Source organism: Canis lupus, chromosome 3, assembly GCF_048164855.1.
Source record: "Canis lupus baileyi chromosome 3, mCanLup2.hap1, whole genome shotgun sequence".
Taxonomy (NCBI): Eukaryota; Metazoa; Chordata; class Mammalia; order Carnivora; family Canidae; genus Canis; species Canis lupus.
The window spans coordinates 47945210-48085656 of record NC_132840.1 but is presented as its reverse complement, the minus strand read 5'-3'; the positions used below and the strand labels follow the sequence as shown (position 1 = coordinate 48085656).

Below are 140447 nucleotides of genomic sequence, written 5' to 3'. Positions count from 1 at the left end.
CTCAGGGCATGCAGGCTCTGGGAGAGGGATGAGAGCTCTATCATGGGGTGTGTGCCTTGTCTGGCCTGGTTTATTGCCCAAGGGTGCCCTGTTCACCAGACATGAGCCCAGGGAGCCCAGGCCCTCCCTAACCCCTACTCTGGCTTCACCTTGGGGTCCTCCAAATTCTGAGTCCACTGATTCACAGCCCTCTAGGCAGGGTGGCCAGCAGAGGTTCACTTATCCTCACAGCTCACCTCCCCTGGTACTCAAGGAGCCTAAGAGGTCCTGCCTGGGTCTGACATCATACCTCAGGTGCAGGCAGGGCAACAGAGGACTGGGGACTCCAGTGCAAGCCTGGACGTCCCCCACAGTGCTAGAGACTGAGCCCAGGATGTGCTCATGACCAGGCCAAGGCCTCAGAGGCCCAGGTTGAAATCCAGCTGCCCCTTCACAGACCACACATTTTCCCACAGCCTTGTCAAGCTGGCTGTGCCAAGGGACTAGGCCCCTTACTGGCTACTTCTTGCCTCAACCATACCGTGTGCAGACGTCACCAAGTGCACTTCTATTTCTGAGAAAATAGGCCTTGGATTCCCCTCGGCATCCACTTACCCCTCCCACCTCCCCCTCTTCCTGCAAACTTGAGTCACAGCCGCCCTGTTGGCAGAGGGCCTCAAGGATGTCTGAGTCAGCCTGGCCTGGGTTTCCGTCCTGACACCGCGTCTCACCAGCTGTGAGACTCTGGGCAACCTTCAACTCCCGTCGAATCTCCATCTCCCATCTGTGAAGTGGAGGTGAGGAAGCATTTGCCTCATCGTGACTGTACGGATCGAGCCGGTCTGTGCGGGGCCAGAGCACGCAGTAGGTGCCTAATAATAACAGCAAAGCCCACATAGAGACACCATGGCAGCCCTTCCCCTAAACACTTCCCTATATTATCTCATTTAACTTTCATGCCAATACAGTGGGGAAGGCACCATCGTGACCCCATTTCACCAATGAGAGAACTGCAGCATAGGGCAAGTGGCTTCGGAGTAGGTGGTGGAGGCTGCATGAGCCCAGAGTCTGCGCCCTTATCCGCTCCCTCCACAAATGGAGGCCAGAGGTACCACTCTTAGGGCCTGTCCTATGTTTGACAATGGGTGGAATGTCTTCATTGGGCACTCCTGGAAGCCCATGGAGAACAGGATTCAAGGGCAAGTAGTTTGTCAGGATGAGATCCCAGGACTCATCTTTAGGAGAGTGGGAAGATGAGCTGGGGGGAGGGGAGGAGCTGACCACTGGGGGTGCTCCTGGAGCAGCTCTTGTGCTGTGTGACCTTGGCCCGGCTGCTGTCCCTCTCTGAAGCCGAGGTTCCTTCTCTACAAAACAGGGAGGCCAATCCCAGCCTCCCGGGATTGAAAGTGAGGGAGGTCTCCCACGATTGAGGAGGGGCCCATCTGGACTCCCAGCCCAAGCTCTGGGAAACAGAACAGGCCCCGATGAGGACTGTGTGGGTGAAGAAGCCACAGGAGGCAGGCACGGGGCCCAGGCTGTGACCACAGGGGCCCTGCAAAAACCACATCACGGCCACCACAACCTCCAACATCCCACGGCGATTTCCGCTCCTGCCTGTCCCAGGGCAGCATCTCCTACCACCAGTGGGCCGTCCCCTCCATCAGCACCTGCCACCCTGCGGCCCTGCCTGGCAACAGCTGCCGCAGGAGAGGCTGGCCCTGGCTCCCGGAGGGGTGTGCGAAGGGGTGTGCAGCAGTGGGTTGGCGTCAAGGAGCCATGGAGCCCCCTGTGGTTAGCAGCTCCTGTCTCTGCTCAGATCCTGGCTCTACTGCTCGTGACCCTGGGCAGGTCACTTCGCTGCCTGGATCCACTGGCCTTGTTGATCGAATGGAGCTACTAGTCTGTGGTGCCGCCTGGCAGTCTCGGCTCCAGGAGCCGGTCCCCTGCGTCCTCCCAACCTCCAACTTGCACTTGCTGTTCCTCCCATCTGGAACCTCCCCACCCTCCCTCTTGCTGATGTAAGCCTTGCTCATGCCTCCACAGTCATTTGGGAAGGGAAGCCCTGCTGACCACCTACCTCAGGCTAGCACAAGGCCCCTTAACCCCCCCCCCCCGCCCCCGATTTCCTTTCCCTCAGTAGCTCTGCGCCCAGTTTGTCAGTTTACCTCCTCCTCAGACTCCCCTAGTGAAAGCCCACGAGAGCGCAAACCGATCTTGCCTCCTGCCCAAACCCTACTGGTCCTCCCACTGCGACTGGCACAAAGTAGCTGCTCAATAAATGCTTGTTGAATAAACGAATTCTTGTCTGAAACACTTGTCCTTGCTCAGTACCATGCTCTTCCAGTCCAGACATGAACGTCACCTTCCCCAGGCAGCCCTCCCCGACTGCTTCCCTGATTCCTCTTCTGGGTTTCCGGAATGTCCCCAACGTTGCCCCCCATCACAGCAGTCACCTCTCCATGGGGTAGCAGCCCAGTTCCTGAGACCCCAGCCCGCCCCAGCCCTGCTCTCCACCTGCCTTCTCCCAGCCTGAGAGTAAAGAGTTGGGGTGGGGGGAGGGGGGAGGAGGCGCCGACCATCCAGAAGGCTCTGGTGGCCAGCGGGTGAGTGTCGAGGGCCAGGCAAGAGAGCGGGCACTGCCCTGGGCCGGAGATGTGAGCAAAGGCCAGCGCCGGGAAGGGAAGGGCGGGGAGGAGCGGCGGGCGAGGAGCTGGCCAGCGGCTGCGGGCGGTGATGCGCCCCTGCGAGGACAGAGGACGGAGGACCGCGTTGGGGGGAGGGCTGGCATTTCCTGAGGCCGCCTCGGAAATGCTGGGGGCGGAACCGGGCGGACCGAGTGAGTGCGGCTGGGAGGGACCCGCGGTCGGTGGGTCGGTGGGTCGGTGGGTCGCAGCCCGCACACTGGTCCCCACCCTGCGCCTTTGCCCCCCACCCCACCTGTCCCTCCCCCCTGCACTTGCCATCATCCCTCAGAACCCTCTCAACAGGTGGCAGAGGGGCTGTTCAAGCCCCAATTTACAGAAGAGGAAGCTGAGCCCCAGAGAGGGCCAGCGGGGTGGGCACAGAGCCTCCGGCACTTCAGCTGACCCTGGATCCAGGACCCGGCTGCTCCCTCCGGATCGCCTGCCCCCAGCAGCCATGTCCCCAGACTCCTTCCGCCCCAGAGGGTGGCTGCCGCTCCTGGCAGGGTTCCTGGCTGGGCAGCGGGACCCCAAGATGGACCTGCAAGAGGAGGTGCCGGCTGGCTGACCCCAAGCCCCAGACAGCAGTGCCTGCCTCCCCTGGGCCTGCTGGGCCAGCGGAGGCCGGTTCACCCTGCTGGCACATCTCAGCACCCACCCCATGCCCCAGTGCCACCCACCCGTCTTGCCTCAGCCCTCACAAGGGCCACTCACAGAATGGCAGGTTCCTATTGCCCCAGTGCTGAGTGAGACGACCAGCCCCATTTCACACAGTGGGAGACTGAGCCCTAAGAGGGGCGTGTGCTTAGTCACCTGCTCCATTCACTAAGGAATCGAAGATTCCATTTTTGGCTGGACTCCATCTACTTGAATGCAGATCTGCCTCTGCTGCCTCATAGCTCTGAGACCTTTGGCCAAGTTGCTTTGCTTCTCTGGGCCAAGGTTCCCTCAGGGTGGTGGGGGCTAGAGCCAGTCCTGGCTCAGAATGTTGTGGTGAGAAATAAGTTGATCTCTGTAAATCCCTGTGCCCCACCCATCGTGTGTGCCCAATAAATATTAGTTATTATAAGAAAAACACATTCATCCCTCCCCTACCTTCAAACAAAGTCTCTGCCCTTGTTCTTGGTCCTCCATTGACTCCTATCCAACCTCTCCTTTTCCCTCCTCTGTAAAGTTAAGGATGTGTTTAGCTACAAAAAAAAAAAAAAAAAAAAGGCAAAGCAGATCACAATGACTTAGACAAATACGAGTTAATTTCACCCCCATCGTGATGAGTTTGAGATGAACTCTGGCTGTCATTGTGTTACCAGGTCAATGATGTCAAGGCTGGTGTCTCTGTGATTCACTTGGCTTTTCCCTCTTGTTTACAAGATAGCTGCTAGGGCTCCTGGCATTTCATCGGCATCCACTTTTAACACGGGAAGGAAGGGGCATGGTTACATTTAGGATTAAGTGAAAGCATTTGTCCTTTTTATCCTGAAGAACTCACACCCACCCCAACAAGACTCCTTAGATCTAATTGGCCAGACCTGGGTCCCATGACCACTCCTGCAACAGAGAGCGAAACTTGAGTCATTTGTCTTTCCATCCTATAAAGCGGGAGGTAGCAGTGGAGAGGAGGATTGGGAAGGCAGACAGGTCAGTCAGCTGGTGCATCTAGTTCCCCCTCCTTAGATCCCACTCAGGCCACATCCTCCACAGTCACCTTGACCTCCTCCCTCACCCACCAGTCATCACATTCCCATTTCTCTCCTTGGAAAGCTGGAGCTGGGAGCTCAGACAACCTGGGCTGGCACCTCCATAAGGCAGCAAGCTGTTGATCCTGAGTAGGGCTTCCCCTTTAGGGAGAACAGGACTCTGCCTCGGCCCCTTACCACTTCCTAAAGTTGACTGTTTCACTCATTCACATTTGTCTGGCCCCCGGTGGCATTGGGAGTTCAGACCCCTGTTGTTAACATATTTGTTTCCACCTCCCTGCCCTTGGTCAGGGAGATAACACACAAAATGTCCCTTTTAGATATTTTATTTTATTTAAGATTATTTATTTTTTTTATTCATGAGAGACACAGGGAGAGAGGCAGAGACACAGGCAGAGGGAGAAGCAGGCTCCTCACAGGGAGCCGGATGCGGGACTTGATCCCAGAACCTCAGGATCATGCCCTGAGCTGAAGGCAGACGCTCAACCACTGAGCCATGCAGGCAGCCCCATTTTAAATACTTTACAGGTGTGCTGCAAAATATTTCCTTTTGATCGCAGACTCCAGGGACCTAGTTCTTCTCCCTTGGGATAAATAACATAATCCCTTGTTAGAAACTTTAGAGCTATTTTATACATGTACAGGTCAATCTCCCTATAATTTCTATCCTCCTGTCCCCCCTCCTTTGTTTTAAGTAAACTCTAGTGTAGGGCTTGAACCCGTGACCTCAAGATCAGGAGTCACAGGCTTCACCGACTGAGCCACCCAGGCACTCCTGCACAACAATCTTCTAAAGGAGGTGCTCTTATTATCTTCATTCTACAGAAGGGGAAACTGAGCCACAGAGCTGCTAAGTGATTTGCCTGGAATCACACAGCAGAGAGCAGTCATTTGGGCTTTTAACCCACGCTGTCACTCCAGGGCCAGTACCAGCTAGTACCAGCCAGCCAGGCCCCATCCCCCAACCCAGGGCAGGCTGACAGGGAGGCCCTCCCTGGGAGGAGACCTCCAGAGCCACATATGTCTCTGTGCTCAGAGCAGGGCTAAGGTTTGGGGTCTCTTTACCCCTGCTTTAGGGGGCTGGGGCACTCAAATGACCTTAGGGACCCAGAGGCTGGAACCAGATACAGCTCATTCACAGCTGTGAGGCTTTGGCCAAGTCACCTCCCTCTCTGAGTCTGTTTCTTCATGTGTAGAAGAGAATTGGTAATTGTTCCTTACGGTACTGTTGGGGGGATTAACCGATCAAAGAAACATACACATCACTTAGAAAGTTCTTGGACTATAGAAACACCAAACAAAGCCATTATTGTTATATAATAATTATTATTACTAACAACATTTTCCCTGAAAACTCTTGCAGTAGGAAGCAGGAGGGACAGTTTGCTGGGAGTGGGCCTCCAGGAGCCAAGCCTTCCTGCTGACCTCGGACCCAGGGCCGGGAAGGCGCCTCAGACCATTCCCTGGAGCCCCATCCTACAGGTGATGAGACTGAGGCCTGCGGAGAGGCAGCCCCTGGGTCTGGCCACTCAGTGAAGCAGTCTGGGGTGTCTGCCCCCTGCCAGGCCCTCAGGCCCCCTCCTGCTGGGCCCCCTGCCCTACCCCCAAATCTCTCCAGTCTCTCAGGATGAGATGGCTTCAGCCCCTCCGACACTGTGGAGACCACAGACCTTCCAGAAGTTCAGGCAGTCCCCTGCCAGCCTTGATCTCTGAGCAGCAGGGACTTCAGGTTCTGACCCCAGTGTGGCAAAGCACCAGGGGGGACGCTCTATGTGCGCCCTGAGACAGCTCCCTGGCAGAGGATGGCCTCGTGGTCCAGACCCTCTGCTCAGATGGCCTCAGAGCAGGGTGGGAGGAGCTGGGACAGGTGGGGTTGCATGCTGCGAGGCAGGCTCCCCTGTGGGAGGCACCACTGTCCCCAGGCTCAGGGCAGGCGTGAGCCCCGGGGGGGGGGGGGGGAGGGGGGGGGGCGCCTAAATGCTGATGCTGCCAGGGGGCCTGGGCCTGGACAGGGTGGGGGAGCCTGCCCAGCTCCTGCTGTGTGCCGCTCATGCTGACCAGATCATGGCCCCTGACTGAGCTGTACTTAACGGGTCCTAGACACCTGCTGGGGTCTTTACTGTCCGCCCCACCCCCACCCCCAGGACCCCAAGCTCTACTCAAACCCCACCTCCCACTTATTTTTCAGGACAGAGTTAAAAACTCATCACCTGGGAAGCCTGTCCTCATCCTGCTTCCATTCCGGGCTGGTGGAGGTCTCCCAGAGCCCCTCCGGCCTCCGCGTCCCCATCGCGCCCCACGCGCACCCCCATCGCGGACGGTCCGCTCCCTCCTCCCCTGCCGCTTGAGCCCGACGCGCGGCGGCAGCGCCCTCTAGCGGCGGCTCCCACGTCGCGCCGCGTGTCCGCCGACTTGGAACCCAGACCGGAATGGGACCAAACGAGGCCACAAGCGGGGGAAGGGGGTCAGTGGAATCTCGGTCTTGGAGCCTTGGGGCCCCAGGCCTTGCCCAAATACCTGCCCTGCCTTCCCCACGGGACCTCTGGAAAATCAACTTGCTTCCTCCTTCTGCAAAATGTGTTCCCCGCCTATGTCCTGTCCAGCGTGAGACTCTAGATACTGACCTGGGCCCTGGGGATACAGCAGTGACAGGGAGGAGTGAAGTCACTGCCTCAGGAAGCTGACACAGAGGGGACAGGCAATAAACAGAGCATGATGGCAGTTATACTGCACAGGGCGAGTGCTCTACACAAGTAGAGAGGGGGACCGATCATGCTGGAGGTGATACTCTGGGGGGACGTTGGGGGTGGCCTTGCACAGAGGGGAAGACATCAGTGGCCAGCCAATGGGTGGCGGTGGGATGGCATGGCTGTGCAACATGCTGGCCCTCCTGTCTGGTTCCTCCTTCTCTCTTGGTTAATATTAGGGTACCCCTGGGAACATCCTGGGCCTTTTCTCTGGCTACACTAACTCCGAAAGTGGCCTCAATCTAGAGACTCTAAACGCCAGCCAAGCAAGCCCTGATGATTCCTGAAATATCATCCTCAGACCCTCCCTCACCTCTCAACACCAGGCTTGTGAATCCAACATCTGAAAACAAGCTCTGCGTCTTTTCCCCAGACCCGTTCCACCTTCTGTCTTCTCCCTCTCTATAAAACTCCATCCTGCCAACTGCTCAGGGCAAGAAATCCCTCTTTCTTTTAATCCCTGAGTCTGATCCACCAGCAAATCCTGTTGACTCCCTCTGGAATGTACCGAGTTTCTTACCCACCTTCCTCCAGGGCTCCAACACTTCACCTGGACTAGTTCAGTGTCCCTCACTTGCCTCCCTCCCTCCACTCAATCTTTTTTTTGTTTTTTTCAATCTTTTTTTTAAAAGAGATTTTATTTATTTATTTGACAGAGAGAGAGAGAGAGAGAGAACAAGCAGAGATAGTGGGAGAGAAAGCAGGCTCTCCGCTGAGCAGGGAGCCCAATGCAGGACTCAATCCCAGGACCCTAGGATCATGACCTGAGCTGAAGGCAGATGCTTAACTGACTGAGCCACCCAGGCGCCCCCTTCTCCACCCAATCTGATCCACACACCTAACTCAGACCTCATCTCCCCCACCCCCCCGGGCTCAGGACCCTTTATCGGCTCCCAGCGCACTCAGAACCTTCCCATCTTCTACAAAGCCACCCCTTTGGAGCAGAGGAAGATTTTTGCAGGGCCTGAAGCTTTTGTAATGTAGGAAGTCCTCTTTAAGAAAAAGAACATAATGTTCAAGTGCAAGATGAGAGACTCTGGGATGAAGGGGAAGCCAGAATGAGAAAAAGTGGTCTTGACCAGTTGTGAGCAGTATTGCTCCTTGTCTTGTAGGAGCACTTTGGAAAACAGCTCGGCAGCGCCTAGCGAAGTAGAACACATGGCCACCCCTTAGAGCCAGCAGTTCCACTGTGTCAGCACCAACAGAAATGTGCAAGTGTGTGCACCAAGAGACGTGTTCTAGAATGTTCATGACACTATTTATCACAGCTCCACGCTGGAAACAGCCTAAATAAATGCCCGTCAGCAGAGGACAGGAGGTGAATGGTGGCCTTTTCATACCACAGACAACGATGTAACCACAGGAAGCAGTGATATCTACTCGTGTGAAGTTCAGAACCAGATAAATTAATCTGTGTGGTGAGAAGGCAGGATACGTGGTCACCCCTGTGGGGTGTCAGGGAGCTGGTCACATTCTGTTTTTTGATCTGGCGTTGGCCCCTCTGTGAAAATTCATCGAGCTGTACACTTATCATGCATGGCCTCTTCTGTACGCATATTATATTTCAACAGAAACATTTCCTAAGAGGATAAAATGAATTAAATACAGTAAATTAACTGAACATGGTGAAATGGAGTGACACACAATACATCACAATAACTGACCTGTGGTTCTTGGAAAATGTTTAAATTGGCTTTTTTAACACATAGAGTTTGAGAAAAGGCATTTAACTTTGGCAGATTTTACAAAAGCTTGTGACCGGCGTGCCTAGCTGGCTCAGAGGAAGCCCACGACTCTCCATCTCAGGGTCGTGAGTTCAAGCCCCATGTGGGGTGTAGAGATCACTCAAGTAGAGAAAACTAAAAGAAAAAAAAAAAAAAAAGCATGAACCCATTTCGAGACCCCTGCCACTGCAGTGGATGGCCCGGCAGATGACAGGACTGCAGCTTCAGCTTTATTAACTTCTCAGTGACTATGCCCCTGTCCCGCCTCCCTGTTACCTCCCACCCTTTCTCCCTCACCCCGTCCCAGCCACAATGGCCTCCTCACTGCTCCTCAAACCCCCAGGTATACTCTGACCTCAGGGCCTTTGCACCTGCTGTTTCCTTTGCGTGGAATGCTCTTCCCCCCAGATCTTCTTGTGGCTTCCTCATTCCTTCAGGTTTCTGTTCAAATCAGCTTTAAGGTAGAAGATAGAAGGCAGATGAGGACAGAGAAGAAGAGAGGAAGGCTCAGTGAGGCCGTCCCTCCCTGCCCTCCTTATGTCCTCTCCCTGCTCCGCCTTGTTCTCCAGCACTTACTGGTGCTTACAGTCCTCATGTCTGATTTACCCATTGTCCATCTGCCCCATGAGAAGGTGGCCCTATAAGTGCAGGAGTCTGTTGGTCTCCTTCATTAGAGCAGTGCTGTGTAGACAGTAGGGGCCCAATGATGGCTGGTTTATAGATTTCTGTGTTGGCCATGGGCTAGTCCCATGCCTGGGCAGGATGGTGCCTCTCACTCAGCTGTCCGCTCCTCCACCCACATGTCCAAGTGTTGGCTGTGTCCCTCGTGTGTGCCCACCCTCATGCCAGCCCTAGGCTGGGCAGTGCTGGGATTCAGCAGATGGGGACCCCGCCCTCAGACAGAAGCAGCCTGTGTGATCAAATGGGAGTGACTGGGAGCCCACGGAGCCCAGAGGAGCCTGACCAAGCCTAGGGTGGATGCAGATAAAGCTTTCTGGAGGTGGTGGTGCATACAGAAGGGAGACTCGAAAGTGGCAGCTACAAGGAGGAAGGGTGTTCAGGGTAGAAAGAACAGAGGTGAAAAGGCATGGGTTCTTCCAAGGGTTTGAGTTGGCTGGAGAAGAGAGTGCAAGCGGCAGGGATGAGGCCTGGTAGGGACCAGGTCAGGAAAGGCTTGGATTTCATCCTGGGGCTCGGAGAGGCATTGTGGCTCAGTGTGGTTAGCACGGGGGCACTGAGCCCCACCTCCTGGTGGGAATCCTGCTTCTGTTGCATCCTAGCAGGGAGACATGGAGTCAATCACTTGACTGCTCCATGCCTCGGTTTCTCCATCTGTAAAATCAACTTAATGACACCTCAGAGGGGTGTTGGTGAGAAAAATACACCTGGAGCGTGTATCCAGTAAGTGTCCAATAAATGTTGGCTGAGACCATTACATTCCCCCACTGTGAGAGAAAGGAAGTCTGGTAACCCCAACTATTATTAGTATTATAGTTAACCTTTATTGAGTTCTTACTGTCCCAGCTTGGGTTCGCCTAAAACCCACCCGGAGACAAGAATTTGGCTGAGGGACAGTGACCCTCAGGAGCACCAGCAGGCATAGGGGGAAGTGAAGAGGGCAGGAGGAGAGCATAGAAGGAGCAGATCCCTGCTGCAGGCAGCGACTTCTCAGTCTCACCAGGGCCTCAAGAAATGGGTGGAGCACATCTCTGAGTTGTCCCATCAAGGGCCTGGAGGGATAGCATCTGTCCTCAGTGGTTGACATTTGTCCCTTTGCCTTTCACCTGAGCTAAGGGAGGGAGTTCTCAGGTTCTGGAGGTGTGAGGTTGTGCCTGTACCAAATAAAATACAGGACTCCCACTTCCATTTGACCCACAGGTTAATAATGGATAATTTTTAAAAAAGACTTTATCTATTTATTCATGAGAGACACACAGAAAGAGGCAGAAACACAGGCAGAGGCAGAAGCAGGCTCCATGAAGGGAGCTTGATGTGGGACTTGATCCCAGGACCTCAGGACAAAGGCAGACACTCAACCACTGAGCCACCCAGGGACCCCAATAATGAATAATTTTTAAAAAATATTTTATTTTGGTATAATCTCTCCACCCAACATGAGGCTCAAACTTACAACCCCGAGATCAAGAGTAACATATTCCATTGACTGAGCCAGCAAGAATCCCAATAATGAATACTTTTTAGTATAAGTATATCCCATGCAATATTTGAGATATACTTGTACTACAGAATGACTCATTGTCTATTTGAAAATCAAACTTACATGTGTGTCCTCTGATTTATCTGGCGACCTGTTCAGGTGGGAAGCATGTATGGGAAATAAGGAGGGGGCAGTTGGTGCTAGCAGCATAGTTTTCCTCCACATGCATCCTTCTTGGCTTTCCCCACAACCTAGTGGCTCATCCCAAGAAGGGGCATTCCAAGAGGAAGGAATCAGAAGCTTCCAGTTCTCTTGAGGTCTTGACTCAGAAGTCCCAGAACATTGGGTTACCTGGCTGGCTTAGTTGGTGGAGCACACAATTCTCAGGGTTGTGAGTTTCAGCGCCATGCTGGGATAGAGATTACTTCAAAATAAAATCTTAAAAAAAAAAAAAAAAAAAGACCTGGAACATTACTTAAAAAAAAAGATTTTAGTTATTTTTTCATGAGAGACACACAGAGAGAAGCAGAGACATGGGCAGAGGGAGAAGCAGGCTCCCCACAGGGACCCCGATACAGGACTCAATCCCAGGACCCTGGGCTCACACCCTGAGTTGAAGGTAGATGCTCAACCACTGAGCAACCCAGGCGCGCTGGAACATTACGTCCAGTGCATTCCATTGGTCTGGCCCAGATTCAAGGGGAGAGGAAATAGGCTTTCCCTTCTTGATGTGGGAATGGCACATGTGTATGGGGAAGTCATCTTGGGAGATAATCTACTATAGTGAGAAGATATTTCCTTGTTTTTTGTTTTTGTTTTTGTTTTTTTATTTTATTTATTTAATTGAGAGAGAGAGAGAGAGAGACAGGGAGGCAGAAGGAGAGAGAGAGAATCTCAAGCAGGCTCTGCACTGAGCAGAGATCCTGATGCAAGGATCGATTCCCCCGACTCAAAGTTCATGATCTGAGCTGAAACCCAGTCTGATGCTTGACGGAATCACCCAGCAGCCCCACGGCACTTCCTTCTTAATTCTCTTTGATTCTGTCTAGGTGAAACAGTTGCACGGTGTTAGGGTGATTTTAAATCTTCCAAAGGGATTTTCAGTTATGGGTTATGACCTGTTAGTGAGTTGTAAAATCAGTGTACTAAATACAAACCAGTAGTTCTTAAATTTTTAATCTTTTTTGAGACGCCTGGGTGGCTCAGTGATTGAGCGCCTGCCTTCTGCCCAGGGCGTGATCCCGGGGTTCCGGGATGGAGTCCCACATCAGGCTCCCTGCATGAAGCCTGCTTCTCCCTTTGCCTGTGTCTCTGCCTCTCTCTGTGTGTCTCTCATGAATAAATACAATCTTTAAAAAAAATAAAATAAAAATAAATTTTAAATCTTTTTGACTTGCAATTTTGAGCATGCCCCGAAACAGAAAGCGTGAGCCCCTCATTCAGTTTCAGTGTTCACCAGTGTTTTTTTCTTACCAGTGTTTTTTGTATTTCTGTATCTACCTGCCTTTGAGCATTAAAAAAATAAAATAAAATGAAATAGATTGAATAAAAGAGAAGATATCAGAAAACTAAGGGTATTGTTTTGTGAAATTTTTGTTTCATCTTTACATTCGTCTTCAGGGTTGGAATGTAAAATGCGCTTGAAAATCCCTTCTCTGCACTTCACTAATCTTCCTTTTGAACAAAGAACAGGCCACTGCACAGCTTTTGTGAGAAACAGTATCCGGTAGCATTTAATAACATTGTCTTGTTTTTATCAGAGCTTCATCGTTATTATGTATAAAGTGACACTCATTTTCCACTTAAGAGTAGCGACATGTAAATTCTCCCCCTTTGCATATGGACATTTTCAAAGACGGGTCCTGGTAAAACTATTTTAAGTTTTATTACAGTGGTGGTTCAGGAGGCGAGATGAAAGCCGGAGGAGTGGCAGGAGAACAAAGGGAGGGGTGGGCTGCAGGCCTGGCGTGGGAGACCCCGGTCTGGGAGACCCCCGATCCAGACTGTGTGTGGGGGGTGGTCACGCTGGTTTCTGGAGACCGGGTTCCAGGCCTGGCTCTGCTTGCAGCGGCCCCCAGGGACATCCTTTCTTCCCTCTGTGCCTCGCTGCCTGCAGCTGTGGGAGGCAGAGTAGGTGGGCTCCGTCCTTCTCAGGGGCTCTGGGTCTGCGTGGCCTGGGCACGGAGGAGCCCCTCTTCCTGGCTCGGCCCAGGCCACTGACCCCTCGTTTATCAGATGGGAAGGCGACCTGTAGTTCCGAGACGTGCCGCAAGGGGGCAGCGGCGGCCACCGACTGAGGCGCAGCCTGGGGGCTCAGGCCTCGGGATGCGATGACTGTGCGATCCCACCCCCACCCCGAACCCCAGCTCCGACGACCCAAGTTCGAACCCGCATCGAGATCCCGAGGCTGTCTCTTCATCCGGTCCCCGGGAAAATGGGTCACTGTAAGGATTAAATAATGGACCGACTATAGGAGTCTGCTTTCCCCTAACTTCATCTCGGATGGGAACAGTGGACCTCCCACAAGGGCTGGGAGCCGTTTAATAGGCTGGAAGAACTTAAGGTAGTTTCACTTAGCTGTGCGTGGTGTGGAAAGCTTGTGCGCAGAGGAATGGCGTGATTAAAAGTGGCAAGGGAGGGAGGGAGAAAAAAGAAAGAAAAGGAAAAATGCACTTTAAAAAAAGCCACCTATTATCCTATCATCTTGGCCTAAAGCTTGGCCAGTCTTTTATTTCACTGCCAACACATACATACGGACATAAATATATGAATACTTGCCCAGAACTCAGGGGTACAAGAAATGTCACATTACTTCATTAACATTTTTTGGACATTTTTAAGGGAGTATTTATTTATTTATTTAAGGGAGTATTTATTTATTTATTTATTTATTTATTTATTTATTTATTTAAAGTAGGCTCCACACCCAGCTTGGAGCTCTACCAAGGACCAGAGATCAAGAGTTGGATGCTTGTGCTCGCTTCAGCAGCACATATCCTAAAAAAAAAGAGTTGGATGTTCTAGGAACTGAGCCAGCCAGGCACCCCCTAAATGATGATAGTTGGTTTTATTAAAATATGTAAGTATATATAAAAATAAAACCATATGTAAATATAAAATTAAAATATATTCAAAGAATATATGCTAACAGAAAAAAATCCAAGCAATTTACAAAGTACAAAGAAAATAAGCAATATACATCATCATAAGTGGGATTTTCTTTTTTTCTTTTAGAGAGAACAAGTGCCCAGGCATAAGCAGGGGGTGGGAGGGGCAGAGGGAGAGAGAGAAAATCTTAAGCAGGCTCCATGCTCAGTGTGGATTCTGAGACCATGACCTGAGCCAAAATCAAGAGTCTGATGCTTAATAGACTGAGCCACCTAGGTGCCCCATAGTGGGATTTTCTACTTTATGAATATCATTATAGAATTCTCTCTACACAGCCTCATCATATCTCTACAGGATGAAAGGATAGACGGACAGATATGATTATGAGATCATAATCCATGCTATTTTTTTTTCTATGCATAGCCTATGACTTGCTTGCTTGCATGTGTTTTTAAAATTAATTGACAGATGCCGGGGAACCAGTTTTAGTTTTACAAAAAAGTTGAGCAGAAAGTACAGAGAATTCTTATATACCACCTCATGCATACCTGCACACCCCCATTTTCCTATTACTAATATCTTGCATTATAATGTGGCACATTTTTATAATTGATGAGACGATATTGATATGTAATTTTTAAAAAGATTTTATTTTATTTTATTATTTTTTAAAGGATTTTACTTATTTATTCATGGTACACAGAGAGAGAGGCAGAGACACAGGCAGAGGGAGAAGCAGGCTCCATGCAGGGAGCCCGATGTGGGCTCGATCCCGGGTCTTCAGGATCACTCCCTGGGCTGAAGGCGGCGCTAAACTGCTGAGCCACCCAGGGATCCCAAAAGATTTTATTTTTAAGTAATTTCTACACCCAATGTGAGGCTCCAGCTCACAACCCCAAGATCAAGAGTCACATGCTCCACTGACTGAGCCCGCCAAGTGCCCCTCACGGTCTTGTTTCATGTAACTTTATAGTAACTCTTGAAGTTGGGTAATGTCAGTTTTCTGACTTTATTATTCTCTTCCAGTATTGGCATGGCTACTCTGGGTCTTTTGCCTTTCCATATAAACTTTAGTATCAGTTTTTTTTTGTCCTAACAAGAGAACTTGCTGGGATTTTGATTGCGATTGCTTTGAATCTATAGATCAAGCTGGGAAGAACTGACATTTTGATATTACGGAGTCTTCTTATTCATGAACAGGGAATCTCTCTCCATTTATTTAGATCTTCTATAATTTATTGCATTAGAGTCTTATAAACTTCCTCATATAAATTTCATACATATTTTGTTAGATTTATCCCTAAGTATTTATCTTTTTTGATGCCAATGTAAAAATTATTGTTTGTTTTTTTTTTAAATATTTTATTTATTCATGAGAGACACAGAAAAAGAGAGGCAGAGACACAGGCAGAGGGAGAAGCAGGCTTCATGCAGGGATCCCGACACGGGACTCGATCCTGGGACTCCAGGATCAGGCCCTGGGCTGAAGGTGACACTAAACCGCCGAGCCACCCGGGCTGCCCAAGTATTATGTTTCTCATTTCAAATTTCAATTGATTATCGCTGGTATATAAAAGGACAATTGATTTTTATTAAACTTGTATCTTGCATCTTTGCTTTAATTGCTTGCTAGTTCCAGGAGTTTTTGTTGTTGATTCTTTGGGATTTTCTTGTGTTTTTTCCCCCTCTTTTAAAAAAAGATTTTAGGGACCCCTGGGTGGCGCAGCAGTTTGGCACCTGCCTTTGGCCCAGGGCGCGATCCTGGAGACCTGGGATCGAGTCCCACGTCAGGCTCCCGGTGCATGGAGCCTGCTTCTCCCTCTGCCTATGTCTCTGCCTCTCTCTCTCTCTGTGTGACTATCATAAATAAATAAAAAATAAATAAATAAATGTTTAAAAATTTTTTTTTAAATTTATTTATTTATTTGAGAGAGTGAGAGAAAGAGAAAGAGCTTGAGCAGGGGGAGAGGAAGAGGGAGGAGAGAATCTCAAGCATAATCCTTGCCAAGCATGGAGCCTGACTTGGGGCTCAATCCCATGACCCTGAGATCATCACCTGAGCCAAAATCAAGAGTCAGTCACTCAGCTGACTTAAGCCACCCAGATGCCCCATTCTTTAGGATTTTCTATGTAGGCAATCATGCCATCTGTGAACAATGACAGTTTTATTTCTTCTTTCACAAGCTATATATCTTTTATTTCCTTTTTTGTTCTTATTGCATTATCTAGAACTTCCAATATAATGCTGAGTAAGAGTAGTCAAAGAGGATATCCTTTTTTTAAAAAATATTTTATTTATTTATTTATTCATGAGAGACACAGAGAGAGGGAGAGAGAGGCAGAGACACAGGCAGAGGGAGAAGCAGGCTCCATGCAGGGAGCCTGATGTGGAACTTGATCCCAGGACTCCAGGATCTTGTCCTGGGCCGAAGGCAGATGCTCAACCACTGAGCCACTCAGGGATCCCCCAAAGAGGACATCCTTGTATTGTTCCTGATCTTAGAAGGAAAGCATCTAGTTTCTTATCCTTAAGAATGATGTTAGTTATAGATTTTTTGCAAATGTTCTTTATCAAGTTGAGGAATTTCTCCTCTGTTCCTCGTTTGCTAAGGTTTTTTTGTTATGAATAGGTGTTGGATTTTGTTGGATTTTATGCTTTTTCTACATCTATTGATATGATTATATGATTTTTCTGCTTTAGCCTATTGATATGTTACACTAATTAATTTTCAAATGTTGAACCACCCTTGCATACCTGAGATAAATCCCACTTGATCATGGTGTATCTCTTTTTATACATTGTTGAATTTGACTTGTTAATATTTTGCCAAGGATTTTTGCATCTATGTTCACAAGAGATATTGGTAAGTTTTCTTTTCTTGTAATGCCTTTGTCTGGTTTTGGTATGAAGATAATGATGACTTTGTAGAATTAGTTGGGAAGTATTACCGCAACTTCTTTTTTTAATTTTTTAATTTATTTTTATTTTTTTTTAAATATTTTATTTATTTATTTGAGAGAGAGAGAGTGATAGAGCATGAGCTGGGGGGCAGGGAGGTGCAGAGAGAGAGGGAGAAGCAGGGAACCTGAATGGGGCTTGATTCCAGGACCCCGGGACCATGACTTTAGCTGAAGGCAGACACTTAACTGTCTAAGCCACCCAGGTGTCCCTCTCAACTTCTATCTTTTAGAAAACATTGTAGAGAATTGGTATAATTTCTTCCTTAAACGTTGTCAGAGGTCACCAGTGAACCCGTCTGGGCTGGTATTTTCTGTTTTGGAAGGTTATTAATTATTGATGCAATTTCTTTAATAGATATAGACCTATTCAGATTGTCCGTGTCTTCTTGTGTGTGTTTTGGTAGGTTGTATCTTTCACAGAATTGATCCATTTCACCTAAACTATCAAATTTGTGGACATAGAGTTGTTCATAGTATTCCTTTCTTATCCTTTTAATGTCCATAGGATCAGTAGTGATAGCCCCTCTTTTATTTCTAATATTAAGAGTTTGTATCTTCTCTCTTTTTTTCTTAATTAACCTGAATAAAGATTTATCAATTTAATCCCTCTTTCAAAGCTTTTAGTTTCGTCAATTGTCTCTATTGATTCCATTTTAAACTTTATTGGTTTCTACTCTAATTTCCTTTCTTCTGTTTGATTATTTAAATTGTTCTTTTTCTCATTTTGCTTAGATTATTGATTTTAGATCTTTTCTAGTATATACTTTCAATGCTGTGAATTTCCCTCTAAGTACAATTTTCACTGCCTCCCACAAGGTTTGATGAGTTGGGGATCCCTGGGTGGCACAGCGGTTTGGCGCCTGCCTTTGGCCCAGGGCGCGATCCTTGAGACCCGGGATCGAATCCCACGTCGGGCTCCCAGTGCATGGAGTCTGCTTCTCCCTCTACCTGTGTCTCTGCCTCTCTCTCTCTCTCTCTCTGTGACTATCATAAATAAAATAAAATAAAAATTAAAAAAAAAAGGTTTGATGAGTTGTATTCTCATTTTCATTTAGTTCAAAGTATTTAAAATTTTCTCTTGAGACATCTTTGACCCATGTGCTATTTAGAAGTGTATTGTTCAATTTCCAAGTATTTGGGGGGGTATTTCCCAGTCATTTTTTTCTGTTATTGATTTCTAGATTAATTCTACTGTGGTACAAGAGCAAAGTTGGTGTGATTTCTATTCTTTTCTTTTATTTTATTTTATTTTATTTTTGATTTCTATTCTTTTAAAGTTGTCAAGGTATGACCCAGAATGTTATCTATCTTGATGAGTGCTCCATGTGAACTTGAGAGGTGGGCATATTCTGCTGTTGTTGAATGAAGTATTATATAGATGTTAATTAGATCAGTTGATTGATGATGTTATTCAGTTCAACCATGTTCTAACTGGTTTTCTGTCTGTTGGATCCATGAATTACTTATACTGGGGTGTCAAAGTCTCCCATGTAATAGTGGATTTATCTATTTCTGCCTGAAGTTTTGTCAGTATTTGCCTCACGTATTTTGATGCTTTGTTGTTAGATGCATATATGTTAAGGAGTGTTATGTCTTCTTGGTTAATTATGTAATATTCTTCTTTATACCCAATAATTTTCCTTGCTCTGGAATCTGATCTGTCTGACATTAATATAGCTACTCCAAGGGTGGATAGTAGGCTCAAGTGGTAGAGCATGTGACTCTTTATCTCAGGGTTGTGAGTTTGAGCCCCACATTGGATGTAGAGATTGCTTAAAATGCACATATATATATATATATGTGCATTTTAATATATATACATATATATGTTTAAAATATCTATCATCTATATATCTATATCTACTCTAGCATTCTTATGATAGTGTATGGTATATCTTTCTCTATTCCTTACTTTTAATCTCTCTGTATCTTTATATTTAAAATTAGTTTTTGTAAACACCATATAGTTTGGGTCTGGTTTTTTACTCACCCTGAAAGCTTTTGTCTTTTAATTGGTGTATTTTGACCATTGATTTTTTAAGTGATTTTTTAAAAGATTTTAAAAATTTATTTATTTATTTATTTTATAAAGAGAGAGCACAAGTGCTGAGAGGAACAGAGGGTGAAAGACATCTATCCACATAGTTGCAAGTGTCAAGATTTCATTCTTTTTGATGGCTGAGTAATATTCCATTGTATATATACACACCATATCTTTATTTATTTTTTAAAAACGATTTTTATTTTCTCATGAGAGACACAGAGAGAAGGCAGAGATATAGGCAGAGGGAGAAGCAAGCTCTCCACCAGGAGCCCAATGCAGGACTCGATCTCGGAACTTGGGGATCACACCCTGAGCTGAAGACAGACACCCAACTACTGAGTCACCCAGGCATCCCTATACCACATCTTCTTTGCCCATTCATTTGTCAATGGATATCAGGGGCTCTTTCTATAGTTTGGCTATTGTGGACATTGCTGCTATAAACACCAGGGTGCATGGTGCCCCTTTGAATCATTATGTTTGTATCCTTTGGATAAATACTTGGCAGTGAAATTGCTGGGTTGTAGAATAGCTTTACTTTTAACTTTTTGAGGAACCTCCATACTGTTTTCCAGAGTGGCTGCACCAGTTTGCATTCCCACCAACAGTGTAAGAGGGTTCCTCTTTCTCCACATCCTCACTGTATCTGTTGTTTTCTGACTTATTTTAGCCATTCTGACTAATGTGAGGTGGTATCTCATTGTGGTTTTGATTTGTGTTTCCCTGATACTGAGTGCTGTTGAGCATTTTTTTCATGTGTCTGTTGGCCATTTGTATGTCTTCTTTGAAGAAATGTCGGTTCATGTCTTCTGCCCATTTCTTGACTGGATTTTTTTTTTAGTTTTTTGGGTGTTGAGTTTTATAAGTTCTTTATAGATTTTGGATACTAGCCCTTTATCTGATGAGTCATTTGCAAATATCTTCTCTCATTCCATAGGCTGTGTTTTAGTTTTGTTGACTGTTTCCTTTGCTGTGCAAAAGCTTTTGATCTTGATGAGGTCTCCATAGTTCATCTTTTTATTTTGTTTCTCTTGCCTTTGGAGACATGTCTAGCAAGAACTGAAGAATTTCTTTTAATATTTATTTCTTTTTTTAAAAAATATTTATTTTTCATGAGAGACACACAGAGAGAGGCAAAGACATAGGCAGAAGGAGAAACGGGCTACTTGCAGGGAATATGATGTGGGACTCAATCCCGGGACCCCGGGATCACAACCTGAGCCAAAGGCAGACACTCAACCACTAAGCCACCCAGGTGCCCCTCTTTTAATATTTCTTTCAGGGATGATTTATTGGTTACAAGTTTCCTCTGTTTTGCTTCTCTGAGAAAGTCTTTATCTTCTACACTCTTGAAGGATAATTGTGCTGAATAGAGAATTCTAGGTTGGTGGGGGTTTTTTCAACACTTTAAATATTTCTCTCCACTCTCTTATTGCTTGCATGGTTCCTGAAGAGAAATCTGAAGCAATTCTCCTTGCTTCTCTATAGGCAGGATGGGTTTCCCTTCATCACCTGACTTCTCTTGGGATTTTTTTCATTGTCTTTGATTTTTCTACCATTTTAAAAAAAGATGTATTTATTTATTCATGAGAGACATAGAGAGAGAGAGAGAGAGGCAGAGACACAGGAGGAGGGAGAAGTAGGCTCCATGCTGGGAGCCCAACGTGGGACTCGATCCCGGGACTCCAGGATCAGGCCCTGGGCCAAAGGCAGGCACTAAACTGCTGAGCCACCCAGGGATCCCCAGATTTTTCTACCATTTAAATATTATATGGTTAGATATAGATTCTTGTTTATCCTGCTTTGTGTATCTGAGTTCTCTGGATCTCTAGTTTCATATTTGACATTAATTTTTGGAAATTCTTAGTCATTATTGCTTCAAATATTTCTTTTCTTTGTTTCTCTTCTTTTTATTCTTCTGGTGCTCCTATTGTGTGTATGTTACACCTTTTATACTTTTCTTACAGTCCTTGGATATTCTGCTCTGCCTTTTACTTTTTAAATTTTTTTTAAGATTTTATTTATTTATTCATAGAGACAGACAGAGAGAGAGAGAGAGAGAGAGAGAGAGGGGCAGAAACACAGGCAGAGGGAGAAGCAGGCTTCATGCAGAGAGCCTAACCTGGGACTCAATCCAGGGTCTCCAGGATCACGCCCTGGGCTGCAGGCAGCACTAAACCGCTGCACCACCGGGGCTGCCCTGTTCTGTCTTTTAAAAACATTTTTTTGGGATCCCTGGGTGGTGCAGTGGTTAAGCGCCTGCCTTTGGCCCAGGGCGTGATCCTGGAGACCCAGGATCGAGTCCCGTGTCGGGCTCCCGGTGCATGGAGCCTGCTTCTCCCTCTGCCTGTGTCTCTGCCTCTCTCTCTCTCTCTGTGACTATCATAAAAAAATAAAAATATTTTTTCTTTGCATTTCAGTTTTGGAAGTTTCTATCAATATTTCTTCAAGTGCACTGATTTTTTTTTACCTCAGCTATGACCAGTCTATTCATGAGTTCATTCTTCCTTTCTATTCATGGTTTTTTATTATTTTTCTAAATATTTTATTTATTTATTCATGAGAAACACACACACACACAGAGGCAGAGATACAAGCAGAGGGAGAAGCTTGATGCGGGACTTGATCCCAGGATCCCGAGATCATGACCTGAGCTCAACAACTGAGCCACCCAGGTGCCTCGTGTTTTTTATTCCTTAGAATATCCATCTTTGGTTGCATTACTTGGCTGCTCTTGCATGTTGTCCACTTTTTTCATTACAGCCCTTAGCATATTAATAATCATAGTTGTTTTAAATTTCCAATCTGATAATTCCAACATCTCTGCCATATCTGAGTGTGGTTCTTATGCCTGCTTGGTCTTTTCAAACTTTTTGTTGTTAGTATACTTTGTAATTTTTAAAATTCTTTCTTTTAAGATTGTATTTATTTATTTGAGAGAGACAGCGTGTATGTGAGAGAGAGAGAGAGAGTGAGAGAGAGAGAACGAGCATGAGCAGGGGGAGGGGCAGAGGAAGAAGCAGACTTCTCACTGAGCAGAAAGCCTCCATCCCAGGACCTTGGGATCATGACCTGAGCCAAAGGCAGACACTTAACCAACTGAGCCACCCAGGTGCCCCTAGTTTGTAATTTTTTGTTGAAAGCCAAACGTAATATGCTGGGTAAAAGGAACTGAGGTGAATAGGCTTTCAGTGTAAGATTCTATGTTTATCTGGCTAGAAATTAGGCTATAATTACTATTTGTTGTAGTTGTAGGTGTCAGAGGCTAAAATGTCCACTAGGGTCCTTGATTTTGTCTTCTCCATGGTATTTGGGGTTCTCTAGAGACTTATTAATTAATTATTATTGTATTTAAATTTTTATTAAAGTATAGACTTCTTTTTTTTTAACATTTTTTTTTTAATTTATTTATTCAGAGAGAGAGAGAGAGACTGAGAGGCAGAGACACAGGCAGAGGGAGAAGCGAGCTCCATGCAGGGAGCCTGAAGCGGAACTCAATCCTGAGTCTCCAGAATCAGACCCTGGGCTGCAGGCGGCGCTAAACCGCTGCGCCACCAGGGGTGCCCTAAAGTATAGACTTCTTAAATAAAGTCTGAGATGTGTGTTCTGTCAGTTGGGTTCCTCTGTTATTACACAAGAGCCCTATTTATAAATAATAGGCCTTGTTAAGATAACTAGTTATAAGCCCTTGCTAAGAAAAGCAGAACATTCTGGCATATTTCAAAATAGCTACTTTTGTTCTCCTCCTGCCAGAAACATGAACAGATTTTCTCTAATATTCACTGTGAGAACCTATTCAAGATCTTGGAGGGGTGCCTGGGTGGCTTATTTGGTTGAGTGTCTGCATTTGGCTCAGGTCATGATCCCAGGGTCCTGAGATCAAGCCCCATGTTGGGCTCTCTGCTCAGTGGAGAGTCTGCTTCTCTCTCTCCCTTTGCACCCTCCCCCCCACCCATACGCTCCTGCTCTCTCTCTCTCTTTCTCTCTCTCATAAATAAATAAATAGGCAGAGGGAGAAGCAGGCTCCCTGCGGGGAGCCCAGTGCAGGACTCAATCCCAGGACCCCAGGATCACAACCTGAGCTAAAGGCAGATGGTCAACCTTTGAGCCACTGAGGTGCCCCAATAAATAAATCTTAAAACAAAACAAAAAAGATCCTAAAGATAAACTTGAGGATGAGGCCCCCTGGAGATTGTAATTCTCAAACTTGCCCAATGGGCTTCCAGCAATTCATTAAGTACAGTTTCAGTTTCCTAACTTTAGTACTGAGTCCACTGTTCCTGAGCCTCTGCTCTGGTCAGCTGTGGCTCTCTGTATCTGTCTTTCTCTCCAGTTTTGGGGGTCGTGGCTTGTCCTGTGCTCTCAGTCCTCCAGTAGATCTAAGGAGAGTTGTGATTTTCAGTTTGTCTATCTTTCTTCTTGCTGTGAGATCGGAGGTGTCAGTGACTACCTCTGAGCTCCAGGGATGCCCAACCGCAAACCAGAACTCAGCCCATGTTGTTCTTAAAATAAAGGCCTTAAAATTAATTTCGTTGGAATTTGGAAGATGAAGAAGAAAAATGAAATGGAATAAATCCTGACTTGAAATAATTTTTTAAACCACAAGAAATATGAGTTCCTTAAAAAGAATCGTCTAAAAAAAAAAAAAAAGAATCGTCTGTGGTTAAGATAGAGTTCATGAAAGTCATTAACAAATTGGTGTCTTTTTTTTTAATCGTATGTTTAAAATTTAGATGATATGAATAGCTCCCCACAATGATAGATAAGGTGACTGGGTTTTTTTTTTTAATGCTGAGCACTCACAACTTTGGTTGCTTTTAACTTTGTGAACATTCTGTTCTGTAATCACACGTCTCCCAGTTGAGTTTTATTTCTGTGTTGAAATAGATTCAATACACACCTCCACTCTTTTTTTTTTTTAGAGATTTTATTTATTTATTCATGAGAGACACAGAGAGAGAGGCAGAGACATAGGCAGAGGGAGAAGCAGGTTCCCTGTGGGGAGTCCGATGTGGGACTTGATAACAGGACCCCAGGTTCACGACCTGAGCCAAAGGCAGATGCTCAACCACTGAGCCACCAAGGTGCCCCGCCTCCACTCCTTTTAACATGACTTTTTTGTTTCTGAGTTCTTTCTTTTGATTTATCCATGGGTTTGCCAGATATTATTATTGAGTAGTTTTTAAAGAAGGTCTGAAAGGTGCAGTATTTACTGCATGAAACAGGTAGGGTCTAATCAAGAGAGTGGACACCATATACTAAGCAGGGAAAGCTTGCCACAGTGAATCACTATGATAAAAGAGTGACTATAAGGGAACTCTGTATAGTACCCTAGTGCTGAGGGAGAGTACCCAAGGATGGACAAATTTGGAAGAGGTGCAGATCTCACTGAGGAAGGTGTGGTTCAACCAGTGGATAATAGAGGAATTCTCTGGCTTAGTCAGAATGAAGCTGCTGGGCTGAAAAGAGGGCACTCTCCAGTACAGGAGGGAGACCAGGTAATCAGCAACTGCAAGTGGAGGGCAGGACAGTTTTCCAGCATGTGGCTCTCCTGAGGCCTACAGGATGAGAAACTGCTTGGGGCATGACCCTTCAGGCCACAGGCAGCTGTGTGCAGACTGCGAGGTCTTTGGTTTCCATTTTTCAAGAGGCCCACAGGGGGCGCCTGGATGGCTGAGTCAGTTAAGCGTCTGCCTTTGGCTCAGGTCATGATTCCAGCGTGCTGGGATGGAGCCCCAAACTGGTTCCCTGCTCAGTGGGGAGCTTGCTTTTCCGTCTCCTCCCCACCCCTGCTCTCTCTAGCTATCTCTCTCTCAAATAAATAAATAAAATTTTAATATATATATATATATATATATAAAAGAAGGCCATAAAAAGGTTATCAACAGACTGAGGCTGAAATATGATCAAGCGGGCATCATTTTCTGGGTCCAAGGCTGGGGCAGGCTCCATCGAATGTCCTCGCGCCCACACTGCTGACCCTTTCCCTTCCCTATGCCAGAAATTGCAAGGAGCCTCTTCCTCCTGCAATGTCCCTCCAGCCTAACACTGTGTCGCTTTACAGAAGTGCCTAAAGAAGTCCCTTCATTTGTCATAGAGCATATTTAAGGGTGCCTTTGCAGCTGTGAGTCAATAAACTGATAACTCACACACTGAGATCATGTTTAGGAACCTCTGCCTACCACTTCCATGCTGGCTTGACATGTTGGCTGGTTATGATCGAGGAGGCCAGCCCCTGGTTAAAAACCTTTGTGTGATTTTCCAGGCCTGAGCACAGGAGATGACAAAAGCTTTCCCAGGCAGGCCTCACAGGAGAAGCTCCCCCTCCACACGAGGCTTGGAGCATGGAGTCTCTGAGGGGAGTTGCAATCAGGGGCTCAGGCCCCCTGGCTAGCCATGCTCTTTGCATATTTCCATTTCCAGCACCCTACCTTCATTTGTAGGTCTCTTCATCAAGACCTCAGGCAGTGGTCTTCTCCAAGCACCTCTGTGAGGCCTCTTTATGGATGAGGGGAAACCCCCAAGGCACTGCTCTAGCTGACCCTCCACAGATGCACCATTCCATGGGGGAAATTAGAACAGGAGGAGTGAGAGCTTCTCTGGTTTGAGATTCTTGCTTATATCACAATGCATGATTAAAACTCAACACTTTCACTTTTGGCTTGTTGCCTTAATCAGCTACTCTAACACCTTACAGCTCAGCTCTCCCTCCCAGCTCAGCTGAGCTCCTGACAGTGATATTCTTGGGGCACCCTTGCCCTCCAAATCTTGATGCTTTGTTGCAGTGTTTTCTGGTGTGAAGTGTTGCTTTGGAGAAGGCTGAGAACAGACTATTTTTTTCCCTTTGCATGACTTCAATTTTAAGGCAAATATTTTTTTTTTAATTCTTGCATTTTTACTGAGATATGTTCCTATTGCTATGCACAAACTTTATTGATTTTTTTTGATATGTGGTATGCCCTTACTATCAGTAATACAGTTCTTTTTTTATTTATTTTTGTAAATTTTTCCTGCTATGTATGTCAAAATAGATTTTTATATCCATGGTGCCTTTTCTTCAGGGGCATTGATTATCCTTATTTTAGATCATCCCCACTCTGATACTTATCACTTCATGCTTATTGCATTAATCTCTTTGTCTTTTGCCTCTGCATTCACTGTGACTTCCTCAACCCTTCCTCCATGTCCCTGATCTTGTTTTTATTCCATGATTGCTCCTTTTTATTTTCTGTTTGTAATTCGTTTAAGTCTGTGGTGGAGTCCTCTGGACCGATTTTCTTATCTTCTACCTCTTTTTGTCACTACAGTCATGTGATCACCTAGTCCATATTCTTTTTTTTTTTTTTTAAGATTTTATTTATTTATTTATTTGAGAGAAAGAGAGAGCATGTGAGCATGAATGTGGGGAGAGGCAGAGGGAGAGGGAGTGGGTATACTCCCCACTGAGCAGAGAGCCCGACATGGAGTTTGATCCCAGGACCCCGGATCATGACCTGAGCTGAAGGCAGACGCTTAACTGACTGAGCCGGCCAGGTGCCCCTCTGGTCTTGTTAAGTCAAGGCACCTTTCCTAGTCAAGGTACTCATGTAGAATCTGCTTTTCATCATGTAATGTTTTCTTTCAGACCAAGTAAGTTTTGTATTTGTTTCTTTTGTTTAATTTGTGGATTGAACTCTAAGTATGCCCAGGTTCCCTGAGTATATGGCTACATCATCTCACCTCCTCTTGCTTGTGGGCCCTTTGGGCATCTCTGTCCAAAGTTTCCACTTGATTTGCCCTGAAGCTTCCTGCCACATCCCCTTTCCCTCCACTGTGAGGTGGGGAGAGGTCCTTCTTAGGCCCTGAGATGGGCAGTGGTAAATCCCACTCCTAGCTGAGCCTCAGACCTCTGCCCCTCCCCCTTGGATAGGAAGACTTCCTCTTTCCCATCCTTGCTTCTCCTGCTTATACCCCAAAAGGTGCTCACTCCTTCCTCCCCCCTCCAAATCCCCTATCATAATTCCTTATATGGACCCAAATGTCAGGGAGAGGGTTCACCACCTAACTTTGAGCCTCAAAACGTGTCCTGAGGGACCTGAAGGTCCTGGCTTTCTTCCTCGAAAGAAGAAGGATGGAGGCTCTGAGAGCAAAACAAAACCCAAATAATGTGAAGTTAGTAAAGTGTCAATCTAGTGAGCACTTGATGTGTAAATAGGAGCGCCCATGGGTGGTCCAGGACCCTACAAGAACAACTGGGTGGGTGAAGGGCCTTCATGGCTGGAGAACCTGAGAGAGAGAGAGCAAGAGGATGAGGAAGTGATGTGTTCTGGCTGTCCATGGTACATCTGAGGGATGTTCATATACCATTGTGTATACCACATCTTCTCTGTCCATTTATTTATCGATGGACACTTGGACAGCTTCCATAATTATTAATAAGGCCACTATAAACATAAGGGTGCATGTATCCTTTCAAAATAGCATTCTCATATTCTCTAGGTAAATACCCAGCCTCCCTGCTGGGACTGCAGTCTGACTGGTGTGTGTGCTTATCTTCCTCTCTTCCCTGGGCAAGAGTCACTTTGGTGCAGTGCTGGCCTCCTTTGGGGCTGCTTGCACACTGCGAAGCTTGTGGCACCACTTTGGATGAGCTCTGGCCAAGAGCATCTTGGGGGTGCGTGGGCAGATCTGCAACCTGCATGGGTCTAGAGATGTGGTGTTAGCAAGGTTTGCGTACTGGTTTTCCAAGAGAGGGGACCTGCCACCGCTGTTGGAACCACAGGCAGCCAGGCCAGAAGCGGGCAGCCCCACCAAGTGCCCCGGTCAGGAGATGTGGTTCCAGCAAGGTTTGTGCCAGTCCTGTGTTGGCAGGGACCTGCAGCCCTGGGACTGAGACAGGCCTGGCCGGAGGAGACAGAATCACTGAAGTGTGTGTGTGTGTGTGTGTGTGTGTGTGTGTGTGTGTGTGTGGCAGGGGGAGGGCAGGGCATGGTGTTAGCTTGTTAGATAGGAATATTGGCCCCACGCTTGTTCCCACAGGTGTCCATGTGTTTACGCTGGAGCATGGGGGAGAGAAATGGCTCCTGCCAGCTCCTTTACTCCTCGAGGAGTCTCCCAAGGATCTCTGTCCCTCGACACAGCTCTGAGATTAGTAACTCTCCCTCCCGTATGTCCCCGGTACTTTTAAAACTGTTGTTTCCATGCTCTATCTGCATGGCCTATTTGTTGCGCTGTCTCTTTAAGGGCAAGACTCAGTTTCCTCTTACTCTCCATACTCTGGGCTCTCCCAGAGCTGAGCCCACTGAATTTTTATTTTATTTATTTACCTATTTTTTAAAGGATTTTTTTTTAAGATTTATTTATTTATTTATGATAGACACACACACAGAGAGAGAGAGAGAGAGAGAGAGAGGCAGAGACACAGACAGAGGGAGAAGCAGGCTCCATGCCGGGAGCCTGATGCGGGACTCGATCCCGGGACCCCAGGATCACGCCCTGGGCCAAAGGCAGACGCGAAACCACTGAGCCACCCAGGGATCCCCCACTGAATTTTTAAATATCAGGTTTTTTTTTTTTTTCTCTCTCTCTCTCAAAAGTAAATAAATTAAAGGGAGTGGAGTTCCTGGGTGGTTCACTCAATTAAATGCCAGGCTCTTGATTTTGGCTCAGATCATGATCTCAGGGTTGTGAGATCAAGCCCCATATTGGGCTCTGTGCTGAGAGTGGAGTCTGCTTCAGATTCTCTTTCCCTCTCCTTCTGTACCCCCCTTGCTCAAGTGTATGCTCTTTCTCTCAAAAATAATAAAATAAAATAAAATAAAAATTAAATTAAATTCCAGGTTTTAAGTCCTGCTGGTTATAAGAACTCATAAAATCTGGCCTCTCTGGTTTTCAAAATCAAATGTTATGGGAACTTACCTTCCCAGTGTGATAGTCTGTTTCTTTCTTTCCTCTCCACCCTGTGGATGGTTCCAGAGGTCCATCTAGCTCTGCACTACATCTCCATCCTTCCTACCCTCTTTGATGTGGCCTCTTTTCTACCTTTAGTTGGGTTTTTTTTTCTTCTGCCAGTCTTTGGGTCATTTTCTGGATTAGTTTCTGGATTAATTACACTTAATTACGCTTAGTGTTATCTATTTGTATCTGTGGGATGAGGTGAGCTTAGGGTTCTCCTACTCCACCATCTTCCCCTATATTTCTTCTAAACTATTCTTATTTTTCTAGATTGTTTTGACTATTCTGGGCCACTTACAATTCCATATGAATTTTATTTTATTTTCCATATGAATTTTATTTTATTTTAAAGATTTTGTTTTATTTATTTATATATTCATGAGAGACACACACAGAGAGGCAGACACACAGGCAGAAGGAGAAGAAGGATCCTTGCAGGGAGCCTGATATGGGACTGGATCCCGGGACTGAGATTACACCCTGAGCCAAAAGCAGATGCTCAACTGCTGAGCCACCCAGGCACCCTCCATATGAATTTTAGAATAAGCCTGACTTCTGTAAGAAGTCAGCTGGTACTATGGTCATCCTAACAATGTTAAATCCTCTAGGGGCACCTGGGTAGTTCAGTTGGTTAAGCATCTGCCTTCAGCTCTGGTCATAATCCCAGAATCCTGGGATTGAGCCCCACATCTGGCTCCCTGCTCAGTGGACAGCCTGCTTCTCCTTCTCCCTCTGCCACTTTTCCTGCTTGCGCTCTCTTGCTTTCTCTCAAATAAATAAAATCTTAAAAAAAAAACCTTCCAGTCCATGATTCCATGGGATGTTTTTCTAATTATTTTGATCTACTTTAATTTTTTTCAGCAATATTTGTAGTTTTTTAAAAATTTGCACTTTATTTGGTAAATTTATTCATAAGTATTTAATTCTTGCTACTGTAAGTTGAATTGTTTTCTTAATATCACTTTCAAGTTGTTTGATGTGTTATAGAAATAAAATTGCTTTTTATATATTTGTCTTTTATCCTGCAACTTTGATGAACTCATTTATTATTTTTAATATTTTTTAGTGAATTCCTTAGTATTTTCTTTATACAAGGTCATGCTCTCTGTAAATAGTTTTACTCTTTCCTTTCCAATGTTGGTGCCTTTTATTTCTTTTTCTTCCAATTGCAATGTCTAGACCCTCCACTACAAGGTTGAGCAGAAGTAGTGAGTATGAACACTCTTGTTTCTGATCCTAGGGGTAAAGCATTCAGTATTTCACTGAGTATGATGAGTATTTAAGTATGATGTTAGCTGTGGGTTTTTCATAGATAATTTTTATCATGTTGAGGAAGTTCTCTTCTCTTCTTGGTTTGTTTAATGTTTTAATCATAAGAAGCATTGGATTTTTGTCAAAAATTTTTTCTGAGTCTATTGAAATGACTTGTGGTATTTGTTTTTTGTTCTATTTATATGATATACTGCATTAATTGATTTTAGATGTTGAACCAACCTTATATCCTATGCTAAATCTCACTTAGTCTTGGCATATAATTCTTTTTACATATTGCCAGATTCAGTTTGCTAGTATTTTGTTCAGGATTTTTGCATCCATATTCATTAGAGATATTGGTCTATAGCTTTCTTTGGTGTCTTTGAATATTTTTTATTTATTTATTTATTTAGGATAGTCACAGAGAGAGAGAGAGAGAGAGGCAGAGACACAGGCAGAGGGAGAAGCAGGCTCCATGCACCGGGAGCCCGACGTGGGATTCGATCCCGGGTCTCCAGGATCGCGCCCTGAGCCAAAGGCAGGCGCCAAACCGCTGCGCCACCCAGGGATCCCTCTTTGGTGTCTTTGGTTTTGATATCAGGTAATATTGGCCTCATAGGAAGTATTGTGTTGCTTCCTCTTCTGTGTTTTTTTTTTTTTTTTTTTTTTTTGGAAGAGTTTGTGAGAAATTGGTACTACTTATTCTTTAAATATTTAGTAGAGTTTAGTAATGAAGCCATCTAGGCCTGGACATTTCTTTGTGGATAGTTTTTGTCTTTTTTTTTTTTTTTAACTATTACTACTTCAAACACTTCATTTATTATAGGTCTCTCAGATGTTTATTTCTCATTGATTCAGTTTGGTAGTTCATGCCTTTCCAGGAATTTTCCCATTTCTTTTTTTTTTTTTAAAGATTTATTTATTTATTTATGATAGACATAGAGAGAGAGGCAGAGACACAGGAGGAGGGAGAAGCAGGCTCCATGCCTGGAGCCCAACGTGGGACTCGATCCAGGGACTCCAGGATCGCGCCCTAGGCCAAAGGCAGGCACTAAACCGCTGAGCCACCCAGGGATCCCCAATTTTCCCATTTCAACTAAGTTATCTAATTTGTTGGTGGACAATTGTTCATAGTATTTCTTCATATTCCTTTTTATTACTGTAGGGTAAGTAGTAATGCCCCCCCCCTTTTATTTCTGATTTTAGTAATTTGAGTATTCTCTTTTTTTCTTGGTTGATCTGGCTAAAGGTTTGCCAATTTTGTTGATATTTTCAAAGAACTAGCTTTTTGTTTCAATTATTTCTCTATTTTTTCTATTCCCTACTTCTTTAATTTCATTTCTAAACTTTACTATTTCCTTGCTTCTGCTTACTTTAGGTAGTTTGCTCTTCTTCCAATATCTCAGGTGGAAGGCTAAGTTATTGGTTTGATATCTTTCTTTTTTAGTATAAGCATTTATAGCTATAAGTTTTCCTTTAAGTACTGATTTTATTGCAAAGTTTGGCAACATATATCTTCATTTTCTTTTTTTAAGAATTTCTTTTTAAAAATATTTATTTATTTGGAAGAGAAAGCATGCATGCAGAATGAGAGAGAGAGAGAGAGAGAGAGGGAGAGAGAGCAGGGGATAGGGCAGAGGGGAGAAGCAGACTCCCCAGTGAGTGGGAAGCCTGATGAAGGACTCAATCCCAGGACTCTGGGGTCATGACCTGAGCTGAAGGCAGACACTTAACTGACTGAGCCACCTAGGTGCCCCATATATCTTTATTTTCATTCACCTCAAAGTATTTTATGATTTCTCTTTTGATTTCTTCTATGATCCATTGGTTCTTTATGGTGTGTTGTTAAATTTCCTCATATCTGTGAGTTTCCCAAATTTTTCTGTTATTGATTTCTTATTTAATTCCACTTTGTATTGTTTCTATCCCTTTATCCTTTTAAGGTTTGTTTTATGGCCTAGCATATGGTTTATCCCGGAGAAAGCTCCATGTGTACTTAAGAAGAATATATATTCTGCTGATGTTGGGTGGAGGGTTTCATAGATGCTTGTTAAATTTAGTTGGTTTATAGTGTTATTCAAGTCTTCTAATTCCTACTTGATCTCTGACCTAATTTTCCTTTTTATTTTGAAAGTGGGTTTTTTTAGTAGTATTTATAGTCTCCAAATTTTTTTTCATTTTCTGTTTTCCCTTTCACTTTGATCATTATGAAGATGTCCCTTTTTGCAGTGCCTGGCTAGCTCAGTCGTGGAGCATATGACTCAGTCTTGGGGTCATGAGTTCAAACCCCACATGGGGCATACAGCTTACTTTTTATTTTTTATTTTTATTTTTTAAGAGATTTTATTTATTTATTCATGGGAGACAGAGAGACAGAGGCAGAGACAGAGGCAGAGGGAGAAGCAGGTTCTCTGTGGAGAGCCCAGTGTGGGTCTCGAACCCAGGACCCAGGTTCACAACCTGAGCCAAAGGCAGATGCTCAGATGCTGAACCATCTAGGTGCCCCTAGAGCTTACTTTTTTAAAAAGTCTCTCTTTGGGAAAACCTTGATAGTACAGTCAGTTGAGTGTCTGACTCTTGGTTTTAGCTCATGTCATGGTCTTGAGGTCAAGGAATTGAGCCCTGCATAGGGCTCTGCACTCAGTGTGAAGATTGCTTAAGATTTTCTCTTCCTTTGCCCCTTCCCCCTCTCAAATGAATAATTAAATCTTCAAAAAAAAATTTGAGTCCCTCTTTGTCTAGTAACATTTTTTGTTTTAAAGTCTATTTTGTCTAAAGAGGGGAAGGTGCAGAAAAAAAATATTCAAAGAGATAATGGCAGAAATATTCCCAAGTTTATTGAAAAACATTAGCCTATACATTCAAGAAGCTCAACAAACTCCAAGTAAGATAAATGCAAAGAGAACCACAAACAGACAGTACATAGCAAAAGCTAGAGTACCACTCTAGCTTTCTAATAGTTGTTGTTTGCATGATATACCTTTAAAACATTTTTTTACTTTTAATGTATTTGTATCTTTGAAAGTGTCTCCCATAGAGAGTGTATAGTTTGATTTTGTTGGTTATTCCAATATGACAGTCTCTGCCTCTTAAATGCATTACTTAATCCATTTACACTTAATGTTATTGCTGATGTAGTTGGGTTTATGTTTGCTATTTAATTTGTTGTTTTCTATATTTCATGTCTTTTTGTTTCTGTATTCCTCCTTTATGGCTTTCTTTTGCATTAAGAGAATATTTTCTAATGTGGAACTTTAATTCCTTTAATTATTTTTTAATAATTTTTCACTTTTTTTCAAGTATTTTAGTAGTTGCTCTAGGATTTGCCACATACATCATAAATTATCTGAATCAGCTTCTGATTTATATCAGCTTAATTCTAGTGACATATAGAAATGATACTCCTATATAGCTCTATACTCCTCCTTCTTATGGTATTATTGTGTATATTGTTATATTACATCTATTAATGTTACAAACCTAACAATACATTGTTATAATTATTACTTTATATATTTATATATTATACATTTATATATATTTTAAATTTTTTATATATAAATTTATATAAATATATATTTATATATATATGGAAATATATAGTTATTTCCGTAGCCCAACACAGCTTTGCTCCAACCCACTTACTTTGTGCTGTCATTGACAAATACATTGTAAATGTATACAATGTATTTAAATGTTTATAATGTATTTAAAAATACATTTACAATGTATTTACATTTTACATTTTTTTGCACATATTACATTTTTACCTGTTACAGTCCCAACAAGACATTGTATACATATTACTTTATACAATTGCTTTATAGAAAAGAGAAAATGTGCACTTCTACTATCTTTTATAATGACATAGTTGCCTTTACCAGTGTGTTTTGTTCATTTTGTTGATTGAAATTATCATTTGCTCTCAGCCTGAAGAGCTTCCTTTAGTATTTCTTATAGGGGGGGGTCTGCCAGCAAAAAAATTCTCTCATGTTTTGTTTATCTGGGAACACCTATACTTCACCTTCATTTTTGAAAGATAACTTTGCTAGATACGGGGTTTGGGGTTGACAGCTTTTCCTTTGTGGGCTTTGACGGTATTGTCCCTCTACTTTCTGTACTCTGTGGTTTTTCCTGAGAAGTCAGCTGTTAGTCTTTTCAGGTTCTTTTGTAAGTAAGAATTTGGGATTTTTTGTTGTTGTTGTTACTTTCAAGATTTTTTCCTTGTCTTTGCTTGTAGCATTTTTGCTATGTACTATCTGTTTGTGGTTCTCTTTGCATTTATCTTACTTGGAGTTTGTTGAGCTTCTTGAATGTATAGGCTAATGTTTTTCAATAAACTTGGGAATATTTCTGCCATTATCTCTTTGAATATTTTTTTTCTGCACCTTTTCCTCTTTCACCTCCTTTTGGTAATCCCTTTATGTAAATGGTGTCCCAAATTTCTCTGGATGCTCTCTTAATTTTTGTTCCTTCTTTTTTATTTCTATTCCTCAGTCTGTATAATCTCTATCAATCTACCTTCAAGTTCACTTATTTTTTCTTCTGCCAGTTCAAATCTACTGTCAAGACCTTCTAGTGAATTTTTCATTTTAGTTATTGTACTTTCCAACTCTATAACTTCCCTTTGGTTCTTTTCATAATTTCTGTCTTTTTATTGATATTTCCTATTTGATGAGACATGTCATCTTGCCTTCTTTTACTTCTTAAATCATGGTTTCCTTTATTCTGTAAACATGTTTAAAATGACTACTTTAGGGACACCTGTGTGGCTCAGTGGTTGAATATATGCCTTCTTCGGCTCAGATTGTGATCCTGGGGTCCTGGGTTGGAGTCCTGCATCGGGATCCCCACAGAGAGCCTGCTTCTCCCTCTGCCTGTGTCTCTGCTCTCTCTCTCTGTGTCTGTCATGAATAAACAAATAAAATCTTTTTTTAAAATGACTATTTTAAAGTCTTTTTCTGGTAAATCTGACAGCTGGTCTCTCTCACAAGCAGTTTATATTACCTGGGTTTTTTCCTGTGTATGATTGTGCTTTCTTGTTTTTTGGTTTGTTTTGCTGCTGCTGTTGTTGTTGTTTTGCCATATATATATATATTGGACATTTTGGATAATATATTGTGGCAACTCTGGGTATGAGTTTCCCTACTCTGGGGCTTGTTATTGTTATTTTCTTATTGTTTAGGAACAACTGGATAATTTGGGGGAAGTATCTCCTTCCCACAGTGTTAAGCCTCTATTTTTCTTTTTTTTTTTCTTTTTTCTTTTTTTTTTCAGGGAAGCATAGCTTTGGAATGCTTGGTAGTCATCCTGGGATGACAGTGGTTTTGGCAGGTCTCCCATTCTTTCTTTCCCTGACCACACCCAGCTGTTAAGCTCCACTAATTTCCAACTGATTTTTCTATTGTTCTCAACAATACCCTAGGGCATACAGTGTTCTACAAAGAATCCAATCAACTCTGGCTCTTTTGAAGAATTTGTGTATGGTCCATAATTGATTATTTGTTCTGACTCCAGAAGGGCTCCTCCTACCTGTATTATTCTCTTGTTCTCTCCTGCAAACCAGCCAGCCTACAGTTCAGCCTGTCTTGAAGATCCTCCTAATTGTCTTCACCCAGTACTTCCACTATTCTTGAGAGCACCTTTATTTTTATTTATTTTTTTATTGGAGTTCAATTTGCCAACATATAGCATAACACCCAGTGCTCATCCCACCACAAGTGCCTCCCTCAGTGCCCATCACCCAGTCACCCCAACCTCCACCTTTAGGCTTGAGGTTCTTCTTCATTCTCTGGTGTAGATAAAGTCAGTTCCCTCGGGAAGAGAGTAGGAGCTGTTTTATGGCCAGTTTCTATCCCCAGGCAAACCTCTGAGCCAGGGTTCTGGAACCAGGGGTGAGGACAAAGGCAAGCTTCTCTCTAAATAATACCCCTACTTTAGATGGGGAGACAGGGGAGGGAGAAGCTTGAGGTCCTCTCAGCTTGCCTTTCCTGTTGTGGAACACCACCTCCTGAACCAGGGCAGGGCTAAGAGGGCCCCAGTATTCTCAGCACACAGCACTCAAGGTGCAGTAATAAGGTTGCCTTATTATTGTTCCATGAAAGGAGGGAGGCTGGGCAGAGGGGAGTTGCCACCTCTCAGACACAGTCACCCACTTAGCCTCAGCATTAGGTAGCTGGAACAGCTTGAGAAATGCTGACATCCTGCTCCTCCCAGGAAGAATGGCCTCCTACTGGGGCTAGGGGGAGAAGGGCCCTGTGTTGTCGGTCTGGGAGAAAAGGGGACCAGTGTTCTTGGTCTGAGGTGAAGGGGGGCTCTTTTGGTCTGAGGTGAAGGGGGGCCCTGTGTTGTTGGTCTGAGGTGAAGGGGGGCCTGTGTTGTTGGTCTGGGGAAAGGGGGGCCCTATATCATTGGTCTGGGGGGCAGGAGCCCCATGTTGTTGGCCGCAGTGGTCTGGACAGGAGTCTTCACCTCATTGAACCAAAACTAGGGTAAAGGGAAGGAGTGGTCTTGGTTCAAATACCACAGACTCTCATCTTTTTTACCAAATTTTCATGAATGGTCTTAAATGTTTTGTTTTGTTTTGTTTTCATTTTCTGTTTACCTTCTGGACCATTTTCAGAAGCTTTAAATATTCTGTGGGCCTCCTGCACTAGTTTTTGCAGGTTTCATGGGGTAGCAGGTCTGAGGAGCCCCTTGTGCCAACCTGCGGGTGTCTGTGTCTGAAGGCGGACGTTTGTTTTGTGTTGGGTTTTTTTCTCAATCTCTCTTGTTACATGCACAAAACCTTATGTAGAGCTCGGGTCAGAATAGAGGCTCAGGAAAGAAGTCCTCCAATCTGCCTCCTTGGAGTGTCAAGGATGTAGTCCAATCAAATGATGACAGAACTCTAGCTTTCACAGAATTTGAGATTCGGGGACCTCCCCACCCCAGCTCCGGACCCAGAGATGGAGGCCATGATCCATTTCTCTGTCCTGGTCTCAAGCTGCCATTTCCGACTCTCTTCCCCATAGGATCAACCCTGAGGGAGACGGGGTGTATTTGTCTCCTGTAGCTTCCATAACAAGTCTCCACAAGCTTTGGAGGCTTCAACAAGGCAAGATTAGGGACGCCTGGGTGGCTCAGTGGTTGAGTGTCTGCCTTTGGCTCAGGTCATGATCCCGGGGTCCTGGGATTGAGTCCCATGTCGGGCTCCCTGCATGGAGCCTGCTTCTCCCTCTGCCTGTGTCTCTGCCTCTCTCTGTGTGTTTCTCATGAATAAATAAATAAAATCTTCTAAAAAACAAAAACAATGCAAGAGTTTTCTCTGTAGTTGTAGAGGCCAGAAGTCCAAAATCAGTGTCACCGGACTACTGTCAGGGCATGGGCAGGCTGGCTCTTTCTGGAGCTTCCAGGAGAGAATCCGGGCGGGGCCTCCTCGCTTCCAGAGCTGCGTGCCTCACACCCCTTGGCTCAGGGCCCCTTCCTCTGTCTTCGAAGTGGGGGTCGGGCCTCGGGCTTGGGGCACAGACCTGCTTCTCCCTGGTCCGATTTGCCCCGCTGGCTTGGATAATCGGGATCCTCTTCCCATCTCAAGATCCATACCTGAGCCACATCTGCAAAGTCCCTTCTTCAGATGAGGGAACATTCACAGGGCTCTGGGTGTCTTGGGGCCATTAATCAGCCTGCCACAGGGAATTAGAGCCTAAAGACCGAGAGAGCCTTGTGTGGCTGGCTCTGCTGTGCATGGCTTGGCTAGTGACCAATGTTGATTTCTTTCCTCCTGTGGGCAGCTTTTGAGGGACTTCCATTCCCAGCTATGATTCCCATGGTGGGCTTGATGCTCTCCCAGCTGCCAGATCTGATGCCCCCACATACTAGGCCTCCCATCTACCCTCTGTTGGGGTGCCCGAAGTCCCCAACAGTCCCCCCAGTCAAGTCCCATCTGGTGGGGGTCCTGCTTTGTCTCTGGGAATCTGGTACATTTGTATCCCTACGATTTGCTGCTCACCCCAGCATGGCTCTCTTGACTGTGTACAGCCCAGGCTCCAGGCTGAGGTCATGTGACACAAGGATTCCGGCCTGGCCTGGCTCAGATCTGCCCAGGCTTAAACCCCAGCCCTGCCATGTACTAGCCATAGGCCCTTTGGAGAGCTACCTACCTTTTTGCGTGTGACCTGACACAGAATAAATACTTTGAAAAAGACAAAATAAACCAGCCAGCTGGCTCACAGGCCCCAGGGGACACATGCTTGGCTTCATCAAGAGAACCTTCCCCATGCCTGCATCTAGGCCCCTCAGATTTGGGCTGGGGGTGGATCCCAATCCCCTGGTTGCACCATTCTGAGGCTTTGAAACTTCAGCTAAAACTGAGCCGGAAAGAAGAGCCTTATAACATCCTGTCACGCTGGGGTCTGGGGCAGGAGGAAGACAGGGAGGGGCCAACGGAGAGACGAGGAAGGGGCCTTGGGGTGCTAGCCCAGGCCTGGCTGTCTGGGGCTCCGGGGCGGGTGATGGCTTCTCTATGTTCCTCTTCTTGCCCGACGACTTTTGTCTGTTTTTAAACTGAATCTTTTATTTTGAGATAGCTGTCGATTCACATGTAGCTTATCAACTTTTTACATAGCAAAATTTCAAGCCTTACAGAAAAGCTGTGAGAAAGGCACAAGGATGTGCTCATCTGCTTTCACCAATTCATATCTGATTGAGTTCATGGTTGTTGTTATTGTTGTTTTTGAAAGATTTTATATTTATTCATGAGAGACACAGAGAGAGGCAGAGACACAGGCAGAGGGAGAAGAAGCAGGCTCCCTGTGGGGAACCCGATGCGGGACTCGATCCCAAGATCCCGGGATCATGACTTGAGCCAAAGGCAGATACTCAACCGCTGAGCCACCCAGATGTCCTGAGTTTACGGTTTTTAATCTATAGTCTATAACTATACAGACATGCATAGAAATAAATGTGGAAGTCTGGACATACTCTGTCCACCAGGAACTACATTTTTAAAGTCTCGTAGAGGATGAGTCTATCACATATATGTATATAACGAGTTTCTATATGAGTGTGTTTATACATGATAAGTGTGTGTGTTTGTGTCCCCCCAGCTCTGCCTGTGTAGTGGGTCTAGAAACACTGTTAGCCCCAGAGTGCTAAATGCAGCTAATATCAGCTCAATCCTGGTTAAACACTATTTTCCACCTCTTCAGAGGTGGCTGATTCCAGGGCTGGCACAGGAGAAGTCTCGGATGAGCCTAGAACATACTGGCAGAAGGGAAGTGCTCAGAGAATGACAAACGCTTGGCAGAAGGACAAGGAGGCAGCCTGAAAGGGGCCCCACTGGCCAACTCCGGGACAGTTTGAGCATCCCATTTCAATCACTGTAGTCATGGATTCTAACCCATTGACGAAAACAAGAAAACGTGATGCAACCATATGGATAGAAATGAAGGAGGAAAAACTCTCTTACAGAAAAAAACAGTGTGACTTCACACTGATCCATCCAGTTCTTGTCCAACCCTACAGGGCTCTTCCTCACTTTGTCTTTCTAGTTTTGTGTCTCCTTTCTTTCCTGGAGAGAACCAGGGTTCGAAGCAACACCACCTCATTTATCCATTTATGCTCTTGCCCACCATACTCATGTAGTTGTTGCAGAAATGCTACGCTGATGCCATGGCCTGTAACAAGCCTACTCAGGAGAGGTCAACAGTTACTTGCAGTTCTTTTTGACCTTAAGGTCTCAATCATGCTGAGGATGCCTGGTGTTTAAACTGGAAGAGGTACTGGGGCCCCTGAGTGGAGTGAGGAGTTGAGCATCTGACTTTGGCTCAGGTCGTGATCGTGGGGTCCTGGGATCGAGTCCTGTAACAGGCTCCTGTGGGGAGCCTGCTTCTCCCTCTGCCTATGTCTCTGCCTCTTTCTGTGTGTCTCTCACGATGAAATAGATAAAATCTTTAAAAGTAAATAAATAAAAATAAACTGGAAGAGGTCCTTTCTGAATTGGGCTTTGGTGGACGAATAGGAGTCTCCCAGGGAGAGAAAAGAGAAGAGAGCCCAAGGTGAAAGGACACACAGGTACAAAAGGCAGGGGAATGAAAGAGCAATGTGGCCCCCCTACTATGGCTGGGGCCCAATGTTTGTTCACAACGCGAGGGGATATAACAAAGGATGGAGATGAGCAGTGGTGGGTATGGGTAATGGCTTGGAAGAGCCTTGAATGTCAGACAAGGAGCTTGGGGTTGGTGTAACAGGCACTGAGGGAGTCCTGAGAGGCATCAGGGTTTAGAAAATGTGGGGGGCAGATTGGCAAGTTGGTGGGGGTGGTTGGGACCTTGAGATGCCTTGCCTGAGGAGTCAGGAGGGCTCTTCTCTGGAAACCTCCGTATATCATGTGTAACATGGGTGAGAAGAGGAGACACACTCCCAGGGCTGTGCAGGGACTCCCCAAGAGCCATATCTGGCCCTTTGGGGTGTGAGGTAGAGGCTGGGCCGCTCACATGCTCTCCGTGCTCAGTGATGTGTCTGCTTCCTGTTTCTCCTCCCTTAGGGGCAGCTTCAAAAGAACAACGCGCTCTCAAAACAAAGGAAGACAGTCCTCCACTGCAGAGGAAGCAGGAAGAGCCGACCCTGCTCGGAGCCCAGCTGCTGGGGCCTGGGGACAGCGCGATGGAGTCGGTGGCCCTGTACAGCTTCCAGGCCACGGAGAGTGATGAGCTGGCTTTCAACAAGGGGGACACACTCAAGGTAGGGTGGCTGAGCTGGGTCCACATGGAGTGGGGGGCGGTGGTTAAGAATAGAGGCCCGGGACAGCGCCCCAAACAGAGTCCAGCTTCTGGGGGAGGACGGGCCGGGCTTCTCCAGCTGTCGGCTGCGGGATTCTGGACAAGCCACCTCCGCTGAGCCTCAGTGTTCCCATCTAGGAAATGGGGGAATGACTACGACCCTTCCTTGGAAGGGGGGCCCGCCTTGTGAGGATTCAAGGAGACATTAGCACAGTCCCCGGCAGGGAGTCACTTCAACACCCAGTTTCCCTGGGAAGAGTTTGAAAAGACAGTTGGAGAGAGAGAGGGAGGGATCGGAAAGCTTTCGGGGTGAAGTGCACACGCTCTACAGGGCGCTAAAAGGGCCGTGATTTCGGTGTGGAGATGGCTTCCGGGCAGCGCGGAGGGAAGGGCAGAGAGCCCGCATCCGGCCCTTTCCGACGAGCACCGAGCACCGCGGCCTTGTCAGGCGGCCCGGCCCGCGCGCGGGACTGTCTCCGGGAAACGTCCCTGCTCACAAGTGGGCCCGTGCGCCGTGCGCCGAGGTCGGGGCGGGCAGAAGTCGCTGGAGCTGCCGCTCCCTGGGCCTCAGGCCGCGCGGCGGAGTAGTGGGCATTAGACCCGCTCTCTCCACCCCGCTGGGCCCCGCTCTCCGCCCCAAGCTTCAGGCACAAACAGGGACAGGGACTCCCTTTTGCTGGCGCCCTGCTAGAGCCAGGCCCCGAGCTCAGCTACGCACAAGGTCCCGTTTAGGCTGCTGAGGTGGGGAGGTGCAGCGCCCCCACTTCACAGGTGACTAAGCTGAGGCATAGGGAGCTGGCATGACTTGCCTGGCATCGGGTCAGATGTGAACCTACGTTCTTTGATTCTGGAACCTTCGTTCTGTCCCTGTGAGACTGAACAACCGGGGCTGGGGTGCAGGAGTGGGATGCTCCCCAAGAGGAACCCTGTCCCCATAAGGAATCCCGCTCCTCTCTGTGCCAGGATGCCAGCACCTGCGTCCACCTAAGCTGCTGGCTGGGGGCCCTGGGGACATGTGGCCTGCTGGGGACAGGGGTAGGCTTAGCACCAGCACTACCTAGCCAGGGCATGAGATGTAGAGCTAGGTCTACATCAGAGGCCTCATTGACATCTTTGAGAGCAGTCTGGGGTCTCTAGACCCAGATTTGGGGCTTGGTGGGGAGTGGGGCAATGGGGAAATAGGAATGAGGTAGGTGGTAGGCTCCAGCCGAGGCTCAGAGATCAGCCAGTGGTGGGCAGGGTGGATCACATCCCCCAAGGCAATTGTAGCAAAGATTGTGACACCCCACTTCCCTCCTGGACTCCTGTGCCCAGGACCCCCCACCCCAAGATGACTCAGGGTTCCCACTAACTTCTGCTAAAGCGTTTGCCAGCTCCCGGTGTGTTTCTTCTAACAGAGTTGCTGGCTAAGGGAAGTGTGAGCTCATGAGGCAGGGACACCCTGGAGCTCCAGGACCTAAAGCAGTGCCTGGCCCGCAGGAGGCTCTTAGTAAGATGTGGGCAATGTTGCAGGAAAGAAGGAAGGATGGAAGGATTTAAGTGTTAGCTGAAACCGGAGCATCTCTCCCGGTGGGACTGAGCACCTTGTGTCCATAGAGACCGATGCAGGGCCTTCCAGGCTCAGAGAATGATGGAGGAACATCAGGCAGTGAGAAGACCTGCCTTTTTCTTCCTCCCTTCCTTCATCCCTCAGACACTTGTCAAGCTATTGAGCACATACCTGTGCTAGGCATTGCCCTAAGTACTGAGGTTACAGCAAGGAACAAAGCAATCTCCCTGCTGTCCTGGACCTGACACTCCAGAGAGTGAGTGACATCAGCAAGTGGTAAATGGATTGAAGAAATTAGTGCAGGGAGATGCGTAAGGATGACAGTGGGTGGGAGGGGGCAGGGGGACAGCTTTAGATGGGCTGGTCAGGATGGTCTCTCAAAAGAGTTCAGACCTAGGGGCACATGGATGGCTCAATCAATGGAACGTGTGACTCTTGATCTTGGGGTCGTGAATTCGAGCCCCACATTGGGCATAGAGCACAAAAAAAAGAGATAACACCTTAGTTGAGCCCCAAAAGATGAGCAGAATCAACCATGCAAAGAGCCGGAGGAAGAGAACCCTAGGTGCGGGGGTGTCAGGGGGGGACCAGCTGGTGCAAAGGCCCTGGGGCAGGACCATTATTAGTGTGTTTGAGGAGTTGAAAGGTCTGTGACTGAAGGGCAATGAGTGAGAAAGAGAGGGTAAGGATGATGTTGGGAGGTAGGCAGGCATCAGGGCCTGTGAAAGATTTGTATTTCATTCTTAATTTGAGGCATGCTCACTGAAGAGTTTTCAGCAGGGAGAAAAACTTGATCAGATTTACATTTTCAAAAGATAACAGGGGATGAGAATGGAAGCAGAGCAGGGCTCTTGTCTACTAAGCAAAAAATGAAAATGGCTTAAACTAAAAAAAAAAAAATCCTGACAAAATATCAATGTCCTTGATCTGTAAAGAGCTCTTATAAACCAATAAGAAAAACCACAAACAGCATAACAGAAAAATGGACAAAGGATATGAACTGGAAAGTTGCAAAAGAAACAATGTAAGCCAGTAAGTGCCCAATTTCACCAGTAACAAAAGCCATGCAACTTAAAGCAAGTAACTGTTTTCCATTTGACAGATCAGCAAAATCTTATTTAAAAAAAAATCTCCAAGGTTATTGACACTGTGGGAAAATACACACTCTTACATGTGAGTGGTGGACAGGTACAACAACACAACCCTTTGGGGGGAACTTGGGGAACATAAAGCCGTAAAAATATCCATGTCCTGTGACCCAGAAATTCTGCCCCTGGGAAACTGAGACATAATCAGAGACATATGTATGTTTCCTCATAAAGGACTCAAGGAGCACTCAGTGTGTCTGCTGTCCTGGTCTAGGCAGTGACAACTGAGCAAGGAGAGAATGGGCACAGTCACTGCTCATGCAGCCGGTGTTCTGGTGGCAGATGAGGGCCACAAACCAGATGAGGAACAGAGTTTGTAACATATAGAGTTTGTCAGATGGAGGCAGCCCGTGGGGCAAAGAAGCCTGTGAAATGTGGGGAAGCTTGGGGGCACGTTCGCAGTATGGAATCAACCCAGACTGCCTGCTTAGGGATGGTACCAAAGATCAGACAGCCCCGAAAATGCTATTTAATGGCATAAAAAAAGCTCATGATGCAATGTTAAGTGGCAAAACACAGAATGCAAACGTATCTGCACAGAGGGTCAACTCTACATAGATAATCGATAGGTAATAATTTTGTGGAGGGATTGATTTTGGGGAGGGAAAACTGTCCTGCACTGCATCCGGTGTCCCAATAAAAAACTAGAAAGAAATGATCTGAAAAGCTAGCAGTGATCTGTTTGGGGAGGTGGGCCATGAGCTATTCACGGTTTTCTTTTTCTTCTTCCTCCCCCCCCTTTTTTTTTTAGATTTTATTTATTTATTCATGAGAGACAGACAGAGAGAGAGAGAGAGAGAGAGAGAGGCAGAGACACAGGCAGAAGGAGAAGCAGGCTCCATACAGGGAGCCTGATGCGGGACTCGATCTCGGGACCCGGGATCACGCCCTGGGCTGAAGGCAGATGCTCAACCACTGAGCCACCCGGGCATCCCCACATTTTTCTTCTTCACTCTTTCTGCATTTCCCACATGTTGTGCAAGAGGTGAGCATTCCTTCCAGGGCCAGCTGAGGTGGTCGCTGGGACGGCGCTGCCATGGCTGTGCAAGTGCAAGGTCACGTTCAGATCTGGATGGAATTTTTTTTTTTTTTTTTTGCGTTAGCTTTTAAACAGACTTTATTTTTCAAGACAGTTTTAGATTTACAGAAAAATCAAGGAGATATTACAGAGGCATCTGGACCCATCTCTCCCAGTTGGTAAACATCGGATGCTCTGAACATCTGTCGGCTGTTACATTAATGGATTGATATTGATACATTACTGCTAATTAATGAATGTAATTGGAGTTTTTGCATTGATTTTATTTATTTTTGCCACGTTGTCTTAAAGTATTCTTTATCTTGATTCCTTGTGTTGACAATCCCTTAAATTTTGCTCCCAAGGTGCCTCAGCCGCTTCACTCCTACAAAGCCCTCTTTCTGTATAACCATAAAAATGGGCTGCGATGTCACGCTGTGTCCCCCTCTCTCCCAGCCAGGCTGGGGCAGTGGTGTGTGGGTTGGCTGCCCCCCCCCTTACCTGGCTAGGCAGGGATAGGGTGCCCCCCACCCAGAGCCATCCCATTCTCTTTTCCAGCGAGTGTTTCCCGCACGGCCCCTCTAGGCCAGGCCGTCACAGCCGTGCCTGCAGGCGACTCCCACCCAGCCTCTGGGAGTCCCCCCTGAATAAATAAATCTGAGCTCTGGTCTTGGAGGGAGTCTAGGTGGCACGTGAATCTGCTCTGGACAATTGGCCCCAAACATCGTTTCCCTGGAACCAAGCGTCCTCCCTGTCAGGCTGGGCACTTCCGGGGGCCCAGGACCCCCTTGCTCCCACCTGGAAGAGGGAGGTGGGTGGTGGCTGCACCCTTATCTCTCCATGGGTGACCTGGCTCCCAAGGCCCAGACTCAGGGACCCCACAGTCTCCCTGGCATCTCCAGAGGGAAGGTCAATGGCACCTCAGAGCCAATGCAGTCAACCCTGAGCCCACACCTGCTCCCCACAGCCGTTCCCATGGCATTTGAGGCCACGACAGCCTGCCGGCGCTCTGGCCCAAAGCCCTGGACTTGTCCTGACTGCTCCTTACCTGCCTCGTGCCCGGCCTTCACTGAGGCCGGTCAGCGACTCTGCCAACACCTATCCTGAACCCTACGGCTTCTCTACACCCCACCTGCCCTGCCCCCGCAGTGGGGGCCTCGCTGACCTTGCTTACCTGGACTCACCTGGGCCAGTGCAGAAGCTCCTCACTACCCCGCCTCCCTCTGCTCCCAGCTGTCCCAGTCTCCACACAGCAGCCATGCCCAGAGCTGAGCCTCCCCCGAGGCCCCTCCATGGCTTTTACAGTAAAATCTGAGGTGCTTCCCATGGCATACAAGACCAACACCCTCTCGCCCTGGTGGCCTTCCTCACTCACCTCACAGCGTGTGGCCTTCCCGCCTCAGCTTCAGGCACACTGGCCTCCTCCCTGTTCCGAGAACAGGGCTTGCTCCTACCCCAGGGCCTTTGCACTGGTTGTCCCCTCTGCTCTGGATACTGTTCCCCACATCTTCTCACATCCAGTCCCTTCCTATGACTTGGGCCTCAGCTCACGTATCACTTACTCAGAGAGGACTCTCTTGAGTGCCCCATCTGCTTCCTGTTGACACCCCCCAGCCCTCCACCAGACATCTTCCATCTTTTCAGAGCCCTTACCACTACATTAAATTACCTGTTAACTTGTTTCCTTCCTTCTTTATTGTCTGCCTCTGCCTAGCACAATGTAAGCTCTATGCTCCCTGCTGTCTCACTAGGACTTAGCACGGTGTCTGACACACAGTGGGTGCTCATGACATAGCTGATAAGTGAATACCCGGCCAGGGAACAGAGGGGTAGGGCGGCATCCTGGGTGGAGAGCAAGGTGAGAGCAAAGTCTTGTGGGGAGGCCAAGGTGCAGATTTCACCAGGGAGGAGCTGGTGTGAATTCTTATGTCTCAGGGGGGCTGTAGCTTTTGAACAACGTAAACATTAAGAATTCAGTTCACGTAACCAACCAAGAATGTTTCTGGGTGTTCAGAGCAGAAATGACAGGAAAGCAAAAGAAAGCAAAACAAAGATTCTATTCGATACATGACATTCACGGCCACATGGGACATTATAGTTACGAGACATGGCCACATTCAGCAGAGGCCGTAAATGTGCCCATTTCACAGATGAAGAGACTGAGGCTGAGACCGTGGAGAGAGGCAGAGGCAGACAGAGGAGTGTGGCCCCAGGCTCCAGAGCATCTTCCCTGAACCGGTGGTCGTGGAAGGCAGCTGACAGGCTCCGGGTGTCCTATTCAATTGAGGAATTGGTTTGGTTTTGTTTTTAGCAAAAGTTGTCCTGAGTCAGCCACCTGCTTCCGTCTGTCCCTGGGTCTGCTGACCTTGCCCAGGCTGCAGAGTCAGGAAGGAAGGAGCTCAACGGGGCCTGGCAGCCAGACAAGGGGGTGCCTGCCTGGGCCCAAGGGAGCACATCTCAGGTCTTCGTGTCAAAATGGAACTAAGCTGGTGGCCTGCATTGGCCTGCCCCCAAGGCTTTGCTTCTCCAATGCCCTCTACTTGGGATGTGGTTACATATCTGATTTTTTTCCCCCTCAACAAATAAGTACAAGGCTTGAACCAATGTTGGCACCTGCTCCAGGACTGGCCTTGGATCCAGACCCAAGTGGGAGGTAGAATGGGGGTAAAGACTAGTGCAACACAGTCCCCCCTATACCAGCTGAGCCAAGAACCCCAGGCCCCAAAATCCTGATTCGCTGGCTGTACGGGCTGTGCCTCCTCCCTGCTGTGTGGCCTTGCGCACCTCTCATGTCTGGGCCTCAGTGTCCCCATCTGTGAAATAGGCTTTGGTGATGTGGTGTCCCATGTGGGAGGCTTACCCAGGGAAAGGAGGAAGGAGCCCCAAGATTCATGCTGTAGCTACTCCCCAGGCCTGGCCCGTTCCTCCCTGGGGCCGCTTGACTGCTCACCCACTGCAACTCCCACCCCCACTCGGGCTGTTTCAGTTCCTCTCAGCCCACCTGTGGACGAGGAGCCCATGTGACCCGAGCAGGCCAGGCCTCAGCCTCCTGGTAGCCCAAAGGCCTCCCTTATCTGCTCCCTGGTGCCCGAATCCCTGCTACCCTGAAATCACACCCCGGAGCTCAGATGATAAGGGTTGTTTAAATGCAAGTGACCCCAGGTGACCACCCGTAGGTGCTGAGCTCAGGCTGGGGCTCCCCGAACTTCCAGGGTACCTCAGACCTTCTCCCCATGGATCAGTGTGTGGGATACAGATGCTGTGGAGTCCCCATGCTCAGGGGCACAGCTTGAGAACTGAGGCACCCCTGCATCTGCCCCCTGAGACTGCAGGGTCTGCTGGGGGGCTGGGGGACAGATCCTGAGAGTCCAGCTCCAGCCTCCTACCAAAGCTCAACCACTAACCACAACTTCCTGTGGGTTCCCAACTATCCAACCTTGGGAGTCAGCGACGCTCCCAGGAACAGGTTGTCCTGGGGCCTGAAAGCAAGCAGGACTGTGAACCAGACATGGCCCTTGTGAACTTGGGCAGGTCCTCAACCCTCCTCTGTGAAATGGGTCCTGCGACCCCCTACCTGGGGTCCTCGAGCAGCAGGACTTCAGCTGGTGGCAGCTGTCCCTCTTCGGTGACCAAGTGACCGTGTCTCTCCTGCCCGCAGATCCTGAACATGGAAGATGACCAGAACTGGTACAAGGCTGAGCTCCGAGGCGCCGAGGGCTTTATTCCCAAGAACTACATTCGCATCAAGCCCCACCCGTGAGTGGCTGTCACCCCGGCCCTCTCCTCAGGACACCCCTACCCCAGCCCTGCAGCTAGATGACCCCACTTGGCCTGGCCCAGGTTGAGCTAAGCTCGGGGCACCGCACACCCTTTAGGCCTGGGGATTCCTTGCTCCCGGCTTCCATTCACCTGCCTAGGGCCCCCAGTCCCCACCCTGAGCAGGGGCAGGGGACAGAGATGTGAGGACCGAGGTGGCGGCAGAGTCAGGGCCAGCCCAGGCCACAAGGCTGAGGACCTGGAATGCTGGGGAACATCCAGGAGAGAGGTGGAGGAGACAGGCCCCCGGCTCTCAGGTGGCCGTGTGGTCTCTGGCAGGTCCCGCTCTCCCTATTCCTGTTTCCCTATATCTGTAACTCAAGGAAGGCGAAGCTTCCATCTGCAGGGGATTCTAGAGCTCTCTCCAAGAGGCTGGCTCAGGCTTTTGTGAGGATAAGAAGTGAGGGTGACAATGGAGGGGGGGTGGTGATGGGTGGCCAGGATACAGATCCTGTGGGGCCCTGCCTTGGGGGTTTTGTGGGGAGCTGGACATTGGCCAAACAGACCAATGCCCTAGGACCAGGGCAGAGTGGGAGACACACGTGGGGCCGGGTGTCCTGGGACCTGGGGACCTGCGGGCCCAGGGGAGCCCCCGTCACGCTCACAGCAGCTGGCATCCCACGCGGCCACCCTGAGAGTGGCTGGGGCAGAGCCCAGCCCCAGAACAGGCCCCAGTGGCCAAGAACCTATGAAAAAACCAACTGGATATGCTTGAGATGGTGGCGGAGGCAGCCCCTCACTCAGTCATTCATCAAACTCTAGCCACAGCCCCAGGGGCCTGGCCTGGGTGATGCTGGAGACACATGAGGAGCTGCCGGGGTTGGACTAGCCCCATCCTGGGGGAGACACAGGAGATAAAGAAAGTACCAGATGGGGAGGCAGCCAACACCGAAGTGCCTGGGGAAGGCGTCTCAGAAGAGGTAGCAACGAATGAGGCTTTGAAAGGTGTGTAGGAGTTAGCTAGGTAGAAAACCAGGTGTTACTGGAAGAGAGGACGGGGGACAATGGGGGTGACCCCGTGGCAGTGGGACTGGTGGGAGGGCCTCAGGTGCGGCAGCCCCCAGGGGTCGGGGAGCACAGATATGGCTGAGTAGGGGCTGACTCAGATGTGGAGGCAGGTGACAGGGCCATGCAGGCTGGAGGGGACAGATTGGAAGCTGTGAGGCCTGCGTGACTGAGGGGTGGAAGGGGAGGGAGGAGCAGCGACAGGGTGGGGCCCCGGGGGTGGGGGGGTGTTTCCTCTTTATCTGTCTTCGAGTTCTTTCCAAAGCCCTCCGCCTCCAGCTTCCTGTGCTGGGCAAACCCCATCCCACCTGGGGCCCGGCCACCCAGCCGCACCCCGCCGGGGCTCCAGGCATCCCCAGCCTCCCACACAGAGGCGGCTGCCTGCAGCCTGCAGCCTGCAGCTCCGGATCCAGGCTCCGCAGTGGCCTCTGGCCTGGCGACGCGGGGCAGGTGTCTGCCCCTCCGGCCTCATGGTCCTTCTGTCAATAAAGGGAGGGCACGAGGGGAGAGACCCGGAGAGATGCCAGGCGCCCCAGGGAGTGACCACAGGCAGGTGGGTCGGGGAGAGATCTTGGGGGGCAGGCAATGCCCCAGCTAAGGCCAGAAGCCCAGAGGGCCCAGGGCAGCTGGGAAGCCTCGAGCAGACGCTTCCATCTGCTGACACAGGTTTCAGTGTGAGGCCGGGCCTACCTGGGCAATGCTGGTGGTTGAGACAAGACTACCTGTTGGAAGCTGCGGTGGGTCCCAGTTGTCCGATGCCCTTGGGGTCCCCGCCATCAATTCTGGTCACCTGTGTCTGGACAGAGCAGGGACAGGGGTCAGGCCCCCAACCAACCTGTCGGAGGCCCTGCCCAGGTGCGTTCTCGGCTAACCTCAGCACCTGCTGCTGAAATGGGGGGGAGTGCAGTTCAGTATCTGACTCAGCCATCAGGCCCCAGGGTGTGGGTGGCGGGGAGGACTGGGGTCCCAGAAAGGAGCTACACCAGCCCCACTCCTTCTCTGGGGACCTGCTGTCTCCCTGCCTGCCCAGGGAGCCCCTGAGGGAGCCATGATGCAGACCAGGTGCCCCAGAAGCACCCTCCTGGCAGTGTGCCAGCGGGTGGCAGGGAGGGCTCCCCAGAAGAAGGGCATGGTTCCTTGGGCCTGGGAGTTAGAATAGAAGTTTGCCAGGGAGGGCGGCAGACAGGCCCAAGGGAGTGCCGTGGGAGTGGGGGTGGTGACAGGGACGCTGGTATGCAGCAGCGCCCCCAGTCTCTCAAGGGCTCTGCAAGCCTGGTACTGTCATCACCGTCTCACAGACAAGGAAACTGAGGCAGAGGGAAGTTGAATGGCTTGTTCAGGGCCACACAGCCAGCAAGAGGCAGAGTGGGATTTGCACCCGCCAGGCGTGGGGAAGGGGTGCCCTAGGAGCCTCCGTGGCACCAGGGTAGGGCCTGAGGCCAGGTGCTTAATGTGCATACTTTCAGGGGAATCCCTGCCCTTTTCTGGGCCTCAGTTCCCACATCAGTGAAATGGGGGAGTATGCGAGGTGCTGCTGGCATGGTGGAGGGAGCCGGGTTCTGGGGGCTCCGGAAAATGTTGCTCCTGCTGTCCTTGGAGTCACCTGAGGACCAGCCTTGCCTTGTTCCAATGGGGGGCAGGGCTGGCCTCCTCTGAGGGTGTGGCTGCAAAAGCCTTTGAGGGTGACAGCCACCCACACACTGACGCCTCCTGTGGTGTTTTGTGGGTTCTTTGGAGACACCCGGGCCCTCAGGAAACGCCCACTTGGGGCCCCACTGGGCCCCTGCTCCTACATGGTGCCTGCACCTGTCCCGCTGGGGGCTTCCCGGTGGAGAAGCTCCTTGCCACCCCCAGTTCCCCAGCTCAGCTTCTGGCCTGGAAGCCTCCATCCAGGCCTCCTGAACTCCAGAGACCCCAGCTGAACTTTCCAGATGCTCACCTTGAGCCCCCACACCCAGCAACCATCTTTCACCGCCTCCCCTCCCAGGAAATCCACCTGGGCGAGATGGGCTCCAGGGTCCCCATGGTTTGGGGACAGCAGTGGGCCAAGTCTCACTTCTGGGTGTGGGCTCCCCAGAAGCAGTGCCTGAGATGCAATGTGAGGACAGGACTTGATTTCGGAGTGGGAAGTGGGCAGGGAAGGAGCCAGCAATTAGGGCTATCAGCACGGCTGCTGCTGGCAGCGGCAGGCCCCAGGGTGGGCGGGGAGGCAGCACAGCCTCCCCAGAATGTTCCATGGGGGGCAGGGAGCTGAATGTTTATCACCCTCTCCCCTCGGTCATCACTCGACAGCTCTCTGGGGGCTCAGCCCACCCCACACACAGGCCTTTGTTCGTGGCCAGAACCCCAGTGGGACTGAGGACCCGGCAGGACACCGCGGACCGTGCGGCTGCACCTGTTGCCCCGGCTCTGGGCTTCAAGGGCTCGTCAACATCCTGAGACAACAGGAAAAGTCCCAGCTCACATCCGCCCCCGCTGCCAAGCCCAGACTCAGGAAGCATTTGCTGAAAGAGGGACGGGAAGCTTTCAAGGAACAGTCTCCAGACCCCGCCCTTGGTTGGCCACAGTGCCTCCAGGAGACCCTAGCTGCTCCGGGCCTCAGTTTCCCCATCTGAACCATCAAGGGCCCCCGTCAGAGACCACGTGGATGCTATGAGGACCAAAGAGCCCGGGGGCTTGCCAGGGCCCCACAGCAGGAGGGGCAGGACTGGCAGGGAAGCTGAGTCCCAGCCCTTCTCCTCCAGGAACTGGGGGACGGAGGGGCAGTGGGGGTCTCGCAAGACCCTAAGCATCTGCCGGGCACTCCCGCATCCCCAGTTCTGTGTGGGCAGCCAGGGGAGGGACCTGTACCTGGGAGAAAAAGCCCAGGTGGCCTCAGCCTGTGCATCTGTGAAATGGGTGCAGGGAGCCATCCTTCCTCATCAGACCAAAGCCACTATTGCCTTTGTCATCCGTGTTTATATTTTTTCGCTTTTAAGACTCTATCGTCTAAAATGGAAGAGCTCAGCTGGGGTTGGCTGGGGGGAGGTTCACTAAGGTTTGATTTTTCTCTTTTCATAAGGGGATGTGTTTGCCTGGCAGGGTGGGAAAGGCTTGGGCTCTGGAGCCAGATGCTGGGAGTGGGTCTCAGCTGCCTCCTGCTCCGCGTGTAACGCACTGCATGTAACCTTGGGCTTGTTGCTTTGCATCTCTGCGCCTCAGCTTCCTCATCTGTGAAATGGGTACACTCATATCTCCTGTGTCTCTGGACCACTGGAAGGATCGACGGCGTTGGGCGCTGGCACAGGGGCAAGGGGTGGCCTGGCCGTCCCACCGCCCTCACCAGCCCCCCTCTCGCTGCAGGTGGTACTCGGGCAGGATTTCCCGGCAGCTGGCTGAAGAGATTCTGATGAAGCGGAACCACCTGGGAGCCTTCCTGATCCGGGAGAGTGAGAGCTCCCCAGGGGAGTTCTCAGTGTCCGTGAAGTGAGTTCCGACCCGTGGGGACTGCAGGGAAGGGGATGCAGGGAGGCAGCATGGGCGTGGCTCACGGTGCAGGGAGCCTCATCCCTGAAGGGGAGACAGCCGGAGCCCAGAAGCTGGTGACTGCCCGGGGGTCAGGGAATGACAGCCACCCCAGGGTGCGGCCCAGAGCAGTGGGACATGCTCGGAAGGCAGGCGTGGGTGCACCGCCAGGTCAAGTGTCTGCATGTTCTTCTATGAGCAGCAGGGAGACATCCAAGACTCATCAGAGGGGAGGAAGGAGGATGCCAGAGTTTGATGTGATGGGAGCAACAGTGGGTGAGAGAGCCCCGGGGCACCCAGGGCAGGTGTCCGGGATGCGCCCTGCTCGGCGCCCACCACAGGGTAACATAGATGAGATGATGGACTACAGAGCCCTGCTGCTTGGGTTCCAACCCGAGTTCGGCCACTTCCTGGCTGTGTGACCTGGGGCAAGTCACTTAACCTCTCTGGGCCTGTTTCCTCTGATGTGAAATGAGTTATTACAAGGACTATATGAGCCTATAAATATATATTTTGAGTCAATATATTTAAAATATTGCCCGACATTGAAGCAGGGTTGCCGCGATGGGAGCGTGTGAGAGTCTGACTTTGTGACCTGCAGCAACTCAAGCAGGACCAGCAGCCTCTAGGCCGCGCAGACCCCAATCCCGAAGGCCCGGTCTCGAAGGCCACACTTCCCGGGCCGGGAAGTAGAAACGGGAACAGGAGTTGGGTCCCAAGGGGCCTGGTTTCTGACTTTTCCTGTTCTCACTGTCGGGAACAGTGGTGTATAGAGGCATACATTTAAGGAATATTCGCTGAGCCACATTGGCGTGTGCCAGGCTACTCTAGAGGCTGGGGAAATGACCATAAAAACCCCAAAGTTGCTGCCCTTCTGGATTTATGTCTTAGTGGAGGAGATAGTGAACAAGCAAAGACCTATGGCAGGAGTCAAGGTGGTCAGAGACAGCCTCCCTAGAGGTGGTGCTCAAGCAAAGATCTGAATCTGGATTTGGAGGCTGCCCAGGTCTCTGGGAGTGATGACCCGGGAGGGAAGATTTCTAGGCAGACGGAACAGCAAATGCAAAGGCCCTGAGGTAGGAATGCACGTGGGACGTGCTGGCATCCACAGGAGGTGGTGCGATTGGAGCAGAGAAACCTGGGGGATGCAACCCAAGAGATGGAGCTGACAGATCCTGACAAGGAGATCGAGTTTTTTCTCAGAGCAATAGGGAGCCATGGAGGGTCTTGAGCAGGGGGAGATGTGATTGGCTTCCATTTCTCAGCAGATCCCTCTCCTCTGGCTGCTAGGAGGAGGAAGGATGGTTGGCAGTGAGGAGGGGGACACTGGGAGGTCAGAGGGGAGCCAGGCAGGGGGTGACAGTACCTGGGATGGTGGTGAGGGCTGAAGGCATACCAAGTGGCTGCTGGGTCAGGCCAGGTGAGGGAGTGGCATGGATCTGTGAGGTCAAGGCCCCCAACTGTTAGGGTCTCCGTGGACAGTGGGCACAGAGCCTGCACAGAGGAGGCGCTCACTGTGCCAGGTTTTGGGGTCACTGAGAGCAGTAGTGGGGTGACAAGGTTGCCTGGAAGGAAGGCACAAGTGGCAGGTTTGGAACTTGGCGGTGTGGCCTCTAAGAGGCCTTTGTCCTAGGACTGGATTGGTTTATGGCCAATGGTTTGATTGTCCAAAGGCTGAATGAACGCGGGACCCCTTTGATGGTTAATGCAGGGGCTGGGGTTGAGGACATAGGTCGGTGCCGTCCTGGCTCTCTCGGACCCATGGTGAGCTCTGTGGCTGGTGCACTGTCGGGTGGTCCATTTCTGGGGTAAGTGGTGGTGAGCGATCTGCACCCTGGAACCCTGGGCGGTGGTGATCTCCCTGTCTGGGCCTGGAGAACCCCATGTGAGGCCATCTGCTGAGGGTGGGAAGGCTACTGGGAGGTGGTAATAAGATCTATCCAACATCAGGAGAGGTCACGGCACTTAGCTGATCCCCTCCAAGCTGTGCAAGCAGCATTGGCTCTGTTTACTTCCCTGCTCCCCGCATGGGGAATAGGCTCGTTAGTCCTGGGGATCGCACCCCCTGCGACCCACACACACCGGGAACAGGCTGGTTACCCCAGAGGACCCCACACCCCTCTCACACATGAGGAACAGGCTGGTTACCCCAAGGATCTCCCCACACACACACACATTCAGGAAACAGGCTGGTTATCCCAGGAGATGGGAATGGTTCTGGCCCTAGTCAAACCTCTACTCCCCCATATTAAAAATGGGAGCACGGTCAGTGCATCTGTGTGTGGGAGATGCATGGTTGTGGGCATCTGGAGTGGAGTTCCCACCTCCACAGCCCAGCCCCCACATCCCCCTGGGGTCCCTGCAAAAGCAGGAAACGGTTATTTTCCATGTGCTGGCGGCCAAGGGCCTGGTCATCTGGGATTGGCGCCCGCCAGGCAGGCTGGTGCAGCTTCGAGGGCCTCCTAGAATCAGCTCCGAAGTCCAAGATCTCCCAGCGAGACAGGGGCACAGGGGACTCACTGGGACAGCTTCTGCAGCCCAAGCTGGGGGGCAGGGGGGCCCTCCCAACCCCCACCTCTCCCCCTGCCTCTCCCCACCCTAACTCCTCACGCTGCCTGAACCTCCAGCATTAGGCCTGTGCACTGCCCTCTCCTGGCCTTTCTTCGTAAGTGCAGCCCCGCCAGTGCGCACGCGCAGACTCAGACCCAGGCTCTTGTGATGAATGAGTAAATAAGGGGGGGATTCAGGGGCCCCCGGGCGGCTCAGCAGTGGAGTGTCTGGCTTCGGCTCAGGGCTTGATCCCGGGGTCCGCGGATCGAGTGCCGCATCGGGCTCCTCCCGGGGAGTCTGCTTCTCCCTCTGCCTCTGTCTCTGCCTCTCTCTGTGTCTCCCATGAATAAATAAATAAAATCTAAAAAAAAAAAAAAAAAAAAAAAGGAATTCAGTGACAGGGGACACATTCCACGTGACGAAGGAGGTGACATCTGAACTGGACCCTAAAGCCTGAGCGGCAGTTTGGTGCACAAAGAGAGGAGAGGGCCTGCCAGGCACAGGGACCAGGCTGTGCAGAGACCTGGAGTTGGGGCAGAGAGGGGTGGGTTTGGATAGTGAGTGTGACCAGCAGGGGCAATAGGTGGTGGTGGGAAGCAGTTGTTGAGCAGGGGAGCCAGCACCTATGTCCTGGGAAGAGGTCTGGCAGCGTCCTTCAGAGAAATCCTGGCTCCTGCCCCTTGGGGCCTCCCCCAAGGTCTCCTGGCCAAGCCCCCTAAGGTCGGAACCCACCGGAGCTTCCTGGGATCAGCTGACTGTGGTTTGTGCACAGCGTCACCAGGTGGCGTCCTCCACCCTTGGTTCCGTCCTAGCTTGGTCCATTGTCTCTCATGTGGGCATTTCAGTGGCCCTTGGGGGACCACTGGGCAGGGATTAGAGTAGGAAACAGACTCAGAGGGCGTATATGGCCAGGAATGTGGGCTTTTAAGCAAGACTTTCGACCCTAATACCTACTAGCTGTATAACCCTGGGGAAGTTACCCTCTGAGCCTGTTTCCTCATCTGTAAAATGAACATCCATGTAAAGTGCTTAGTATGCTGCTTAGCACATAGTAAGTGCTCCAAAAATGCCAGTTATAGTAATTATCATTATATTACCCTCTAGGGGAGATGCTAGGTGTCTCAAAGGTTGAGCATCTGCCTTGGGCTTGGGGTATGATCTCGGGGTCCCGAGTTCAAGTCTCACATCGGACTCCTCACAGGGAACCTGCTTCTCCCTCTGCCTGTGTCTCTGCCCCTCTCTCTGTGTCTCTCATTAGTAAATAAATAAAATCTTTAGAAATATATATATTACCCTGTAAGCACACAGTAAGCACACAGCTTCCCAGCCCCTTGTCCCACAAATCCAGGGCTATTAGAAAAGAGACAGTGACATGGAAGAGGCGGTGACATGGAGCAGCAGGGAACCCAGTTCTTGTCCTAACTTTGTTCAGAACCTGCTGTGAGGCAGGGGCTGGCTTTCTTGTAGCTGTAATGTCCTCATCAACAACGTGGAGACAGTAACCCCAGGTGTTATGAAATCCAGGGACCCAGTGGTCATCCAGAAAAGTGACAGCTATAAAACTTATGTGTGAGAGCATTTCCGGCCTCGCTGACTTGGCTCTTGGGGACTCTGACCCCACTACACGTGGCATCTCCCACATGCTCATGCCAAGCCCCATAAAGCTGTCAGGGATGGGGTTTATGGGCCTCGGGCCGCCTCATGGAGCGATAGTGGCCACGCTGGCTGCTCTTTACGAGTTTACAGAGGGCTTCCCCCCCCTCACAGGGGCACGTCTGAGCCGGCAGCCAGCAGCCCAAGGACTGAAGCTGGGGCTCAGTGTGACTTTTCTCCACAATCCCATCCAGGCTGCTGTGGACTCCTCTGCTGTCAATGACAGGTTTTTCCCCCCGCAGTGAGGTATTTTGCTTCCTTTCAGGCCAGAGGTGCCCTGGAGTCATTGCACCTGTGTTTGCTCTGGTCACTGAGTACCTACTGTGCACCCGGATTGTCCCAGGTGCTTAGGATTCAGCCGTGAACAAAATAGGACAAAACTCCCTGTCCTTTAGGCACTCATTTCTACTGGAGTGACAGACAAGAAACAATTAGCACATTATTATTTTTATGTTTATTTTTAAATTTTTAAATGATTTTTTTATTTATTCAAGAGAAAGACAGAGACACAGGCAGAGGGAGAAGCAGTTCTGTCTGTGGGGAGCCCGATGTGAGACTTGAACTTGGGACCCTGGGATCATACCCCAAGCCCAAGGCAGGCACTCAACCGTTGAGCCACCAGGAGCCCCTAGTTTTTAATTTTTAAAAAAGATTGTATTTATTTATTCACGAGAGACAGAGAGAGAGGGAGGCAGAGACAGAGGGAGAAGTTCTGTGCTCTGCTCCATGCGGGGCTCCATCTCAGGCCTCTGGGATCCCCACCTGAGCTGAAGGCAGATGTTTGACTGACGGAGCCACTCAGATGCCCAACAATTAGCGAACTACATAAAATCTTGGGAGATGATAAAGGCTCTTGGGAAAATGAAGCAAGAAAGAAGTGGTGCCAGAAGATGGAGGGTGTTATATGTGCAGGCAAAGACAGAGGAAGCGATCCCCAGAAGCCTAGTTTGCAGGAAACAGAAGCTCAGAGAGGTGCAGGGACTTACCCAAGGTCACACAGCAAGGAAGAGCAGAGCAAGGGCCCAATGACCTCCTGTGCCCAGACAGACCCATTCTATCTTCCATCCACCTTTCCTGAGTCCCAAAGGCCCCTGAGTCCCTGTCAAGATCACTTTGATTCTATTTCATGTCTGCTGCAGTCCATGTATTCCGCCCCTGCCCTTTTCACAGACGGGAAAACTGAGGCTCGACTGCTGATGCCTGAAGGAGATCACCCAGGGGACGGTTAGCACCCAGGCCTCTGTCTAGGGGGGCCCAGGGCCCTAGTTGGGGCAGTTGGGGGGCTCCTGACCTTACCCCAGCCTTGTTTATCCTCACTGGGAGGCCACTGTCACCTTTGCTGCTGCCGCCACCAGGCCAGAAAAACCTGCTGGGCAGGACAGGCTACTGCTAGCATCAAGCCTCACTTGGTCCTTGCTTGAGGCTTTTGTGACAGCCCAGAGGCCGGGCCCTGCCCCTCATCCCCCTGGGTAGGTGGGTGTGGGGGTCATACAGAGACAAACATGCCGTGGCTGCACAGAAAGGGACTCACATACAGTCACTGTGGCAGAGCAGAGAGAGACCCCCCACACACCCAGACACTATAGAGACACACCCGGCACACACAGGCCAGGACACACACACACACACACACACACACACACACACCACTCACTGGCCACTGCCCTGGACCAGCTCCAGATGCCCCCTCGTCTGTCCTCGCCTGGGCTTAGACCCCATCCTGGCTGCCCTTCCCTCCCCCGGCTCAGGAAGGCTCACCCAGCAGGGTGCCTGCACCCAAGCCATCCCTCCCAGGTCAAGGTTCACTTGGACTCGGACGTGGTCTCCCCTATATGCCCTGGAGCTCCCCTGGGCCTGAGAGTGAGGGTTTGAGGTCTAGAGAGGCCACAGAGGGTCTAGGGGGCTCTCAGACCATCTCAAGGCTCCATGAGGCTTTGAAGGATGGCTAAGGTCAAGACCAGGCAGGGGACGGTGCTCCTGGGGAGATAGATCCCCAGCAAGGGCCCCATAAAGCCAGCAGATAGGGGGGCTGCCCAGATGCTGAGTCCTGGGGTCGTCTGATGGAGATGGCCTTGCTTGGCCTCAGACAGCTGTGATCGCTGATCCGAGGAGGCCATGCTCAGTTTACGCACCGAGCAGCATCCCCGACACGGCTGTCCCTGGCTGTGGGTAGGCCTCTCTCCTCACTGGGCCCCAGTCCCTCATCATAGGACAGGGAGTTGGAACCAGCTAGGAGAAGGGACCAGACCTGCCATTTACGGAGCACCTACTGTGTACCATATATAGGTGAGAGGCTGGACCATGCAAACTTCCCCAAGTTGAGAGTTCTCCAATTCTCAGGTTGGAAGGTTCTAGACTTCTTGGGTCCCTTGGCCCTTTCCTGCCTCATCTCCTGTCCTCTACTCACTGATCCTCTTATGTGATCAAGGAATACTTCATTCTGGTTAACTTTCCAGGTGGTCACTTGGGTTTGAGATCTTTTTCACACCTGCCACCTGCTTCTCTGCCCCCTTACCCAGAGGGGGAGGCCGTCCATACCACAGGCTCTTCCCTGGGGACAGCCCAGCCCCGAGTCGGAGCCTCTGCTTCTGCACTGAGTGGCCCACACATGGGGTCCCTGGGGGCCCTGTTTCCTGGCTTTTCACCTGCCCAGCCTTTGGATGAGAGACCCTCCTCCCCAGGTACCCCCACCAACGTCTAGGGGCTAGGGAAACCCCGATCTGGCTGGGACAGGGCACTAGAGAGTCAGTGGGCTCAGAGGTCCCTCAACAAAAGTGCGTGGCCTGTGGGAGGCTGTGGCAAGTCAGACAGGGCAGGAAGCACCATCCTCCTGCTCGCCCTAGTTCCATGGGCCTACATGTCCCATGGCTGCCAGCACGAGCCGCTTAGTCACCTGGGAACAATGCTTGCTGACAGCACATGAGTGGCTTTGTCTCAGGGTTGGGGATCATTGCTTCATCTGCTCACAGAGCCTCTTGGGGGGCACTGGCCCCCTTTGCAGCTAAGCAGCCCTGAGACCGGACACGTCTTAGAGAGGGTGTCAGGTCTATTTCAGGGCCAGGACACCTGGAGGGCTGGACTTGAAGCCCAGAACCAACAGGAGAGGGTTTTCAAGAACAAACCACCCTGATGAGCACTTAGCCAGAGGCCCTGACGCTCTGTTCCCTGAGTCCCGCCTCTCCCAACTTGGGCTAGACCCCCAGGGCCTCCTCCTACCTCCCTACATTTTCTGGGTCTAGCATGCAAGCCATTGTGAGCAGTGGGCTAGAGGAAGGCTGTACAAGGGGCTGGGGAACCGAAGAAGACCTTTGACTCTGAGTTGGGCCATTTCTCCTGGGCTTTGAAGCATGAGTAGGAGTTTGACTGCAGAAGAAATTGGAGAAAATCATGTGTGCAAAGGCCTGGAGGGGAGATATGTTTGAATGGAGACTGATGGGCACTGGGTGGTTTGGACTCCTTAATATGGGGGGGTGCATCCCAGCTTGCCCTCCACCCCACCCCAAACCCACACACCTTGAACAATTCTTTGTCTTCCATCTTTAATCTTAAACCTTTAAGAAGGCTGGCGCTGACCATTGGAGGCGGTGAACGGCAGGCAAGGATGAGATAGCAGGCCTGGGCGGCCGTGGGTGACAAAATCATGCTCCTATTCGGGGCCTGCCAAGACCCTGGACTGTGGGCCAGGGGACTTGGGTGGCACACAAACCCCGGCTTACAGAATGATTTCATAAGATTAAATTTAGAGCCCAGGAGGTGTTTTTTTTTTTTTTTTCTTTTTACTGTCAAGTCTCCAGACCACTATTTGGTTCTCACTGAGCTCTGAACAGAATGAGAATGTAGCCTGTGGTTCAGGAGGCTGAGAGGCCATCGCCCACTCTGGGGCCATCCCGGGGCCCCACATACATGCCGGGCCATGCCCACAGGCCCCAAGGCTTTCTGGGCTCTCAGCTCCACCAGCCACAGGGGGCAGGTTCCTAAACTGGCTTCTTCCTGCTGGGGAGCTGGGGCTCTTCTGGATTCTCCCTGAAGCTGCCAGCCCCTTGCCCCCACTGGGCAGGTGAGGACACTGAGGTCCAGCTGGGCTGACCAGAGCCAGCAAGGATGGCTGCCTGCCACTTGGCCAGGCATAGAGGCTGAGAGAGGGGAGGGCCTCCTGGGGATCACAGCCCAGGGAATGACATGGTGGCATGGTCCTAGACTTGGGATGACAAGGTCCAGGACATTATCAACCCCATATTTGGAATAATCATTATTCCTGTTGTTATACAACAAGAACCAACAGGGGAACATGCTGGAGTGACTCTTGACAGGAGGCCCTAGCTCTGGGGCTTTGCTGCTGTGCAACCCTGGGGATGGCATGGTTTGCAGCGGGGTGTCAGTTTCCCCACTGCACAAATGGCTGGATTGGCACCTCCTGAGCCATGTGGTGGGTCTGGCTACCCCTGCAGCAGCGAGGGGAATCACAATGGTTTGTGCTGCCCACGTGGGTTGGGACAAAGGGCTGCACCTCCAGTCCCAGTCCGTCATGGCCTGTCCTGGCATGGGACATGAGGCGTATGGCAAGAGGGTAAAGTATATGAAGGAAACAGGGCTGGCCACTGGAGCCACATCTCTAGTCAGAGGTGTTAAGATTTTATCCGGAGGGCAATGGGGAGCCATAGAAGGTTCTTGAGGTAGGGGGCAGGGACAGACACGAAGCATCCAATACACGGGCAGGCTTTGCTCTGAGTCAGGAGGTCTTAGGACTCACTCCTCACTGGTCTGCCGGGCCAGGAGGGGCCTGGGGGAGATGTTGAAGGGATGGGAGAGGAGGAGCTGCCTGACCACCTCTGCCTCAGAGGAACCGGGTCACGTGGCCCATTGACCCCGGGCAGCGCTTTCTGAACACTTACCCAGAAGGGAGGAGCTACCTTATAAAGAAGCGGAGGATTAGAGAAGTCCGGTGGTTTGCCCAAGGTCACACGGCAGCCCAGCGGCCTGTCCCAGGGCCCACACCCTTGCCTCCAGCCCCCACGTCCCCGCCGGGTCAGTGGGCCCCGGAGCTGCCAGCTGCAGGTGGGGGTGGGGACAGGGCCGCCCAGGCCGGGTGGCTCAGGTGGCTGCCCTCCCCCAGCTACGGCGACCAGGTGCAGCACTTCAAGGTGCTGCGGGAGGCCTCGGGGAAGTACTTCCTGTGGGAAGAGAAGTTCAACTCCCTGAATGAGCTGGTGGACTTCTATCGCACCACCACCATCGCCAAGCAGCGGCAGGTCTTCCTGCGGGACGAGGAGCCCCTGGTCAAGGTAGGCGCGCCCCCAGGGGTTGGGGGGCGAGGGGGGGCTCTCTGCACCTGCTCCTTCTGCCACCCGCCGCGGCATCGACCCGGGTCCCGGGGCAGGGCTCTAAAGTCCCCCTTTTGCAGTAACACAGGCCGGGGTGGGGAAGCAGGGGGAAGGAGGAGGAAGGCACAGAGTGGACGGGGCCGGGGCCACACCGCGGCGGGCTTGCTCTCAGCCCCAGCGCCGTGCGTGGCCATCGTGGGGACTCTGCGCACTCTGAGTGCACGAAGGTCCCGCCACCTACTGAGGCTTCTGGGGGCCACTCCCTGAGCTGGCTTAGTCCGCAGGGGCCTGGTCTTCGTCTTGAGGCTCCCTCAAGACCACTTGCGGGGTAGGCTCTGCCCTGGTTTCTGCCCCCAGGAGCTGGCTCCGGGTGGGGTGGGGGCGGTGTGTCTGTGGGCGAGGTCCTGGCCGGGCTCAGGGTGTGATTAGAATGATGACACCAGCCAACCGGGTTATTAGCCCCGACAAGTGCTGTCTTCTTTGGGAAGGGGGGTGTCCGCAAGGCCCCAGGGCCAGAGGTCTGGACCCCAGGCCTGCCCAGTTGAGCCTGGGGAGGGGCTGCCGCCTGCCACAGAGAAGTTCTGATCCTGCTTGTGTTAGACCCCCACCATGTGTGACCTCAGCTGGGCCTCAGTTTCCCCACTGTGTGATAGGATGAGCCCTGGGGTCTCAGGAGCCAGGAGAGGCAAAGGGTGCCTTGGGAGGCCCCCATTAGTGAACCGTGTGTGCCACCAGGGTGCTGGGCCTCCTCCGCCACCCTGGGGGCTGGGGCAACTGTGAGCTCCCAGCCTTGGAGGTGTCTTCCCCACTGCTAGGCGTCTGTCCCAGACCTCCATCCTCTCTGCTCCCCTGCCTGGGCCAGCACTGCCCTTGGAGAATGTGAGGGAGCCAGGACGGAGCTGGGGGCTGCCTGAGGGCTCCCCACACCCACTGCTTCACTCAGGCCTGGGCTCTGTGGGCACCCAGCCTGTGGGATGATTCCAGAACTGGCTCAGTCCCCTAGGACCCATGGTACCGCCTCCTCCTCCCTGGGCTGAGAACTGCTAATTAGAGCCTGTCTGCTGATCCTATCACCCATCCTGGATAAGATTCCACAGGCTCCGAAGAGAGATCCAGGTGGGGCAGGCAGGGCCAGGACACTGGGTATAATTGTCACGGCGCCGGGATGATATGCCTGCAGAGAGCTTTGTCCAGCTGCCCTTTGCAGGTGGGGAAACTAAGTCCCATAAGGGCAGGGTCTTACCTGAGGTCACCTTGGGGTATACATAGGACAGGAATCTGGGCCGGAGAGCTGGGAGCAGCTTTGAGGGACATCCTCTGCCTCAAAACCCGGTCAAATGCAACAGCAGTAAACTCTGCTCTTAGCTACACATCACTGTACAGCTTATAGGGCCTGTTCCCATGGCCGAGACAGTCCTGTTGGTCTATGCAGATCGCAGCCTCTGAGCTGCAGACATTCAGGGGGCAGTAGGGGGTTCATGGGGTGGGGTGGCCATCTAACTGGATTTGGAGTGAGAAGTAAGTCTGTCCTTCCACCCACAGCCAACCACTTCTCTTGTTGGGGCCTCTGGAGAAATCCCCACTAACCACTTCCTCTCCTCACAGTCGCCCCGGGCCTGCTTTGCCCAGGCCCAGTTTGACTTCTCGGCCCAGGACTCCTCACAGCTCAGTTTCCACCACGGTGACATCATCGAGGTCCTGGAGCACCTTGACCCCCACTGGTGGCGGGGCCGGTTGGGCGGACGCATTGGCTTCTTCCCTCGGAGCTACGTACAGCCAGTGCAACTGTGACCAGAGTGGGGCCTGGGGGTGGGGGCGGAACCAGAAGACCCTCCATCCACCAGACACTGAGGTCCAGAGAGAGGACATGGACGCCCCGTCTCCGGGGTCCCGCAGGGCTCAGCCAAGGGTCTTGGACTGGAGCAACACAAGCCAGGCCCCCGGCTCGGGCTGCTTCACACAAACTGGGCCCATCCCAAGAACCACGGCGATGTTCGGTGCCTAGCAGGCAACGGGAGCTCCCGGTGCTTCCTCCTGGCCTCTTCCCATTGGCTACCAGCTGCGAGGGCTCTGGGGCAGGGCGGCAGAGGCCCCACTCTCTCCAACCATCAGTGGCCCCAGCCTCAGGGAGAGTTGAAGGTTCCTGGGTTACATGCATTTGGGGGCTCTGCCCAAGGAAGCACGGGTGTGGTGGATGGGTTCCACCTCGGCTGACCATCTGCTGGGCCGCCTGCCTGCCCCACCCTCAGATGGCCCCTTGAGGTGTCCTGGCTCCTAGTGGTGAGGGCCAGGCCTGGGGGCTGCACACCTGCTGACCTGGACCAATGGACTGATTCCAGGTTGACACCGATTTCTGGGCTGTCTCACAAAACTTTGGGTTCCGCTTGGGTGTCTAGCACCACCACCCCCACTCTCCGCCTCACCACAGACACTTTGGAGAGGGGCTGGGAGGCCCAGAGCAGGTGGGCAGTGATGAGAGAAACAGGAGCCGCTCCCCTCCAGCTGGCCGGACACAGTGGACAAGCTCTGAGGTGCAGGCCCTGGGCACAGCCCCTTGGAAGGACCCTCTACCCTGGCTCTTGTTTGTTCTGCTCAGACTGGGGTGCCGCCCCACCGAGTTTGGGGAAATTATAGGCCAGGTGGGCAGTCAGGGCCACGGCTGGACTTGGAGCTCTCACGGAATGGGACCCTGGCTTGAGGAAAGGCAGGGTGTGCACACAGGATGGGCAAGCAGCAGCAGGTAGCGAGCAGCACTGGCCTGGGGCCTGAGCACCTTTGGGAGCAGGGAGAGTGAGGGGGGCTCTGAAAGCGCTTTGAATGCCTGGCTGGTGGTGGAGGGGGCAGTGAGTGGGGAGGCGGGGAGAGGAAGATGTTGTGGCAGCTGGGAGCAGGTGGGATGGGGGCTGTAGGTCCCTGGCACCGGGTGGGCCAGAGACCCTGCGAGTCCTGAGCTGCTCCTGACCTGGGCCCGAGTTTTCAAAATAAAAACAGTAAAATGAGGATAAGAGTGTTCGTCAGAAATCTAATTCTCCTTGCCGTTATGACTACTTGGTGCTATTTTCGAAACATCTCGTTCTTTCTGTTCATTGCCCCCCTACTTTCTTCGCGGCTCCTGCTTCGTAGGCTCACCCAGTCCCTGGGCACCGACTGGCTGTGTAGTCGTGAGGTGAGTCTGCACCTCTCTGGGCCTCGGTGTCCTCATGAAAGCAAGGTGGACATGGGGACTCCAACGACTTGGCCTTCTTGCCCACAGGGCCAGCATCAGGCAAAGTAGGCGTAGAAGAAGATGTTGACACACATGAGCAGAATGGCATTGAAGCCACACACACGGGCCCAAAAAGCATGTTTCTGGGGTGTCTGGCTATCACCTGGATGCAAGAGGGGGGAAGAGGGGAGAGGCAGATGAGGGCCAGAGGGCCGCCCTCCTGTTTCCACTCCCGCACTCCCCCAGGTGGGAGTGAGCATCAGGGCCTCGGGTCAGCTGCATACCTGCTTTCGCTCCCACCAGCACATCCTGAGCCAAGGTCCACCAGGTGAGGTTCTCAATCTGCAGAGGATGATCGGGAGGGGGGTGAGGCAGGATAGGGTGGGCCCAGGTGGGGCTGGGGGTCAGGGATGGGAAGTGAGCAGCAGAGGTCAAGAAGGGACGGAGGTCAAGAGCTAGAAAGTTCTCAAGTCACAGAGGGTCAGGGAGAGAATGGGACCTGAGTCCAAGTGTGTTAAAGGTCAGGGATCAGAGTCAGGGATAGGACACGCGGGGTCAGGGTCAGGGCCCAGGGCAGGCTCACCTGGATTCCCTGTGGGGGGGGTGTCATCAGGCTCCCGGCCACCACCACAGCTCCACTGAGCACAAAGAGGGCAACAGCGAAGTGCAGGTAGTGGATACTGCCCAGGATGGCTGGCCGCGTGTCCGGGTCACCGCACGGTGGGGCAGGGTGCAGGAATTCCAGGACCAGCCTGGTGGCGCCCAGTGCCAGCCCCACCATGAGGCCCCAGAAGGCCCCCTGGGGAAGAGGAGGCAGGGCCAGTGGGTCGTGAGGGGGAGGCCAAGTCCCCCCCAATCCCAACCAGCACATAGGCAGCAGGGGAAGGCATGGGCCAGACGCAGCTCATCTGCAGGAAGAGGACCCCGTCCGGCCCCCATGTCTTGGCTGCCCCAGCTCTCCCCGTCACCCACCCACCTGCTCGTTGGCACGCCGCCAGAAGATTCCCAGAACGAAGACTGCGGTCACGGGGGGTGCCAGGGAGCTGGTGACTGACTGCATGTAGATGAAGAGTTGCCCACTGTTGGAGCCCTGCAGGACGGGGATCCAGGCCACGCTCACACCGATGAGCACCACGATGACCAGCCTGCGGGAGGCAGGGGGTGTGCTCGTCCCCTGGGACCCTTCCTCACTTCTCTACCATCTCCTGCAGACTTCAAGCCGCCTCCCTGGCTTCTGGGGATGTGGCCAGCCTGGCCCTGCCCCAAACCCTTCTGTGGCTTCCTGCCACCTGCAGGTACAGCCCCCGACTCAGCCTGGGTGCTCCTTCGTATCCCTGGGGAGACCCCCAGGCCCCCCACCCCAGGCTCTCCCCTTGATCCTCAAGTACTCGTCCCACCTGTTTACTTCCTTACTGTCTGTCTCCCTGTCTGGGCTGGACACCCGAGGAGAGCAGGAGCCTCACGTCTTCAGCCCACCACTGCGGTCCCCAACACAGAGTAGGTGCTCAATAAATACTTGGTGGCTTTGTGAATGGCCCACTGCCCTTAGTCCAGCCAGACTGACCCCTTGGTGTTTCTCTCACACTGGTGGGGCTTGGCAGGAGCTGTGGCCTCTGGCTGGCACACTCCTCACACCTGTAGCCCCCAGGCTGCTGACCTGCACCCTCACGGGGTGGCCTCTGTCCTCAGAATGCAGGGTTTGGGGTTGGGCAGTCTGGGTTTGGGTTGGGACGTGGCCTCCTCAGCTCTGAAGCCTGAGATGTCTGACCAGAACGAGCCCCTGTGCCTGCCTACCCCGTGTGGACTCCTTTTGGCTCCTGCCTGCCTTCCCCCTCGGTGTGCATCCTCCACCACAGGGACATGCTTCACGTAGTGAGCAAGAGCCCCTCGGGACCCCTCCTGAGTGCAGAGCACTGTGCTGAACCCAGACTCAGTGATGAGTCCCTTCCCAGCTCTGAGAGCGGAGTAAAGAAAGCAGATGAGCCTGTTATCCTGTGCAAAGGGCTGCGCTCAGGGGCCCCAGAGGAGGCATTAATCCAGGAGGGCGTCTAGGCAGAGGAGGGCCTTGAAGAGTGTGGGGCCCAGCTAAGGAGACAGAGGAGGGGCAAGGTGTCCCATCTGCTCCTTCTTAGCTCAGTGCCCCTCTCCCCTGTGTCAATTGGACACCCTTCTCCACCAAAGTGGGTGGCAGGGGAGGCCTGAGACCCTGGACAGGCCAGCATGTGTGCAGCTGGGGCGGGCCCTTCCTGTCTGCCCGCCTGCCCGCCTCCCTTTCTTCCCTTCCAGGCCCAAGGGAGAGGGTGGAGGGAGGAGGTGCCACCTTGATTAAGGCTAATTAACCCTTAGCCTGGCAGGCGGGTGGGCGGGCGCTGCCCTCTTCAAAGGCATAGGCGGGCTCCATTAACACCCGCACCCTGCCCTCCCCACACAGCCTTCTGCGTCCAACACTGGACTCAGCATCTCTGCACAGGGCCTGGCCTCTCCTGAGCAGCCCAGACTTTGGCCCTGGCCTCCCGCCGGTCTCCAGGGCTTTCCCTTCCGGGGATACCACAAACCCACAGGCTGTTCCTTCTGTCTAGAAAATCCTCTCCAACTCCTCCCCTCGCCAACCCCCCCACCCCCACCCCGCCAAGGCTCAGCTCAAGGCCCTCCTCCTCCAGGAAGCCTTCCAGCCCCACCATCCCTCCCCGTGCACACATGCTGCCTTCAGGAAGACTGACTGTCATCCTTGGGCTGCAGCTGTAGTGGCAGGGGACCCCCTGCAGGGCTCAAGGTAGGGGCTTGGAGATCTCTCTGGGTCCCCTATATTGTTCCGCTCGATGCAGGATGCCACGGAGGCATCGGGCACTGTTTGTGGACTGAATAGTAGACAGAAGGTAGGATGTAGACAGAAGAGGGTAGCAGGGGAGGGAAATGAAGGAGCAGAAGGACCAGGCAGAGGGGCCTGGTGCTAGCAAAGCCCAGGGCCCCAGACGTGGGACTGTCACTTCCCCCAGACCTGCGATGGCTCCTCTGGCCCCACCCTCACCTGACCGAGGCTGTCAGGGTCGCTGGCATGCCCCTGCCTGTCGCTGCCCCAGGACGGCCTCCTCCCCAAGGCTTCTGGACATGCTCTCTCTGTAAGTCCCATATCCCCTTGGATCAGGGCTCCAGAGACCCAGGACCCCATACATTCCAGGAAATGCAGTGGAGGCTGGAGGTGTTGTAGGGGGTGGGGGTGGGGGTGGTCCTGGCCCAACACCTAGTGTAGGATCCTTTCCACTTCACCAAACTGGCAGCGGAGAAAACTGGGACCCAAAGAGGGTGAGCAACCCGCCCGCGTCACACAGCCGGGTGCCCACAAGCGGGCTGCGGGGCCCGGGTTGGGTGGGGCTGGACTTGGCAGGAGAGGTGAGAAGAGGGTCAGGGTGCCGTAGCCGGGGCGAGCTGATGCAGAGGCCAGGGAAGGAAGGGCTTCAGAGGAGTCTGTCCGACAAGGGCAGGGGCTTCCAGGGCCACACAGCCACCAGGGGTGGGGGGGGGACCACGTGGCGGGGAGAGGAGGTCAAGGGGCCAGGACCTGCTGACACAGAAGCATCCTGCCAGGCAGGAGGGAGAGGCTCGTTGTTTTGGAGGAGGCTGTGAGCCTGCAGATGAGCTCACACTCGCCTGCTGAGTGGCGTGTCCCAACAGGGCCCTTCTGACAGGAGCTCAGCTGTTTTGCATCACGGAGACAACTGCCTGGAGCTCCTGGGGGGGGACCCCGCCCTGAGGATGGGTGCCAGGGGCCGGGAGCCTGAGGGGAGCTGGGGGTCAAGCCAGGCCCCGGAGGCTGGGCCCCTCGGCCAGCGGAGTGGGGGGCCGCATGGCTCGGAGGGACACAGGCCCATGCACCCCCAAAGACTCCCTCCCTGGTACTCTCCGAGTCCAGGGATGGAGGGCTGGGCCACACACAACCCTGCCCATCCTGGAGTGGGGGGAGGGGCATCGAGGAGGAGTCCGCACTGTGGGAGGAGTCTGACCATGATCCCCTGTGGGAGGCTGAGAGGGGACAGAGGCTCATTCCTTGGTCGGGGTTATCCAGGAGGGCTACACGGAGGAGGGGACAGTTGGGCAGAGTCGACAGAGATCAAGGGGTGACTCATTAACAATGCTGCGAGGAAATGGCAGCAGCTCCGTGGCCTGAGCGGGACCCCCCGGAGAGCTGGCTTGGGGCCCTCCTTGGGGCAGCCCGAAAGCATCAGGAGGGGAAGACAGAGGTCTCTGGGACGGTTGCGGAAGGGGCCCTGGACCGGCAGGGAGTCCTTCAGAGACGCAGCTCAGAGTAAGGTGAGGGCCGTGACCTGAGGGGTGGCCCGAGCCACGTGGGACGGGGGCGGCCCTTCCTCCAGCCCGCAAACTCCTTCTTACCCCTCGAAGCCCCTCTGGTGGGACCTCAGGGGCCTCCGCCCGCCCCCCACCTTACCGGCCCACCAGCAGCAGCTCCCGCTCGCCGGCGCGGGGCCTCAGCCGCCTCCAGATGTCCATGGTGAAGAGCGTGCTGCTGCTGTTGAAGATGGAGGTCAGCGATGACATGAGCGCGGCCATCATCACTGCGATCATCAGCCCCCGCAGACCTGGGGTCGGGGACAGGCCGCTGTGACCCTGCTCGGGAGCCCCCCGCCCCAGGCCCCGCGGCGGGCATCGGCCACCACAAGTCCCTGGGAGCAGAGCCCCGGGAGGAAGGAGGCTGGAGGTGCTCCCCCAAGAGCGGCTGGAGGCCGAGGGCAAACGCAGGGGTGGGGGTGGGGGGCTTCGGGATTTGCCGCGGGAGCCCGCGGTCTGCTGGCCCCGCCTCACCCTGTCCGCACCACCGTGACGGCTTCTGCTGTCCTGGGTGCAGTTATGAGCCTCGCAGGTGACAAAGCACTTTCACACCCGGGACTTGATTTGACGGAAGCATTATTAACCCGTTTGACAGATGAGGAAGTGGAGGCTCCTAGCGGGAGGAGAGGTGCCCAGGGACTCACAGAGGCCAGAGGCAAAACTCGGGTGGGGTGGGGTGGGGTGGGGTGGGAAGGCCCGGGGCGACCCTCTGCTCGGAAGTCATGGCCCGGCAAGGCACGGTGGCCCCGTGTCGGGGGGTCTCCTGCAACTTCCTGCATGCGGCAGGCCCCAGCAGGCACAGGGGTCCCCTTTCTTGTTGGCTCTGTGGAAAAGGAGATGCCGTTCTCCCGGGGAGACAGAGAGAGTCTCTCCTCCAGCCCCTGCCCTGGGATAAACCCGACGAGGGTCCCCCACCCTCCCGAGTGCTCCGCCTCCTTGGTGCTATTTTTTGCCTGGCCTTGGTTCTGTGTCCGACCTGCCGTGTGACTACCAGGCATCCCATGGCCCTCTCTGTTTACTTATCATGCTGACTGGGCTGGGCCCCAAAGAAAAGTGAGTTAGATCATGGTTTTCCCCAAAGCCTTTCTCCATCCTGTTTCTCTTGCTCAGGGAAGTGGATTAACTTGGAGCTTATTCTCCACCCATTTTCAGACAAGGAGCTCAAGGTCTAGAGAGAGGTTACAGCCCAACAGTGGCTGGGTGTCAGCATTCGGGGGCCTAGTGAGTGTCCCCTCACCCCGTCCCCCAGAACAGAAGAGGAAGGAAGGTTCCCAGAGGTGGGAACCCACAGGGAGGCCAAGTCTTGCGCCCAGCCGTGTCCCAGCATTATTATACTTAATCCCAGCAACAACACGCCAAGGGGTGGGTAGGCGTCATTATCTCGAATTTACAAATGAGGACACTGCAGCTCCAAGCAGGGAAGTGACCCACCCCAAATATCTCAGTCAGCGAGTGGCAGAGCTGAGATTTGATCCCAGGTCTGTGAACTCACATCCCCTGGGCCTCTGCACCCCAGGACAGAGGGAAAGCTGGCAGGACCTGGAAGCTTCTAGAAGGGAGGCCACAGAGGGGGTGGGAGACACTCAGGGTCTGAGAATCTGGAGGTGAAATCGGGCTGCAGAGGATCTCAGAAGGGCTCTCTTCTCTTCTTGCTTTGATGGGACAAGAAATGTGAGAAAAGCTAAAACCTGCCCCCCTAGTGCTACCAGTTGTGGGAAGGCAGGAGGTGTGGGCTTCGGGGGGCTTGAGATCCTGATCCCGGCAGTGGGCTTGGGGCCAGACAGACTGGGGTTTGTGTCTCAGCCACTCTGCAGCCCTGGCGAAGGCACTTTCGCCACATGACCTTGGGCAGGTCTCTTCAACCTCTCTGGGTCTCAGTTTCCCCATGTTTAAAATGGGGATGATAATAGCAGTTCTAAGGGTTCTTGGAAGAAGATGGAAGTTTATTATATGTAAAGTCCTTGGAATCGTGCCTGGTCCTTAAGGGGTGACATGTGAGTGTTTTCTAGCATTATTATGTTCCTCTCTTCCCCTACGAGTGGAACGTCCCACTTGGGTGTCACGCTGGATCCAGAGTGGCCTCCACAGCCCCCAGTGCCCCTCACCCTCACTGGTCCCACCCGAGGCCCCACTGCACAGCCTGCCCGCACCCCACCCAGAGTCTCACCTATGGGCATCAGTTCCATGACCAGCTTGGGGTAGGCGATGTTGGAGCAGCCAATCTCAGCCCCACAGGCCCGTAGGCACTCAGACGGCACCACACAGCCCACGTCATCTGCGTGAGAGGGATGCCCAGTATGTCCCAGCTGCCCCACCCCACCCTTCCGGCAGGTGTGAACACCTGGGGTCGGCAGAACCCCGACCCGGCCCAGCTCTGTCACCGCCTCTTACCAGGATCTACTTGGTCCTTGGTCTGTTTCCCAGCCTGGGTCACAAGGAGGGGGCTGGCCTCTGAGAACTTTCTGGGCCCTAAAGCCTTGACTCTTCCTGCCCGTTGTCTTCCATTATAATGCCTTTTTGTGGTCCCAGGCCAGGCCAGGAGGGTCACTTGCAGTGTGGCACTGCCCATGCATGAGCAGTCACTGTTAGAAGCCACCTGGGCACTGGTCTCCCTCACCCTCCTCCTGCCCCTAGCCCTTCCCAGAGGGGCAAATGCAGGCTAGTGGGGGCACCTTCCCCCATCCCTGGGTCAGAGCTTTAGGCCAGGCCTGTTTCCCTGACCTCCCACCTGGAGTCTCCAGCAGCTTCTGGAAGATGCTGGACCAATTGTACTGCCCAATAGTTCCACTGTCAACAAGTCCTTCCAGTCATGGAGATGCCAACTCCTCCTGGCTTGTCCCCTTCTTTGCCCCCGCCCCTCACCTTGCTCCAGCCACAGGAGGCCTCCCTGTCACCTGGGCCTTCCCCAGCAGCCCCTCTGCCCAGGCCTTCCCAGGAGGACTGGCTCAGCACTGACTCTGGGCCTGATCCTCATCTCTTTACTCAGGACCCCTGGGGCCTGCTAGTTTGTTTCTTGCTCTTCCCAGTGAGTGGTGGGTGCTGAGCCGGTAAGAAGGGGGCCAGTCCCAATGGGGCCACCTCCCCAGCCGCAGGAGCAGCGCACATGCTCACCTATTGAGTGAATGCAGATTAACAAGCGTCCTGGACTGAACCCTACATTGGGCCTCCCTAGCAAGCTGCCCCAGCCGACCCCTGTTTGGGGGCAGGAAGCTCGGGCCTCACTCCCAGAGCTGGTGCGGCTCCTGTGGGACCCTGCTCCTCGGCGGCAGCAAGGTTCCCCAGCACAGTGTGGGGAACGGCAGTCAACCCCATATGCGGGTGCTCCTCCACAAAATTCTCTCTGAATGCCTTGCGGCCCCTGTCCCTTGGGATTTTCAGCAGGGGCCCATAGATTGTAGAAGGATCAAGAAGACTGTGACGGTGAGGGAAGTTCAGAAACAGAAGCTGCCCCACCAGCACTCCGGGGGCACTGGAGGCGTTTGGGGGCTTACATTTCCATATGGCAGTGGGAATCAGCTGCCCACGGGGCTCCCCTCGCAGATCAGGCACTTCTGAGTTAAGTACTGTCCCCTCCAAATGCCCCTTCTGAGAAGTCCCTCCACAGATGCCCAACCCAGTGCAGTTGTTCTCAGATTCCCTTCCTCTAGGCTAGCAGGGCTGGGGCAGCTTCACTCCAGCTCAATGTCCTGGCATCCGTGTCTCTAGTGCAGCCCCTGTCTTGAGCTCCAGGCACCCAGGACATCGGCTGCCTGTTGTCCCCTGGCACCTCCCACTCAGGGTGTCCAATGACACTTGTCGGTGTCCCCCACCTTGGCCTGGTAATAGCTCCCTGTCCTTTCTCCCCCACAACCCCCAGCCCCATGGCTCCTCTACCGACAGCCCTGCCTGCTTCGCTTGGCTCCCTGCCCTGCTCCCGGGCACCAGCTCCTCCCCGCCTCCCTTCCATTCTCCCATCCTTGCAAAATTACACCTCCTCAGCTCACATCCCTTACTTCTCAGGAGCCCCCCTCCCCCTGCACTCCTGGAGCCCATGCCTTCCTAGGAAAAAATCCTTTCTGTGGCCTTTCAGGTCCTTGACAACTGGTCTCAGGTCCTCCCATCCAGCACGCGTCCATCAGCCACCCCGACCTGCTTGTGTTTTGTCGGATACACCCAGCACTTTGCCGCCTCTAGGCCTTTACAGACCAGGTCCCCTCCTCCCAGGACTCCGTCCACCCTTATTTACCTCCTGCTTCCTGGCCCATCACAAAGGGCTTGTCCTCTGAGGCTTTCTCAGGCTCCCCCTGCACTGTCCCCCGCCCCCCCCCCCCAAGCAGGCAAAGCAGCTTCCTGTCAAAGGCTCCTATGGCCAAGGATTGAATCACAGTTGTTTGTATGCATATTTTACCTCCTCTACCAGACTGGGAGCTCCCCAAGGGCTGACACTGGGTTTGAATCATCTCCAGGTCCCAGGTATCACTCAGTTCAGGGCTGGGCCCAGAAGAGAGATCTTGTGAACATTTGTGAATGAATGAGTGAGTAATGGTGTGAATGGTTGGGAGGAAGGAGGCAAGACACAGGAGTGGAGGAGGAGAAGGAGGAGATAGGATGCGAGAAAGAGCCATGAAGAAGTTCAGGCACTGCTTGATCCAGCTGCCCTGTTCTACCACCCATAGCCCAGTAGGTGTGCAGATGAGAACTCGAGACCACAAAATGGTGGAACTTGTCTGGGACCCACAGTTGGACCCAGGCCATAGCCCCAGCCCCATGGCAGGACTTGAGGGGGGCACTGAGGGTCCAGCATACAGAGGGCAGGTGATGGGCACCCTGATAGGTTCTGGGCCTGGACCAGCCGGCTCTGGGGCTGGGACCCAGCCCTCCTGGGAGAGACAGGTGAGGAGTCACAGCCACATAATGGCTCAGAAAGCCCGAGTCAGGAGATTCTGGCCGAGTTTATTCAGCCCATTCCAAACTCTGGTCATGGGCCTCCGCCTCTGGCACCACTGGCTCGCTGGTGCGAGTTTGTGCTGAACAGTGAAAGAACCACCTCTTCTTTATGACAGCGGCAGCAGCTTCTGAGTTTGTCAAGGAACCAGCTTCTGTGGGCCTGAGAGCTTCCCAACTGGGCTCTACTTTTGCCTTGGCACCTCCATCCAGCCAGGGGCCACACCAGAAGCCTGGGAGCTGCCCCTCACTTTATCCCCCACATCCTCCCTCCCTGTGGCCAATACCAAGTCCAGCAGCTGGGCCTTGGTGACCGGGTGAACTGCACCACCTCCTTACTGCAGTGCCTTGCCCCCACTAGTCCATCCCTCATGCAAGCTGCAGAGGGAACTTCTAAAACCACCAGTCTGCACATGATCCTTCCTGCTCACACACTTCTGTGGTTCTCCATCTCCTGCAGGAGGGAGCACAAGCCTCTATTGTGCCATTCATGGCTTTCTACCCACTTAGCCACTTTTAGCCACACCTCTGAGCCTCTGTGTTTGCTATTCCCTCTCTCTGGAATACCCTTCCCTCCTTCACAAATTCAGGGAATTCATATGCATTCATACTGTCAGCTTGTGGATATCTGTGCAGGCTTTGGGCAATGTCCTCATGGCACCAATAACTCTGTGACCTGTGACAGCCTCTGCCAGTGTTTGCTGATGGACTGAATTACCCTTTTTCTTTAAAAAATGTATTCATGAGAGACACAGAGAAAGAGGCAGAGACATAGGCAGAGGGAGAAGCAGGCTTCCCATGGGGAGTCTGATGTGGGACTCATCCCAGGACCCTGGGATCATGATCTGATCTGAAGGCAGACACTCAACCACTGAGCCACCCAGGCGTCCCATGAATTACCTTTTCTCATGGAGGCCAATGCACATAACACCATGAGGGCTAATCAAGTTCCTCCCTACTCCCTAACCAGGCGTGGCCCATCCCTGGGAGTCAGTCCAGATGTGGATGTTGCAGTAAGGAGGAGGAGGTTTAAGTCCAACTATCCCAATGCCCTACTGTGTGATCCTGGGTGATTAGTTAAGGTCTCTGAGGCTGTTTCTTCCCCCTCTAAAGTCCTTCAAAGGATATCCAGAGGCCAAAACTCAACTGCAACCTCAATGTCATACCTGATGCAAAAATTCATTCAAAATATATCACAGATTTAAATGTAAGATGTAAAAACTATCACACTTTTGGGGGGAAAATCTACTGTTGTTTTTTTTTTAATTTTTATTTATTTATGATAGTCACACACACAGAGAGAGAGAGAGAGAGAGGCAGAGACATAGGCAGAGGGAGAAGCAGGCTCCATGCACCTGGGAGCCTGACGTGGGATTCGATCCCAGGTCTCCAGGATCGCGCCCTGGGCCAAAGGCAGGCGCTAAACCGCTGTGCCACCCAGGGATCCCTGGGGGGAAAATCTAAAAAGTAGGAGAAAATCTTCAGGACCTAGGGCTAGGGAAAGAGTTCTTAGACTTAACATCAAAAGCAGTGTCCATAAAAGAAAAAAATGGATAAAGTAGATCTCATCAAAATTAAAAGTTTAGTGTAGGACACCTGTGAAAAGAATGAAAAGAAAAGCTACAGAACAAAATCAGTCAAGTTGTAGGATACACAGCCAATACACAAAGATTGGTTATGTTTCTACACACTAACAATGAACCATCAGAAAGAGTAATTAAGAATATAATCCCGTTCGTGATGGCATCAAAAATAATAAAATACCTATAAATAAATTTAACCAAAGAGGGGAAAGACCTATACAATGAAAATTATAAGACACTGATGAAAGAAATTGCAGATGACACAAATAAATGGAAAGATATACCATGTTCATGGATTCGAAGAATTCATGTTATTAAAATGTCCATACCACTGAAAGCCATCTGCAGATTCAATGCAGTCCCTATCAAAATTCCAATAGCCTTTTACACACAAATAGAAAAAACAATCCTAAAAATTTGTATAGAACCACAAAAGACACCCCAAACAGCCAAAGCAATCTTAAGAAAGAAGAGAAAAACTGAAGACAACATGTCCCTAATTTCAAACTATATTACAAAGCTATAGTAATCAAAACAATACAGTATTAGCACAAAAACAGACATAGAAATCAATTCAACACAATAGAGACCACACAAATAAACCCACACATGTATAGTCAATTAACTAATGACAAGAGTCAATAATATACAATGGGGAAAGGACAGTCTCTTCAATAAATGATGTTGGGAAAACAGGACAGCTGCAGGCAAAACAATGAAACTGGGCCACTATCTCAAACCATACATAAACACCAACTCAAAATGGATTAAGGATTTCAATGTAAAACTCCTAGAAGAAAACATGAAGGGTAAGCTCCTTGACATTATCATGGTGATGAATTTTTTTTTATTTGACACCAAAAGGAAAAGAAAAAAAAAAACCCACAAATGAGATTACAACAGATTAAAAAGCTTCCACAGAGCAAAGGAAACCATCAGCAAAAGCAAAAGGTAACTTATGGATTGGGAAGAAATATTTGCAACTGTATATCTGATAAGGGGTTAATAGCCAAAATATATAAAGAGCTCATACAACTCAATAGCAACCCCCCCCCCAAATAAAATCCAATTAAAAAGTGGGCAGAAGATCTGAATATACATTTCTCTGAAGGAGACATAAAAATGACCAACGTGTACATGAAAAGGTGCTCAACATTACTAGTCACTGGGGCTATGCAAACCAAAACCACAATGAAATAGCACCTCACACCTGTTAGAATGGCTATCATAAAAAAGACAAGAGATCACATGTGTTGGCAAGGATGTAGAGAAAAGAGAACCCTTTTGTATGTGTGGGTGTGATACTGATAGGAACATATATCAGTGCAGCTACTATGAAAAACAGTATGGAGGTTTCTCAAAGTAAAAATAGAATTACCATATGACCCAGCAATGCTACATCTGGGTATATACCTTAAGGAAATGAAATCACTAACTTGAAGAGATATCTGTACTCCGTGTTCATTGAAGCATTAGTCACAATAGCCAAGATGTGGAAACAACCTAAAGGGTCCATCAGCAGATGGATAGATAAAGATATGGCATACACACACACACACACACACACACACACACAGAGAAATATTATTCAGCCCTGAGAAAGAAGAGAATCCTACCATTTGTGACAATATTGCTGGTCCTTGAGGGCATTATGCTAAGAGAGCTAAGTCAGACAAAGAAAGACAAATATTGTTTGATCTCATAAGTGGAATCCAAAAAACCCCCCAAACTTATAGAAAAAGAGAATAGAAGGATGAGACTGTGGGGTAGGGGGAAAGGGGCAATATTAGTCAAAAGGTACAAACTTCCAATTATAAGATGAATAAATTCTGGAGATTCAATATACAGCATAGTGATTATAGTTAATAATAGTGTTCTACACTTTAAAAACAAAAAGAAAAAGTTACAGACCAGCAGAAAATATGTGCAGATCATAGACCTAACAAAGACCTTGTTTTTAGAATATATAAAGAGCAGGAATGCCCTGGGTGGTTCAGTTGGTTAGGCATCTGACTCTTGGTTTTGGTTCAAGCCATGGTTTTGGGGTCATGGGATAGAGCCCCATGTTGGGCTCTGTGCTGGGTGTGAAGCCTGCCTGAGATTATCTCTCTCCCTCTGCTCCTCCCCCTCATCCTGCTCACACTCTCACTCACTCTCTATCTCTCTTAAAAGAAAAAGAATATATAAAGAGCTCTCAACACTTAACAGTAAACACCAAACAATGCACTTTGAAAATGGGCAAAACACATGAACAGGCATTTCACTGAAGAGGACAGACAGCTGGCAAATAAGCACATGAGAATATGTTCTATATCATTAGTCATCAAGAAGATGAAAATTAACAGCATAGTAAGATACTATTATCACATCCTTATCAACTAAAATAAAAAAATAAACTAAAATAAAAAAAAACTGTGACAACATAAAATGTTGGCAAGGATGTGGAGAAATTGGATCACTCGTATGTTACAGGTATGTAAAATATACATGATACAATATATATACAAATGAATATGTATATGAATGTTCATAGCAGCTTAATTCATAATAGCCCCCAAACTGGAAACAACCCATTGTCCTTGAACAGGAGAAATGGTTGAACAAACTCTGATCCATCCATGCCATGAATATTAGCCAGCAACAGAAATGAACAAGCTACAAGATACACACAACAGCCTGGATGACTTGCCAGAAAAAGCTAATCCCCAAAGGTTATATACTGTATCTTCCATTTATGTAACGGTGTTGAAATAAAAAAAAATTGTAGAGATAGAGAACAGATATAGTGGTTGCCAGGGGTTAGGGATGGAGATGTGGGAATGGCCGTAGAGAGGGAGGTCTCAGTGATGGTGGAATAGTTCTGCATCCCAGTTGCAGTGGTGGCCACACAAATCTACATGTGCGGTAAGGTTGCATCCACACACACACAATGAATGCAGGTAAGCTGGTGAAATCTGAAAAAGTCCTAGATCACACTGACATCAATTTTCTGGCTATAGTATTATTGGACTACAGTTCTACAAGATGATACTGCTGGGAGAAACTGGGTAAAGGCTGCCTGTTGCCTCTGTTGGTGTTTTGCTGTTGTTGTTGTTGTTGTTGTTAACAACTTCCTGTGCATCTGTAAACATGGGCAGGGAACTGTAAGGTTGAATGAAAGGCTGTATGCCTCTCAGCCGGGAAAGCCAAGATTCCCATCATGATCCCCTGGACCTCTGTGCAGTCATAAGAGCAAAAGGAGAAGCTGAGGTCCAGAGACGCTTGGGCAGGGGCCTGACTTCTGGGGTCACTATGTCCAGACATAGTGTGCTGGGGCTGCAGTGGGGGGCCGCAGGGCAGGGAGTATTGGATGTGAGGCTTGAGGGGATCCCTGGGTGGTGCAGCGGTTTAGCGCCTGCCTTTGGCCCAGGGTGCGATCCTGGAGACCTGGGATCAAGTCCCATGTTGGACTCCCGGTGCATGGAGCCTGCTTCTCCCTCTGCCTGTGTCTCTGCCTCTCTCTCTCTCTCTCTGTATGACTATCATAAATAAATAAAAATTTAAAAAAAAAAAAAAGGAAAAAGAAAAAAAGAAAAAAAAAAGGACTTGAGGGGTCAGTGATGGAGATCACAGACGCTGCTCAGGGCCGGTGGATAGATAGTGGTGCATTCTGGGCCCAGGTCTAGAGATGTCACCAGCCAACCTTCAGCAACACAGAGCAGTGTCCTCAGGGCTCCAACTGCCACCCAAGCTGCAGCGGCCCTGTCCAGATCCAGGGCAAATGGTGGGGGAAGAGGGGGAGGGCTGGGCCAAGTACCTGGCCAGCTAGCTGTGGCACACAATGGGGTAGGGGCTGTTTATCGGGTCAGGTTTAATGCGCTTTGTTGTCCCTGCCCTAGCAACCTGCTTTTAGATTTAGTTGGCACTCCCGGACCTCCCAACCAGGTGGGGCCTGACGCCAGCCTGACTCCAGTGCTCTCTGAAGGCTCTTTTCATCCCAGGGTCCAGGTGGGCGCTGCTCATCACACCGGACCAGTCCTGGGGGGGTACCCCTCCCAGCAGGGAGAAGCGCTAGGGACTAAGGGCTGGGTATCCATCTGCTCTCTGCACACCAGGCTCTGTACAAGGCTCCTTCCGGAGTTTGGTTGCGCCGTTGGTGCCCTACTCTTGCCTTGGGGCCTCCCAGTCTAGTACCCTAACTCTCCTCCCACAACCGCACAGCTGGCTGGCTGCGCAGACTTGCCGTCCCACCTGGGAAGCTGGACACGGGGAGGGCGGGACCTGGGTTACCAACAGGCCCCAGGGGCAGTGCAAAGGTTGTTGACGCTGTGTTCCCAGGAAGAACGCTGTCCCTCTCCAGGCTGCGGAGTTCCAGGAGCTCTCGGTCTCGGCCCCTGAGCTTCCCGGAATCCGGCCGCCCGGGGTGGGAGGCAGCGGGGGGTAAACGGGGCGCACGACCGCCCCGGCCGCCGGGGTCCCTCGGGTCGGGGGGGGGGGGGGGGCGGTGAATCAGCTTCCGGCCCCGCCCCCGGGGCGGCACGTGACCGCAGGTGGCGGCGGCGGCGGCGGCGGGTGGGCGGGGCGCATTAGTCACCGGGCCGCCGCCGGTGCGCCCCGCTCCGCCCGCGCGCGCCCCTCCTTGCCGGCTCTGCCCCGCGCCCGCCCGGTAAGCGAGTCCCGGCCCGCGGCCCCGGACCCCGGGCCCCCAGGGCGGCGCCGCCCCGAGCCTCCCTCCTCCCGGCAGGCCCCCCGGGTTGCGGTCGTGGCCCCCGCAGATGTTAAGACCCCGCTCCCTTCCGCGAAGCCGTCGGAATGCGGGGCGCCGCCGAGCCGGGCCAAAGGCCACCCGTGTTGTCCCGGCCTCCCCCTCTTGGAAACTTCTGGGAAGTTCCCCGCCTGCCCTGGTTCCTCCCAGACGTTGCCTGGGACTTTTTAGGCAGCTCCACAGCCCCTCTGGGACGTGGGTCCCTCGGCCCCTACTGATAGAGGCGCACCGCGCCCAGGCGTGGGTCCCGCCCCGCCGTCTCGCCCACTGCCACCCCACCCCCGCCCTGTCGCCCCGTCGCCCCTCCCCGGTCCCGCCTGCACCCTGACCTGACCTCTGCGTTCACTTGGGCTCTCCCGCAGGCTCCCTATGGGCAGAGCTGCCGAGCCGCTGCTGGAGCCCAGCGAGCGCCGCGCCGGAGTCGGGGAGTCGGGAGCCTGACCTTGCGGAGCGCCCTGCCGCCCCCCCACCCGGCCCAGGCACAGGCACAGGCACAGGCACAGGCGTCGGGGCAGTGGCAACATGGCCTTCTCCCAGGTGCAGTGTCTGGACGACAGCCACGTCAACTGGCGCTCCAGTGAGTCCAAGCCCGAGTTCTTCTACAGCGAGGAGCAGCGGCTGGCCCTGGAGGCCCTGGTGGCCCGCGGCAGGGAGGCTTTCTACGAGGTGCTCAAGCGGGAGAACATTCGGGATTTCCTATCGGAGCTGGAACTCAAGCGCATCCTGGAGACCATTGAGGTGTACGACCCAGGCTCCGAGGACCTGAGGGGAGACGTCCGGTCGCGGGGCCCTGAGGACGATGGCGTTGGTGACAGCGAGGAGGCCAGCAGGGCAGGTGGGGACGCCACCCAGGCCGAGCCGCCGCCCTCTCTGGAGTACTGGCCCCAGAAGTCCGACCGATCCATCCCACAGCTGGACCTGGGCTGGCCCGACACCATTGCCTACCGTGGGGTCACCCGGGCCAGCGTCTACATGCAGCCCCCCATCGATGGGCAGGCTCACATCAAGGAGGTGGTGCGGAAGATGATCAGCCAGGCCCAGAAGGTGAGCCAGCTGCTGGGAGGGGGTCCCCGGACGGAGAGCTGGCCCAGTGGGCCTGAGCGGGCCCCCAGCATCTCTGCCACCGCGGTGTCTGCTCACTCACAGCACCGATTCAGAAACCCCAACACTGTCCTCTGTGGTTCCCTTGGCTGCCTCCCTGGCTGCCTCCCCCCCTTGCTCTCTTGGGGTCCTCAGTTTCTCTGCATGGGGTTAGGGTGCCCAGGTCTTCTGGCAGGTGATGGTGGGCTGCCTCATCTCAAAGGGCCTTTGTACATTATTGGGGGGGGGGGTGTCAAGTTCTGATTTCCCCAGACCTGGGAAGCAGGTTCCTCAGAAGAAAGTGCTATGATGGGGTGGGGCAGGGAGGGATCTCGGGCTTTTCTCTCACTGTCCGTTGAGATGGCTCTGATTCACACCTGAGAAGTAGCAAGCTCCCACACACACCGTGAACCTTTGCTGTTGCTCTTTCCCGGGTGGTGGAGACAGTCTGGAGTGGTGCAGGAGTTACAGAGGCAAAAAAGTGGCTTGGGTCCATCTGAGGCTGGCCTGGAGGTCGAGTTCAAAGGTGTCTTTTTCCTGGCTGTGCTGGGCAACTGAGAGTGACTTGCTCACCCTCTCTCAGCCTCTCTGTGAGCTTTTCCAATGGCAGGATCTTTCCAGGCTGGGAGGTGGGGGCTGGGGATGGTCCCTGGGTGGAAACAGAGCGAAGTCAGCTGAGGGTTGTCCGCCGGGGTTGAATTTTGCCAGTGGAGGGACCTGGAGCATTGCTTCTTCTCGATCCCTGCCTCGACGTGTGGTATCCCTGGTGTGGGAAGTCATTCTCAGCTGACACACTGACACACATCCCGAGAAGGGCTGCTCACCACTTGTAGAGCCGGGCCATGAGCTGTCCTTCTTTTTCGTGGTTTCAAAGGACATCCCGAAATGTTTGATAAAGCCTGCCCAGGAGAGCTGTGTTGAGAAAGATTCCGAGGCTAGGTCTGAGCTCAGTAGAGGGTGGTGAGCAATTAGCAATGTGTGTTCTGGTGAAGTTATTTCTAGCAGAGTCTAACCCTTCCTTCACCAGGCCCAGAGTGGGCCAGCAAATCGCACAAGCCCAAAACGCTGGCTTTGGGGACGATCCGGGCTGATAGAGCCTGGGGAAGCTCTTGGTTCAGAGAAACCAGAACTGGGTCAGGAGCTGACAAGGTGGCCATGGGTTAGGTTTCTAGAAAGGTAGAGTCCCTGTTCCCCAAGGGGGCTGGCGGAGTCAGATAGCCTGCGTCTCAGAGCCTGGCTCTCAGCCTGATCCCAGGCAGCTTTGAGGCTTCGGGTTTCGGGTGTGTAAAGTGGAGGTGGCGAGGATGGAAGCTACGTCTTTGGCTGTTGTGAAGATGGAATCAGGTGACAGGAGTGAGGAAGAGTTGCAGGAAGAGGAGGGAAAGGGGGAGGGGGACGGGGCCTTCAGAGCTCTTGGGCTGAATAACCTGCCCCACACCTGCCTTGGGGTAGGCAGGTGCTGCTGACCTTGTGCCTGACTTGAGATTGTGGAACCCAGTCCTCTGGAAGGGCCTGTTGGGATCCCATGGCCCCCTTTTTAAAAATGGGGAAACTGAGGCCCAGGGTGGGGCTTGATCTGCTGTGCCAGGGCTCCCTCTCCTCCACACCTCTCTTCCCCACTGGGAGTAGAAAGGAAGCAGACACTAGGCTGTGCTTGGTATGGGAACAACAGCCAGAGTCTAATCTCCCCCAGACAGGAAGACTGATGGGCTGGCTCAGTGATGGGGCCCGAAAGGAGCACCTGGGGCCAGGCTGGGCACCAGGGCCTTCTCCTCACATGCCCATGGCCAGGGCTGAGACCCAGCCACCCCACGCAGGCCCACGGGCCCCCATAACTTCATTTGCTCCCCATGAAAGCCCCACCAGGTTATTGGCATCACCTCTCTAAGGTAACATGGCCAGGGGGATGTCCATCTTGGGTTTGAACCATGGTCTGTGGGGTACCACCGTCGGCTGGTCCCACTGAGAATGGGGCTCCACTGCTGAGACTTTCCGCTGCTCTCCGACAGCAGAGAGCCTCCCAGACCAAGCAGGAGGGTCTGGGGTCTTCCAGATGAGAGCACGGACGCAGGGAGGACAGGGACTTGTTCACACCCCACAGCACCATGGGGAGCCATGCCTCTGCTTTCCATCCTTTGTGCTTCCCAGTCCCATCCATCCAGGGACCAGAGGCCAGCATGCCGTGTGTGTGGGCAGGCAGTAATGACTATAGCTCCCGGTTTTTGAGTGCGAGGCACTTTATAATTTCAGGTAGTCGGATCTGCCCATTTTTCAGATGTAGAAACTGAGGCCCAACTGGTTAGTCCCTGCCATTGTCACTTAGCTAGTTTTTGGGTGGAGGGTGGGGACAGGCCTGTGTTGTTCTCAGACTCCAGGATGGGTCCCCTGCCCATCCTGGCCTCGACAGAGCACAGTGACAGGCAGGGCAGGGAGGGGCAGCTCACCCGTGCCACCTGCAACCCTCCCGTCTGCCCGCTCCTGCTGCTTCCCAGGCTCCAGCACTGGGCTGTGCCGCTGACGGATGCTGACGGATGCTGACGAGGTGCTTTGCGTGGCCCGCCCGCCGCCACCACCACCGCCGCCACCGCCACCGGGAGCTCTCCCTGCCTTATCTCTCCCCATGAATCACCTCTTTCCCTTCACCCCCGCATCTTCATCTGCACACCCTCCGCAACAGCAATGTGGGGAGAACCCACCCCCTCCCCAGCCCTGAGATGGGGAGCCCACTGTCCTGCCACCTGGCCCCACGCTGACCCCCTGCCCAGCAGGGCACCTGGGCTGGGGCTGCTGGTGCTGACTCAGGGCGACCCGGCCCGCCACCTCCCCAGCCTGGCCTGTCAGCAGGGCAGGCAGACCCTGGGGCAGGGAAGTGACGCAGCACACACTCAGCCCGGCCCGCTGGGGCCGCTGGGGAGTGGCTGTGTTCCCAGCAGGACTTCTGAACTCCCTGCTTCCCCCAAAGGCTAGAACAAAACTAGTGGGCCGTGATCCCACCACTGTGGGACCCGGGACAAGCCCCGGCTCTCCTCTGAGCCTCAGTCATTTCATCTGTACAATGGGTACAGACCTTAAAGACTGCTGAGGGTCCCTTCAGCTCTGGCGCCCTGTTGCCCTGTGATTCTGGACACTTCTGGGACGAGAGAGCAGAGGGGCCTGGGTCTAACCATACCAGTCCCACGTAGGCAGCTTGTGCTCTGTGAGGTGTCTTCCGGCCCCAGACTCTGAGATGGAAGGTCATTTGCCTGCTCCTCCCCTGCCCCCCACCCCCAGTACCAGTGATTTACCTGGGGAAAAAACCTGCTTCGGGGTTCCAGCTGCATACCAGAGGCCGGGCCTGTAGCATCATGCCCAGGAGGGATGAGCCCCAGCCTCGCTCCACTACAGCCTCTGAGAGAGGGGTGAGGCTGGGCTGGGTCCTGGAGGGGGACTGAGGAGGGAGTGCTCCCCCTTCACGATGTGGGTGGAGGGGATCCCACCCGAGGCGCCGGGGAAGGCCCCAGGGGCAGGGCTGAGCCCTGTAAACACTGAGGGAGCACGAGGGAGAATGAGTGTGGAAGGCTGGACTAGAACCCACTCCTCGGGCCTGCCAGGCCAGGGCTTGGGAACAGACACCCAGAGAAGTTCAGTTTCTCGCCTAGGGCTACACAGCAGGAAGAAACTGGAACCGGGTTTCATGCTGCCTGATTAACCCCGCAGTCTTTTCTGTCAGCCCCCTGCCTTCACACGCTGAAGCGCTGGCTCACGGCTCGGCTCCCGGAGAATAAAAGCAGCTTAATGAGGCGTTCATTAAGTGCCAGCTGTATGCCAGGTGCTGAGCGGGCACTTTAGCTGCGCTCTGACCCTCCCAGCGACTCCATCAAGGAGGTGTTGGCTCCTCGGTGCTGACGACGAGCCCGAGGCTCAGAGAGCGCAGGTGTTCTGGAAGAGCTGTGCCCAGAACCCCGGTCTGCGGGCTCGGAGCCCCGTGTCCCGGGGGAAGCAGCATCTTGGCTGTACTCTCGGAGCCCTGCCCCTAATGGGAGCACTGGCGCCCTGCTGCTGGCTCCAGCCTGACTCAGGACAGTAAAAGCCCTTTCATGAGGCTCCTTGTCCCCCTCAGGCTTGCAAACACCGGGCTCTCCCTGGGGTGGGAGTGGGGGCGAGTAGAAGTATGACCGCACTGGGCCAGGAGAACACGGCGACCGGACCTGAGACCCCTGCAGCTCCCTCTGGAGCACGAGGGAGGGCTCTCGTTTCCCCGGAGCTCGGTGGCACCAGGACAGCTTCAGCGTCTCCAGGGGCCACAAGGACATAGTGGTCCCTATGTTCCTAGGGCCCACTGCACTGTTCCCAGGTGCAGCAGGAGCCCAGACGGAGCAGCAGCCGGGCCAGGCCCAGGCTCATGCCACGAAGCAGGGAGTTGCCTCCTGCCCATTCCAGCAGTTCCCAGCCCAGGCCCAGGGCCCTGTCGCCTGCCAGGTGGGGAGCGATCTGATAACATAATCCCAGGTGTCAGCTCCATTTTCTCCAAAGGCTTCCTACCCAATGGTGTTTGCATCTTAATTGAGAGTTTGAGGAGAGCCAGGAGCAGCTCTGCCAGGAAGGAGGCAGCGCTGGGCAGGCAGCCTCACTCCCGCTGGTGCTGGCGCAGCCCTCCTTCCCTGACCCTGCAAGGTGGGGCCTGTCACCTTGATGACAGGTGAGGGTACTGAGGTCAGGGCACTGACAGTGGGCCAGGGGCCTGCTGGCCTTCACATGAGGGTCTCTCATGTGGCAGGCCTGTGTGGTGCTCTGCAGAGCCCTGGTCTCCCAGGTTCAACAGGCTCATCCTGAGGGGCCAGTGCTCTCACAGTCCCCTGGCTCCCCGATGGCTCAGCCATCCCCTTGTTGTGTGACCTTGGGCCTCAGTTTCTTCATCTGCAAAATTGGAATTGGGCACTTGCCTTGCAACAGTAATAGTTGTGAATGCCCACGAGCTACTGAGTGATCGGAGGGTGCTGAGTGTGGGGCAGGGCGCCCCTCCACGCCAGGACCCTGCCCTATGTCCTGGCAGGTGCTGGCCTGCGTGGGCTGTACTAGCGCCCTTCGTGGCCTCCGAGTGATCGCCGGGCTTAGGTGTCTTCCCAGGCTAAATGCCATGTGGGGCGGTGGGAAGAGGGGCCTCTGTACAATGCAGACCCACCCTCAAACCTCAGCTCTGCTGTTACCTCACTGGGCCGCCTCAGGATAGCCACTTTGCCCCTCTGATCCTCTGTTCCTGCCTCCTCATTGCCACGGTGACATCTCTGTCATGCCTCAGAGTCGTGCAGAGAGTGCAGTGCGGTGTCTGGCACAGAGCTGGCATTTCGTAAATGCTGATTCTCTCTTCTCTGCCCGCATCATCGCCTCTACTGACAGCCTCTCTCTGGGAATAGTCTGGGTTGAGAAGTGGTGAGCTCCCCATCCTGGGGGAGTTCAAGCAGGGGCTTGGTGGAAAGCAGTAGAGAGGAGTGGCCTTCAGGTGGCCCAGGGGCCTCAGGCCCTCCCTGGCTTGCTGTGTGACCTTGGGCAAGTCCTTTCCGGGCCATCCTCCTGCGGGATTAGGATGCTCAATGACACCACAGCATCTGTGACTCTTGGATCCTGGAGAACTTGAGGCTTTTGAATTAATGAGTCTGAGATTTTCCAATTTGAAAATCCTCAGCTTGTGCCACTCACTGATGACTTTGTGGGGGTCTGGTTGGCTAGACGTTATGCCTGCAGGCCTGGAAATTCGCAGGACTCTGAGGCCCCTTGGGTGCTGGTGGGAAGGGGGCGGGGCCTGTCCACTCATCCCCAGGCACAGCCTGGGTCAGCTGACGGCCTCTTTACTCTGCAGCATTCCTGAGCCGTGGTGATGTGTATCTGGGGAAGGCTGGAGACTCAGGGCAGGGCCCACGCTGCTGGGCTGGGCTGGGCTGGGCCGGGTCCCTGGACAGAGGGCTCTGGGTGTGACCAGTATGTGCCTCTTGAACCCATCCTGCTGCAGCCATTTGACACTTGGGAGGCCCGAGCCTCCTTTAATTGGCCTTAATGAGGCTTCTGTTTTAATAGTCCAGAGGGTGGGGAAGGCGCCATGGTTGATGCATGTCAGAGGGAGAAACTCAGGCTACCCACTGCATCCCCCCATGTTACCAAGAAGAGCAGCTAAAGCTTCTAGAGCGGAAGAACTGTGCCATGGGCCACCCAGGGAAGGAGTGGCAGAGCCAGGAGGCCCTGGGACTTTACCACCCGGGCAGAGCTGATGCTCAGGAGTTGCTCTAGGACTCAGAGTGGGCTCTGCAGGGCAGCGGGTGGAGTCAGCTAGAGTGTACACAGGATCCCCTGCCAGGGGAAGAGCCCTGGACAGGAGGCCTCTGACACCAGCCGACTGTGTGGCTCTGGGACAAGGACTCCCTCCCTGGAAAATGGGAGTAGTCATTGCTGCCTTCCCTTAATCCCCAGAAAAGGGACACCTGTGTGAGTGTCAGAAAGCTGGCCTGGTTATCCTGTCCCTGGCTTGGGTCAGCAGGTGTCATGACAGACATGGACTTGCTCCCTAAGAGGCAGGACCAGGCCTTTCCCTCGGTGACAGGCCTTTGGAGCCAGATGGGCAAACTGGTTTGGAGAGTGCCAGAGTCAGGAGAACGCCACCCACGGTGGGGCCAGGGGCTCCCAGGAATCCTCCCCAGTACCTGGAGAACCTTCCCGGCCTTTTAATCTCCTTAATCCTGGTTTGCGATGATTCTGTGGAGAAGTCGGCTTATCTTCGTTCCTCATTATGTAATGGTTTTATTCCCTCTGGCTTCTTTTCAGATTTTCCCTTTATCCTGGGCTTTAAATGATGTGATTATCATGTGCTTTAGTGAGTTTTTCTTCCTGTCTCTTCTGCTTGGAACTCACTGAACTTCTCTGACTGTGGATGGATAGTTTTCTTCAAATGGGGAAAAATCATGGACATTATTTTCTTCAAACATTTTTCTGTCTTGCCCACCCTTTCTCCACCTCGAAACCTCTTGAGACTCCAGTTCTGTGTATCCTAGACCTTCTAACTGGACCCCCAGTTCATTGCTGCTTTGAGCCGATCCTGCTTTTTCAGTCCCTTTCCATGGGTCATTTTGGATAGTTCTACTGGTATGTCTTCAAGTCCACACATTTTTTCTTCTATTTTGTCTAATCTGTTATTCATCCCATCCAGTGTATTCTTCATCTTAAATGTTGACTAGTTTTACATTTTGAGATTCAACTTAGTGTTTTTTAAAGTTTTATTAGGTGGGACCAGACCAGATTTAGTCCAGGGTAAGGGTTGGACTATGGACCACCTACTTTACAGCAGAGTCAAGGGTGTCAGAGACATATGGCTTGCAAAGCCTGAAGTCTTTACCATGTGGCCTTTACAGAAAAAATTTGTTGGTGCCTCTCCTAGGGCTTATTTACCCACGATTCAGGTAATACTTCTCCGAGGACTCTCCCAAATGCCCTGAGTTTTAAATGGGCCTGCACTCTAGTGGGGGGCGGGGGGGATGTAAATCATTCCTGGTTCTGCATGAGCACTGGTATCCATTCCAGCTGTCCTTTTTTCCAGCAGTTTTGTCCCAGCCTGGGTGGTTTCCTCCATGCATGTAATCACCAGCTGAAGGGTCAAGGGGACGCCCTGTGTAGGTGTCTGGTGTTTGCTCTCTGCAGCCCTCTCTTCTCCAGTAATCCGTTTGAAAAATTCTGGCTGCTGTGCTGTGAGCACACCCTGTCTCCTCGACTCCGGGAGACTCAGGGAGGCTGCTGAACCCCAGCAGGGGCCCCTCTCCATTCTGCAGTCCAGAGGTGGCTGAGGCAATCCTAGGGCTGATCTCAACTGTTCCCCTTCTCTCAAGGATCACTGTATTCGCTGCAATCTCGTTGGCCCAGTTTCACAGATTTTTGCCTCTGTGTGTGTGTTTTGTTTTTTCAATTATTAAGGCAGGAAGGTTAGTATAGGCTCTGTTATTCTGCTGTGACTGGAAGTGGAAGTCGAATCCAGGATGTTATGGCTATTGTTCCAAAACTTAGAATGGTCTATACCATTCTCTGTGTCATCCCCATGAGTTACCAGGTGGCACCAGCCTTCCAGCAGGAGGGGAGTGGGGATGGTGAGTGATGATTCCTGGCCTGTCCACTGTGGAGGGTGCTGTGGGTCTGGTGGGTCAGGACTCCAGTTGGTGTGACGAAGAGGCAGGAAAAGGGGCACCTGCTGAGCACAGGCCCTCGGGCCCTGAGCCGGCTCTGTGCCTACACTAATTCACTCTTCCCGTCAACAGCTGTACAGGTGTGCATTATTACTGCCCCCATCCCCCAGGAGACTAAGGCTCTTGCCCAAGGTCACACGTCTTCCCAGAACAGTCTGGAGCCCATGCTTCCATCATCTGGGTGTCCACCAGAGCTTTAGAGTGACGGACCCAGAGCACTGGGGTCCTCTTCATCTCCTACACTTTCCAGGTGGTGAAACAATGCCTGTGGAAGGCCAGGGACTTGTGTGCTTGTGCCCTGTGTCTGTGGCTGCTTTTGGGTTTCAGGGTGGGTGGGGTGTGTCTGTCTCCCTCATCTGTTCTGGGACACTTTGAGGAGAGAAACCAGGGCCACCTCTCTCTGAGCCTCCTCCACGCATCTCTGTGGCCAGGGAGGGCGGAGCAGGCATTACAGCTGGAGCTCCCACTAGGAACCTGCTGGACCCTGGCCTGGCTCTCAGAGTCCAGACCTTCAGGAGACAGCATGCCACTTGGTAGGTTGTTGTGTCATGCAGAAATGATACCTGCCCAGATGGCTGAGAGGAGCTAGAGAGGAGCTAGGAGTGGTATTTAAATTGGGCTTTGAAGTATGGTAGGAATTGTTAGCACAGAGGAGGAGAGGAAGGAGGCCTGGCAAGAGATGAGCATGTGTGGCTCCAGGCTAGGTGTTTCAGGGACGAATCAGCAGGGTCAGGGCCCCCTGGGGAGAGATATGGCCACTGAGGCTGGGCCCCTGGCCAGTGGTCCTCCAGCTGCACGTGGAACCCCTGGGCCATCTCACCCCTGCCCTTCTTCACCCAGCGCTTTCACGGGCCTGTTCTACCCACTGGTCCCGTGAGCACACTTATGCTCCAGGAGTGGATTCTGTGGTCACAGCGAATCTAAGAAACAGCCCTAGGGGTGCTGGGAGCTGTAGGCTGGGTGTCAACCTGCTAAGGCATTGGGAGTCCCATGTGGGTAGTGCAGAGCGGGGGTGAGGCAGTGGTGGGCACAACAAGATGCTCCAGCTGGCCCAGACCAGCCAGTCAGGGCATCCAGGCAGGGCCCAGGGAGTCAGGGATCCCTTGGCAGGTCCAGCCTTGGGCCTCCCATCCACCTTCCTTATTTTACAGATGAGGACACAGACCCAGAGAGAAACATGGCTCTCCGCTGGCTTGCAGCCCAGAGCTCCAACTCTGGGCCCACTCTACCCTCGTCCAGGGGCTCAGACTGCTGTGACGGCCCCAGGGAGGATGGGGGGTAGATACACCTGCACCCCCGCCCATGCCAGCAACACCAGTAGTAGGTATTACGAGGCTTCAGGCTGTGTCTGTTGGGGACTGCAGCCACGGTTGGGGGAAGGCTGCTCTTTTGTGGGTCAGACGCTGCCCGCCTTGTTCAAGTCTCCCCAGTAGCCGCCTGGGTGATGGAAGTGCTCAGGGCGGGATGTGGGAGGCCTACGCCAGAGACCCATGTCCACAATCCCACTGGTTCAAGGTGGGACCTGGAGCCCATCTCATCCTCCTCCGGGCCCCACTGTCTGCGTCTCTGACATGGGGGTGGGTGTCCACCCTTCCCAAGGATGTTTCAGGAATTCCGAAACCATCAGGAGGTTGGTGAGATGCCAGGAGGCCAGAGAGAGGGGCAGAATGGGATCTGTTGGATTGGGGAAGGCATGGGAAGAGGGGGTGTGGGGAATCATGGGACGAACATACTTTGGGAGCTTGCATGTCACTGCACCCCCGAGAGACGTGGGGTCATTGGGTATAGAGCACACTCAAGCCCAGTTCCTACAGCAGTGCCGTGTTTCCCTCTGTTCCAGGCTCATCCACGTCTATACCGTGTGGCTGGCCCCCTATGTGGGCACAGCCATCCTCCTGCTGCCCCCAGTGTGCTGCCCCTGGGCACTGAGAACAGGAGGGTTGGCATGGGTGTTTGGCTGCTCCTCGTTCTGTGCCCACATCTTCAGGGAAGGCCTTGCCCATCAGTAAGACACACCGGTAGGCCTGGGGACCTTCCTTCCCTTGGGAGCTGGCCTGTGCGATCTGGGTAGGTTCTGTGTTGTGGGGCTGGCACTGCCCCATCAGTTCCCCAGCAATGCTAGGCCTGGAATACAGGATGTACACGTGCCTGCCACCCCCGCCCCCTGGCACCCGGCAGTTGGTCCAGCTGCTCATGTGGACACACTGGTTCCTGTGGTCATGAGGCTCGAGCTTCAGGGCTAGAACCCAGGCCACCCGCCTCTCCCCAGCGCATTCCCTGCACACATGGGCCAAGGACCGTCTCCAGATCCCAGCCTCCCCTCCATCGTCCCCTCTCCTTGCTCCCAGCATCACCTGTGACAAGCTCTCCTTTGACCGCCCCTGGAACCTAACCCAGTGCTGGTAAGAACTGGCGCTCGCCCCAGGACCCCATGAGGGATCCACCATGGCGGGGGGGGGGGGGGGGGGCAAGGGGGGCAGGCCCTAACAGATCAGCCCAATGACAGATGATCCCTGGATCCACTACCCTACCTGCCAGAGGGCGACGTGGGGAAGGACACACGTGGATTGGGTTCTGCTGGGGCACGTCCCCCAGCCCAGGCCCAGGGCAAGTCCCCATCTGCCATGGCAGGCCGGTCCTGGAAGCAGGCCTGACCAATCTGGTCGGGGGCGGCGGTGACAAGGAAGCAAGAGGTGATGTGATGTCTGCTCCAGGGAGGAACGTGTCGGCTGTGCCCTTCCCAGGGTGGCACGTGAAGCTGTTTGCCTCCAGGAGAGCCTTATGCAAGGGGATCCCCGAGCTGACTCTGGAGCTGTGGGGTCCCCGGCAAGGAAGGCCCTGCTTCCACCCCTCCCACCTCAGGATCACCTCACACTCAATGGGTGAAATCAAAGGCTGTCGCAAGCCTACCCAGCTGTCCTTTTGGCTCATCTGCCCCCTCATCCACCTCCTTGCCAAGCAGTCTCTGGCCTTTCCTTAAACACCTCCTGGGATGGGGAGCTCACTCCCTATCAAGACCTCTGCCTTGGGATCCCTGGGTGGCGCAGCGGTTTAGCGCCTGCCTTTGGCCCAGGGCGCGATCCTGGAGACCTGGGATCGAATCCCACGTCGGGCTCCCGGTGCATGGAGCCTGCTTCTCCCTCTGCCTGTGTCTCTGCCTGTATCTATCTCTCTCTCTCTCACTGTGACTATCATAAATAAAATTAAAAAAAAATTTAAAAACAAAAACAAAACAAAAAAAAAAAAAAGACCTCTGCCTCACTTGGGGTCAGAAAGCACCTCCTCAAGTGGCACCAACGTCTGCCTCTGTCAGCTTCCCCCTGCTGGCCCTGGCTCTCATAGACTGTACCCACTCCCCCTGCCCCACCTGAAACAGCCCTTTGGAGACTCAAAGCCAGCAAGTGGTTGTCCCCCAGAGTACGGTGTCAATTCTGGGCCCCTGCCTCCTGGAGCCCGGCTGGTCCTGTGGCTACACTACCCGTTGTACCACAGAGAAAGCTGGGTGAATTGCTAGGGTTCACACAGATCGTGTCCAGGGCAGGGCAGGGCAAGGAGGAGCCCAGATAGGCCTGCGGGGGCCAGCAGGGTGAGCTCACTACAGCGTGCAGACTCATCCCCAGCAGGCCCCAGGCTGCCTGTCCTTCACCCTGTGCCTACAGGTCCCAGTGAGGGGAGCCTGTCAGGCTGCCCTCATGGTGGGGGTGGGCGTGGGGGTGTACTTGGCTCCCTAGCTGGCCTGGGTAGGCTCTAGCCTGACCATTCCCAGCTCATTGTATGGCCTAGTCCTCAACTTCTTAAGTCTTCTTCAGAAGGTCCTCAGGCCCTGGACAGGGCAGTGGCGCCGGTCTCAAATGTTTGGAGGGGCTGGATGTCTGCGTTGGTTGTCAGCATCAGACCCTGGTCCCATGTGCTCCCCATTGCTGCCCCATAGGATGGGGGTGGGAGAGGACAAGAGAGGGCCTAAGGTGGTCACTGAGCCCCAGTGGTCCCAAACATCTGCTGCTGTCAAGGTGAGCAAGGCAGGTGAGCTCATCCCAACCACCCTGTTCTCTCCTGATACCTCTTCAGTCCTTGTGCTTTGACTCAGGCCTGCCAGGTCTGGGGCATGTCACTGCCCACGCTGGGCTAGGGCTTGGGGCAGATGCACTCTGACCTCTGGGGCCCCACCCTGAGCCAGTCCAGGAGGCTGGAGGTCAGCGGCTGTGGGGACAGATGTCACGTAATAGGAAGAGCATGTGCTGGTTTGGGCTCCGTTCAGAGATAGGAGAGGTGGTGGCGGAAAGCCTGCCAAAGTCCACAGCAGCCCAGGGACACACAAGTGGCTTCATGAACGGCTGTGCCAGCTGCTGCCTCTTTCCAGCTGTTGACACATCTGGTTCAACTCGGCATCCCAGCGTGGCAGGCACCAGGGATGGTGTGGGCTGCTGTGGTTCAGGAATGCAACCCAGGAAGGGGCTGAAACAGGGCACTGCTGTGCGGAGCCCTGGTGCCCACAGGAAGGCAGGCTGCTCTGGGGGCCGGCCCCACACGCTCCAGGCCTCAGGATGCAGACCGTCCCTGGCTCCACGGCACGGTGTCTTCCCTCCACACCACAGGCCTCGTTGGCCAGGATACTGGGCTTTGTTTTCTGTGGTCTCGTATTACAGAGACAGCGGGCACGATGACTGTGCTGCTCCATTCCCACTGTTCCAGGCTGTTTCACCTATTGAGAACCTTGTATCCTACGTGCTGAGTGCACCCTAGAACTTCGGGACCAGAGAGGCCCCCAGCCCACTGCTTCCCAGTCCCAGTGCTGAGGCAGGGGGAGCAGGGCTAGCAGGGGGCACCCAGAGACAGTGGTGGGTGTGAGAGGCCTGCGTGTCCTGCTGCGGCATCTGTCCCCACTGCCGCACCACCTGACAGCCCTGCTCTCTTCCCGCTTACAGGTGATCGCCGTGGTCATGGACATGTTCACCGATGTGGACATCTTCAAGGACCTGCTGGATGCCGGCTTCAAGAGGAAGGTCGCCGTGTACATCATCGTGGACGAGAGTAACGTCAAGTACTTCCTGCACATGTGTGAGCGGGCCCGCATGCATCTGGGGCACCTCAAGGTGAGCTGGCTGGTCGGTCAGTCCACAAACTAGGACTCTCTTCTAGGGATGGAGCCCTGTGTCGGGCACAGAGAGTTTCAGTAATCCTAGGGCCTCCTGCCAGGTGGTCACCTGACCCCTGCCTGACCGCCCAGAGGGACAGGACACCGCCAACGGCAGGCAGAGATAAGACAAACATTGGCTAAGGGCTGATCCGGTGCTGGGGCCTCCGCAGGTGCTGTATCACATGTTATTTCAAAGCAGCCCATATGCCGCGTTGATTACCTGTCTTTGCTTGTACTCCTCCAGTGACGGGGTGCTCACCACCCTGGCTCCAGCAGCTCCCATCCTACCTGGAGGGCTCTGACTCCCAGGAAGTTATTTTGGGGGCTTAGCTGGAATCTGTCTCTGTAGGATGTCCACCCAGGACGTTTAGGGTTTAGGATCTGTCTCTGACAGAGGCAGGCAGCTTCCTTGGGCTGAGGTCAGGGAAGCCTGCCTTGAGGGCTGCAGAGTTGAAATAAATTTGAGGATGGAGAGCAGAAAGGGCTTTCTAGGGAAGGACACCATGGAGCAGAGGTGGAGAGATCGGGATGAGCCTGGGTTCCTAGAGCCGCTTTGCATGTCCTTGAGCCCATCACCTCCTGTCCCTGGGCTCCAGGATCTCATTGGTCCCCCCAGAGGGGCAGAGAGGCCACTGTGGCTGGGCTTTTCCACTCCGAGACCTTGCATTTGATCCCTTGTTGAGGGGCAGGAGGAGCCCTCCTTCCACTCAGCTATGACTTGCCACCTGCTTTGTGCAGGAAGCTCCCCAGAGAGTACAGATCAGTATGCATGACAGCAGCAAATATTTTCACAGCACTTGGCTGGGGTCAGCCCCATCCTAGGGACTTTACATGATTCTTTACTCCACATGATGACCCAGTGGGATAGGGCAGTTGTCCCCATCTTGGAGATAAGGAAATTGAGGCTCTTGTCCAGGTGTTATTCACTGCTAGTAAGTTAAGCATAAGGGGCATGGGGGCCAGCACCAGAGCTCCCTGGCTGAGCCCCAACCTCTGACAGGTCAGATTTCCGTGGGCTTCCAGCCTGTGATCTGAACATAGAAGAAGGGGCGACGCCAGGCTAGTTAACAAGGGGCTGGGTTCCTGCGCTTGTAATTTGTCAGTATTTGTCAGGTGTGCCCACCCATCCCAGCTGAGTCCTTTTAAGTGGGTATGAGCTCTCTGGGCGGTGAGTCTGTGGCTGTTGGGACATTTTCATGTGGTCTCCCTGGTGGGTTGACCCCAAGCCCCACACTCACCCTCCGCGCTGCCCGCCATGTAATTAGCACCGGGAATAGACTCCCGGGGCAGACAGCTCATGCTGGAGAGGTCCAGAGTGTGGACAAGGCGTCCTTTGAAAGGTGACTGCAGAAGCCTCTGCCCTGTGGGCAGCAGATCAGAGAACCCCTGAGGCCCACCCCCATTGCACCCTGGCCACAAAGCCGGTGGGTGCTTCATACACGTCACTTGGCTCAGCGCCCATGTGTTCCTGGTGCAGGAGGAAGAAGCAGGAGGTGGACTTGTCCATGCTGAGTGGGATCTAAACACAGGACTGGCCTCGCCCCTGTTGGCTGCCTCTTCTCAGTAGGGAAGACTCAGGGGGAGGTCTGCTCAGAACTTTTGGAGCTCTGGGGGCAGCTGGAGGCAGGCAGGATTGGGCTGAGAAAGTGGCTCCTGGGCTGCCCGGCTCCCTCCCCAGGGGGCTGGCTCCTGCCCCTCAGCCCGCCCACCCTGCCCTCTGCTCCCCAGCATGAAGCCCCGCAGCTTTGAAGGGGCTGGAGGCCACTGGTCTAGGCTCCCACGGGGCAGATGGGAGACTCGGGCCAGGGGAGGCTGGGACTTGCCCAAAGTCATCCCGCCAAGTCAGCGGCTGAAACTAACAGCCACTGAGAGGAAGTTGACACAGATGAGGAGGGCAGAGGTGCCCAGTGCCCGACGGCCTGGCCGAGGCTGCCCACGGGGCTCCCCGGGCCGACCACGGTGGGACTTGGGCACGTGGCTCCACCTGTCCGAGCCTCCAGCGCCTCGTGGCCATAATGATGCCTCATAGGCTGTCGGAGGATGAAATTACAGGAGACAATGGTTGTAAAAGCGCTCTGTGCGCCCAGGGGAGTTACGCGGCTGCTGGCAATAACAAGAAATTATAAACCCCAGGCCCGGGGCAGGGGAGGGTGCGGCGAGGCCTCCCCCTGACACTTCAGCTTGAGATGAGCGCATAGCCCGAAGCATGGGCGGCGCAGCTCAGACCAGGGGTCCCTGGCGCAGTCTGCCCTGCTCTGGGGGCGGTGCAGGGGCTGCCCTGACGCTGCCCAGGGGCGGGCACCTTCGTGGGAAAGAGTGGATGACCCTGACCTCCCCATTCTTGCTGTTGAGCCCGCTCCCTCCACAGCCCGGGCAGGTGGCCAGAGGCGCCTGTGCGCCCGGCCCTGGCCAAGTGTCACCTTGTTGAGGGCCTGCCTGCCCGGCCTGCCTCCCTGCCCGCGGGCCAGCTGGGCCCAGACCTGTCTCAGGAACACTTCCTCTGCCGGTAATCCCTGGGCCCGCCCTCGGCCACCCGCCGCCCCTGCTCAGCTCTGCAGTGACCTGCCCTCAGCTCATACAGGCCCCGGGGTACAGGCTGTGCCTGGTGGGGTCATCCTTGTGACCACAAGGGTGAGCCCAGCCTGAGCCCTAGCTCTGCTGCCTGCACTAGGACCCTGAGCCAAGATACTGAATCTTTTTGGGGCTCAATTTCCTTTCTGAAAAATGGGAATTTCCACCATGTGTTTGGCAAGGCTGCTCCAAAGGAAGCCATGTGGGGGCAGGGCACTCAGTAAGGAACTTAGTGAGCCTTCTTCGTGAGACCTCAGTGCTTATCTAAGAGCCAAGGGGCTCCCCTTCCCCTTCAAAGTGTGTTCGGGCTAGAGGCCACCCTCACCCCCTCACCTTGGGGTCATCGACCACCCCTACCCCAGCCTCACGCCTCCTGAACTCTGAGCTCACCCAGCACATTCTGCAGACAGCTGCTGTGGTGCTTGGGCCAAGCCAACTCCTGCTTTCTAGGTGGGGTGAAGGCCATGCCCCAGTCCCCCTCCTGGGTGTGAGGGTCCCAGTTGCCCCCAGCACCCCAGCCTGCTGGCTCAGCTGGCCCCTGACTCTTTCAGGCAGGGAGTGCGGGAATGAGTGCCCCATGTTCCAAGCAGAGAATAGGCCCAGAGAAAAGGACCCAGCCCTCTTGTCCCCACACAGCGCCACACCGGGTGACCCAGGCACATTTGGGTTGAGACTCAGTACTGATGGATGCCCCAGAGGCAGGGGGAGCAGGGGAAGGCTAGGCCAGGCCTCGAGCCTCATCTCTGAGACACGACCGGAGCAGCAAGATGCCTGGCTGATCTGAAAAGGTAGACTTTGTGCTGCCAAACTGGAAAAACCAGCGGCCACTTGGGCTAGGGCTGGACCTGTTTCTGATGAACAAGGAAACTCCAGCCACCATGGCCACGATGGTGAGGATGCAGGGGTTTAGCCTGTGGCTCCGGTTACAAGCCGGCCAGGCCGGCCTTGGCCCCCTTCCAGTGCCCACAGCTTCCCCTGCTGCTGTCCTGCCTTCTCTGATCCTGGCCTGGCTCTGTGATGGACTCAGGGCATGGGGCAGCGCTTCTCGACCAAGCAGGGTCTCCCTGGCCTGGGCCATTTGTCAACGTCCGGAGGCTTTTTTTAATGGTTGTGACTGGGAGGCTACTGTTGGTGTCCGGTGTATAGAAGGCAAGGACGCTGTTAAACATGTGGGGTGCAGTGTACGGGTCAGGCCCCACCACAGGGCATCACCTGGCCCAGAATGTCAGCAGTGCCAAGGCTGAGCCTAGGGGCAGAGCCAGGAGTCCCGAAGACAGCAAGGTCTTAGAGCTGGGCTGGCTCAGGGCTGCACTTACCCCTTTCCCAGCATCATGACAGCACGGAGAGGCCAGGGTGGGTGTTGCTCCCACTCCCCCGTTACAGGGGGTGAAACGGGTCCTTTGGAAGAGAGCAGAGGCTGGCTGGGTGCCCCAAACACGGGATATGGGCTCTGTGTCCCCTGCAGCCAGCGTAGCTGGCCTGATCTCCCTGTCACCAGCCAGGCCCCCTCGGGATGCATCTCTGGGCCTCCCCACTCCCCCTCAGGCCCCTGCAGAGAGCCACCATGGTACAGCTGGGGACGAGACCCCATGGGCTGGGAGACTGCAGGTCGGTCACTCCCCCTCCCACATTTGGCTGACAGTCCTGACCTCCCTGGGCCTGAGCCATGACACACTAGGTATTTCCAGGTCCTCCGTGTCAATCCCCTCTTGGTTCCCGAGCAGAAGAGATCCCATCCATCCCTGTCACACTGCATGTGCTGTCACATCCTTTGTCACCTCATTCACGGAGCACCCACTGAGTGCAGGGCACCTTGCCGGCCCTTACCCACTCGTATCCTGGCTCCAGTTAGTCCTCACAGCAACCCTGAAGCAGAAGGCTGCATAGGCCCATTTCCCAGGTAAGAAAACTGAGGCCCAAGGAGGCCCAGCTGGCATCCATTTGGTGTTAGGACTAGAGCCATGTTTGACCAGAGCTCAGTGACCCACCCTGCCCCAGTGGGGGGCCCTGGCCAGCTTGGGACAGGTTCAGGTTCTTCTTTGTGAGCATAAGAGCCCCAGTGGGGGTGCAGGCAGGGCACTGCCACAGCCTAGTGGCCATCCGCTGTGCCCTCTATGTGGTCAGGAGAAAAGCTACTCTAGGAGCGGACGGAGCACTGCCCAGCCATCCTCCCCGGATGTCCTCTCAGGGCCTCCCTGCCTCTCTTTCATGCCCGAGGAAATTGAGAGTCCACAGGGTCCAGGGACTTGCCCCAGACACCCCACTTGGGCCAGCCTGGCTGTGCTCCACCCTGCCTGCTACATGCTCTGCTGGGGGTGCCCCAGGGCTCAGAGACAATGCGGCTTTGTGGGATCCTCTACCTCTGCTCACCCGAGCCCTGACTCCTGAGACGTTACCTCATCGGGGCCAGGCCCCATGGGGCGGGGCCCACCCAGGAACAAACAGGCCGGGGTGCTACCACGAGCCCCCACCTGCTGCTGGCCCTAGGGTTGGATGGTCTTAGAGTCTGAGGCCACAGCATATAGACAGTATGATTAAGGCCCAGAGAGGGCTAGAGATCTGCTCGTAGTCACACAGCAAATCTGGCGGAGCCAAGGCTGCCTGTTACATGGAGTTGAGTCACTCTGAGATACAGGTGGTGACCGGAGCCCTTGATGGGGACAGGCTTTGGGGTGGACGGGGGCAGATGCTGGTGAGAGCTGGCGGCTCTTCTAGCCCACAGAGAGGCCTGTGGCCCCAGCATGCAGAGCTCTGGGCCAGGAGCCCATAGAAGCCACAGAGCTGGGCTGTGGTCTGGCCCTGGTGACAGGGGAAGGCCTCAAACCACCTCCAGGATCTTTGTTCCACTCGAGCATGCTCGGTGCTGGGTACAAAGTCACGAGCACTAATTGTCCTGGGTCGTGGCCAGCTTCCTGCTGAGCTGGCAGTGTAGAGACAGGCAGCCTGGGGCGGGGGGGCAGGGGAGCCAGCCCTGGGAGCAGAGGTTTATCCACCTCCTGGGCTGGGCCCGACAACAAATGACTGCTCCCCACACAGCCAGGTGGGCATCCATGCCCACCCTGTAATGTCTGGTGACTGCCCCGGGGTTGCCTGGCTGAGAGTGTCTGGGACTTTCACAGAAGGAACAGACAAAGGAGCGCCCTTGGGCTGGGGCCCGAGCGGAGGGTAGGCTCTGGCCCTCTCAGACCCATTCCCTTCTCCCCGTCACCCCTGCCCTGACTCAGGCCGTGCACTCCCTCACCCACAGAAGCCCCCTCCCTATCCACCTCCTGCTCCCCGTTCACTTCATGCACCCCCCTGCTGGATGCCAGGACTGTTCTTACGGGCAGCTCTAACCTGGTCACTTCCTGCCCTGAATCCCTTCGTGGCTCCCTACTGCCCCCAGGCCCGAGCCAGGCCCTTAAGCAGGTGTAGGGTCTTTCTTCGACATGTGGCCCAGCCCGCTCTGCAGGCTCTGTCGCCCACCCTCCTCCTGCAAAGTCCTCGCAGGTCCTAGATGCTGTTCTTGTTGCCAGGCCTTTGTGTTCCTGTGTTTGGAATGCTGCACCCTCTTCCCACCCGACCCACTCATCCTCGTCTTCCAGATGTCAGCCGCCTCCGGGAGCCTGCCCCAGCCCCCCAGACCTATAGTTCTTACTCATCTGCCTCCTCCCCCACCTCCAGCGTGGGGTCCTTGTCACAGCCCTCTTGGTCTGCTGCTGGGGTCTTGGCAGGGGTCAAGGAGTGCGTGAATGGGCGGGCAGTTAATAAACCTAGTGAATAGGCGAGGGTGACAGGGGAGGCGCAGAAGGGGTAACAGCCCCGTGCTTGAAGTTGGCACGGATCCCTTTCGGAGGGAGTGACTCGTCCCTGGGCAGGTGTCAGACCCACTGGGGTTTGGGTGCAAAATGAAATTTCCAGCCTGACACCAGTCCTCCTGGTGGAAGGGAAGCCAGCACTCAGCCCTGCAGTGCCCCACAGAGCACACACCGGGGAGGGAGGAAGGGCCCTTCCGTGGCCGGGGTCCAGAGAAAGGCAGGAGCTACCCAGCTCGGACCTGAGGTAGGGGTGGGCCCGGTCGGCTCGTGACACCTGGGAGACTCCATCTCCTCCCTCTGGGTCTTAGCTCCCCTTCCCATGGTCCCTGGGGGCCTCTCCAACTGGCTCTGAGCCACAGTGCAAGCCCAGTGAGGAGTGCGTAGCAGGTAGTGAGCGGCCTGTCAGGAAATAGGGGAGTTTGCTGGGAGCTGTCCTCAGTGAGTGGGGCTCAGCAGGGACAGTGAGACAGCCGTGTGGGGAAGACTGGGAGAGAGGCCCGGCCGCTTACTCACCCTGGGAAAGCCTGAAGGCAGGCCTCCCTCCTCCCCGGCCACACAGACCCCGTGGGATTTTGCTAAAATGCGTCTGCATGCCCCTTCCGCTCAAGACCCTGCAGCAGCTTGTCTGTGCTGGCCTGGCCCCACAGCTCTTGTCCTGCCCATGTCTGCTCTGTGGACACCCTGCAGGCCACGCCTTTTGTCGCTGGCCCCACTCCTTCTGTCTTGCCACCACTTTCCACTTTGGGCCAGACCCTGTGGTCCCCACAATCACCACCCCTTTCTCCAGGGCTTACTGCTTTGTCCTTCCCCATCCAACCCTCCCACCCCCCGAAGCCCTTTTTGAGCCCCAGGAGGAGGTTGCTGCCCACCCCCAGCCCTGCCAACATGTAATTGTGCCTCCTGTCCCCCAACACAGAATCTCAGGGTGCGGAGCAGTGGGGGAACAGAGTTCTTCACACGGTCGGCTACCAAGTTCAAGGGGGCCCTGGCCCAGAAGTTCATGTTCGTGGATGGAGACCGGGCCATCTGTGGCTCCTACAGGTGACTCTCGAGCTTTCTAGGGGCTGGGGACAGAGGTGGCTCCTGTTCCCAGATGGTTTCTGCCCTTAATCCTGCCTTATGACACCCTGGTTATTCCGGTTCATTGGTCCCCAAACTGCTAAGGTGTAAGCAGGGCTGGGGCACACCCGCACACCGCCAGCCTATCTCCAGAAGCAGGCAGGGGAGGGCTTTTGTCCTTAAGACTGGTGTTCCAGCCAGTAGTGTCACTGGCCTGGACATGGGTGTGGGCCAGGCACACAGGGCGGTCACTCAGAGAGCCGCCTCCAGGATGGGCCAGGATGGCCATAGCCCAGCTCCACAAACCCCCCTGTATGGGGGCCAGCAGGGTGGGGGCTGCCCCTAGCCATGCCCATCCATGCAGCAAAGCCACTGGTGCCAGCACCTGTCTCCTGGGTGCTGGAGGACAGCAGGGCTGTACCAGGCATTCTGCAACCGGCCTTACGGGGTGCTTGCACAGCCCAGAGAAGTGCCACATTGTGCTGTGTTACACAGGTGGGGGCAGCCCCAGCACAAGCGACTCGTCCCGGGCTCAGGTCTGACCCCAAGGCTCGTGCTCTTCTCTGCCTCTGCTCACTTGTTTCCATCCAGGCCCCCATCTCCAGTCCGATGAGCCCCGGCCTGTGAGTGCGCAGTGGCTGGGGAGGACTCCCTAGACCGGGAACCCAAGGCTGGAGGGAGGAAACTGTCCCCCGTGTGCCTGACCAGGCCACCCTGTCTCTCTGTGCTGCAGCTTCACGTGGTCGGCTGCAAGGACGGACCGGAACGTGATCTCCGTGCTATCCGGCCAGGTGGTGGAGATGTTCGACCGGCAGTTCCAGGAGCTGTACCTCATGTCCCATGGCGTCAGCCTCAAGGGCATCCCCATGGAGAAGGAGCCAGAGCCAGACCCCGTCGTGCTGCCCTCCGTGGTACCGCTGGTGCCCTCAGGCACCGTAGCCAAGAAGCTGGTCAACCCCAAGTACGCGCTGGTCAAGGCCAAGAGCGCCGACGAAATCGCCAAGACCTCCTCTGAGAAGCAGGAGGTGAAGAAGCCCCCTGGGCTGCGGGGCGCCGCACTGGCTGAGCGGCCCGGAGACCTCCCGGAGGCACCCCCGCCGGTCCACCCCGGGCTGCTCCACCTGGAACGAGCCAACATGTTCGAATACCTGCCCACGTGGGTGGAGCCGGACCCGGAGCCCGGCAGTGACATCCTGGGCTACATCAATATCATTGACCCGAACATCTGGAACCCCCAGCCCAGCCAGATGAACCGCATCAAGATCCGAGACACATCCCAGGCTGGCACCCAACTGTGGAGGCAAAGCCAGGACTGCAGCCCCGCCCCTGGGCCCAGTGCCCCCCAGGATGGGGCCCTGGCTGAGAACGGCCTTTCCCAGGGGGATCCCGAGCCACAGCCCCCCGTGCCCAAGCCCCGGACGGTCCCTGTGGCAGACCTACTTGCCCAGGACAACGGCGGTGTTGACTGGGCCCTGGAGACCCCAGCAGAGAAGATGCCCCAGAATGGGACAGACCACGCATCCCCCCGGACACGGAGCTCAGGCCATGCCCCACTCCAGAGGCAGGTGTCTCTGACCCAGGATGACCCTGATGGCCAGGGAACAGCGATCCCCAACGGGCTAGATGGGGAGGAGGATGAAGATGATGATGACTATGTGACCCTCAGTGACCAGGACAGCCTCTCAGGCAGCTCTGGCCACAGCCCCGGCCCCCAGCGGCCCTCGGCGGCCTCCTCTTCTGTGTCAGACGAGTATTTTGAGGTGAGGGGGCGCTCGGTTCCTCTCCAGAGGCGCCACTCAGAGCAGGTAGCCAACGGGCCAGCCCAGACCCCCCGCCGACAGCTGAGTGCACCCCACATGACCCGAGGGACCTTTGGTGGACCCCTGGGTGGTTTACCATGGGCCCCAGGTCGGGAGAGAGAAGAGGCAGCTACCCCAAGGAGGACACAGGCTCCACATTCCATGGACAAGGAGACACAGGTGAGTGGGGGTCCCTGCACACGAGGGGTCCCCACCGGGGCAGGGGGTAGGTAGCAACCACCCAGGGCCGCACATGCGACTAGTCCTTACCAACGCTGGGACCCACCGCCCCAGCACCCCATAAGGGCAACCGAAGCCGGCTCCTGGGAGCTGAGAGGAAACGTACTTAAAATACAGAAATTTCTGATGCTCGAGTTTCAGGGAGTCGACTCTGCCCTGCCGTCGGGTGGTCCACTCCCTGTTTGCCTACAGCACAGACATGGCCCTGTACGCCCCCCAAGGTCACACGGCAGCAAGTGGTCCTCGTCTGGACCTTTTATGTCAAGCCACTACCATGCCAGTCCCTTTGATTATGGCCCTGGGGACCATTGTCCTCCCCTCTCCCCTGGACCAGGAAACAGCCCACATTCGTGCTTTGCCTCTCCTCCTGATGACCGCTGTAGGTCAAGGACACAGAAGTGTGGGCGCCCTGCAGCCTCGGCCCAGCCCCGTGGCCGTCCTACCTGGGAAGAGCGCACGGCTGATCATGCCTGGCATGATGATCAGGCCCATGGGCAGCATCTTGAGGTAGCTGGCCAGGATGGAGCCTGCCTTGGCGTGGTTCAGGTCCCTGGCGGACAGCGAGCGCTGCACGATGACCTGGGGGCGCGAGAAGGGGGTGAGCCCCAGGCCCCCTCAGGAGCACCTGAGCTGGGGTTTCTCTATGCTGTGCTCAGGGGGTGGCGGGAGAGAGGGTGCTGTCCTGTTAGCCCTCGGGCTGCCGGAGGCAATGGCAGCCTGATCCCCGACAGCATTCCCACCAGAAGCAAGATCATGCCGTTCCAGGGGCTCAGACTCAGTCTCCTCATGTGTCTGTTGAGGAGGGAAAGCATGATCCTGCTTGGCCTGACACACTGGCACTTGTCAGGGCCGGAGGCCACCCTGGTGGGACGGGACCTGGGACCCCTCACCCCCATCTCCTGCGCCCCGTGAGAGTGGCTGCACACTCTTGTATGTGCCAGGAGCACACACTGACACCAGTGTTACATCTCTGGCCGAGGTCTGGAGCTTTAAACCCTGGGGTTTGGGGGAGCTTGTGGTCAGGCAGTGGAGGGATGCTAGGAGCTGCCCCAGCGCAGCTCCACATGTAGCCCTAGGCAAATCCTGACTGGGCCTCAGTTTCCAGATCTGCAGGACGGGAAGAGGGACAGGACCAATCATTGGAAGCAATGGCATCTCTGAGATCCCTCCCAGCTCTGAAGTGATTTTTTCGTTGTGTGGTTTTTTTTTAAGTGTAACTTTGAACAGCTTTATAGAGATATATTCATGTAAACCGTACGATTCAGTGGTTTCAGTATGTTTATAGGGTTGTACAGTCTACAACTGTTACGTTTAAGTATTTTTCATTGGGTGTTTTGCAATTTATTTATTTTTAAAACTTTATTTATTTTTAAAATTTTATTTATTCATGAGACACTCACAGAGAGAGGCAGAGACACAGGCAGAGGGAGAAGCAAGCTCCCTACAGAGGGAGCCCGATGCAGGACTCGATCCCAGAAGTGATCCTGGGATCACGCCCTGAGCCGAAGGCAGATGCTCAACCACTGAGCCACCCAGGTGCCCCAGGTGTTCTGTGCTGTAAATCACCACCTGCAGTTCAGGAGTGAGAATCTGTGATTTTTCACTTATTTTCCAAACATGCTAGTTGAATGGATAATTCCCAGCATTTCCCTCTGAGACTCAGCTCCTGGTGGAACAGGGTGCAGAAGTGGGGGTCCTGAGTGTGCAGGACATGCTGGCTTCACTCCTGCTTCTCCAGCAACTGCCTCTGACTTGGGACAAGTCCCTGCCTCACCTTGGGCCTCAGTGTCCCTGTCTGGGCAGTGAGTGGGTTAGATACAGCTCTCTGTAGACCCTTCCCCTCAGATATCCTGTGGTTGCAAGAGCCCTGCACTCCTCATGAGAGAGAAAAAGCATTTTCCTAAAACCCCATGCATCAAATCCCACTATTTCATTCAATACTCACAGTGGCCCGTTTTAGGAGGTAGTGGGGGAAGCTGCTGTCACCCCATTCTGCAGCTGGAGATGCTGAGGCTCACTGCCCCGGCAGAGCGAGCATCGGGCAGCGAGGCCGGGACCTTCCCTGGGTCAGCGGGCTACCGCATCCCCAGCACCTCTGAGCACAGGCTTGGCCAGAGCTGGCATTCACTCCTCGTGCTCAGCCGCTTAACCTGCCCGAGCCCCTGGGTCCTCATCTGCAAAATGGGATACTACCACTGACCCACGGGCTTGCTGCCGTGTAGATGGCCAAGCCCGTGCCTGGCTGCTCACGAGTTCCCTGAGTGCCACTCTTTGGGAAAGTCCTGAGCTGGCCTGGTGGTCACAACAAGGTGCCCACTGTGTGATTGATGCAGGTGCTGTCACCTCCTAAGAGGGAGACTCCCTGTGACATGGAGCAGCAGCAGGTGCCAGAAGGTATGCTGCTGGAGAGGGCAGGACCCCAGGAAGCCTCCTGGCCCATGTGCCTCCCTGCGTTTCTGACAGGGCCACCGAGGCCAGGGAGGGGCAGAGTAGGACCAGGCACCCGGGATCCGGTGCAAAGGCACCTACGTTGTGAGGGTGCTGGGCCAGGACCTGGCCGTCCCCCAGGCAAACCCTGAGCGGGAGGACGACAGGGAAGTAAGGCTGTGGCCAGGCTGTAGGGCCCCAATGTTGGTGGTAGTCAGGACCACCTTGGGGTCAGCCGTGGCCTGCCTTGGCCTCCTCGTGTGACCTTCCTATCCATGCAGTAGGGCCCAGCCAGCCCTGATCTTGAGGCCAGGCAGTGTGCTGACTCACTTGGCCTTCATGGGAAACTCTCCTGATTGACATCCCGCCTCGAAATGCCTGTGCCACACCAGGCCCATGCTGAGTGGGGAAAAGAGAGGTGTCCTAGAGAGGAGGGGCATGGGCGAGGGCTCCGCTCTCCCGAGATGCTGGGCAGACACCTGCTGTCAGCTCATCTGTGCCCTAAAGGCCTACATGGGAGACAGCAATCTTGGAGCATCATGTTATAGCTGGGGAAACTGAGGCCCAGCCTCTCAGGGTTCCTGAAGCCTCCTAACCTGGATCACTCTCCACTGACACAGCCCAGAGACGATCCTCCTGCCTGGGCCAGGGCTGAGCCCACTGAGCACTTTGCTCACTGGACGGGAGCCATGGCCATGGGGGACGTCACTCAATTCTGGGTGCAGATCCCAGTTCTACCTGCTGGGCCTGGGAATGGGGTTGGCTGGGCCTATCTCGCAGGGAAGGCTCTCCTCCTCCATCCCGCGGTGGTGGGGCCCTTGGGGGTGCAGGTCCAGAGGCAGGATGGCTGTGTCTTGCCTCACAGAGTGCTTCCTAGAGCTGCCCCCGGCCTTCTGGGGCAGGCAGAACTTCTGCTCGGAGGGGGTGGTCTGTCTGGGGTCCCCTGGTGTGTTCACGGCTCAGGGAGAACAAGAGTCAGACTCCAGAAGATGACCCAGCCCCTGCCCTCACTCGAACTCCTGGCCCAGATCGAGGTGCCAACCCCATTGACAGATGGAGGAAGCTGGGGCAGGAACAGCGGAAGCCTCCCTTACTGTAAGCATAAAAGGCGGGATCATTCCCATATGACATGGGGAAACTGAGGCACGAGGTAGTGAAACCTGTCGAGGACCGCCAGCTGGTGTGCGGCAAGGCCAAGAGGCAAAGCCAGGCGTGCCAGCTTGGGGTGTCCTCACTGTCTTCTGCTCTTTCTCCCTAGGGCCAGCAGAGCCCCCACTACAGAGTCCCTGTCTCGGGGACCAGGGATAAAGATGCCTTCCTGCGGCCGATGAGGACCTCGGGACCCCTGCGGTACCGCCCTGCTGCTGACGGCGCCCAGAGCTCGGCCAGGAAAGCGGGCCCCGCCGTGGCAGGCCCATACCCCTGGCAGGTCAAGGGTGGCCCCATGCCCCGCACGCTGGCAGATCCTGGGACCCCAAGGCCAGCCCAAAACGCCAGCCCCCAGGCCGATGGCAGAGTCCCTGAGGAGCACCCAAGTCCTTTTGGAATCCCGTACTCCAAACTGTCCCAGTCGAAGCACCTCAAGGCCAGGACGGGCAGTGGCCAGTGGGCCTCCTCTGATTCTAAACGGAGGCCTCAGGCCCCCAGGGACCGCAAGGACCCCTAGCATCCTGTCCCTGGGCCTGGGGCCATGCGGTCCGTGGCCTCTGCCCCAGCCCAGACTCACCAACCAGGTGTTTGCGGGGCTGCTCCAGGGATTGGCAGACGGGCCGCCCGGACCAGAGCCCACCCCAGAAGGTGGGAAGGTGGGGTGGATGGCGACATTGACACTCACCTGGTCAGTGCACCAGTACCAGGTGGCCATGATGGTCAAACCGAAGGTCATCCCAGTCCACGGGAGGTCCCCTGTGTAGGGGTCTCGGAACATGTGCATGGCATCTGCACGCGGCACGTGGCAGGTTGTGTTGGCGATGATCCTGGATGGGATGGCCTGGGCGTAGGCGACCGCCAGCTGCTCATACCCGCCGATGTGGTCAAAAGCTGGAGGGGGTGGGACAGGGACGGGTTGGTGGCTGGTGGCCCTGACTCCGGGCCCCCACTTCCCAATGCATCAAACTTGACTTTTTCCCACTCACCTTTCCTGGTGTCTAGAAAGGCATGGAGGGTACAGGGTTTTAAAAAATCGGGGAATTCAAATGGCTGTTTTATTTGTATTTAAAATATACTATTAAATGAGCATTTTGCACTGGACACCACAGTGTCCTCTTGGCCCTGGATGCCTGTTGGCCCCGGGCAAGGGGTTCTCTGCCAAGCTTCAGGTTGTCAAATCAAGGGAGCCAAAGTATTCTTTCTTGGCATTTGAGGACCTTCCCGCGGAGTCTAAAGTGTTAAAGTCCTGAGCTGAGGCTTCCGAAGGATGTGATTTTGGCAAAGCTGAGGATGGCTGGCAGTCATGTAGCACTGAGAACAGAAACAAGTCCCAGCAGGGGCAGGGGAGTGACCAGGGCCGCGTGGCCAGCCGGCTGGGCTCAGGCCCGAAGGCTTTTGTCTCGAGACCAGACCACTTTCACTCCCTCACTGTTTCTGTCTACCTCAGGGTCAGGGCCCTGTGTGGCCAAATTCTGGCCCATCTGTGGCTTTTGCTGTGTCTACAATCAGTCCCCTCCCATCCAGGCTGGCCCTGGCTGCCTGGGTCCCCCTCCTGCAGTGGCTCCTGGGGACACAGGTCCCTGGTCTGAAAGGAGGCAGATACAGAGACGACTGAATACAGGAAATCCTCTGTCTCATCTGTCCCCAACCCTGCCTTTCCCAACCAGGAAGCCTGCTGCCCGGACCCTGGGTCCTTGCCTCACTGCCACCTGGAGCCTGGGCCGGACGAGTACTTGGGGCAAATGTACAAACACTGTACAGAGGCCCGAGATTGCCTGGCCACGGGATCCTACAGCCTGCATCTGGAGGAGGCTCAAGAGTTCTTGTGTACTTCTAGAGATGGGAAGTTCACTACCTATTGGGGCAGCCCTCCAGGTTACCAGACCAGTAGCACCGACCGGTCTAAACCCTCTTCTCTCTTTCCGTGCCACGGCCAGCGGGCTGTAGCAGCACTTCTTGGGGTTACGGACGTGAGTTTGAACAGTTGGAGCAGGCGCCCAGGCAGCTCTGTGGTCTCCTGATTGTGTGCACACCTCACCATCAAGCCCTGAGCCAGGACAGGGGCAGTGGCCCAGCATTCCTGGGTCAGCTCCACACCAGACCTGAGGCCGGAGCTGGTGACAAACACAGCTGGGCGCTGGCGGTGGGAGAGGACAGGCAGCCTCTGTCATCCAGGGAAGACCATCCGGGGGTACTGACTGCCTGGTGGCTTGTCCTTGGGAGTCCACCCCCACCCAGTGCTGGCACCTGGGTCCGGGCAGGCCAGCCCCCAGACAGCCTCACCTTTGACAGTCAGGATGATGGCCCCCACCACCATGATGAGCGTTTGCAGGGCGTCCGTGTAGATCACAGCAGCCAGGCCCCCTGTGGGTAGAAACAAGGAGGCTGGAGGGAGGGACTGCTTTCCCGCAGACGTGTCCCCTGCCCGCTCGTGGGCGGCTGAGCTGTGGGGCCCATCAGCTGGGCCCACAGAGCCAGCTTCCCATCCACACTGGGCCGGGCCATTGAGGAGGCGGCCCCCTGAGCCCCGCCAGCCCCTCAGGCTCTGGCACGCATCTGCCCAGCCACACGGGTGCGCGGGTTGGGGGGCAGCTCCCCTTGCGAGCCCGCCGCCGGCTGGGCACGTACCTGCGATGGTGTACAGGGCCGTGATGACGAGCATGAGGATGGTGGAGAGGTAGAAGTTCCAGCCCAGGCAGATGTGCACAAAGAGGGCGCCCGCGTACAGGTCAATCTGGGGAACCGGAAAGAAACTTGTGTGGAGGCTCGAGGTGACCGCAGGAGCCAGGGCAGCACTCATGTGACATGTGGCCACGATGCCCCATGGACAGGGAGGGACAGACACGCACTCCCTCCCCTACACACCTGTCGGCGCTGTCGCAAGGGTGGGAGGGGGTCCCGGGTGTGGACAGGCTGTGTGCAGGGGATGTTGCTGATGTTAATAAAGTCCGAAGTGGCTACCAAGGAGCAGAGTTGTTATTGAGTCTGGCCCCTGGGGGGGTATGTGAAGGGAGGAGCCCTGTACCCTGGCTTCCCAGAGGTCAGGGGGACAAGGAGGAGTCCAGGAGGGCTCCCTGAGGGAGGCGCAAGGAGATGGGTCTGCAGCTTTGGTCTCCAGGCCAGTCCCATCTGGGTGTGCCCCCCTATTCTCTGCTCCTCATTAGACCGGGGAGTGGTGGTGTGAAAAGAGACCAGAAGTGTTGAGGGGGGCAGGCTGGGGAACAGACGGGCAGTCTTGCTTACTGCCCTCCGGTGGGGTTGAAGTGAAGCCAGGACCGTGTCTCAGGCTGAGGCTGGTCCCCTGGGCTGGATCCCGCCGCACCTATCCCTGACTGTGGGGCAGCATAAGGGGCCGGAGCCCTCGTCCTGCAGTGAGCCTTCCAACCATAATTCCACCCCCAGGGGTGAGCCCAGGGAAGGCCGGCAGGACTCTGTCCTGTGGGACCTGGGGTTGGGCAAGGGGCTCCGAATCTGCCATTCTGGGCCTCCTTAGTGCAGGAGAGCTGACCCAAAATACAGCCTTTGGGGCCAACAGGCTCCTGAGAAGCCTGGCAAGGCGATGGGTCAGCCGAGCCTGCGTGTGGGGGGAAGCACAAGGCCCAGGGGCGCGGGCCCGGAACGACTGCAGCGCCTGGCCCGACACGAGCCAGCCAGCACTGCCCAGTCGGCGTGTGGACCCTCTGCCCCGGCCCCAGCCCTGAGGACACAGCGCCCACAGAACCTGGGTCTCACTCCACAGCCTCTGTCCCCTGTAGCTCTCCCGCCAGGCTCCTCCTCTACCCTCCCTGGGAGAGACCAGCCAGTGTGGACTCTAACAAGGTGCTTTTGGGAGAAGAGCGGCCACTCACTCTGGCTGGCTTGGTGGTGTGCATGTGCGTGAGCGTGCACGCGTGTGTGTTGGGAACAGTGTGTCTACCTCCAGCCTGAGGACAGAAGCCCAAGGTGGTGAATGTCAGAGCAGGAAGGACTCTTCGAGCCCCTGTCCCATCAGACCAGAGAAGAAACTGAGGCCTGGGGAGAGGAGGGACTTCCTGCCAGGTATCAGAGGTGAGAGTGGCCAGTGAAGGGGGACAGGAGTCCTCTAGAAAGAAGCAGCCCCTCCCCCTGCCTGCTCATCCTCCAGCCACCACTCAGGACCCTCCGTGGACCCAGGCCGCCTCAATGGGAGCCTTCAGGCCCCAGCCATAGGTCTGTCTGAGGCTGGGTGACTTGGTCACACCGGGCTGGCCACCGTTGCACCCCCAGCACTGGCTGGGTCCCTGTGACCTGGAGCTGCCCAGTCTGCACCCCCCATCTTCCAGAACTGTCTTCCCAGATGCAGCTCCTGTAACCTCTCCTCCTCAGGAACGTTCTTCCGTGAGAGTGGGCCCTAAGGAGTGATGAGGACCTGGACAGGGGTCAGGAGCCACACAGGCCAAGGTGTGGAGGTAGGACTCTGGCTGCTGTCTTCCCTCTGGGGCCCTGCACAGTGTCCAGGAAGGACTTGCTGCCGCAGCAAGTAGAATATTGCCTACAGGCTCCCAGGGAGGCCCCAATGGGAGCTTTTGATGGCACCCAACCCAATCCAACCTCTCCTGCAGCCCGAGCCCTGTCTTCTGTGGGTCCCAGGAGAGCTGTGGCTCGGTAGAAGCTAGAAATCCTAAACATACACAGCTCTGAGCAGGTCACGTCACTCCCTGGGCCTCGGTGGCCCTTATCTGGAGGGTGGGGATGCAGATGTGGAGAGAGGGGACACAGATACAGGCCCTCCATCCCTCTGCAGAGACCTGCCCTCCGGGAGGTTGGAGGGAGGGCAGGCAAGACCCCCAAAGGAGCCTGTCCTGCCCCTTGCCCCCTCCATCGAGGCCACCACTGCCCCTTCAGGGCTCCAGAAACTTCTCACCTTTGCCACACTCCCTACACCCGACCCTCTGGCCACTGCTGTTTCCAAAACACTCCCACGTTAGCTGTTCCCACCCTCTGCCCCATCCCTTATCCAGAGGAAAATCAAGTTCTCAGCATTTCCATAGCACATAGAACAAAATCCAGCTAACCAGGCCCAGCAGCCCTATGCCACCTGGCAGGCCGCCCCTGCCGTCCCCTGCGTCACTCACCCCTCCCCGAGCTCCAGCCTCACCTCTACCTTCACCCCTTCCTTCCTTCCGCCGCTGCGAGCCTGGCATGTTCAATGCGAACCAGTCTCTCCGAAGGGAGCCTGACCTCTGCCCCTGCTCTCATCGCTCTAGAATTCAGCCCCGCCTTTGCTCCTTTCACCACACTTTTACTATTGTGATTATATTGGCCTGTGTACTTATCTTTCTGGAACACAAAGCTCCCTGAACATAAGGAATGTGTTTATCGCCCAGGGCCCAGCACACAGTAGGTGCTCAAGTCGATACGTTTACATGTGTATCCCAGGGGTTGGCACAGCAGAGCCCACAGGCCAAGTCCAGTCACACACATTGTTTCTCACTCCAGCAGCAAAGTCCAGTAACTGGTGTGTGTCCTGCGAAGCTAAAAATATTTACTTTCTGGCCCTTCATGGAAACAATTAGCTGGCCCCTGGCATATTTTGTCATTCAATCCCATGACGTATGCCAGGCCCATAGAAGCACTGGGGACACATCAATGAACAGAGAGAAGAAATGGGGGAGACACTGACGTGGGGTGGGGAACAGATGTCAAGGAGAGAGGCGGGCGGGCGGTGTAGGATGTGTCCAGGAGAGTCAGGTCAGGGGGCCTGGATTCTAGGTATCTCTAGGTCAGATACTTCTGGGACCAGAGAGGGGACAGTGTGAAGAGCTGGCCTAAGTGGGCCCTGGTTGGCATTCAGGGTGTGCTTTCCACTCTTACCCTCCTAGGGGGGGGACAAGTCCAGGCCCCCAGGGCAAAGAGGCCTGGAGGGCCCACCAGGGTGGCGCCGCAGTGCCCGAAGGGCGCCGCCAGGGGTCAGCTGTGTGAAGGAGCTGACGGGCCACAGGCCGGGCTCCCTGCAGCTTGGGAGCCGCCAGAGACCGCGCGCTCAGCGCCCCCTAGGGGACAGTCCTGGCTCACCTCCGCGCCCCCACCAGTGACCTCTCCCGGGGAGAACGCCAACACCCTCATATCTAGACCTGGGGCCGAGCAGAAGGCAGAAGGCCTGCTAGGCCAGCCTCACTGGGTGGGCAACTCCTTGCCCCTCTCTGGGCCTCAGTTTCCCCAGCTAGGGACCCAGAGACAGAGATGGGCATGTCAGGTGTGTTTGAGGGCCCCCAGAGTAGGGAGGATTCCAGGCTGTGTTGGCCGGACGCTGGGAGTACAGCGCAGCTCACCGATATCTTGGTGAAGACAGACAGCAGCAGGGACAGGACAGACAGGTAGGTGCGGATCCGCTGGCCTCCATAGCGCTTCTGAATGTATTCGGGCATGGTGACGATCTGGGGAGACACGGGGGTGGGACTAAGCTCTTGCCCGAGTTCAGGGCCAGAGCTGCTCCAGGACAGAGCCAGGCCCGCTTACCACCGTCCCAGAACCTGGACTGTGACTAGGGACAGAGAGACAAGTCTGGGGGCTGTTGTGACAAACCCAGATGAGCTATGACACAGCTGAATGGGGAAGATGGCCATGACGGCTAGGAGATCCAGGAAGTGGAAGCCACTGGAGGTCAGTGACTGCCCAGCTGGGGCTGAAGGAGTGGGCAGGTCAGGGACAGAATCACCTGGGAGGGGGCCCCCACGTGTGCCCCCCAGGTGTGCTGCCCACATGTGCCGCCCAGGTATGCCCCCCAGGTGTGCCGCCCAGGTGTGGCCCCCAGGTGTGCTGCCCAGGTGTGGCCCCCCAGATATGCCCCCCCCCCCCCCGTGTGTCCCCCAGGTCTGCAGCCTGTGTGCTCAAGCAGACGGAGCCTATCCCCCAGGCACAGCAAGCAGGGATAGGAGAAACCAACAAAGTCCCCAGGCTGAGGTCCTCGGGGACGTGTCTTCATGAGTCCATAGGGATATTAGTTGCATTAATAACAAATCCAGCCCTGAGAGCAGTGGGTTCGCGCACCAACTCTTGAGCAAAGCCAGGGTTGCCGCTCATCCGCTCCGCCGAGCCCGACCAAGGCTCCCGAGCCAGGCGAGGCCATCCCGAGGCCCCAGGTGTAGACTCACCTCTGAGGAGATGTAGATGGGCACGAACACCCAGGCCAGGGCCAGCAGCACATACGTGGCCTGAGGGGGACAGAGGCAGAGTGAGGACGGCAGGCACAGCTCCCACAAACCCTGCTCTAGAAACATGGCCCGGACCAGTTGTCTGGAGGCCTGCCTGGCCACGGGACCCCGCAGCGGCCTCGTCCTCTCTCTGGGCCTCTGTAAGCAGATGGCCCCGGGCCAAGGCTAAAGCTCCCCTCCCGCGGGCCTGTCCAGCGCTTCGGCCATCCGAGGACCAGCCTGTCCCAGGAACACCACCCGTCCAGACGCTGGCCACCCTGAGGTGCCGGGAACTGCTCCTTGGGCCGAGGGCAGACTCCGGTGAAGCCCCACCGGCGTCCTCTGGGGCTGCTGCCCCTCTCACACCCGCCCGCCACCCCCCATCACCCCCCCCCCCCCCCGGCAGCTCACGTTCCACTCGAAGCCCGCCACGGCCAGGCCCCCGGCCGCACCCGAGCCCGCCAGTCCAATAAAGAGGCCCGAGCCCTCGCTGCTGGCAAAGAGAGAAGCTCCGATCTGGAGGACAGAGAGGACAAGGAATCAGCAGCAGCCCCCCTCCCCAGACTCCGAAGCCCCCACCCTTTACACAATTCCCAGCACCCCATCCCTACACTCCCAGCTCCAGGACTCCCGCCAGCCTCCACCCGGCCCATCATTGCCTGCCTGGGCTGGGGGCGGGGGGGTGGCGGCCTTGGGTGAGGAAGGCACACAAGGTGACCTCAGGGATGGGCCCCTAGCGGGCACCTGCACCAGGGGTCCAGTCCCACCAGAAGGAGGGGCTGTGGGGGGGAGGAGAGCACTCACCGGCCACCAGGTCATGTCCCGGCCCGCCAGGAAGTAGCCTCTCACGGTGTTCCTGCTGGCCCGGCATGAGGACTGCAAGAGCGGAGACAGAAATGGGCACACGATGAGATGAGCACTGGGTGTTATGCTATATGTTGGCAAATTGGATTTAAATTATAAAAAAAAAAAAAAAAGAAAAAGAAAAGAAAAGGGCAGCCTGGGTGGCTTAGCGGTTTAGCACCACCTTCAGCCGGGGTGTGATCCTGGAGACCCAGGATCAAGTCCCACGTCGGGCTCCCTGCATGGAGCCTGCTTCTCCCTCTGCCTATGTCTCTGCCTCTCTCTGTGTGTCTCTCATGAGTAAATAAATAAATTAAATAAAAATAAATTTAAAAAAAGGAAAAGAAATTGGAACCCTCACAACCACTGCAGAGAACATAAAATGGTGCCCTTGCAGTGGAAGACAGTCTGAGAGCTCTTCAAAGACTTAAACAGTCAACACTTAATTGGGAACGCAATGACCCAGCATTCCACTGCACCTCCGAGAGAACTGGAAACCTACGTTCAAACAAAACTTGTACCTGAATGTTCATAGCAGCATATTCATAACAGCCCAATTGTTGCCCAATTGATGGACACAACCAGATGCCCATCACCTGACGAACAGACAAAAGGTGGACTGTCCATACCACGGAATATTACCCGACCACAGGATCGAATGCGGTTCTGACACCTGTCACGACACAGATGGCCCTCAAGAACATTCTGCCAAATAAAAGGAGTCAGATGCAAAAGGCCACGTATGGTAATGACCCCATGGGAATGAAATGTCCAGAACAGGTGAATCCATAGAGGCAGAAAGTAGAGTAGTGGTTTCCAGGGGCTGAGGAGAGGGGGCAAAGGGGAATGACTATTAATAGGTGTGGGGTTCCTTGCGGGGTGATGAAAAAGTTTTGGAACCAGATGAGGTAATGGTTGTACAACACGTGAATGTTCTAAATACCACTGAGCTATACACTTTCAAATGGCTTAAGTAGGCTCCATGTTCAATGTGGGGCTTGGTCTCACACGTGCTCTACTGCCTGAGCCAGCCAGGCGCCCCTAAGCGGTGGGATTTTTGTCTCTGTGTGACGACTTTTGAGTCAAGGATTCTGAGAGCTTCTTGGCCTTGATTTCTTCTATTTTTTGAAAAAGATTTTATTTATTTATTCATGAGAGACACAGAGAGAGAGGGGCAGAAACACAGGCAGAGGGAGAAGCAGGCCCCAGGCAGGGAGCCTGATGTGGAACTCGATCTCAGGACCCCAGGATCATGACCTGAGCTGAAGGCAGACGCTCAACTACTGAGCCACCCAGTGCCCCCTAATATTTTAAAGATTTTATTTATTTGAGAGAGAGAGCAAGCATGGAGTAGGGGGAGGGGAAGAGACAGATGGAAAGAGAGAATCCCAAGCAGACTCCCTGCTGAGCATGGAGCCCAGAGCCTGACATGACACGGGGGCTCGATCCCAGGACCCTGAGATCATGACCTGAGCCAAAACCAAGAGTTGGACACTTAACCAACTGAGCTACTCAACACCCTCTCTTACTTCTAATATTTTAATCTCTGATACATTTCAAAGAATTATCACTCAAGTATTCCTGTATACCTTTTGTTTTGGAAGGAGTATGGAATTTTGTGCTCCATAATATAATTTTTAAAAACCTGAAATCAGAGTGCCTGGGAGCAAATCCCAGCTTCTCTGCTTCTTGGCTATGTGATCTTGGGCAAGTTACCTCACTGGTGCCTCGGTTTCCTCATCTGTAATATGGGCCTAATAAAAGTTCTTCCCTCATAGGCTTCTATGAGGTTTAATGAGTTAATACTCGTAACAGTCTGACAATGGTGACTGGTACCTAGGAGGTGACCAATAAGGGTCAGTGATTCTATGGATTTTTCAAGGCCTCACTAAGTGCTATCTGGACAGGAGAAAATGAAAAGAGGTGAACTTGAGGACAGAAGACATTTGAAAAGAAAAACACAGCAGGTGTATTTATATATTTTGCATTCTTTTTTCAAAGCATACATATCCTAACGTAAGGCTGGATCACACAATCTCAACTGATATACAGGCCTCTTTCTACCTGACTTTAATTGCACACACACCCCCCATCATATTTAAGATGGTTCTCTTGAATTGATTGCATCTGTCATTCAAAGCTTTTGGTATGAGTCCTGCTTGCTTTTCTCCCACCTGAACTCCCATCAGTTTCTGTGAGCTATGATCCAGCCACAGTGAATGCAGTACTATATGAAGGTTCCAGGAGTCTTGGCCAGGATGGTCACATCCAGCTGTGTAGGCTGTGCACTGTGCAACTTCGAGAGCAGCTCTGTTCTTAACCCGTGATTTTTCCTAACATCTCCTCGTCTTCCAAGGATATGGTGGGCATTGCCAATTGCCTCCTTCTTGCCCTTTCCCTTCCTGAAGGGGTCTCATTTCTTCCTGGCAATTGGCTTGAGTGATCCAGACCCAGTGTTGAGCTCCAAGAGTCCTGACTCATCTAAGCCTTGGGACCTATGATATTCCTTTGCTGTCACACCTGGTTCAGGGCAGTTGTGGACTTAAGCTGGGATGGCTCCTGGCCTCCTAGGAGGTGGAGGAGGATGCCAAGGCTCTGGGGATGCTGGCAGCCACGTGTACCTAGTTAATATTCACTGAGTGCCCCTTGGCAGCAGAGTTGATTCCAAGTGCTTTATTTGTATGCAGTGTTTTATTACCTATGAGGAAGTCAAGACTTTTAGAGCTGAGAGTGGCAAGTGATGGAGTCAGGATCTGAACCCAGGCTGAGCAGACAGTTTGGGCATCAGTGCAGGAAACTGGGCTCAGGACAATGCCACACGTGGGTGGAGGCTGAGAAAGCCAAGTGAAATGCACCCATAGCCTTGATGATGCTGTGAACCCCTGGATCCTACTGTGCCTGAAGCCTTATCTATTGTTGGACTTTTCAAGATGGACATTATTACATTTCCTTCGTTGTTCGAGCTCATCCGATCTAGGTTTTCTGTCACTTGTTAACAGAGACCCTAATAGATGCAAAGGCTCAGCTCAAGGTACCTCATCCAGGTTCACCTCCTTAAAGGTCCTCCTCCCCCAGGTTCTCCTAATCGCAATGTCAGAGCACCTTGGCAGGTGCACCTGTCCAACCCAGCTTGTCCCATCTGCATTTGAGTGATGAACACCCACAATCTGGCTCTGGCACCCTTCTCGTCTGGCTCTGTTCTTTGCTGCATATGCTCACAGCCATCCGGCCAGCAGCACCGAGCTGGGCCAGCCTGGCCTGCTTGGAGGGACAGGCCAGAACTCCCACAGCCTCATGGCCCACGGCACCAGCCAAGCTGGGGGAGGTGGGGCCCGGGCACTGAGGCCGATGGGCCCCAATCACCGGGTGGCTCAGATGCCCAAAACATTTTCTGAGATGTGTGCGTCCAACTAAATCTCCCCAGCCATGCTGGCCAGGAAGGCCTTCTCCCCACTCCTCTTCCCTCTTCGGAGCTTGCTGACCTCCAACACCTGGCCATCGCCTCACCTCCTCCAGAAAGCCTCTGTCGCTGGCAGCCCCTCCCCTGAATTCCCAGCCACCGGCTCACCCAGAAACAGCGTGCTATGGCTGGCAACAGATTTTCCCATCCACTGGCCCCCTGTGCTCCTTGGAATGGCCATGAGAAGTGGGCTGCACAGATCTGCACTGCGTATTTCAAGAGACGTGCCCAGAGAGGTTAAGTAACTTACTCCGAGTACCCAGAGTGGGGACTAGAAGCTAGCGGTCCCGACCACCAGCCCTGACCTGCCTGTGGTTTACTATTCCGCCACCTAAGAATCAACTCCAATTACTCCTGCTGCCACCACCCCTGACCCCAGCGCCCCCAGCACCCCCAGCACCGTCACACCATTCCTGCTATAGAACCAACAGCAGCAGCAGCAGAATCCGAGCCCATGTAGGCACCTTGGGTAGCAGAACTCCTCTGACTCAGGCACTCGGGGCTTGGGATGAAGTAGGTGCTGAGTCCGTCTTAGAGATCAAGACCCCAAGGCCCAGAATGCTGAGCGGCTTTTTAGGATGCCAGAGCTGGGAATGTGACATTCTTGCCTCTGGCACTCGGGCTTAAATCAGGGGCTGGAGTGGATAAAAAAGGATACTCATTCTCCCCCCGTGGATGAGACCACCATGTACCATGGCTCAGGGACGCTAGCCTGGGGAGCTCTGAAGACAAGGAGGAAGGGCCTGGCTTCTGCAAACCCAAAGCTGGTTTTGTGTTCACCTCCCTGCCACGTAGTCCTCCAAGGTCAGCATTATAAGTAGACAGGAGGAACCTCTCCTCCCCTATGCACAAGGACTTGGGGTTCACTGGGTAAGTCCCAGACCCCAGAGCACTGGGGTTCATCTGTAAACGGGGCTGTGGGGACCCGGTGATGAGCACAGGGCCTGCATAGCAGTGGCCTCACTGCTGCTGGAGTCTGTGATGGCCTAAATCACTTCTCTTCCTCATCGAAGGTGAGAGAAGCTGTCTCAGGAACTAGACTAGGCTGGTGGACACAGTCCTTTTAAAAATAAAGGTCCTGGGGATCCCTGGGTGGCTCAGAGGTTTAGTGCTGCCTTCAGCCCAGGGTGTGATCCTGGAGACCCTGGATCGAGTCCCACATAGGGCTCCCTGTGTGGAGCCTGCTTCTCCCTCTGCCTATGTCTCTGCCTCTCTCTCTCTCTCTCTCTCTGTCTCTCATGAATAAATAAAATATTTAAAATAAAATAAAATAATGGTCCCCAGGCTCTGTGTGCCCCTCCCCTTCTCTGGATCCTGACCCAGCCGGTGTGGGAGCAGCTGCGCAGATGTTCACACCGTAGGCCCATCTGACGGAGGAGACAGAGGCTGGGAGGAGGACACGGTACTGGATACCCAGCTTGTCGGCCGAGCGAAAGCCCAGTGAGCTTCCCACACACCGCCCCGCCTGCCCACTGGAGAGGACTTCCTCTTCCTCACCTTGGACACTGAGCAGCCACTGCCCAAAGAGAAAGGGACTAGGTCAAAGTCTTGGACAAATCCACCCCAGGGCCGGGAGGAGGACCCCAGCAGACCTCAGGCCTCCAGGAGAGACGATGCCGGGTTCCCAGCCCCAGTGCCCACCCTGGCCGGCCGCCCCCCGCGGGCCTCTCACCCATATGCCCACGGCCACATTCAGAGCGAAATACACGGTGATGACGATGATGTCGGTGACGCTCAGCTGCGGCCGGGGAGCATGTGGGTCGCCGGTGGAGTTGTCAGCCGTCATTCTGCAGCAGACACCAGCTCTGAGCAAGAGGAACTGAGGCTGGACCGGGTCAGAAAGGGCTTCCCGGCAGGCAGTAAATTGATCATTAAACCGAGCCGGGATGGTGGCATCTCCAGCCCACAAGGCAGCCGCGTGCAGGGAAGCTGCTTCCAACTGCAGCCAGGGTGTCCTCTGCCCCCCAGCGGGAAGCAAATCCTGACTGTGAGAAAGGGGGAGAGTCCCCCCTAAACTCAGAGGAGGTTTGGGAAAAATAAAGGGAGTTAGGGGGCACCTGGTGGGCTCAGTCGGTAAAGTATGTGCCTCTTGATCTCAGGGTTGCAAGTTCGATCCTCATGTTGGGTGTGGAGCCTGCTCAAAATACTTTATAAATAAATAAATAGATAGATAGATGATAGATAGATAGATAGATAGATAGATAGATAGATAGATAGATAGATAGATAGATAGGCAGTTTAGTGCATCCAAAGGCAAACAGAATAGTCCGAGAAAGGGCTCAGTTACCTGATGTGTGGCTTGACCTTTATTTAATTTGTATAAGAAGGGGCACCTGAGTGACTCAATGGTTAGCATCTACCTTTGGCTCAGGTCGTGACCCCGGGGTCCCTGGATCAAGTCCCATATTGGGTTCCCTGCAGGGAGCCTACTTCTCCCTCTGCCTGTATCTCTGCCTCTCTCTCTGTGTCTCTCATGAATAAAATATAAAATCTTAAAAAAAAAATAAAATAATTTGTATAAGAAGCATGGAAGGTTGGAGACAGATGTCTCACGTCTGGGGACACCACTGTGGTGGGCAACCATGTCCTGTGGCTGTTAGGCCATGAGTGGACTTAGAGAGGCTTGGGATGATGACTCTTGCATCATGTGGTTCACTTCCAGCCACAAGAGTCTCGGCCCCAGAACATCCCAGATTTGGACAATAAAGGCCTGTTGCCAAATATTCTGCTTTCTTTTTCCTTATTATTAAATACTCTTAACCACTGAAAGTCTTTGGAAAGTTTCACAGTTTCATTTTTGCTTTCTTTTTCTAGACCAGTTGAAACAATCTCAAGCCCCTCGTTGTGACCATCTCTGTTCAGGTCTCCGTGGTCTCCTCAGGACGTCCACGGAGGGACACATCCAGCAGTTGCCTGCCAGGAGCTAAGGACAATGCTTCGCCTTTCTGCATGCTGTCACATTTTGTCGCTCACTCAGAGTAGGTGACATCATATCACAGTCAAGGAATGGAGGCCAGGAGGCTAAGCCATCTGTCATCTGGCCATGTCAGGGGCAGAGCTGGGATTCAGCCCTCCAGATCTGACCCCAGATGTTCCCCATTGGTGATAATGATGGCTCTGGTTCCACTGGAACCCATAGAGTCTCAGATGCTTACTCACTAATGAAATCATTATCCACAGCCTGGTGGATGTCTCCGACACTGCCCGTGGCTTTGCAAAGTATTTGGAGTTTAACCGGGACACGCAGCTCTTCTAGAAGTGTTAATGAGTGAGCAGTGAGCTGGGAACATACTGACCTGCAAAAACCCAACTGCACCTGTTACTTGGTAACCCGAGGTAGACTGTTTAAAGATTACATGCAAAACTAGACACGGCAGAGCAACTAAGTCACTGTGTATAGTAAATTCAGGCAGGCGCACATTGCCCCCTCCCCAACTACCCACACCGTCAGCCAGCTAGCCTCTCCAATGGTGTTTACTTTCCAAGCCATTGCTAGAAGCATATCGTGAATCAAAAGATCATTTTATACCAGAAGGACCCAACTGGATACTATCGAAATTTATTAAAGCAGTCTCCTAAAGATAAAGAGGTTGAAAAATTGTCTTTGGTCCCCTCTCCTCAGCCTGGGTCTCAGAAGGAAATAAACCATTAGGGATAAAACCGCCTGCCTATGGTAACAAGTTCTGGGGACTAGAGGTCACAAGGAGTGGATGGTCACAAGGACAGGGAGAGGACAGCAGTGAAGGACATGAGAAATTCCACACTTAAGCCCAATCACATTCCATATTCCCACCCCATCCTACCCAACATGACCGCACTCAGATCAAAGTCTTCTGGCCCAACTCACCCAGGACAGGAATGAATGGGACTGCCCAGCCAAGAAGCCAGCCATATCATTAAGCTGCATCCATCCCAAGAGGAAACTCCTATGTCATGTTTTCCAACACCACCGCTGATGCCAAATGTGTGGGGATTTTTTTCCCCACACCAATGAATTCTCCATCTCCCTGGATGCCAACTAGGTGTCCTACAATTTGATTCAATTCTGCCATGACTTACCCAAGTTAACGAAGACCCCACAGTCTAAGTTCTTAAAGAGTCTTACTCTTCTGACTGACCATCTATAAATGTTGGAAGTTCCCACAATCCCCTTCTCAGATTTCATAATTTGCTAGATGGTTTACAGAATTCAGGGAAATGTTTTACTTACAATTATCAGTATATATATGATAAAGATTATTATAAATGTACAGATGAACAGCCAGATGGAGAGGTACATAGAGTGAGATCCAAAAGGGTCCCAGTACATGGGTGTGTCCACCAACCTGAAAGCTCCCTGAACCCTATTCATCATGTAGGGATGTTTACATAAATTTCATCACCCAGGCATTATGGATTAAATCACTGGCCACCAAGGATTAATTAACTCAAGGCTAAAAGTTCCAGACTTCTCATCATACCTTGGTCTTTCTGATGTCTTGTTCCCATCCTGAAGCTATCTAAGGGCCACTGAATGGTATACTTTAAAATGTTTAAAAAATGGGATCCCTGGGTGGCGCAGCGGTTTGGCGCCTGCCTTTGGCCCAGGGCACGATCCTAGAGACCCGGGATCGAATCCCACATCGGGCTCCCTGCATGGAGCCCGCTTCTCCCTCTGCCTGTGTCTCTGCCTCTCTCTCTCTCTCTCTGTGACTATCATGAATAAATAAATAAAATCTTTTAAAAAAATAAAATAAAAATAAAATAAAATGTTTAAAATGATTAATTTTACATTATGTATATTTTACCTTGATAAAAATAGATTTCTGAGATTTAAAAGGCTTTGGTGGTCTTGGTATTATGTATAAATGTACTGAGCCAAGGTAAAATCCTGTATCCATTAAGAAGTTTCTTTTCAAATAAACAGCAATACAATAATAGTTGGGACTTTATGCCCAACTCCAACAATGGATAGATCATCAAGACAGAGAATCAATAAAGAAACAGCATACGGTTTGAACAACACTACAAACCAAATGGACCTAACATACACAGAACACTATGTCTAACAATAATAGAATGCATATTCTTCTCAAGTGCACATGAAACAGTTTCTAGAATAGACCATATGCTAGACCAAACATATTAGACAAAACAACTTATATTAGACAAAACAAGTCAGCAAATTCAAGAAAACTGAATTCATACCAAGTATCTTCTCTAACCACAATGGTATGAAACTAGAAATCAATAATGAAAAGAATACCCAGAAAATTCATGAATACATGGAAATTAAAGAACAGTCTCCTAAACGACAATGGATCAAAGATGAAATTAAAGGAGAAATAAAAAAGTATCTTGAAACAAATGAAAATGGAAATACAACATACCAAAACTTATGAGATGCAGCAAAATCAGTTCTAAAAGAGAACTTCAAAGCAACAAATGCCTACATTAAGAAGTAAGTATGATGAACACTGGGTGATATACGGAATTGTTGCATCACTATACTGTACACATGAAACTAATGTAACACTATATGTTAAATAACTGGAATTAAAATAAAACTTTTTAAAAATAAGTAAGAAAGATCCTAAGTAAACAACCTAACACCATGCCTCAAGGAACGAGAAAAAGAATAAACTGAGCCCAAGGTTAGCAGGAGGAATGAAATAATAAAGATTAGAGAGAAATAAATGAAAGAGAAAACAAAAAAAACAATAGAAAAGATTAATTAAGCTAAGAGTTGGTTGGGAAAAGATAAACAAAATTGATGAAACTTTATCTAGGTTAACCAGGGAAAACAATAGAGGAGATCCAAACAACAAAATTATAAATGAAAAATGAAACAGTACAACTGATGTCTTAGAAATACAAAGGATCATAAGAAGCTACTATGAAAAATTACACACCAACAAACTGGACAGCCTAGAAAAAAATGACCAAAAAAATTCTTAGAAACATACAAACCGGGATCCCTGGGTGGCGCAGCGGTTTGGCGCCTGCCTTTGGCCCAGGGCGCGATCCTGGAGACCCGGGATCGAATCCCACATCGGGCTCCCGGTGCATGGAGCCTGCTTCTCCCACTGCCTGTGTCTCTGCCTCTCTCTCTCTCTCTGTGACTCTCATAAATAAATAAAAATAAAAATTAAAAAAAAAAAAAAAAGAAAATCTTTAAAAAAAAAAAAAAAGAAACATACAAACCACCATGATTGAATCAGGAAGACAGAAAGTCTGAATAAACCAATCACTACTAAGGAGATTGAATCAGGAATCAAAAAGCTCCAAATGAAGAAAAACCCAGCACCAGATAGATGGCTTTACTGCTGAATTTTGCCAAACATTTAAAGAATCAACACCAATCCTTCTCAAACTCTTCCAAAAAAGGAAGAGGAAATATTCCCAAATTCATTTTATTAGGCCGACATTCTGATTTCAAAGTCAGAAAAAGACACTACCAGAAAAGAAAAAATACAGACCAACATCACTAATGAATATAGTCACAAAAATTCTCAAGAAAATACTTGCAAATGGAATTTAGGAGCACATTAAAAAGATCATTCACCATGATCAATTGGGATTTCTACATGGAATGCAAGGATGGTTCAACATATGCAAATCAATCAGTGTGCTACATCACATTAATAGAACAAAAGGAAAAAAATCCTATGATCATTCAGTGGATGCAGAAAAAGCATTTGATAACATTCAGCTTCCATTCATGATAAAAACTCAACAAATTAGGACAACAAGAACTTTCTCAACATAATAAAGGGCATACATGATATGCCCACAGTTAACATCAGATTCAATGATGAAAGTTTGAAAGCTTTTCCTCTAAGGAATAAGACAACAGCGCTCACTTTGACCAATCCAATTCACCACAGTGCTAGAAGTCCTTGCCAGAGCAGTCAGGCAAGAAAAAGAAATAAAAAATCAGCATTGGAAAGGAAGAAGTAGAATTATCTATATTTGCAAATGATATGATTTTATATATAGAAAATCCTAAAGACTCCATCAAAAAAGGGTTAGATCTAATCACAAATTCAGTAAAGTTGCAGGATACAAAATTAACATAAAAAAACAGGGATCCCTGGGTGGCGCAGCGGTTTAGCGCCTGCCTTTGGCCCAGGGCGCGATCCTGGAGACCCAGGATCGAATCCCACATCGGGCTCCCGGTGTACGGAGCCTGCTTCTCCCTCTCCCTGTGTCTCTGCCTCTCTCTCTCTCTCTCTCTGTGACTATCATAAATAAATAAAAATTAAAAAAAAACAGTAGTATTTCTATATGTTAACAATGAATTATCTGAAAGAGAAACTTTACAAAATTCATCCACAATAGCATCAAAAAAAAATAAAATACTTAGGAATAAATTTAACCAATGAGATGAAAGAGCTCTACTCTGAAAATTAAAACACTGATGAAAGAAATTGAAGAAGATACAAATGAATGGAAAGATATCCCATGTTCATGGATTGAAAGAAGTAATATTACTAGCATCTCAATACTACCAAAAGCCATCTCTAGATTCAATGCCATCCCTATCAAGATTCCAATGGTATTTTTTCTTTTAAAGAAGTAGGAAAAGACAGTCCTAAAATTTATGTGGAAGCACAAAAGACACCAAATAGTCAAAGAAATTCTGAAAAAGAAGAATAAAGTGGGAGGCATCACACTTCTAATTTCAAACTATACTATAATTTATAATTATAATTACATTGTAATCAAAACAGTATGGTACTGGCATAAAAACAGACAAATACATTGATGGAACAGAACTAAGAGCCCGGAAATAAACTCAAGTAAATATGGTCAACTAATATTTGACAAGGGAGCCAAGAATATGTAATGGGGAAAAGACAGTCTCTTTAATAAATGGTGCTGGAAAGTTGGACATTCACATATAAAAGAATATAACTAGACTCCTATTTTTCACCAGTCACAAAAATTAACCTAAAATGGATTAGACTTAAATATAAGATCCAAAACCATGAGACTCCTAGAAGAAAATGTAGGGGAAAAAAACCTCTTGACATGGCTCTTGGCAATGATTTTTGGACATGACACCTAAAACATAAGCAACAAAATAAAAAATAAGTGGGACTACATCAAACTAAAAGGTTTCTTCACAGTAAAAGAAACAATCACAAACTAAAAAAACAACCTGTAAAATGGGGAAAAAACATTTGCAAGCCTTTATCTGATAAGAAGTTAATACCCAAAATATATAAAGAACTCATACAACTAAATAGCAAGCAAAACAAAACAAAGAAATAATCCAGTTATAATGGGCACAAGACCCAAATAGATAAACAAATGGCCAAAAGGTACATGAAAGACCCTCAACATCATTAGTCGCTAGGTCCACGGCTGGAATGCTTTAGGGTTCTCAGCATAGGGCCAGATTAGCCAATTCAAACCTTGGTTAGCCCCACAGGGGTCTTATGTAAGGAGTGTATAAGGCATATAGGTGCTGGGAGGCAGAGAAGACTCTTGACTATTTCTAGTGTATAGAAACACAACTGTTGGTTGTTGGTCTTACATCCTGCAGCTTTGCTGAACTTGTTAGCGCTAATAGGGTTTTGGTGTGGATTCTTCAGGAATTTTTTTTTTTTAGGATTTTCTATATATGATATTAGGTAATCTGTGAATGGAGTTAGTTTTACTCCTTCCTTTCCAACTTGTATGACTTTTATTTTGTTTTTTTTTTGCCTGATTTCTCTTCCTAGAACTTTCAGGACAATGTTGAATAGAAGTGGTTGAGAGAGTACATCTTATCTTGGTCTCGATTTTAAGGTAAAACTCCAGCCTTTCACCATTAAGTATCTTACTGTGGGCTTTTCATATATACCCCTTTTCATCTTGAGAAACTTCCTTACTATTCCTAGTTTGTTGAATATTTTTATCATGAAAGGGTGTTGGATTGTTTCAAATGTTTTTCTGCAGCCATTGAAAAGATTATGTGTGGGCTTTCCCTCATTATTCTATTTTTTTAAAGATTTTATTTATTTATTTTAGAGAGAGAGCATGAGTGAGAGGGAGGGGTGGAGAGAGAGGGAAAAGCAGGCTTCATATTGAGTAAGGAGCCCAATGCAGGGCTTGATCCCAGGACCCCGGGATCATGATCCAAGCGAAAGGCAGATGCTCAATCGACTGATACTCCCAGACTCCCCTCCTCTTTATTCTATTAATATCGTATGTGACATTGATTTTTGTATGTTGATCTACACTTGCATTCCTGGAATAAATCCTATTTGCTCATGTGTATAATCCTTTCAATAAAGTACTAGATTTGGTTTGCTACTATTTTGTTGAGAATTTTTCAATTAATATTCAATAAAAGATATTAGTCTATCATTTTCTTTTTGTGTGAAATCTTGGCCTGGCTATGGTATCAGGGTAATGCTGGCCTCATAGAATGAGTTAAGAAGTGTTCCCTCCTTGTCTTAGTTTTCTCAGCTTGTCAGCTCAGATTGCCCTGACAAAATATAGAATGGATGGCTGAAACAAGAGAAATTTATTTTCTCATAGTTCTGGAGCCTAGAAGTCCCAAATCAAAATGTTCAGCTGGTTCTGTCCCTGGCAAGAGCTCTCTTCCTGATTGGTGAATGGCCACATTCTCACTATGTCCTCACATGGAAGAGAGAGAGAGAAAGAGAAAGAGAAAGAGAGAGAGAGAGAGAGAGGGGGGTTCTGTTTCTTTTTATAAGGATATTAATCAATTGGATCAGGGCCCCAACATTATGACTTCTCTTAAGCTTAAATAAGACCTCCACAAGGTCTTATTTCCAAAAACAGTCATATTTGGGGGTCGTGGCTTCAACATATGAATTTTGGAAGGACACAAATATTCAACCCATAACACACCTCTGTAATTTTTTGGAAGAGTTTGGGAAGTATTTGTGTTAATTCCCCTTTAAAAGTTTTATAGAATTCACCAGTGAAGCCATTTGGTACTGGGCTTCTCTTTGTTGGAGTTTTTTGGATACCGATTCAATCTCTTTACTTGTTATAGGTCTATTCAATTTTTCTATTTCTTCTTGAGTCAGTTTTGATAGTTTGGGTGTTTTTAGAACCTGTCCATTTCATCTAAGTTATCCAGTCTGTTGTTGTACTCTCTGAGTGCTCTCTTATAACCAATCCTTCTTGCTTTTGTAACATCAGTAGTAATGTTCTCACTTTCATTTCTGATTTCAGTAATTTGAGTCTTTGCTGATTTTTTTCTTAGTCAATCCAGCTAGAGGTTTGTTGTTTGTGTTGACCTTCTCTTTCTTTCTTTTTTTTAAAAAAGCTGTTATTTATTTATTTATTCATGAGAGACACATGGAGAGAGGCAGAGATATAGGCAGAGGGAGAAGCAGGCTCCTTGTGAGGAACCTGATGCAGGATTCAATCCCAGGACCCTGGGATCACAACCTGAGCCAAAAGCAGACACTCAACCACTGAGCCACCCAGGTGTCCCTGTGTTGACCTTTTCAAAGAATCAACTTTTGGCTTTATTTATTTTCTCCACTGTTTTTCTCTTTTTTCTTTTGCTTATCTCCACTTTATACCAGATTATTTCCATCCTTCTGCTCTTTAAATTTAGTTGTTCTTCTTTTTCTAGTTTCTTAAGGTGTTCAATTAAGTGATTTATATGAGACCTTTCTTCTTTTTTAATATAGCCATTTACAGCTATAAATTTCTTTCTGAAGAGTTTTCATAAATCATATAACCTTTGCTATTGTGTCTTCATTTTTGTTTATCTCAAAGTGTTTTTTTTTTTTTTTCTAATTCACCTTCTCATTTCTTCATTGACCCAGGGGTTCTTTTTAAAATGTTTTTAAAATTTCCACATATTTATGAATTTTCTGGATTTCCTTCTGTTACTGGTTCCTGTTTTATTTTTATGGTTAGAGAAGATACTTTGTAGGATTTCAGTCATTTTAAACTTATTTAGACTGGTCTTGTGATCTCTTATATGATCTGTCCTGGAGAATGTTCTGTGTGCACTTGAGAAGGATGTATATTCCACTGCTGTTGAGTGGTATGTCTTGTACATATTCATTGTCTAATTGGTTTATACTGTTGTTCAAATCCTCTTCTTATTGATCTTTTATCAAGTTGTTCTATCCATTATTAAAGTGGGTGCTTAAATCTCCAGCTATTAGTGTTGAATTGTCTATTTCTCCCTTCAATTCTGTTTTTCTTCCAATGTATTGGGACCTTGTTGCCAGTGTACATATATATTTATAATTATTATATCTTCTAAATGGATTGACCTTTTTATAGTCATATAATGTCCTTTGTCTTGAAACAATTTTTATCTTAAAGTCTATTTTGCCTGATATTTGTATAAGCCATTCCAATTGTTTTTGGATACTCTTTGCATCAAATATCTTTTTCCATCTTTTCATTTTCAACCTATTTGTGTCTTTGGAGATCAATTCTCTTCTAGACAGCTATAAATGGATTGTGATTTTTTTAAATCTAGTCTCCCGGGGCAGTGGCTCAGCAGTTTAGCACCTGCCTTTAGTCCAGGGTGTGATCCTGGAGACCCAGGATCAAGTCGGGCTCCCTGCATGGAGCCTGCTTCTCCCTCTGCCTGTGTCTCTGCCTCTGTGTGTGTGTGTGTCTCTCATGAATAAATAAATAAAATCTTTAAAAAACTAAAAATAAATAAATAAATAAATCTAGTCTCCCAATTTCTCTGTCTTTTGATTGCAGAGTTTAATCTATTTACATTAATATAATTATTGATAAAGAAGCACTTGTGCCAATGTGCTATTTGTCTTCTATTTCATATCTTTTTTTAAAAGATTTTATTTATTTATTTGACAGAGAGAGTGAGAGAGCACAAGCAGGGGAAGAGCCAGAGGGCAGAGAGAGAGACAGAGTCCCCGCTGAGCAGGGAGCCTGATGCAGGCTCAATCTAAGGACACTGGGATCATGACCTGAGCCAAAGGCAGATGGCTTAACCAACTGAGCCACTCATGTGTCCTGTCATATCTTTCTTGAACCACAATTTCTCCACTAGTCCCTTCTTTTGTGTTGCATAGATATTTTCTAGTCTACCATTTTGATCTCCTTCTTCTTTTGTTATGTATTTTTTACCTGTTTCTTTAGTGGTTTCCCTGGGGATTACAATTGAAATCCTAGTGTCATGGTTATTTTGTGAGTCAGCTTGCCTAGGTACCCAGTTTTTTCATCAAATCAGTCTAAACATTTTTGTGAAGTTTTTTTTTTTTTAATTTTATAGGGCATTTTTAGGTTAACAGCAATATAGTTTTAGATCTTTCTTTTTTGTTATTATTTTTTATTTTGTGTCAGGGGCAGTTTGTTTTAAATGTGATTTCATTTACATTTATAAGCAGTTTTCCTTTTATTTCTGTTTCTTTTTTCTTTTTTTTTTTTGGTGGGGGGGAGAGAGAACAAAGGGGGAGGGGGTGGAGGAAGAAGGAGAGAGAGAATCCCATGCAAGCTCTACACCCAGCACAGAGCTGGGCTCAGTCTTACAACCCTGACATCACAACCTGAGCCAAAATCAAGTGTCAGCCGCTTAACCAACTGAGCCTTTACTTGGCAGGAATTGTGATTCATTAAGTTGCCTTCAGTTTTAAAACAAACTTCTGTTGCTTTCAAATTTAATGTGCTCTGTCCCCAACAGAACATATGAAAATATCATTTAAAGCACAGTTTTCATGGACACAGTACAATATATTCACTATATATGGTATAGCAAAATATTCCTATCCTTCCCTGTTTAGTAATAATGTCACAATGAATAAGTAAATAAAAATTGAATTTGCTTTATAGTTGTAATTTAACATGTACAATGATTATTTTATGACTGTTCTGCTGTTGAACTACTGATCTAACCTACAGTTTCTTGCACTAGAAGGAACAAAGCTAAATAATAATTGCTGGCCTAAAATTTTTTTTGGTCAATTGTAGGTAGATATGAAATAGCCAAGCAGGCCCTTCTTATGCACCAATTAGTTGCTTCTCATGTCTGAATCACCCTTTCAAACATAGAGGGTACACTGTATATTCAGAACCAAGACTACTCTTCAGAGATCTGAGGAAATTTTTAGAGGGTAGTCTTTATAAATACTTTATTTTTTAAAATATTTTATTTATTTATTCATGAGAAGAGAGGAAAGAGAGAGAGAGAGGCAGAGACACAGGCAGAGGGAGAAGCAGGCTCCTTGCAGGGAGCCTGACATCTTTATAAATACTTTAAAATCTCTTATTAAGTGGTGCCTGGGTAGCACAGTTGGTTGGGCCTCTGACTCTTGGTTTTGGCTGATGTTGTGATCTCAGGGTTTTGAGATCAAGCCCTAAGTCAGCTCTGTGGTGACTCAGCATGGAGTCTGCCTAAGATTCTCTCTCTCCTTCTCCCTTTGCCCTTCCCATTTGTGTGCTCACTCTCTCTCTCTCAAATTAATAAATAAATCTTTTTTAAAAATCCCTCATTATGAGGAATTCACAACTTAAAAATATAGAGGCTTACCCATCTGGCCACCAGAATTGCCATTCTTTCGAACTGTCTGAAAAACTGAGGAAGGACACCTGCTTCCCAGCTGTAAGATTTTCATCAAATGGGAAGATGGGAAGAAAGTTATTTTATAGGCAATTCTAGTTCACTTTTCACCAGTTTTGCAGGCAGTTAGCCATCTCAAAGCAATTTTTATTGCATAATGAGACAACCGGTAAACTCTCATGTTTAAGGACTAGCACTTGGGAGAAAAGAACACTCAAGTCATGATGGTTTTGTTGATGAGAAAAACTTTAGAGTATGGCCTAGACGTGGATTACTCTAACGGGTCATATTAGCCACTCTTTGGCCACTTGCTGCAAGAAGCAGTTAATTGTCAGTAAGGCTCAATTTCATATTATGGCAAAATATTTCTAAAGCTAAGCAGATTATTTGCAAAGAGAATACAGCCCTCTATGATGTGATGGGAAAAGTACCTTTAAAAAAGTCTAAAAATACAATGAGCATAAAGAAGAGGCAATAGAGGTCTTAACAAAAAATTCTCTTTGAAACATGCTTGGGGTGCGCCTGGGTGGCTCAGCAGTTTGGTGCCTGCCTGCCTTTGGCCCAGAGCGTGATCCTGGAGACCCAGGATCGAGTCCCATGTCAGGCCACCTGCATGGAGCCTGCTTCTCCCTCTGCCTGTGTCTCTGCCTCTCTTTGTGTCTCTCATGAATAAGTAAATAAAATATTTTTTAAAAAAAGAAACATGCTTGGTGTTTTAATTATTTGCAAGCCATGGGTTTCTTAGGGCAGCAGTTGAAAGAATTGGCAACACACACACACACACACACACACAACATTAAATATGTTGGCAATAGAGAACTACAAAGTGCTTTAAAACTTTACCTAAAGATGAAGAATAAAGGTAAATTTTGCACACACAAAATTTGCACTTCAGTATTTCAAAGTGTTTCCTAACAGATTTCAGAGAAAAACATTTTGCTAAACTGGTATCTTGGTCCACAAATATCATGAGGCATAAACTGAATCCTTTGCACCCAGAAGGCACTCATTGAATGTGTGTCGAATTAATGAGTAAACCGAATAGACTATTTTGTACAAAAAAGCCATTTATAACACTAAGATGATCAGATGGCAAAACTTTCAGTTTTTTAACCAGGGAAAGGATTCGCAAGATAATAATAAACGCAGAAAACATATCTTTTATGAATGTTAGGCATGAAAATATTTTTAGTATATTATGTTAAGCATTCTTATTTATATTTCCATTACCTAAAGTCTTTTGGCTCACAAATACTAACTCCATTATGTAGGGCATGGTACCAAGTTTGATAATGAATGTATTGCTTTGGTTTTGAACACAGTGAGTTGATGTGTTAAAAACCGATCACATCACAATCTTGGGGGGAAATGAAATCTCGGTTCCAGCACCTTCTCCCCCCAACTGATATCACTGCAACACAACTAAACAATATGCAATATGGCCTCAATTTTATTTTGTTTTTAGGGAAATATGCTAAATTGCCTAGAGCTTTTTCTGTTTAGCACCTTATATCAAAGTAATGAAAATAGATATGATGATTACGTGTTCAAATGTACAACATCATTAACTCTGCAAAGATACATCATTGCAAAATTTCAAAAAAAATTTAAAGCATACATTTCATTCTTTAAAGGGTTGCTGAATGCTTTCCGGGGGGCGGGGGGCTGGCTGTTTTCAAAATCAGCAACATGGGGATCCCTGGGTGGCGCAGCGGTTTAGCGCCTGCCTTTGGCCCAGGGCGCGATCCTGGAGACCCGGGATCGAATCCCACATCGGGCTCCCGGTGCATGGAGCCTGCTTCTCTCTCTGCCTATGTCTCTGCCTCTCTCTCTTTCTCTCTGTATGACTATCATAAATAATTTTTTAAAAAAATCAGCAACAGCTGGGTGAGGATTTCTTGGCAGAGTTAGGACCGCATGTTATTGCTGCAACTTCCTGATAATCTCAGCTGACATCTGTGGATGGAAATTGATTGTGTGGTGTCAAGGGTCCCGAGCTATCTTGTAACTTCTACCACAACGTCCTTAGCATGGTACTTTATACCATTCACCTTGTATCTCTTTTTACATCCAGGAACCGGGCAGACAAAAGGCTTCTCTTCCTCTCCGTTTTTGTGCATGGAGCTGAGGATAGCTTCTGAGCTGATGGCACTCTCTGTGGTCCAGGCTCATCGCTGTCCCATTCCTCATAATCCACCTCCTCCCAGTGGTACTCACTGCCTGTTGGGGTGTTGCTGCAGAATGAAGAGGACGAGATGTTGGGCAGAGTAATGGGGGGAGTAAGGCTTCCCCTGCTGTGGCATGGTGGAGTGGACACATTCCTTCAGGACCCTGAGCTGGACAAGCTCATCAAGAGCTTCAGTTGAATCTTCTTTAGGGACTGGCTCTCAGCAAGTGGCAACCGTCATGAATCTATTCACGTAACTGAGGGCAACATAGGTTGGCTGCTATAATTCTTGTTCTAAAACGCTTGGATCTGTATCACATTGTGTGAAACTGCTTGACGAGCATTGTCTCCCACCAGCAATTTTTGTTGACTTATTTTAAAATTTTAAGTATAATTAACATACAGTGTTCTATTAGTTTCAGGTGTACAGTACACAGTGTGCATCATGTTTCACCCATCCCTTACCCAGCTCCTCTCTGGCAACCACCAGTTTATTCTCTATATTTAAGAGCCTGGTTTTTTTATTTGTTTCTTTTGTTTGTTCCTTAAATCCCACAAACATGCAAAATCACATGGCATTTGTCTTTCTTTGGCTGACTTGTTTCACTTAGCATTATACCCCGTAGATCCAACCATGTTGTTGCAAATGACAAGATTTCCTTCTTTTTATGGCTAATATTCCATTGTGTATATATATGTGTGTGTGTGTAAATATGTATGTATATATACACACAATGCACATATATATGCACAAATTTCTATCACACACATACATTTCTCTACACAATGTGTGTGTATATATGTGTATATATATATATACACATTTCTATCTTCTTTATCCATTCATCTATTGTTGGACATGGGTTGCTTCCATATCTTGGCTATGGTAAATGGTAAATAATGCTGCACTAAACATAGAGGACCGTATATCTTTTTGAATTAGTGTTTTCATTTCCTTTGGGTAAATACTCAGTAATGGAATTACTAGATCATATGGTAATTCTTTTCTTAATTTTTCAAGGAAACTCCATACTCTTATCCACTGTGGCTGCACCAGCTTGCATTCCCACCAACAGTGCACAAATGTTTCTTTGCTTTACATCCTTGCCAAAATTTGTATTTCTTCTGTTTTTAATTTTAGCCATTCTGACCAATGTGTGGTGATATCTCATTGTGATTTTGATTTGCATTTCCCTGATGATTAGTGATATTGAGCATCTTCTCATGTGTCTGTTGGCCAACTGTATGTCTTCTTGGAAAACTGTTTATGTCTTCTGCCCATTTTTAATTGGATTATTTGTTGGGGTTTGGTATAGGTTCACAGCAATACTGAGTAGTAAGTATGGAAGACCTTGAAGATGTTGTGAGATCAATTCCAGACAACTAAAATAAAGTGCATATTGTAATAAAGCAAGTCAAATGAATTTTTAGGTTTCCCAGTGCATATAAGTTATGTTTGGGGGCATCTGGGTGGCACACCCCATCTGGGTGGCACAGCCAGTTAAGCAACCAACTCTTGGTTTCAGCTCAGGTTGTGATCTCAGGATCATGAGATCAAGCCTGACATCATGCTCTGTGCTCAATGTGGTATCTGCATAAGACTGTCTCTCAGGACACCTGGGTGGCTCAGCAGTTGAGTGTCTGCCTACAACTCAGGGCGTGACCCTGGGATCTGGGATCGGGTCCCATATCAGGCTCCTTATGGGAAGCCTGCTTCTCCCTCTGTCTGTCTCTGCCTCTCTCTCTCTCTCTCATGAATAAATAAATAAATCTTAAAAAAAAAAAAAAGAAAAAGAGATTCTCTCTTCTCTGACCCTCTGCCTCCCTCCCCACTAAAATAAATAAATAAATCTTTTTAAAAATGTTACATTTGGGGATCCCTGGGTGGCGCAGCGGTTTGGCGCCTGCCTTTGGCCCAGGGCGCGATCCTGGAGACCCGGGATCGAATCCCACGTCGGGCTCCCGGTGCATGGAGCCTGCTTCTCCTTCTGCCTATGTCTCTGCCTCTCTCTCTCTCTCTCTCTGTGTGACTATCATAAATAAATAAAAATTAAAAAAAAATGTTACATTTGCACTAGCCTGTAATCTATTAAGTGCATAATAGTATTATGTCTAAAACAATGCATATCTTAACTTAAATATGCTTTATTGCTAAAAAAAAAAATGCTAACCATTATCTGAGCTTTCAGGAAGTCATAATCTTGTTACTCACAGAGCGTCTTACCTTAATGTTGATGGCTGCTGAAGGCTGGGGTGGCTGTGGCAATTTCCTAACATAAAACAACAATAAGGTTTGCTGCATTGATTGGCTCTTCCTTTTATGAATGATTTCTCTGTAGCACAAGATGCTGTTAGATAGCATTTTACCCACAGTAGAACTTCTTTCAGAATTAGAGTCAATCTTCTCACACTCTGCTGTTGCTTTATCAACTAAGTTTATGGAACATTCTAAATCCTTTGTTGTCATTTCAATAATCTTCACAGCATCTTCCCCAGGAGCAGATTCCATCTCAAGAAACCACTTTCTTTGCTCATGCATAAGAAATAATTCATAATTTGTTGAAGTTTTATCATAATTGTAATACTTCAGTCGCTTCTTCAGGCTCCACTTCTAATTCTAGTTCTCTTGCTAATTCCACCCCATCTGCAGTTACCTCCCCTACTGAAGTCTTGAACCCCTCAGAGTCATCCGTAGGGCTGGAATCAACCTCCTCCAATCTCCTGTTACAGTTGACATTTTGACCTCTCCCATGAATCACAAATATCTTTAATGGCATCTAGAATGGTGAATCCTTTCCAGAAGGTCTTTAATTTACTTTGCCCACATCCATCAGAGCAATCACTATCTATGGCAGCTATAGTTTTATGAAACATATTTTCTTAAATAAGAAGGCTTGGAAGTTAAAAATTAGTCTTTGATCCATGGATTGCAGAATGGATGTTACGTTAGCAGGCCTGAAAACAGCATTAATCTCACCGTGCATCTCCATCAGAGCTCTTGGGTGACCAGGTGCATTGTCCTTTTGAAAGAAATCTTTTTTTAAGCAGTAGGTCTTACCAGTGGACTTTAAATATTCAGTAAACCATGGTGGAAATAGATGTGCTGTCACACGTTTGTTTTTGTTTTTCCACTGATAGAGCATAGGCAGAGTACATTTAGCATAGTTTTTTAAGAACCCTAAGATTTTCAAAATGGTAATAAAGCATTGCACTCAAGTTAAAGTCACCAGCCGCATTAACCCCCAACAAAAGAGTCAGCCCGACCTTTGAAGCTTTGAAGCCAGGCACTGACTGCTCCTCTCCAGCTAAGTTCTAGATGGCATCTTCTTCCAAAAGAAAGTTGTCTCATCTACATTGAAGATCTGTTGTTAAGTGTAGCCATCTTCATTAAATATCTTAGCTCAATCTTCTGGAGAACTTGCTGTAGCTTCTACATCAGCTCTTGCTGCTTCACCCTGCATATTTATGTTATGAAGACAGCTTCTTTCCTTAAACTTCCAGAACCAACCTCTGTTAGCTTCAGACTTTTCTCCTGTAGCTTCTTCATCTCTCAACCTTCACAGAATTGAAGGGAGTCAGGGCCTTATTCTGGGTTAGACTTTGGCTTAAGGGAATATTGAGGCTGGTTTGGTCTTCTCTCCAGACCCCTAAACATTTCACATCAGTAATAAAGCTGTTTCACTTTCTTGTCATCCATATGTTCGCTTGAGTAGCACTCTTTCCTTCAAGAACTTTTCCTTTGCATTCCCAACTTGGCTACGTGGTGCCAGAAGCCTAGCCTTCAGCTTGTCTCAGCTTCTGAGATGCTCAATGATTTATAGTTTTTGATTTCAAGTGAGACATGAGACTCTTCTTTCACTTGAACACTTAGAAGTTATTGTAAGGTTGTTAACTGGCCTAATTTGGATATTATTGTGTAGGGAAGTCTGAGGAGAGGGAGAAAAATGGGGAAACAGCCAGTCGGTGGAGCAGTGAGAACATACACAACATTTATTTTGTTCATCATATTATATGGGCATGGTATGTGGTGCCCTAAAACAACTACAAGAGTAATCAATGATTACTGATCACAGATCATCATAGCAAATATAATAATAATAAAGTTTGAAATATTGTGAGAATTACCAATATGTGACAAAGAGACACAAGGTGAACAAATGTTGTTGGAAAAATATGGTGTTGATGCAGGGTTGCCCTAAATGTCAATTTGTAAAAAACACAGGATCCGCACAGCACAACGAAGTGAACTATGTCTGTACATTTATCACTAATCCAAGTCCACTTTCATATAAAAGTGTACTATGTTGGGGCATCCGCGTGTCTCAGTGGTTGAGCATCTGCCTTGGGCTCAGATCGTGATCCCGAGGTCCTGGGATCGAGTCCCACATTGGGCTCCCCTCAGGGAGCCTGCTTCTCCCTCTGCCTGTGTGTCTCTGCTTCTCTGTGTGTCTCTCACGAA

At 51.7% G+C, this 140447-nt stretch overlaps 3 protein-coding genes and 1 long non-coding RNA gene across 10 annotated transcripts; 2 read left to right on the top strand and 2 right to left on the bottom strand.

Annotated features, from left to right (window-relative positions):
• Positions 1-4667: 4667 nt before the first annotated feature.
• On the bottom strand, positions 4668-6695 carry LOC140624918 (uncharacterized). Its single transcript, XR_012024352.1, has 2 exons — positions 6568-6695; positions 4668-4941 (listed from the first exon to the last, which is right to left on the bottom strand). It is a non-coding gene; the product is annotated as an uncharacterized lncRNA (long non-coding RNA).
• Positions 6696-40652: 33957 nt separating this feature from the next.
• GRAP (GRB2 related adaptor protein) lies at positions 40653-65615 on the top strand. 2 transcript variants are annotated; one of them, XM_072820915.1, is made up of 5 exons: positions 40653-41008; positions 48420-48517; positions 52925-53047; positions 62403-62571; positions 64216-65615. In XM_072820915.1, the coding sequence occupies exons 1-5, from the start codon at positions 40781-40783 to the stop codon at positions 64399-64401; spliced, it is 804 nt and encodes a 267-aa protein (XP_072677016.1). In that variant the 5' UTR covers positions 40653-40780; the 3' UTR covers positions 64402-65615. The 2 variants fall into 2 exon arrangements, with proteins under 2 accessions (XP_072677016.1, XP_072677015.1); XM_072820914.1 differs by lacking the exon at positions 62403-62571.
• On the bottom strand, positions 65613-138338 carry SLC5A10 (solute carrier family 5 member 10). 3 transcript variants are annotated; one of them, XM_072820906.1, is made up of 15 exons: positions 138213-138338; positions 116822-116893; positions 116429-116533; positions 115979-116038; positions 115157-115261; positions 111495-111600; positions 111150-111230; positions 109552-109757; positions 105734-105869; positions 72327-72434; positions 70260-70410; positions 66792-66960; positions 66399-66614; positions 66100-66157; positions 65613-65978 (listed from the first exon to the last, which is right to left on the bottom strand). In XM_072820906.1, exons 1-15 carry the CDS (start codon positions 138288-138290, stop codon positions 65872-65874), a joined length of 1758 nt encoding a protein of 585 aa, XP_072677007.1. In that variant the 5' UTR covers positions 138291-138338; the 3' UTR covers positions 65613-65871. The 3 variants fall into 3 exon arrangements, with proteins under 3 accessions (XP_072677007.1, XP_072677008.1, XP_072677009.1); XM_072820907.1 differs by lacking the exon at positions 138213-138338 and adding an exon at positions 121993-122167; XM_072820908.1 differs by lacking the exons at positions 72327-72434; positions 138213-138338 and adding an exon at positions 121993-122168.
• FAM83G (family with sequence similarity 83 member G) lies at positions 81238-111830 on the top strand. Of its 4 annotated transcripts, XM_072820904.1 has the most exons (7): positions 81238-81310; positions 81772-82453; positions 95613-95780; positions 103109-103233; positions 103985-105230; positions 107624-107684; positions 108976-109175. In XM_072820904.1, the coding sequence occupies exons 2-7, from the start codon at positions 81932-81934 to the stop codon at positions 109023-109025; spliced, it is 2172 nt and encodes a 723-aa protein (XP_072677005.1). In that variant the 5' UTR covers positions 81238-81310; positions 81772-81931; the 3' UTR covers positions 109026-109175. The 4 variants fall into 4 exon arrangements, with proteins under 4 accessions (XP_072677005.1, XP_072677004.1, XP_072677003.1 ...); XM_072820903.1 differs by lacking the exon at positions 107624-107684 and having other exon boundaries at positions 103985-105011; positions 108976-111830; XM_072820902.1 differs by lacking the exon at positions 107624-107684 and having other exon boundaries at positions 108976-111830.
• Positions 138339-140447: the final 2109 nt, after the last annotated feature.

Bases quoted from the DNA above. Each gene is read 5' to 3' on its own strand.
- GRAP (XM_072820914.1), top strand. From the start codon at position 40,781: ATGTGTCTGCTTCCTGTTTCTCCTCCCTTAGGGGCAGCTTCAAAAGAA. The intron at 48,518-52,924 runs GTGAGTGGCTGT...CTCTCGCTGCAG, and splicing joins ATTCGCATCAAGCCCCACCC to GTGGTACTCGGGCAGGATTT. The intron at 53,048-64,215 runs GTGAGTTCCGAC...CTCTCCTCACAG, and splicing joins GAGTTCTCAGTGTCCGTGAA to TCGCCCCGGGCCTGCTTTGC.
- FAM83G (XM_072820902.1), top strand. From the start codon at position 81,932: ATGGCCTTCTCCCAGGTGCAGTGTCTGGACGACAGCCACGTCAACTGG. The intron at 82,454-95,612 runs GTGAGCCAGCTG...TCCCGCTTACAG, and splicing joins TGATCAGCCAGGCCCAGAAG to GTGATCGCCGTGGTCATGGA. The intron at 103,234-103,984 runs GTGACTCTCGAG...TCTGTGCTGCAG, and splicing joins GCCATCTGTGGCTCCTACAG to CTTCACGTGGTCGGCTGCAA.
- SLC5A10 (XM_072820907.1), bottom strand. From the start codon at position 122,106: ATGACGGCTGACAACTCCACCGGCGACCCACATGCTCCCCGGCCGCAG. The intron at 116,039-116,428 runs GTGAGCTGCCGG...TGTCCCCCTCAG, and splicing joins TGGCGGGCTTCGAGTGGAAC to GCCACGTATGTGCTGCTGGC. The intron at 65,979-66,099 runs GTATGCAGCTGA...TCTTGCATCCAG, and splicing joins GCTGGTGGGAGCGAAAGCAG to GTGATAGCCAGACACCCCAG.